The sequence below is a fragment of the Malaclemys terrapin genome, chromosome 10, assembly GCF_027887155.1.
Source record: "Malaclemys terrapin pileata isolate rMalTer1 chromosome 10, rMalTer1.hap1, whole genome shotgun sequence".
NCBI classification, from domain to species: domain Eukaryota; kingdom Metazoa; phylum Chordata; order Testudines; family Emydidae; genus Malaclemys; species Malaclemys terrapin.
The window spans coordinates 16,622,640-16,753,565 of record NC_071514.1 but is presented as its reverse complement, the minus strand read 5'-3'; the positions used below and the strand labels follow the sequence as shown (position 1 = coordinate 16,753,565).

The 130,926-nt window shown below is 43.2% G+C and overlaps 1 protein-coding gene and 2 long non-coding RNA genes across 3 annotated transcripts; 2 read left to right on the top strand and 1 right to left on the bottom strand.

Moving 5' to 3' along the window:
* Positions 1–26,302: 26,302 nt before the first annotated feature.
* On the bottom strand, positions 26,303–43,640 carry CFAP161 (cilia and flagella associated protein 161). The gene is made up of 7 exons (XM_054042326.1): positions 43,532–43,640; positions 34,217–34,306; positions 33,795–34,033; positions 32,077–32,161; positions 30,258–30,416; positions 28,750–28,823; positions 26,303–27,667 (listed from the first exon to the last, which is right to left on the bottom strand). Exons 1-7 carry the CDS (start codon positions 43,616–43,618, stop codon positions 27,472–27,474), a joined length of 930 nt encoding a protein of 309 aa, XP_053898301.1. The 5' UTR covers positions 43,619–43,640; the 3' UTR covers positions 26,303–27,471.
* Positions 30,292–40,468, top strand: LOC128844532 (uncharacterized). Its single transcript, XR_008446489.1, has 3 exons — positions 30,292–30,362; positions 38,368–38,490; positions 39,361–40,468. It is a non-coding gene; the product is annotated as an uncharacterized LOC128844532 (long non-coding RNA).
* Positions 43,641–43,826: 186 nt separating the features above from the next.
* LOC128844531 (uncharacterized) lies at positions 43,827–118,334 on the top strand. Its single transcript, XR_008446488.1, has 3 exons — positions 43,827–44,378; positions 77,811–77,901; positions 114,046–118,334. It is a non-coding gene; the product is annotated as an uncharacterized LOC128844531 (long non-coding RNA).
* Positions 118,335–130,926: the final 12,592 nt, after the last annotated feature.

Here is a 130,926-nt window from a genome sequence, read left to right as displayed (position 1 = left end):
GAGGTGTGAGTTTACAAAGTTACTGTGAAATGGTACCATGTTTATTGCCTGTCAATGCCTTTTAGATCAAAGCTGCTCCATGTAGGTAGGAAAAAAGGTTTCTTTAACGTTCAGCCCTGCTGGGCTCACACAGTGGAATGTGAAAGTCAAGCTGAGGTCTCACCTGTCTGTGCAACAGCCCCAATAACCCTGGCCCAACTTTATAGGTGGTGCTAACTCACAGTTGAGGTGTTCATCATGAGAAGAAAAGCACCAGCTTTGCTTTCATGTAGCAGAGTAAGTTCCCAGGGCACCAGTTAGATAAAACATCTATTCACATGTAAACGGAGCAAATTTGATCTGGAGTCACTGAAGGGCAACAAATATGGAATGCCACAACGCTACTTTAAAGTCTCATTTTGGAGAAGACCCATGCTGACTAGTGGACACTGGACATCAAATTTCTCTCCTGTAAAAAAGTAGAATTAGGGAACTTATCTTTCCTATTATTTAACCAAAACCCACGATGCCCTGTAATACCTAAATCCTTGCTGTGGCGTGGGCAAAGTGGGCTTAAATAGAGGGATAGCAGCAGCTTCGGCTGTAGTCAAGCTCAGCATGCAGCACTAGAGATATGAAAAATCAATGAAGAAACTAACAAGTTACACACAATTTCTCATGCATTTTTACAGCATGGTGCACACGCGCTATTGTTTAGGGATGTAGAACTCATTCATGCAAAATCTGAACAGTCTCAACATTTTTCTCCAAACACAGACCAAAACGGAATCTTTTCTGAGGCTCCAAAACATCAGAAATCTTTTTTTCCTTCCTTTTTCATTTTCACACACCAGTGCACTTCCTGACCATAGGCCAAATTCTGGGGTCCCTAAGTCAATCGGAATTTTGCTCAGTTAAGACAGGCAGAATTTGGCCTACTGCCAGGCAGCAGAAACATAAATATCATGAGAGAGGCTGTTGCTCATGCTATTTCTTTCCATCCCTTTTTAATATAACATTTGTTCAGTGCACAGTGGTGATCGGAAAAGAGAGCTGTTAGACGGTACAAGGATAAGGATAGAAAATAATACCAGAGTTATAATGCCATTGTATAGCTTGATGGTATTTCCTGATATTGAATCCTGTGCTTGGGTCTCATTACACCATCGTAAAAAAGATTATAGTGGGAGAATGGCACTGAAAAATGATCAGAGACATGAATTCTGTATGATGGGAAATGATGAGAAATCTTTCAGTACAGAGAAGGCATGAAGAAGAAGTGACATGATACGCGGTATATAAAATAATTACGCATATAAAAAGGCCGCTCAGTAGATCCTATTTACCCTTTCTTGGAAAACAAGAGGAATGAAAAGGTGACAAATTTAAAACCAATAAATGGAAACAGGTTTTTTTTTATACAAAGCATAATTAATATGTCAATACCAAGGGTGAAACTTTAGCTCCTTTGAAGTCAGTGGGCAGTTTTGCCATTGATTTCAATAGGGCCAGGATAACACCCTATGAGTTTAGTAGATTTTTTTAATTAGCTGTTCATAGGATCAGAACTAGCCAGTTACAGTGGTATAAAATATGTAGGGGCTAAAAGGAATAACAACCCCCTTGCCTTGGAACAAAAGCAAGCCTTGCCTGCCAAGGTGGGAAGACATTCCCCCCTGGGTATGTTATTTCATAATTGTCTCATTATGGAGATTAGCCACCTTTCTGTGAAGAATCTGGAACGTGTGCCTTTCTCCCAAACAACTTTTAAATGACAAAGAGCAATTTCCTTTTCATTGCTATTGGGCCAGGCCTGAATTAGTCACTTTTGCCTTGACTATTGCAATCTCTTCTGTACTAGCCTCCCCATATCCCACTGCTGCCCCCTCAGTCCATCTAAAATGTAGTGATATAAAAATTGCCAGCCTGGATCAGACCAGTCCAATAGCCTGTTGCTGACCGTCTCTAGCATTAGAACAAGTAAGCTGCACTAAGCAATTCTGGGATCACATGCGTCCAGGAAGTTTCCTAGTCCCTCATTAGTTAGAGGCTGGCTGAAATATGAGGGCATATATCCCTTTCAAAGCACTTCTTTGTTTTTAACATTTATTATTGTGACTGGATACTCTTTTTATCAGAGAAAAGTGCAAAACCCTCATGGGTGAACAATTATTGTAAGCCTGCCCATCAGGCAAATTCCTTCCTAATACCTGTTGTGACGTTGCACCCCATAATGCTTTATAGAAATATGCTTATGAGTGTAAATATGACATAATTGGAATATGTTTTATGCTAGATATGCCATGTAACATATCTTTGCAAAGCTTATGTTCTACTGAATGTATTCATCCTACTCGTATGCATTTATCGTTTTTATATCTGAAGTTATGAGCATTGACTCTATGCTTGTGTTTACAGTGTTTGCTGTAGAAAGCACCTAAGGCAGATTTGATCCACATAGTATGAAGGGGTTATTCAAGTAAATGGAAGTACTTGGCTAACAATGGACCTTGAGAGATGCCAATCCACATCTGAGCTTTCCTGGGAATGTTCGGGCTAACATGGGGGCAATGGCTCGGCCTGTAGAGAACTGAGTCATGTATGGACATGTGACTTGTCCATGTGACTCCAAAGCTCCATCTTGTAGCTGTGATTCTACACAGGGGGAGAGAAGGGTTTCCACCCATGAAAGAGACTATATAAGCCCCTGGAAATCCCTCCATTTTGTCTTCAGCTGGCTCAAGAGATAGCCTCTCCACACCAACAAGATGCCTGAAAGAAACTGGAACAAAGGACAGTAACTGCAGGAGTGTGAGTGATTGCTGGACCCAGAGTAGGAGGAAGTCTAATGTGTAATAGAAGCTTATTGGAGCATCTTTGAGGGTGAGATTTACTTGCATTTAGTTTCTTACTGTATTAGGTTTAGACTTGCGTGTTTTGTTTTATTTTGCTAGGTAATTCATTTTGTTCTGTCTGTTATTACTTGGAACCACTTAAATCCCACTTTTTATATTTAATAAAATCACCTTTTACTTATTAATTAACCCAGAGCAAGTAATTAATTCCTGGGGGAGCAAACAGCTGTGCATATCTCTTCTATCAGTGTTATAGAGGGCGACCAATTTATGAGTTTACCCTGTATAAGCTTTATACAGAGTAAAACTGATGTATTTGGAGTTTGGATCCCATTGGGAACTGGGTAGCTGGGTGTTGGAGACAGGAGCACTTCTTAAGCTGTTTTCAGTTAAGCCTGCAGTTTTTGGGGGATGTGGTTCAGTCCTGGGTCTGTGTTTGTAGCAGGCTAGCTTGTCTGGCACAACCAGGCACTGAAGTCCCAAGCTGCCAGGGAAAACGGGCTCAGAGGTAGTCCCAACACATCGAGTGGCAGTTCCCAAGGGGGTTTCTGTGACCCAACCCGACACACCTGTCACTTGGTGGTTTGCTTATGCAGTGAAGTATGAGGAGAGCTCTCTCTTCCAAACACACAATGAATCCTGTGTACTAGAACTATAATTTGCCCTTTTTTTGAATCCTACTAAGGTCTTGATGTCAATGAGATCCAGTGACAATGAGTTCTACAAGGTGATAATGCATTGTGTAGAAATGTATTTCCCTGTAGTAGCTTTACATTCTCTGCCTTTCGGGCTCATTCAGTTCTTGTATTGTCAAAAGTATTGTTCTCACCTCCAAGTCTTTGTGGAATTTTGCTTCCACTTATCTTTGTACTCATTTCATCCTGTATCCCCACTTGCTCCTTCACCTTTCTCCTTTTCCCTCCTTCTTTTACTCTGAGCCTCACCCTTCCTTCCAGACCATCTTGTATGGTTGGAGAACCCTCCCTCTTCTTCAGACCCTTGAAACCCACCTCTTTTGTGAAACCTTGCTACCTTGAGCCTTACCAATTGCATCCAGGCCTCTTGTTATTGAACTGTTGCTCAGTGTTGACGTGTTGTCTTTGCCAGAATTAGGTTATAAGATCCTTGGCATATGGATCTTGTCTTTCTGTGTGTTTGTGCAATGCACCATGTATACTTACGGTGCTGTATCTGAGTGTTAGGTCTTTCTCTGGTGGACACTGTTACTTGTGTTTTAGATGTACTATCTACAATACTGTTTTTATGGAGCATAACATTTTCACTGGAGAAGACGGTTGCTACCAGAAGAGCTCATCCCACACATGAGCTTCTGCCCCACCTCCAGGCTGGATAATGCAGCCCTGGGCGAATGGGTTAATGATGCGTTGGCCGTGCATGTGACTGAGAAATACAGCAGTGACTGTTTGGAGACCATTGACTGTGTGGGATGCTGAGAACCATGGCATGTGGGGCATGGCAGGAATGTTATCCTATTAGCACAGTGAGGGTTGTTGTTTAAAGAATTATTTGTATTTATTTATAGATCATGTGTAAAAGTTTGGAGGTGGACAAAAGAATGCTTGCATATATAGAATGGCTTAGTGCTGGAAATCACTCGAAGTCATTCATTTCATTTAGATTCATTGATTCCAAGGCCAGAAGGGACCATTGTGGTCATCTGGTCTGGCCTCCTATATAACACAGTTCTAGTCACTAGTAAATAGTTGGGTGCTGAATGTAGTGTCCAGCTATTTTGCAAGTAATTGGCTAGCATCATAGAGTATATAAATGACTGCAGCTCCTGAACAGTAATAATTTATGTGAGCTCTCCTGTTTGGGGATTTTCTGTTTTTTTTTTTTTATTTTATTTTTTATGACTTTGCCTCTTTATTCCATATTTCCAGTCACATAACGTTGCTTTTTCATCTGACCTTGCTTTCCTTTTGATTTATACGCCCCTGAACGGCATACCAAAATAAAGGGCCCTTGAGGTGGAATGAAAGGGGGATTATCAATTGCCAACAAATGTGATTTATCAGGAAAAATTATAGTGTGAAAGAAAAATGAACTTTCTCTATCTGCAAAATCACATGAAAATGGTCTCAGTATTTTTTAAGGCTTCAGTATAAAAGTTGCATTTAGGGCCAGCTATTTTTACATTTTATTGTAGGTTCTGGGCTGGCTTCTGGCACCTTTACTGATGTAGAGTTAGTCCCTTACTCCTCAAGCAACCCCATTGGAATGTCTGGGAGTACTCAAGAGGTGAAGACTACTCCACATGAGTGAAGGTTCCGGAATCTGCCCTGCTCCAGAGCTCACAGATATCAGTGGAAAGATTTCCATTGGCTTCAATGGGCTTGGATCAGACACAAACACAGGTAGTATGTACTACTGTATTTTGATTGGAGGATTTAAAAAATAAAATTAGCATTGTCAATTATTTCCACCCTTTGGTGAAGAATTATGCAATCCCCTGCCCCTTAAGTATATGTAACTAGGTAAGATGAATTTATTGCATCTGTGGGAGCAGTTGTTATTTCAGCTGCAAGGGCTTAGCAGCAGTCACCTTTTGAGTCTCTGTCATCCTGTGTACTTGGCAAAGGTAAAGCTATTAATTTAGCTGCTCCTTCTCTGCATTAAATGAGTCTTGAAACCCCTTCACATTTACATTGCTTTCCTTTCTCTCCAACACCACAATAGCCATAAAGAGACTTGAAGTGTATGATTTTTATTTGTGGTGTCAAAGATTTCAGTGGCTGGTTTTCTTACCAGCTAATTTATTCAATCTGGTCACCTCTAACGCCAACTGGTATCATAATACATAACACATACATACCACCCTTACATTAAAGTTAACAATATTGGCTATCAAATAAACAACTGCATAATAAGGTGCAGAATGTTGTGACGCGATTGCTTAGTGGTAGTGCTGGCGACAGGGACCGCATTACAACAGTGCTCCTGAGATTCCATTGGCTTCCGATCTGCTCCTGGTTGCAATTGATTATGTTGATGTTAATCTTTAAAGCCCTACATACTTTATGTCCTAGCCTTCAAGTGACTGGCTCTCTCCCATGCACCACCATGACATTTGAGATCAGCTGATGCATTTTTGCTAGCAGTACTGAGATTTCAATATATTAAAGCTATTGGCAAGGAGTTCTGAGTTGAGGGTTCTTGACTTTGGGAATTGTTTTTCCCATTGGTCCAACAGATCCTGAGCATAAATTTTGGGGCACAGTAGAAAGTCCATCATCAGTTTACATAGACTTGAAGAGTGGGAAGTGGTATCATTATACTTCCTTTACTGCATGAGCCTACATGGTAAATACACCTCTACCCCAATATAACGCTGTCCTCGGGAACCAAAAAATCTTACCGCGTTATAGGTGAAACCGTGTTATATTGAACTTGCTTTCATCCGCTGGAGCGTGCAGCCCCGCCCTCCCCCCCACCCGGAGCGCTGCTTTACCGCGTTATATCCGAATTCGTGTTATATCGGGTCGCGTTATATCGGGGTAGAGGTGTATTTTACAAATTTTGTATTGCTATGATGACAACGGTTTAAACATTGAAAACTATCAGAGGGGTAGCCGTGTTAGTCTGGATCTGTAAAAAGCAACAGAGAGTTCTGGGGCACCGTTAAGACTAACAGATGTATTGGAGCATAAGCTTTCGTGGGTGAATACTCACTTTGTCAGACGCATCTGACGAAGTGGGTATTCACCCATGAAAGCTTATGCTCCAGTACATCTGTTAGTTTTAAAGGTGCCACAGGACTCTTTGTTGCTTTTATTGAAAACTAAATAATACTACTGTGTACTTCTACAGCATCTTTCATCTGAGGATCAAAAACAAAATAGATATGATAAATCTCTTTTAACAGACAAGGCATAGAGAATTTAAGTCCAAACTTTACCAAAGTGTCCTCTAATTTTGCATGCCTAATTTTTGGGTGTCCACTTTGAGACACCTAGGGTCTGAGTTAGGGAGCACCCATAACTTCAGGGGAAGTCAAAGGGAGCTATAGCTGCTTGGTATCTCTGAAAAATCAAGTGCTAGTAATGTTATTTTAAGCTGGAAATTCAAAACAGAGGCCCATTTTGACAAATTGGTACTAAGTGACAGCCCAAGATTACCAACCATATTCTAAAAATATCTTCTTATAAGGTGTAAATGGACACATAGTATCACTCCAAAAAGTAGCGAGCGTATATACTGTAATATATGCGCGGGATAGAATGATGCAAAATGCAGCAGGAGTAAAAACATTGGTGCAGATCCCTGGCTAGAGGTGAGGAAGTAGGTGCAAAACTGGTGTAAAGAGACCATGGTGTGCAGTGACAGCGCTCCCGTGTAAATTAGAGCAGCTGTTCAAACCTGTGTTGGGTGCTAACAGACTCACAAGGCCAAAGCAGCAGCCAGGAATTAGTACAGCATAATGGCATTCTGCCCCCAGCTGTCTTTTCCAACAGCCATAACCTCTTGCTGGCAGCAGAGGAGATACCAGAGGAGCCTCTACATTGACTCTGCACCACCAGCGAGTTTCCTTTGCACCAGGGTGATCCTCCTGGCACTGGATATACCAGCTCTGCAGCCACTGCAGTTCCGCCAGTATATAGTTAATATACTATTCTGTATGCTGCTTCTCTAGAGTCATAGTATATGAAGCAGTTACTAATAAGACTCATAATAAATGGAACTATCAAGTGAACACTGTATTAATAATATTGGCCAGGTTCCAAGTCTAGGGATTTTATTTATAGCATATGGCTAAACAAATATGTCTCCGATTTGAGGCTGAGATTCTGGACCAATTTACCGATTTCCTGCATCAGATAGCATTGCACTCTGATTCAAATAAATGGTACATTTGGACTTCTTGCTTGGAAGTACTCTCTGAGAGTGTGATGGGTGATCACATTAAGGTTTCATTTTAAAAGGGTTGCAAATATGTGGCAGGATCAGCTTTGTCCAGTTCTCACTGAGGCTAAAATATGCTTGTATTTTTCAGCATAGTTTCTCTAAAGGAAAATAAAATCTTTAAAAATGTAGACTAGACAGTTGAAATGAAATAAAGTTCTGAAATGATTCAGAAAAAGGCACTGGGTCTTAACAACAGCTTAACAGAAACCCCCCTAACCTTTCCTCTAAATTCTACTCACTGCTCACTACCAGTGAGAGAGATGATTTATAGATTTGCAAACCCATTTACATAGTGGATGATATAATTTTTTATTTTGTTTCTATTCTATTTCTCATAGTATTATAAGCTTGAAGAGGCCTTGACAGCTAAGGAAAGCTTCTGTTGTGGGAAAGTCCCTACTTTTAAATATGCTTACCTGGGAAAATATTGTCCAACAAAATAAGAACATCCGATTTTGCAGGTACTGACTGGCTAAATATACATGTTCCTTTTTTATCATGTGAATACTAATCAAACAACAAGCAAAGATGAGCAGCTATATCACTCCAAATTCTCCCTATCACTTTAAAATGAGATATTCATTATAGTGAACAGAAAAGCAAAAGCACAAAATTCACACAGGAAGAATTGCTCCTGGCTTTACGTTTTATCTATTTACTCGTCTCATTTAAATTGTCAAAGAAAAACACTTTGAAAATTAAACATATTTGCATCTTCAAACAGCAGAATAAACACTCCTGAGACCCAAACAGTTTGGTATAAATATATCACTTACCATTGTCAAATATCAAAAATATCTTCTTATTTAGGATCATTCTTGTAACACTTTGGATGTAAAATTTGCAGCGGAGTCACTTCATAGTATGTTAATACTTTACAAAATAAAAAATACACTGTAAGTCCAGGGTGTTTGGGTATTTGTAAGTCCTAAGCATGCAAAGTGACTACTCAATATAACAATTTTTCCCCGGCAGAAAATGCCTTTGCTCTTTGCCAGCAAATCTTTAATGCTTTAGACTGGGTATTTCCAACTACCGCCCTACTTGCTAGGCAGATGTGTATAAAGGAGATGTTATTTCACTGAATCAACCACTGAGATCGTAACCCTTTTCCTGTACCACAAACAGAAATGTAAAACCTCAATCTTTCCTTTGGACTTTAACTGACTTGACTCTGTTGTAAGAAAGCAAATGCAACTACTTCAAGGTCTCCTATATGGAAAATGTGTTAAAATGTTTTAGATCATCTTAGAGCTTCAGCTTCCCACTCCAGCCACTCATTAGTTAACTGACCCTTGCTGTGTTTATGTAAGTGCAGGGTACAAATACAACACCTAGACTCCTTGCCCAAAGTTGAAATGATTAATTTATTACTCTTTTTACAAAACACACATCCAGAGAAAGAGAGACAGAGAGAGAACACACAGTTCTCTTTTAACCTGAGTGAAAACTCCTTTCATAAGGTCTGAAAGGGCTTCAGGAGGCTGTTCTTTGGGAAATAAAGTCTGTATAGTGGATAGCAGAGTTTGGCTCAAGAGGAGGTGGCCATCAGCCTAAAGCAAACAAAGGGAGCTAAGACTTTCCTTTGTATGAGAAGAGAGAAAAACTGATCATGATAAAGGAGGTGCAAATGTCATTGTTATCATGTCCCTACTGAGAGGGTTGTTTGGTTGTTTGTTTTGTTTGAGACAACTGCAAATTCTCCTGTCATTTTAAGGGTTACACAGTCAGTCAGTTTTTATTCAGATGCGCTTTTGTGTGAGGGGGAAATAATTATTCCCCCCAAATACATAATACTGAGGGCTTTTCATCTTCAGAGCACTTCACAGTTATTAACTAATCAATCCTCATCATAACTACCAAGGGGAAAGCAAGAAAGAAAGACAAAGGGCCTTTATGCTCAGCCCTGAGTAAAGAGTGGTATATAGGACTGAGTCACAATTCCTGCCCTGCTCTCTTCTGGCTCTGGGGAGATGGACCAGCAAGATATTTCACCCTTCTTGAGGGAGCAGCTTACTACCCTCTTGTGCCAGCTATGGCTCCATCCACAACATGCCCTCTTCCCACCCACCTCCTCTCCTCCCCGTGTCCCAGACTCAATCCAGTTAATTCTAAAGTAGCTGCATGGAGAGGGCCTTTTCTCTACCCTACTCCCCTATGTAGTCACATTAAACTAGTCAAAATCTAGCCCTAACTGACTTGTTTAAGACCACAGACAAATTCAGTGTGTCTGGACTAGAATTAAGTCATTCCTGGCTCTCAGTCCTATGCTCAAACCACTATTCCATATGCTTCTCAAGAGAGGGGCAATAATTCCATTTCATTGCATAACTTTAATTTTTCCTTTCCATTTTATTGGGTTTAGGATGTATTAGTCATGTGGCAAGGACACAGCCTGTCCCTGATCTGAAACAAGCCTAGAATACAGCAAACCTCCGGATCAACAAAATAAAGTTCACAGAAGAAACAGTTAAACATTCTGACTGGCTTCCCTCTGTCACAGAAAATGCTAAACACATTTGTAAGTTATATAAAACTGCGTTGATTCATATTTTCCCCTCCCAGTTTCATAGCCTGGGGTGGCGGAAGGACCTTATGGCATCCTCCAGGCACTCCAGGACTTGGTAATAAAAATAAAAATCCTCGGCAGAAAACAACGCTGTTTCAAACCCCACCCACCCCACTGCCGGACAGATTTCCCATTTTCTTCACTTATGCTCAGACTAAACAATGTTAAATTTACAAATCTGACAGCTATTTACTGTATAGCAAACGTTATCTACTGCAGCAACAAGCAGGTGGGTGGATATTGCTGGCTATAAGTCACAGCACAATTTTTCAACCAGGCCTGTGTGGTCATTAGCCTAGAAGCTGACTACCTGAATTAACACCTACACCTCTACCCCAATATAACGCTCTCCTCAGGAGCCAAAAAATCTTACCGCGTTATAGGTGAAACTGCGTTATATCGAACTTGCTTTGATCCGCTGGAGTGCGCAGCCCCGCCCCCCAGAGCACTGCTTTATCACATTATATACAAATTTGTGTTATATTGGGTCACGTTATATCGGGGTACAGGTGTAGTATTAACATAAGGCCCCATACATAGACACAAACTGAAGCCCCAAGCTTTTCATTTTTCCCCAGGTAAAACCGTCTTTGCTTTCAGTTTTTCTAACTTACCATTAATAACAGTTATTAATAATAATGATAATACGCTTCACTTTTCATCCATAGATCTCAAAGTGCTTCACAAAGGTGAGTAAATACTATTATCCCCATTTAAAAATTGGTAACTAGAGGTGTAAAGAGATTATGAGCCATATTTACAAAAGTACCTAAATTTTGAGTGCCTCGGATTTTAGCATCTTTTTAAAACCTCGCCCTTTATAGAAGTTTGTCCATGCCTTTAATAATTTTCATTGCCCTTTTCCAGGCCATTCCTATATCTTTTCATAGATAATGTGACCAGAACTGAACTCATTTTTTTTTTTTTTAAAAGGAGAACGTACTATTGATTTATTTTATGGTGTTCTACTATTTTCAGTATTTTTCTCTATCCAGTTTTTAAAACAGCCTAACATCTGATTTGCTTTTTTTGACCACTGCTGTGCACTGAGCAGAAGTTTCCATTAAGCTGTCCACAGTAACGCCTAAGTATTTTTCTTGAGTGGTTAATTTAGAAACCATCAGTGTATATAAGTAGTTCAAATCATTCCTCCCAATATGCATTACCTCATGCCTACCTACATTGAATTTCAACTGCCATCTCGTTGCCCAATCTGTCCCATTAAGACTTTTCTAGGTTTGCCTTTCCAAAACAATTATTGATTGTCTACAAATGTTGTTGTCTGACTGTTTCCCTTGACTACCCCCCGCCCACATACACACACACACACACACACATACTTACAGGCGCACATTCCAGATAATTGGTGAACATATTAAATAACCCCAATCCTAGTACAGATCTTTGGGGCATCCCCTTATTAATACACTTCCATTTTGTAAATGACTGTATAGTCATACTCACTGCTTTCTAATTATTAACCATTTTCTAATCTATAGTAGTAAGTTATCTCACCCTACGGTAACTTCGTTTCCTAAACTGCCTCTTGTGAAGGACTTTATCAAAGGCTTTTAGAAAGTACAAATAGAAGAACCAGTAGGTAGAATTCTTTCGCCACTATTCTGTTGACTCATTCAAAGAACTCCAGTAAACTGGAGAGGCAAAACTTTCTTTTACACGTATAAGCAGAGGGATGGGTGTTTATTATAAGCAGGAGAATATCGTGTAGAAATAGGGAAGTGTCATTATCACTCAACAAAGCATTAGTTAGACCATACTGTATCCAGTTCTGACGTCCACACTTTAAAAAACTTGGAAAGGGTTCAGAATTATCTGAGGTCTGGAAAGCATGCCTTGCCATGAAAGATTAAAGAAACTCAGTCTATTTAGTTTATACAAGAGCAGGTTAAGAGGTAACTTGATCCCAGTCTGTAAGTACCTATATGGGGAGAAGATTTCTGATAGTAGAGGTCTCTTTAATTTAGCAGAAAAATATAAGAGTTCCAATGGCTGGAGGCTGAATCTTGACATATTCAGATTAGAAATATGGTCCAAATTTGTAACAATTAGAGTAATTAACCATTGGAACAACTTACCTAAGGATGTGGTGGATTCTCCATCGCTTGAAGTCATGAAATCAAGACTAAATGACTTTAGAAAAGATATGCTGGAGCCTGAACAGAGCTTGTTGCAGGAATTACTGGGTGAAAGTCTATGGCCTGTGTTATGCAAGAAGTCAGACTAGATGATCATAAATGGTCCATTTAGACCATAAAGTGCTATGAGCTATGCTGGTTTCTCCCTATCGTATCGTGTTCATGTAGGCAATTTTATATCTTTAATTCCTGTTTCAACTCATTTGCTTAGTACTGAGGTCAGGTTCACTGATCTGTAATTCCCAGGTTCACTTCTAGCACCTCTTGTAAAGATAGGTGCAATGCTTCTCAATGCCTCTGGAGCAGCAGCTGATTTTAATGCTCAGGTTATTACAGTCTGTTTCCTCCTTGGCAGAGCGACTCCTGTCGTCCCCAAGAAACCACTAGGAACTACTCTGTTCTAAAGGGTTAAAACTCCTCAGATTTGGCAACAGCCTTTGCATCAAAATATGACAAAATTGCCTCCTGAGCCCTGTTCATACCTCTTTTAAAACTGACCCTGGGCCCCAAGCAGTACAAGAGATTCTCTTGCCCAGCTGTACATAGTTATTTCAGGTTGATACTACTACTATTATTATTTATTTAACATTTCTGTTGAGGTAGTGCTGAAAGGCTGCAACTAGACTGAATCCCAGTATCCCATGTACAAACATGTCATAAATTACTGTCTCAACCCTAAAGAGCTTGCCTGGACATTTATTCTACTCTGTGCAATTTGCCACAGAACCTGTATGCGTGTGTTTTTATAGCAGATGATTCCACAGTATTGCGGTTAAAGCTCTTGTAGTCATTTGAGCTGGAACATATTTCAGTTTGATTCTTTACTGAGAGGATTCACTTCCTTCAAAACCCTGCAACTTTGGGACTGGAGGGTGGGAGGATGCTGTTTTCAGTTGATTCTCTAAGTTAATCGGACAATGGAACTGAGAAGTTGGCCAAATTGGGCAATGCTCTTAATCTTTTTGGGGAAACAGATTTACCTGGCTAAGGACTTGTGTTCTCTGCCCATCTGAAGCCATCAATTGTCATTTGTTAGGTGTGGGTCTGATTATCCTTTAATCTGCAGGCATTACATAGTTTTGGTCATTAAATAGGGATGTAAACAAGATTTAATTTTTATTCGGTTACCAATGGTTTATCACATTGGGATTCTTTGGGATGATGGGAGCTAGATGACTGCAGGCTATTATTAACTGTCATGCTGCTCCCTTTTTATGCCTGAAACACAAATTATTAAGGTGAACATTTTTATTGTGTTCAAGGAAAAAAAAGAATTAAAACAAAAAGGCATCCTGGTCTGGTTTTAAAGGAGAGTGGATTTGTACCTAAGACACTGGAGAAATGATCATAGTTCATTCCTACAGGGAAAGTTACCTTACCTTCATTAAGCTCTCATGGTCAGTGTCATCTTTATGTCGTCCATGTAGCTGATGGAACTGCACGTTTAAGCTATTCTGAGCAGCTTTAATTTGTGCACTTACGTTCGAACATTTTGTGTTCACGCCTCCTTCAGAATGTCTCCTCCCCCCTTTTCATGACTCTGTCAAGTTTTGGACTCCTTCATCCCACCCAGCCAAACGTCCTCTTGAATGTCAGGCAAAATAACCCCCGCTGCTGAATACTCACTTAATGGAAGTGACACAGGAGTATCACCGTTAGTGAGTTACTCAGTTAATTTTAAAAAATTGCTCTCACCCAGCATGTTAGTGTGCTCTGGGTTTCATACAGCAGCTTTAAAAAGCATCTCAAGTCTCCTATGGTTGCAGATAACTTGTTATTGGTCATTATACCAATTCTGAATTAACATCTTTATTTACAGTATGAGCCTTGTGTTACTGCAGAAAATCCAAGTGTCATTGCAGGTTACAAGAAGAACAGGAGTACTTGTGGCACCTTAGAGACTAACAAATTTATTAGAGCATAAGCTTTCGTGGACTACAGCCCACTTCTTCGGATGCATACCGAAGTGGGCATGTAGTCCACGAAAGCTTATGCTCTAATAAATTTGTTAGTCTCTAAGGTGCCACAAGTACTCCTGTTCTTCTTTTTGCGGATACAGACTAACACGGCTGTTACTCTGAAAATTGCAGGTTACATGGACTGAACAAAAAAACCCTTCACTGCTAGTTGGCCTTATATAATGCTTAGCTTCTGAAGCTAAACAGCTTACAGCAGTGTTGTGTAAGAGACCTAATGTTCAGTATAAATCAACTTTTCCTGAATTCTTTTTGATGAATGAATGCTCTGTTCTGAAAAAATAATTGCCCGCAGGGAAAGGTTGCATACATCTCCTCTGCAGTGCAAACAGCTGGTCCCCAAATCCTTGTAAGTTAATTTCATAGAGAGCAGGAATTTGTGTTGGTGTTTCAGTTTGTTATGTAAAGTCCAGTCCTCTGTTGAAGCCATTCACTAGTTCCAAAGAGTCTCACTGTTTAAAATCAGTAGCACTTCAGGACAAATTCCGTAACTGCCTAACCTGGTACCCTCAGTTAATATCTGTTTATAGAATAATTAGGATAGGGAAGAGGGAAATGCTTAGCTGCAAACACTTTCAGAATGCTTCACAAGTTGCAATGTAGCACTGAGAACAAAAAACCATGTTCTGACAAAGGTCTAATTTATAAAAGTTATTCAGCTGACAGCATGGACTTGTATAAAGATGTTAGCGTGCATCTGAAAAAGGAAGAACACATGGACAAAAATAGAAAAGATCCAGAGTAGGGCGACATTTTTGCCACTATAAAAATCAGCCCAAATCATCAAGGTTTACCTGCTTTCAGGTCAAAACCACTTAGCTGGCCACAAATTGGCCCACACTGGCCAGAAATTTGGCAGCCTTGGCCCACGTTTCAGGTTTGATACATACCTGTATGTCATTAGGAAGATTTTGAACAGCTCTGTCTCATTGGCAGAAGAGTCTCATGAGCAACACGAATCTTTAGGGAGGGAAAGCAGGAATGCTATCCCAGCAGTAGTCCACCTAAACGGGAATGCCATTTAACAGTCACTTCTCTCTTAGGTGTGGATTATTAACAATAGTGATGCTCCCCCCCTCCCCCGTCCTAAGCATGTCCTGAAGGGACTTATTGAATAGTTTAGTAGGGGGAAAAAAGGCAATTCATATACTGGACCCAATTCTAGGCTACTCCTCAGCACCTTCATGATGCTCTGGTGAGCAGGACTGGAAACCAGCTGGATTTCTCCATTGGGAAATACCCCTGACATAAAGAGGATCCCTCAATAGTGTAGGACTGACAGAATGACCCTATGCTCCCCCCTTGCAGACCATGGAGCAGGAGTGTGCTAGGGGAAAAAGCAGACCCTGGAGCAGAGTGATACTGGGAAAGGAGAGCATGAAGCTAGAGTGCCCTGTGCTTGGGATATTCTTCACTGCCATATATTCCTTTGGGGACAGTTACAGCCTGGGAATAAATTAGACTAGCCCCAGGGCTGCTCAAGCTTACATTGGGAGCCTAAACTAGCCCATGGCAGTGTCAGAATCTAGGAAGTGTAAAGGTGGCATAAAGCCACATTTCTGCCCCCTCACCCCTGTGACGTTGTGCAGTCTATATGGTTTTATAAAAAACTTGATAATAAGTCAATATAATGTAACTGAGATAGTTTTAGAGAAAATACGGTAATAAGTGAATGTAAGTAACTGGGATATGCCTCACGCAAAAGGTCTCTTGTAAGGTATCATTACAAAGCTTATAATCTACTGAGTGTGATCATCTGATTTGTATAAATGTACCACTCTTGTATCTAAAACTAGAAATATAAAATGTAACTCTGAGGGCCTATTGTAATTGTGTAAAGTGTGGACCATTAATGATGGTTTGGAATCTTGATGACTCCCATTGTCTGCAGATGGCTGTATTTACCTGTGAGTCTTCCTGTATATGTGTGTGCTGGCAAGTGAGTAATGAAGTCTTGCAGTGACATGTGATCATGTCACCTGAACTGGAATCCATCTTTAACCTGGTGCTTTTCCAGTGAGGGGGGGTGGAAACCCAGAGAGACAAAGAGTTCCCGCCTTATGCAAAAGATATATAGAGGGGGGAAGAGAACAGAGAGTGGAGAGAAGCCATCATGAAGAATCCCCTAGCTACCACCTGAGCTGCAACAAGAGCTGTACCAGGGGAAAGAATTGTGCCCAGGCCTGGAAGGTGTCCAGTCTGAGAAAAACTTACTGAAACATCTCTGAGGGTGAGATTATCTGTATTTAGTTTGATTAGGCATAGATTTGCGCATTTTATTTTATTTTGCTTGGTGACTTACTTTGTTCTGTCTGTTACTACTTTGAACCACTTAAATCCTACTGTCTGTATTTAATAAAATCACTTTCTATTTAGTAATTCACTCAGAGTATGTATTAATACCTGGGGGAGCAAACAACTGTGCATATCTCTCTATCAGTGTTATAGAGGGCGACCAATTTATGAGTTTGCCCTGCATAAACTTTATGCAGGGTAAAACGGATTTATCTGGGTTTAGACCCCATTGGGAGTTGGGCATCTGAGTGCTAAAGACAAGCACGCTACTGCGAGCTGTTTTCAGGTAAACTTGCAGCTTTGGGACAAGTGATTCAGACCCTGGGTCTGTGTCAGGAGCCAGACGGGAGTGTCTGGCTCAGCAAGACAGGGTGCTGGAGTCCTGAGCTGGCAGGGAAAGCAGAAGCAGGGGTAGTCTTGGCACATCGGGTGGCAGCTCCCAAGGGGGTTTCTGTGATCCAACCCATCACAACCCCATCCTCCTACAGGCACACCAGACTCAAACACAGTCTAGAATCAGGGTCTCTCTCTCTCTCTCTCTGATACACTGACTCCTAAGGTTTCCAAAAGGAGACATTAATGTTTTCAGAAAAGAGAAGGGAAATTACACTCAAGGGAGGGAGAGAGAGTCTTGCACACGTGCACCCGCACACGTCTAAACCTCAGATTTTTGTTGTGTCAGTGTTAAAGTACCTACTCTCCCAAACTATCCACACATCCCAAAATATGCTTGCTTTCTTGTGGTCAATTACACTCACTACTTGCAAGGCTACAGTACATCTTGGGTGTTCTGGCCAAGGCTGACACTGCCAAAATTGTCAGCAAAAAGACAGGAAGAGACAGAAAAACTTGAACTGGAATACAAGAGTTTTTAATCTTTCACCCGCTACTTAAAGCTGCGACTGCAAGAGGAGGAAGACCCAGACAACCCAACCAGGAGAGGTAGCAAGAAACCAGGAAGAAAGGATAGAGAATGCTGTCTGCAGTGGATTTCACAAATTGCCATGTTTAAGTCTTTTAGAGACCCTATAATAATAACTTACATGCTGAATATTGTTTTAAAAGGTTAAAGGCTTGACAACGGTTGCCAAGAAACAAAAGCCACTAAAGCCTTGATACACCTCATTTCTTAGCTACTTTGATGTTGCCTCTACTGTGTTTGTGTGTTGGAGGGCTCTATAAGAACTATGGGTAAAATTTTCAAAAACACTGAAGTGTCATTTTCAAAAGCACTCAGGAGCCTAACCTTCATTGAAAGTCAGACTTCGTCTACACTGGCAACTGAACGACAAAACTTTTGTCTTTCAGAGGTGTTAAAAAAACAAATCCCTGGAAAACAAAAGTTTTGCCAATGACAAGCGCCGTTGTGAACAGTGCTTTGTCGGCAGGAGCGTTCTCCTGCTGACAAAACAAATGCTGCTTATTGGGGGTGGAAGTTTTTTGTCGGCAGGCGAGCTCTGACCTGCCGACAAACAGCAGCTACGCTGTGTGCCTTTTAGCAGCACGGCTGTAGCGACACAGCTGTGTTGCTTAAAGCTGCATAGTGTAGACATAGCCTCACACACTTAGGTTCCTAAGACATTTTGAAAATGGGACTTATGCGCCTACGTTTCTTAGACATTTCTGAAAATTTTACCTATGACTATACACATATATAACCATATGTGACTCCTATTCCCCTTGGTGGCATTGTCACACTCATAGGGACATCAGTGTGGTTTTTAGCCTCCCATTAACATCAGTGGAACCGGTGTAGCCAAATCTCAGTACATCAACTGAGAATTTACCAGCTGGTAGTGTTTTATGTCAGGCTTTGTCTACACTGGCACAACAAGGCACCTGGATTGGATGGCATTCATACTGAGATGCTTAAATATGGAGGCGAAGACGTGGAATCAATCATCTGTTCGCTGTGTAACAAAATATGGATAGAGGAGAAAGTACCAGAGGAATGGACCCTCGGTATCATAATCAAGTTACCAAAGAAAGGTGATCTAAACAATTGTTCAAATTGGAGGGGAGTAACACTTCTATCTGTCACAGGAAAAGTACTAGCAGCAGTCCTCCTGAACAGAATGAAAGGAAAGATGGATACCATCCTACGTGAACAACAATCTGGATTTAGACAAGGGAGATTGTGCACAGATGCTATTTTCACCCTGAGACGGACTATTGAGAACACAATTGAATTCCAAGGCAGCCTTGCCATTAATTTTGTGGACTTTCAAAAGGCATTTGATAGTGTAAACAGAGAAACAACGTGGAAAATTGTGGAACAATATGGAATTCCAACAAAATTAATCAACATTATGAAGGCATTCCATGCCAACTCAAAATGCTGCATGAAAATTGATTGAGTAAGCCATTCAGCATCAAGATAGGTGTCAGGCAGGGATGCATCCTGTCTCCTTTTTTGTTTATGCTACTCATCGACTATGGATTAAAACAATGCGACAGTGATACATATGGCCTAAAATGGAACAATTTAAGGGTACTTCATCTAGACTTTGCTGACGACATTGCTCTTATCAGTGAAGATGCCAATGGACTACAAAAATGCACAAGCCAACTAAAAGAAGTAATGGAGAAGATAAGTTTGAGATACAATGCAAAGAAATATAAAATCATGTTAATGGGGACTACAGGAACAGAAATCAAAATTGAAAAAGAGAAACTGGAGAAGGTGGACAATTTTATGTATTTTGGAAGTACCATCAGCCAAGATGGTACTAATTCCGAGGAAATAAGAAGAAGAATTGGGAGGGCAAACACTGCATTTGGAAAAAGCAACAGAGGGTCCTGTGGCACCTTTAAGACTAACAGAAGTATTGGGAGCATAAGCTTTCGTGGGTAAGAACCTCACTTCTTCAGATGCAAGTAATGGAAATCTCCAGAGGCAGGTATAAATCAGTATGGAGATAACGAGGTTAGTTCAATCAGGGAGGGTGAGGTGCTCTGCTAGCAGTAGAGGTGTGAACACCAAGGGAGGAGAAACTGCTTCTGTAGTTGGATAGCCATTCACAGTCTTTGTTTAATCCTGATCTGATGGTGTCAAATTTGCAAATGAACTGGAGCTCAGCAGTTTCTCTTTGGAATCTGGTCCTGAAGTTTTTTTGCTGTAAGATGGCTACCTTTACATCTGCTATTGTGTGGCCAGGGAGGTTGAAGTGTTCTCCTACAGGTTTTTGTATATTGCCATTCCTGATATCTGACTTGTGTCAGGATAAATGGACACAAGTCAGATATCAGGAATGGCAATATACAAAAACCTGTAGGAGAACACTTCAACCACACCTGTCCGTTTGGTGCGGCTGGCTCTGTGTCAAGATTCTAAAGCAATGGGTGCAGTCAGGCCTTCTCAGATGTCCAGAGACGCCCGGGCCACTTCCAGCTTTTGAGGCCCCTAGCAATAATAAAAATAAAAAATGATGACACAAATAAGGCACCAAAAAAAGAGTGAGACATAATTTGAATATTAATTTTTTTTTATTTAACAAATGCTTTTTCTGTGCAAATGCACTAATTATTGAGGGGAAAATCTAGCTTTCGTGCAATGTCACAGTTGATATTAAGCATGGCGAGCCCATTCAAATGCTCTGGTCCCATAGTTGAACGGTGATAGTTCTTTACCTGCTTCAACACGTTGAAGGTGCGTTCACCTGAAGCCAGTGATGTGGGCAAACTGACAAAAATACGCAATGCAATTGTGATATTAGGAAACACCCCAGGGAGTCCAAGTTCGAGTATTTCTTGAAGCAGTTCCTTTGGCTTGCAATCCAACTTACAGTTTGTGGAATATATTTGTTTGAGGAAGATGACCTCGTCACTGAGATCTTTTGAGATTTCTTTGTTGTACTGTTGCTGAAATTGTTCAGCTGCAGAAAGTAGATCTTCATTACTCAGTTTGCTGAATTTCCAAAGAAACTCCAAAAGGGTACCAATTAGTCACAGTGACTCAAATCAACGTATAAGACCTGACTGAATAGAGTCAATGATGACAAGGAAGACATTGACCCTATAGTGCTGCTCGGCATTGGATTCAGTAGGTAAGTTACGATTGGTGGAGAACTCAGATACAATGCCAATATTCTGTGCTACTAATTTGGACTCAGTCAGGATTGCATCCCATTGTTCACGAATCTGCTGAATGTCACTGATAAGTCTTTCAATGTTATCCCTCTCAACATCAAGTGTAGCCAGGGCCGGCTCCAGCATTTCTGCCACCCCAAGCAAAAAAAAAAAAAAAAAAAAAGCCGCGATCGGCAGCGACAGTTCAGCAGCAGGTCCTTCGCTCCTAGAGGGAGTGAGGGACCTGCTGCCCCCGAATTGCCGCAGGTGCCGCCCCTCTCCCTTGTTAAGCTGGTGCCTGGAGCCGGCCCTGACTGTAGCATTGAGTGCTTCAATTACCAGATTAGTTTGGTGGATCATTGTAAGTAGCTTCATCCACAAAGATGACATCAGAATGCATTCAAATTTGGACATGTGCAGATTCAGAGATTCAAGCTCATTTAAAGTCTGTCTCACTGAATTCAAATGCTGCGCAACTGGTTGAACACCATCAATCCGCGCAGACCATCTAGTTTTGGACATCCCATACAGTGAAACAGGAAGATACTGCTTCAGAATTTCCCACCTTTTTGGACTGCTAGTGAAGAGATTGTACATTTGCTGAACAGCTCCAAAGTAAGTAATTGCCTCCTTGCATGATTCAGCGCAGTCAATGCCTACAAGGTTTAGTGTGTGGTTTCCACAGCTGGAAAAAATAGTTTGAATTATGCTCAAACAGAACTGTTTGTACACCTTTGTATTTCCCAGACATATTAGATCCACTGTCATAGGCTTGAACAATGCAGACTTGAAAATCTAACTTAAAACCTTCTAGAATTGCTAGTACTCGAGCAGCAATTTCTTTTCCAGTTTTTCTCGTGAAATTATCAAACAAAATAAACCTTTCTTCAATTGAAAATTTTGAGCTGTCTACAATCTTAACATATCAAATAACCATAGTAGTCTGTTCTTTGTGAGAACTATCTGGAATGGCATCAACAATGATTGAAAAATACTTGGCATTTTGAATCCCATCAAGAATGATTGTTTGTACGAATGACCCGCATAGCTCAATAAACTCGTTTTGTATGCGTGTGGAGAGATAATGGACTTGCATGCGCTTTTGACTCTCTTGAGATTCTCGAACATATTTAACATGCTCTGATAAAAGTGGGTCATATTTGCTGAGGAGCTCAACTATGCCTAGAAACTTTCCATTTCCATGATCACCAATACGTTGACTGAAACCAAAGAAAGCCAGTCCCCGCTCAGAAAGAAAAAGGATGACATTCAAGATGCGCTCAAGAAGTTTTTTTCCAATTATTAGTTTCTGTAGAGAGTTCAGTCAAGAGTAATTTCTCAACTGAACATTCAGCTGATGCTGCCCTACTGGCTGATTTCCATGCAACACAGTTTTCTTTATGTGATGTTGAATTCTCGTGTGATGGTATTCGGTCTTTCAATTTCCTCCAGCCTCTGTTGATGCGCCATCCTGATTGATCAGAGAGAACTGATGCATTTGCAGCACTTTTGTTCAAAATGAAGCCTGGTGCACAGTACAGAGCATACGTACTCCAGCATAACTAGTCTTTTGTGCAGGTCAGATGAGTAGGGAAAGCATGATTATCAGCATCTCATGGAATGTTACTTGGAATTTCAAAACAACTAATTTGAAGAAAAGATTGCATTTGGGCAGCATTGCTCTGGTCAATAATTCCAATGTCAGTCATAGTCAAACCTGTAGTACTCATGAATTGCTCTTGCTGCGTAAGAGCTACACCTTCCTGTTGCTGTTGAGTTTCTTGATCATACACAGGATCTTCTCCTGCATCTGTTACTTTTGGCACATCTCCTTCCTGACTACTGTTCAGGTATTGGCATTGAAATATCACCTGTTGCAGTTGTGGAGTTTTCATTATTTGTAGCATTGTTTTTTGGGTAAAGTGTGTTTTCCAGTGGTTTGAGAAATGAAGTTATTGGCTTTGAGCTCTTAGCTGCTTCTTCACTCCATTGTTTTTGCCGTCTCTTGCTCGCACCACTTTCAAATCTCCTCTTCAGAGTGAACTATCTGATCTATTTACACCTGAAATGTTCTAAAGTAAATATGTAGCCTATCCACACTTGAAATATTCTGATGTAAATAAGTATCTTATCTACACTTGAAATCTTCTACTGTAAACACGTACACAAATGCTAAATGGTACACAAATGCTGAAAAAAGACTTAAAACAAAGGAATACTAATTAAGACCACAAAATGAAACAGTCAGGTTATTATCCTTATCACTGAATCAAAACTCAAGCATGCAAGGTATAATATAACAGGCTGAGCTGAAGACAAAGGGATGACATATATATAGTAAACACAGACACTGATACAGACAGAGGGATAATGTCCAAAAATTTCAAACATGTGTCCTCACAAAACTCACTGTACAAGAGTGTCCTCACAAATTTTCACCTTGAATCTGGGCCTATAGACTACGAAAGCGTAAGATGATGGCCAAGCTACCACGCTAGGGCTCAACCAACCAACCAGTCACCTTTTTTAGCTACCATATGAAGATAATAATGAGGAATTAGCATACATAAATAATTCCTGAGTCAACTAGATGTAAAACTATAAAGACACTAAAATGTAACTATTCTCAATCTTTCAACATGCACCTGATCCAGCACCAGCCACTAGTAGTGGTTTATTTATATAATCACCTGATCTGAGAGGACATGTTCATCATGGTCTAATCTTGCGCCATCAGAACCGATATATTTTATTAATATTTATGAACATTTTTAACTCTTTTTAATATGACAAAATCTATATCTGTCAACAAAAAACCAAATCACATCTCTTATTTGCTTAAATTTGCAGCTCTAGGCTGTGAGAGTGTGTCACATTATGGTCTGATAGGGATGCACATAAAAACAAGTTGCAAAACTTATCAAATGCCAAAAAATTAACAGGTGTCTAAATCTGAGGCTCCCTTTGAGCTTGAGGCCTCCTGGCCCCCCCTCTGATTGGCCCTGGGTGCAGTTAAAAAAACAAAAGACTCAACCCTCAGAATTAAATAACCTTCTCCTTGGAAGAAAAAATCTAACCAGTGGGTTTTCTGCAGCATGGGGTCAGCAGGTAACTCTCCTTCCCTCCCTCTGCACAAAAAGAAGCCAGAATGTTAACTATACATGCCAAGTGTGCATGAAGAAGCAAGCCCACCATCATGCAAAGAAGTCTTCATCATGCTTGTTCAGATTTTGAGTCGATATTGAGCCATATAACATTTTAAATTAAAGCCCTATATATTCACCACCACAGAGGTCAAAATACAAGTGTGTGTGTTATCGAACACTGAGTTTTCCCAGTGTATCAGATACAAAAATACCTATTCTAAGTAGGATTATAGAGTTTTATTGGAAAAATCTACAGATTTTTAATAATCCCCAAATATCTCTCTAGAACTAAGATTGCTGTATACAGAGTAGGTAGTACAGTGGCCCTAAAATAGTTTATGCTGTCTATCATATATTGCAGCTAGGAGTACTTGCTTCTATGTTTAGATAGGGTTACCATTCGTCCGGATTTACCCGGACATGTCCTCCTTTTTGTGCTAAAAATAGCGTCCGGGGGGAATTTGTAAATCACTCACAATGTCCGGGATTTCCCCCCCAGGCAGAGCAGAGCGAGCGGCTGGGAGGGCTTCAGGGAAGTCCCGGGCTGGACTCCGGAGCAGCTGGAGAGGAGCCGGATCCGCCCTGCATTCTGAGCCGGCAGCTCTCCCCTGCAGCCCGGTCCGGCAGCACTGTGCAGGGCCAGGGACCGGGTTTTGTTGTGCTGGGAAGCGCAGTCAAGTGTCCGGCTCGCACAGAGCCCAACACCCTGTTCTGAGCAGCAGGGTAAGGGGGCCAGGGGGCAGGAGAAGGGGCAGGGAGGTTCTGGAGGGGGCAGTCAAGAAACGGGGGGGGGGTCGGGAGTTCGGGGGGGGCTTTTTGGGGGGAGTGGATAAGGTTTTGGGCAGTCAGGGTACAGGTAGGGGGTAGGGTCCTGGGGGGAAGTTGGGGGGGGTCTTAGGAGGGGGCAGTTAGGGGACAAGGAACAGGGAGGCTTAGGTAGGGGGTGGGGTTCTGGAGGGCAGTTAGGGGCAGGGGTCCCAGGAGGGGGCAGTCAGGGGACAAGGAGCGGGGGGAGGTGGGGTGTTGGGAGTTCTGGGGAGGAGCTGTCAGGGGGCAGGAGTGGGGAGAGGGATCGGAGCAGTCAGGGGACAGGGAGCAGAGGGGTTTAGATGGGTTGGGAGTTCTGGGGGGGGCTGTCAGGGGGTGGGGAGTGGTTGGATGGGGCGTGGGAGTCCCAGGGGTCTGTCTGGGGGTGGGGGTGTGGATAAGGGTTAGGGCAGTCAGGGGACAAGAGGCAGGGAGGCTTAGATAGGGGGTGGAGTCCTGGGGGGCAGTTAGGGGCAGGGGTCCCAGGAGGGGGCAGTCAGGGGACAAGGAACGGGGGGAGGGTTGGGGGTTCTGGGGGGGCGGGAAGTGGGAGGGGCAGGGGCGGGGCTAGGGCGGGGCTCCTCCCGTCCTCTTTTTTGCTTGCTGAAATATGGTAACCCTATGTTTAGAAAATAAAGGAAACAGGTTCTAAAGATACACTTTCCTATAAACTTGTTTTAGTTCTTAATTGTTTTCCATTCCTGTTAGCTGTCTTTCAGAAACTGATTTCATATGAGTGGTTTCAAGTGTCCTTATGCCTAGTTTTGCTTCCTAAAAATTAAATTTCATGTTCTAAAAACAGGACACAACACTCTGGAAACACCTAATAGCCTTAATTCAAGCCTGTTGTAACTTGATTAAGTTTTGTGGAGTTATATATCAGGGATGATTTTGATTAAAATGTTTAAAGCAGTTCAGATGGACTGTTGTTTTTTTTTAAAAAGGTTGCCATCTTGTGACCAGTGTTGAGAACTGTATGATTATACTAAAATCTTAGAGAAACTCAATTTTAAAAAGAAAATAAGATTTTTAAAAAGAGATTAATTGTTTATACTATAACATATCATGACGCCATTACATTACAAAAATACTGAGTTAAATTGTAGTGGATTCATCTGTTAGAGTTATAGCCAAGGTAAAAATGTATGTGACTGGTTTATGCCTTGTGAAATTCAAATTCTTCCCTGTAATAAAGCACTTGTTTGTCTTTGTCTAACAATATATTATGTTAAAATAGGTTACGGTTTTGGATTATAATTGCAAACAGTAAAATGCTTTTATTTTTAGCATGTGTAAGCACTGCAAGCAACAACTGTAGATTGATTAAGGCGGCAGGAGAATTTAGAGGCCCATTAACCATGCACATTGTTACCACTAAACCACCAGAGCAGCCAGATCTGTTTGTTTACCATCTGCCATTTGGCATGGTCATGGGAAAAGGGCAAAGGGCAATTCTATGAACAATATATTTGGCTTATTGTGGCAGCAAGAGAACATCCAAAAAAGTTACACAGAAGACAACCCATTCAGTCAGTGCTTATTTTTATTTACTTTCTTTTTAAAGTTATCACTGTACCTACAAGGACTGGAATTAACTACTGTATATAACAGAAACTCACTAGGTACTGTAGACCAATAGATTTGTACACAAACATCAGTAGTTTTTCAGCTTTGCAGCAAGCAAATGGATGATCAGTTTTTCTTACTTTCATAATTTTTTGTCTTTATTTCTTGTTCTCCAGGAAGAAGAATTTGATCATTTATATTGGATGCAGGCAGTGGTTCAAAAGTCCTAGGCACTGGGTTTGAATCAGACAGACTCTAGAAATACAGCTCGGAATCATGACAGGGTCAAATCAGCCCTTGCAGAGTTCCTTGAAACTTATTTTGGTAAAACTTTAAAAACCAAGGGCTTATCTGAATTGCTTGGACATTAAAGATTCCTCGCCATTTTTATAAGAATAGAGATTTGTCTTGGTACCTTTGGACAAAAATTTCCTTCCCTTGTTGTACACCAATAGCCTGTCAGAGTGCTGCTGCTCATCCATCCCAGCCTTGTAATTCTGGAGAAAAGCTTGAATACATGATTCCTAAAGACTCAACATCCAAAATGGCAATGCTGTGCTAGCCAGAGGAAAAAGTGAGTTCAATTGACATAAGGTTCTCTGAGTTGGTCTTTAAGTGTCGAAGATTCCAATGATAAGCTGGCATGCCTTTGGCTTTTAATGTTTTGGAAACTACCATATATCCATTATCCCTAAAAAGGAGACAGTGGGTTATTTTGAAAGAAGTAGTTAAATAAGTTCTTAGGACTGTTAAGGAAAAGCCATTAGTGTTACTAATTTCTGACACATCTGTTACCATCAGTGAATATCAAAATGGGAAAAATCAAGCCTTGCTTGGTTAAGAAAACTCCTGGAGCTGAGCTTGTATATGGATCACCAGTTTTATTGACCAAATTCTGTCTTCAGTTACATTTAAGTGAAACCCCACTGACTTCAATGAGGTTTCCCAGTGTAATTAATGGCAGATTTTCATAACTGCTTATAAAATAAATGAATCTAGGGTTAAAAATAAAATGTGAGTAGAGAAAGTGTGAAGTGCACTCAAAGCTCTAATTATCATCAAAATTAGAATTTCCATTTTGTAAAAGCATAAATAAAATGAAAGTTTTTGACCTTGGACTATTACATCCTATGTTCCTGCATAAAGTTCATTCTTCTCTCTCTCTCTGGTCTCCTCTGAGGGAGGCTTAGGTCTGTCAAACATAGTAATTCCATCATCACTGGGATTCGCAGTTACTATTATCCAGTAATTCTTATCTTCTTCAGCTTTATGGGAATCCAGATAGGTGTGACAAATGACTTCATATTCCTTTCCAAAGTATGACCTGTCAAGAGAAAATAGTAGCACGGCTAGATATAATGACTATATACTTCATGCTCTCCGTCTCAGAAGGTAACGGTGAGTCAATATAAACTGTAAATTACTCCTCTAACCAATTTGCAAATACCTTGTCTCACATAGTTTTTGGTTTATTAAGCCATATTATTCATGCATTTTAAAAAACTTTATTTGTCAATTATAATTTTAGAAATCAAAAGCCAAGAGGAAAAGTTAGCAATGATCCAGATTCACCCAGCTAAATCCCAAAGCACTCCAGGGAGTATTCATTCATCCTGAGGAAGAGCAAGTGTTGCTGCTGCTGCCTGCCTTCCTTCAGAATTTCCACTGGTGAATGGCAACTCTTTTTAGTTGGAGTGCTACAGGTGCCCCATTGATATAGGATTGCACTGAAAACACCCAGTTCCCCAGCCAACTCTACCAATTTTGGGTGCTGTGCTGGGTTACTACAAGCTCCCTGGCTTTCACCATTTCAACCTCACCCCAGCAAACTTTCTGCCTCAAAGGCCTCCATGAGGGTCTGATATAGATTCTGAGCTGAATTTTGTTTGGAATTAAATGAGAAAGAATTGTTATACTCATTAACAATGTAGAGTCAAAGTACTAATTCAATGCAGGAGTTACATTCACACCTATATATTAACTTGGTTTTTGTGAGAGTCCCATGTATCCTGCATGCAATTTCCTGCATTGTTTTAAAATATATATTTCTGATCTATGACACTTCCTCATACCCAACTTTCTCTACAAATAAAGGACTACAATTGTTCAGAATATTCAAAGGGGGAACTGAACCATCCAAGAAAGAGAGAAGTCTGGAAATCTGAGGGGAAAATGTGAAAAAGGTTGAGCTGATTGATTGCAGACCCAGGGTAGAACTAAATTACAACCTGACAATAAATTGAGAGTGAGTGAATGTGTTCTGCACTCTTTTTGTTTTCCCACTAAATGTGTGATTAGAGCACTTGTCTCATTGCTTATATTCTTGATATACTGAACTTGTACATCATTATATCATGATTCATGAAAAACATCCCTGATATTTATATTGTCATAAATTACACTTACCTTATCCAATAGTTCCTAGGAACTGCTAAACCCCGATTTGTATGGCAATGAGTGATAAGGACTTTAGTATTTGCCTAGAGAAAGAACAAGAGAATCTTTTTCACAGACCTTTTAAAGACTGTTGTTAAAACGTCTTTTTGCCGTGCAAGTGAAATGTTTTGAGTTAGTGAATATAACATGTTAAAAACACAAGCTCTGATTCTGGGCCACTTTGTATCTCATTGATACTGGACTGTCATGGGCTCGTCCAGCCCGCAGCGTAAATAAGCTGGTTTTACAACTTAACTGCAGCGATCCCCAAGGGACATCCAGTAGCCCACAGTAGCTGAATGTATAGCATTCTGGCCACTCCCACTCATAGAATCATAGAAGATTAGGGTTGAAAGAGTCCTCAGGAGGTCATCTAGTCCAACCCCCTGCTCAAAGCTCTCTCCTCCAATACACTTCTTCCCTTCATGGGCATACCCCAGTGCTGGGCCTGTAAAAAAGAGCAGTGTAAAGCCAGGGAAATGTCCTATGCCACCAGAGGAATCCCAGTTTCACTTGGTGTTTCCTGGTGGAGAGATCCTTCTGGTTTCCACAATAAAATGTGCTGGGGCACAGTCTAGAATTGGGGCCTCTGCATTTTTAAAAATAAATGTTTACTGTATTGTTACATTTTTGCAAAGAGCACTTTTAATTTATTTTTAAAGTACAACAGGATTGATCTTAAATTAACCTGTTTAAAAATATTTTTAAAACTGCCATGAAAAGAGAATATTGTCTTAATCAATTACATAATTTTAACCAGATTTTGAGAGTCAGAAGCTTCATAGACATATATTACAACAGAAGTAGTGCTGGCAGTGGAGGAACAGTTATATTTATAATATAATATCATTACTTCACATTTACCTTGAACTATAGAGGTCTTAACTGAGGGATCTCTAAGCATTTTAGAAGCATTAATTAAACTTCCAGCACCTCTGTGAGGTAAGTATTACATTCATGTTACATATACATACTGAAGTTAGCAGCCATATTTTCAAAAGTGGCCACTGATTTTGGGTACCTCCATTTTTTGGAGCTCTGTGGGCCTTATTTTCAGAAGTAAAGAGCAATCACAGCTACTATTATTAGAAGTGGAATTGCAGATACTCGGTGCTTCTGAAAGTCAGACTGTGGGGGTTACAAATTCAACTGCAGAACCCGAGGCACCCAAAATCAATGGCCACTTTTTAAAATTTTGGTCAAAATATTTATCCTAATTGCACAGCAAGTCAACCCCAAAGTTAGCACTGGAACCCAGAATGCTGAATTCTAGCCTCCTGCTCTAACCATTAGCTATCATTTGCAGACTGTTTCCCTCGTTTCCCCCAGTTATGTATGGATAATTTGCTTTTCACCACGACTTTCAGAATACTGTACAAAAATAAAATGAATGCAACTTTTTAAAAATGGTTTATCGATAGCATTCATTAAATACTCTTAACATTTACTAGGGTTTTACTTTCTATATAATTTCTTACAGGAACTGGAAATCCTTCATATTCAAGACGCAGCTGTGGATCCAAAAAGGTAGCTTGCCAGCAAGTCAGATAGGAGAGCTCATCTGTCAAAAACACTTGCTGAAGGTATGATTTTTTAGCAAATCTCATAAATGATTTATGGTCACTTGCAAGATATAACTGTAAATGGAAACATACATGAATGGCAATGTAAGTTTAAATGATTAAGCTACTAAGTTACTACAGATAAAAGAACAATTGTTTGTGTTAAGCAATGTCACACAAATTTCTATAAAACACTTTTAAAACACTCAACTAGTTTTTAATAATTGTTTACAAAATTGATTGTTTTTGAGCATGAAGACTGTTTTATTCCAGAATCAAAAAAAAAAAAAAAATTGGTGAAGAAGAGTTTTATATCTGTGCAAGCAAAGCTTGTAAGACCAACATGAAAGAGTATACAAAAAATGCCTGTACAAACATGGGTTTACCTTTATGCTTCAGAAGTAGTACTATATTTCTGTTGTTGAAATATGTGCTTCTTCTGTTAGGAATGATCCAATGCTCACTGATTTAAATGAGCATTGGATCGGACCCAAAACATACTGCAGTTATAAAAAAGAAACTGTTTTTTCAACCCTAGGAACAGATTCTTTGTGAAAAGTCAGTCAGTCAATTCTCATGAATTCAAAACTCTTAACTATAACAGATGCTACATGATTGATGAGCTTATGAATAGTGTGCTGCATTCAAATTGAACAAGTGACTTCAAAAAGAGCGAGATTATAGAAGTTAATCACTGATATATAAATGAGATCTGCATTCCAAAGGGTCACTGTGATAAGAAAGACACAGGCAAGGTTGCTAGGCCAAAAAAATCTATCAGTGGTACCTATATGGCTTTATACATTGTCCTCTGATGCTGCACTCTTCCTGTCTTCTGAACAGACACGATATTAACATTTCCTAGAATTCTGCTGCCTGACTCAGACTCAGACACTAACATTTTACTTACTTTAAAAAAATATAGACTTTCATTCACAGGTTCCAGATTTGCCAAGTCTCTTCCATTTTCAGGAGAGAGTCTCTTGTTCTCAATTCATTTAAAGGCAGAGTTTAAAACATCCACCTTCCTGCATTTTGTGGTGTGTTTCATGAGATATTTAAAATGTTCATCTTTTTAAAAAAATATCCCTCACTCAAATCACCTGAGTTTGATAGTCCTGGACTGAATTCCTGACCCCTAGAAATTTGGTAAAGCTCTCTGAATAGGTGTTGCATTTGAGACAAGCCATGATAAGGAAATGCAAGTAAATATTTGTTTTAGGGGGATTTTTTAAATCCCCAAATAGTTTATTCATAGAGGATGGTGATTTGGCTATAGGGTATCTTCTATGCAAATGTTAACTGTAGATTTTAATATATTGATAGCTAAACATATATGCTATGAATATGACCAAATGACAGTCACACTGCTACTGGCCATGAGATAGGGAACCACAGTCTTATCTCAGTTACACTGGTGCAAGTGCAGATTAACTCAATTGACCGTCAGTGTGGTTGCTCTGGATTTACTCTGGATTTAACCTAAATCAGAATGTGACCACAGGTCTGTCCTGCAAAACTGGTATGTCTGGCCATGTACAATATGACACATTGAGTGCTCTACAGTATATAGCTTATCCCCTCTCCTCACATGAAGTGTTCCAGGTTCATTCTTTGCTTAGTAATAACTATTGCATATTTTATTGCACAAAAATAGAATGCAAAATATGTACAGTAACCCAACTAACAGTATCAATATATACTACAGTTTTAGTTTACACCTGTGTTGACTTACCATTTGATCGGTAAAACCGCCTGTTGCCCCAAGACCAAAATTCTGCCCAAATCTAATGGGTTCACCCATCGAATTTCCTTCAACACTGTTCACATAGGAAAAGAACCATATAAATTGAAACATGCCATATGCATTGATTTGTGTGTGTGTGTGTGTGTGTGTGTGTGTGTGTGTGTGTGTGTGTGTATATGTGCGTGTGTGTTCAGAATTACTAATTATAGAAGAGGCTGGTGTCACTGCTTATTATTAACATTGCTATTAGAAAATACATTATAGAAAGAGTTGGAATTTAAATAATTTACTACATAAATATTTAATCCTCAGAGTGGAAAATTAGGCTCGCAATGCTATTTTTCAGCTGCATACATTAAACACATAGGCTGGGATTTTCAAAGGAGTTTAAAGGAGCTTGGTGTCCAAATGCCATTGAAATTCAGAGGGAGTTCAGCACTTAATTCCCTTAGGCTCCATTGAAAATCCCATTCTGTATGTTTAATTCATGTATCTGAAAAATCCTTGCCAAAAAGCAAAAGGAGTGTTTCCCTGTAATTTATCATGTTGTTTAGTTTTCATATCGATTTATCATCCATTTCAATGCAAAAAATAAATGTCTGCTAATGAAATGTCAAAGTTGAGAATTTAAATTCAAAAGTCAGGTTGCCATAGTAATAACCATAACTCATTTCCTTTGATCATAAGTATTATTCTGCAACACTGATGTATTTTGTTAAAGGGGCACTGCTAGGCAGTGGTACAACCTCATAAAGAAAGAGGAAACTGAAAATGCTTTAGTCCTGTAGCTACAGTTATCAGGGCAACATGTCCCCATCATCCACTTCAGTGGTTATGACTAGGCTATAGATTAAAATTGCATCGTCTTTTCCCTTATCTATATTACCAATTCTGAAATAATTTTAAAAATAAATTTAACTTTACATAATTTATGCTGTTTATTTATTTTTTTAGATTTTGGTGAGTTTACAGATCCAGGTGTCTCTAGTCAAGGTCCGCATCTAGTTCCCTTCCATTAGCACAGTGATACAACATTTGGCTTTTAAACGCACAGCAGGGAATGTTTAAATAAATAAAATAAATATTTTTGGAGTTTCTTTTTAGTTCATGAAAACATTCCTATCTACACAGAAGTGTAGGTTCTATATACACATATAACAAAAAGAAAGCCTCTACCCCAAACAGTTTACAATTGAAGTATGCCATCTTTTCTAATATTCTCAAGAACTATCCAGAGATACTGCTCAACTTTTAGAATGTCAGGGCAAAGAGGCACCCTTTGCTCTTTTATGTCCTTGCACAAAAGAAGGAAGTATGTAAGATTTAACTAATTCTCATAACATCCATACAAGGTAACCAGTTATGTTTGTAAATGCTTTGTTAACTAAAAATATTGCTCTATGTCAATAATAAGCTGTAGAGTTTAGTCAACTTTAACATATTTGTTAGTTTATGAAAAAGAAATACAGTGAGCCTGATTCTGCTTTTGCACCAGATTTATACTGATGTAATCTCATTGATTTCACTGGAATTACTGGATGCACACTGGCATGAGAGCAGAATCGGGCCTAATGTGTAATAAAAATTAAGCCATTAGTATGAAATCAATAAAATGTTGCTCTGCACATTGATTTTCACAAAATAAGATCAAACCTTAACACAAGGGTTTAACTACTACTGAATCTACTGAATGCAAGACACCAAACCTTAGGATACGAAATGCATTTCGACCAACAGGGTTCACACTTTTCACTGCACTCAATCCACAGGGGACTTGCAATGACTCAGATGTATGTACTGTTATATCATCTGGATTAACGGCCAAAGTTAGATTGCCACACGCTGCAGGGTAATTCTCCGTAGGTGATTTGTTGTTTTCAGGGCTCAAAAGCATCACAGTGTCTCCAAAGTGAACAAATCCATCTTTCGAAACTGATAGTTGCATCTAAGTTAAAATATACATAGATTGGTATAGACTGTTTCAATTTGTTTTAAAACTATTGAAATTATTGTAATGTATCACATAGAATGCTAAAACATAGTATTCTCACTACACAGATGCTAATGATTCACTGAAACATTTTATAAGTGGTGAAGCAGAATTGATGAAAGGCTAAGAACTCATTACCTGCTTTAAAAGATTATTTTTAAGTCTCTTTGATTTCTGTATTAGAAGTTCTCCTTTTTCTCTTTTATACAAAAAATCTTTCAAGAGGTCCTGTTTAAAAACAAAAGTGAAAAATTAAACATAGTATCCAGCATTTTAAAAATCATCTTGGCTTTAAATGCAATTTAAATATTTTTTTAAAAGGTCCCCATATAGGTGGAAATCCATGAATAGGTGCCTGTGGCAGGTGGCTCACAAATATTCCAGGAACCTGAGTCTGATCTCACACTAGTTTTACACTGAGGGTAAATCCATTAACTTCAATGGAGTTACTCCCCATTTACACCAACGCGTGGTCTACTCTACAGTGTACTCTAGCTTACGTCAACCTATCTATCGGCTTGTCTCCACTTACTGGGGGGATCGACATGTGGCGATCGATCCACCGGGGGTCAATTTAGCGGGTCTAGTGAAGACCCGCTAAATCAACCACCGACTGCTCTCCCGTCCACTCCGGTACTCCACCAGAACGAGAAGCATAAGGTAAGTCGACACCGCTATAAATTGACCTAAGGTACATCGACTCCAGCTACGTTATTCATGTAGCTGGAGTTGCATAACTTAGGTCAGGGGTCGGCAACGTTCAGCACGTGGCTCGCCAGGGTAAGCACCCTGGCGGGCTGGGCCAGTTTTATTTACCTGCTGACGCGGAGGTTCGGCTGATCACGGCCCCCACTGGCCGCGGTTCGCCGTCCCAGACCAATGGGGGCAGCAAGAAGCGGCGCGGGCGAGCGATGTGTTGGCTGCGGCATCTCGCCGCCCCCATTGGCCCGGGATGGCGAACCGCGACCAGTGGGGGCCGCGATCGGCCGAACCTGCCACGTCAGCAGGTAAATAAAACTGGCCCGGCCTGCCAGGGTGCTTACCCTGGCGAGCCGCGTACTGAACGTTGCCGACCCCTGACTTAGGTCGACTTAGCCCTGTAGTGTAGATCTGCCCTATGTAAGTGTCTACACAAAAATTTTGCTCACACTGCCATAACTGCCCATCTACGCAGACTTCATAACTCCATCTCCACGAGAAGCATAGAGTCAATGTCGATGTAGTAAGGTCAACGCGGCGTTAGTGTAGACCAGTGGTTCTCAACCTGCAGCCTGCTTGCAGCCCAAACAGCACACACAACATCCTCCAGGCCATACAGTAGTGTGTGTATATAGATAGATTAGATAGATATAGTGTTGATGTGGCCCATATAACACATAGAGACGTGTAAATAGGTTGAGAACCACTGGTGTAGCAATATCCATAAGGGACCAGCTTTGGTGCCCCCTGGAGTGGCACTCTCATGGTGCGGTAAAGGGGCGCTGCCGGCCCTCAGTTCCTTCTTGCCGGAAACTCTGACAGTGGGGAAGGAGGGCGGGTCATGGAATGGACATGAGCAACACACCTCGAAGAACACCAGTTATGAAACAGGTAACTGTCTTTTCTTCTTCGAGTGCTTGCTCATGTCCATTCCATATTAGGTGACTTCAAAGCAGTAGCCCTGGAGGTGGATAGGAGTTCACAGACGTGTAGATTGCAACACAGCTCTGCTGAATCCAGCCTCGTTCCTGGCCTGCTGAGTGATGGCATAATGAGTGGTAAATGTGTGGACAGAGGACCATGCTGCGGCTCTACAGATGTCCTGGATAGGGATGTGTGCCAGGAAGGCCGCCAAAGATGCCTGAGCTCTCGTTGAGTGGGCTCTGACAATCGGCGGCAGGAGAACCCCCGCCAGGTTGTAACAGGTCCTTATGCACAAGGTGATCAAATTGGAAATCCTCTGTGAGGACACTGGATGACCCTTCATCCTATCCGCTGTAGCGATGAAGAGTTGAGTCAATTTACGGAAAGGCTTGGTACGTTTTAAGTAAAAAGCCAAGGCCCTCCAGACGTCCAAGGTGTGAAGACACCTCTCTTCACTTGTCTTGTGCAGTTTGGGACAGAACACCAGGAGGAAGATGTCCTGGTTCATATGGAAGGTGAAGACCACCTTTGGCAGGAAGGCCGGGTGGGGCTATAACCAAACCTTATCTTTGCAAAAGACTGTGTACGGGCGGTTCTGAGGTCAAGGCTTTAATTTCTGAGACCTGTTTCACCGACATCACCGCCACCGGGAATGCACCCTTCCATGACAGATGGGAAAGGGAGCAGGAACCCAGCGGTTCATAGGGTGGGCCAGTCAGCCTAGAGCAGACCAAGTTAAGATCCCAGTGCGGGATGGGAGCCCACACCTGCGGGAAGAGTCTCTCCAGCCCTTTCAAGAATCTGACCGTCATGTCATGGGAGAACACCGTCTGTCCTTGGATCAGCAGGTGAAAAGCAGAGATGTCTGCAAGATGCACTCTAATGGAAGAGTATGCCAGGCCCTGGTTCCTCAAATGGAGCAGGTAGTCCAGGACAGCCTCTATGGAGGAACGCAAGGGAGAGATGCCCCGTTTGGATGCCCAGCGGGAAAACCTCATCCACTTGGCCAGGTAAGTCAGTCTAATTGAGGACTTCCTTCTTTCCAGGAGGACTTCTTGGACTCCTTCTGAACAGGTCCATTCCTCCGGGTTCAGCCATGCAGCATCCATGCCGAGAGGTGGAGGAATCCGAGGTTGGGATGTAAGAGGTGACCGTGGTCATGAGACAACAGGTCTGGTTGGTTGGGCAGAGGTCAGGGAAGGGCGACTGAAAGGCTCATGAGTGTGCCAAACCAATGCTGGTGAGCGTAGGCACTGACTCCGTGGGTGCTCCGGGGCTGGAGCACCCACGGGGAAAAATTGGTGGGTGCTTAGCACCCAATGGCAGCTCCCTGCCCCGCCCCCCCGTTCCAGCTCACCTCCACCTCTGCTTTGCTTCTGCCTCCTCCCCTGGGTGCACCGCGTGCCCACTTTTTCCCTCTGGCTCCCAGTGCTTGCGCCGCGAAACAGCTGATTCACGCGGCAAGCGCTGGGAGGGAGGGGGAACGCTGCGCGCTCGGGGAAGAGGTGGGGCCGGGGCAGGGATTTGGGAAATGGGTCCAATGGGGCAGGGAGGGGGCAAGTTGGGGCAGGGACTTCGGGGAAGGGGTTGGAATGGGGGCGGGGTGGGGAAAGGGTGGGGGTGGGGCAGGGCGGGGCCAGGGAGCGTGAGCACCCACCGGCGCCGGGGAAAGTTGGCGCGTATGCTAGTGAGGCCATGCCGGGGTGATCATGATAATCTGCGCCTGGTCTCTCTTGATCTTTGCCAGAGCCCTGCTGATGAGTGGAATCGGAGGGAACGTGTACATCAGGCTCCCCAACCACGACAGGAAGAAGGCATTGGAGAGGGAATCCTTGCTCAGACCCTGTCAAGAACAAAATCGGTGTTCTGTCTGGTAGTGAATGGGTCCACTTGGGGAGTTCCCCACCTTTGGAAGATCATGCAGGCTACCTCTGGATGGAGCGACCACTCGTGATGCGAGGAGAAGTCCCTGCTGAGCTGGTCTGCCAGTGTATTCCTGACGCTGGGAAGGTGACAAGCTTCCAGGTGGATTTCATGGCTGATGCAGAAGTCCCACAGATGGAGCACCTCCAAACAGGGAGCCGATGAGCTCGCTCCCCCTTGCCTGTTGATGTAGAACATCAAAGCTGTTTTGTCCATCGGGACTAGGACCACCTTGCCCGACAGGTGGGGCAAGAAGACTCCGCACGCCAGCCGGACTGCTCGGAGGTCTTTGACATCCCCTGTGTCTGGAGGTTGCTGAGATGTGCCCCCCAGCCGTCTGACACCAACTTGATGGAGTGAGCAGGGTTGTCAAACGGAACCCCCTCCAGGACTGTCCTGCTGTCAGTCCAGCATATCAGTGAGATAAGTATTTCCTGGGGAATGGTAATGATCTCCAGGGGGTTTCGGGACTGGGAATAGACTGTCGACAGCCATTGTTGCATGGGCCACATCCGGAGCCTGGCATGGCAGACCACATAAGTGCACGCTGCCACGTGGCCCAGCAGGTGCAGACAGATCCTGGCTGTAGTCAGAGGAAATGCGGAGACTTCCGTGATGAGGTTCGCAATCGTGTGGAACCTTTCCAGTGGCAGGAACGCTCTGGCACAGGTAGAGTCGAGGACCGCTCCGATGAACTCTATCCTCTGCACTGGCACCAATGTTGACTTTTTGTCGTTCACCAGTAGGCCCAGAGAGCAGCACATGGCTTGAAGCACTGTGACATTCCTTTGGGCGTGAGACCTGGAGTTGCCCTTGAGGAGCCAGTTGTCGAGGTACAGGTCGATTTGGATACCCCGGCGTCTGAGGTAAGCCGCTACCATCGACATGCATTTGGTAAACACCCTTGGTGCTGTCACCAGGCCAAACTGGAGGACCAGAAACTGGTAGTGGTGGGGCCCCATCACAAACCAGAGGAAGTGTCTGTGTCCTTGAAAGATCGCTATATGGAAGTATGCGTCTTTCAAGTCGAGGGTGGCATACCAGTCTCCCGGATCCAGGGAGGGGATAATAGAAGCCAGAGAGACCATGAGGAACTTTAGCTTCTGTAGGTACTTGTTGAGGTCTTGCAGGTCCGTAATGGGCCGTAGACCACCCTTGGCCTTTGGGATTAAAAAGTACCGGGAATAGAACCCCTTGTTCCTGTACTCGAAAGGAACTTCTTCCACTGTATCCAGCTGTAGTAATCCTTTTACCTTCTGTGCGAGGAGACTTATGAGAGGGGTCCCTGAAGAGGGATGGGGAAGGCGGGTGGGAAGGGAGGGTAGAAAGGAACTGGAGGGTATAACCCCGTTCCACAGTGTTGAGGACCCAGCGGTCCGAAGTTATAGCGGTCCACGCCAAGAAGAAAGGGGAAAGGCAGTCGGAGAACACTGGGAAAGATAGATCCGGGGAATAGTCTGGTAGGTTGCCCTCAGGCGCACCGTCAAAATGACTGTTTGGCCCTGGCTTATTATGGGGTGGAGCCCAACGAGTGGAGGCAAATGGCTCGGGTGGCACTTGTAACCTTTGGCTCATTTATGGGGCTGGTCCTGCTGAGGCTGGCTCCCCTGGCCCTGAGGCTGCTGTGGTTTGAATCGCTTACGCACCGGGGCTGGGACGTAGAGACCCAGGGTTTTCAGGGTTATGCAGGAGTCCTTAAGGCCATGCAACTTGCTGTCTGTTTGCTCTGCAAATAGGGCCCTGCCATCGAAGGGCAGGTCCTGCAATGACTGCTGGGTGAACAACCCAGAGAGGAGCAGCCAAGAGACTCAACGCATGGAGATAGCAGAAGCCATGGTGCGGACAGCAGCATCAGCAGCACTGGACGCTGCCTGGAGGGCTGAAGCCTCGTGCACCGGAGGGGAATGGGATACCGAGGCCGCTGGCCTCTCTAAGGCTCCCAACACCGATCAGGCAGCCTGGGAGAACCCCCAGGATTCCACGGATACCATGTAGATAAATCTCTGATAATTTTCATATGACTTTACATTGTGCCTCTTCATTTAACCTTGTAGTCGGTCTACCCTCGTGTGACCTCTGTTTTCATGAAACTTTGTATCAAAGCCTAATATAGAAATCTTGTACTGAGGAGCCTTGGTATATGGAAACTTTATATCAAAGCCTCATGTAGAAACTTTGTGGTAAGCCTTGGTATAATGTTATAGCCCCTAAGGATAGTTAAAGTAGAAGAAAAATGTCTTTTTGCTAGCAGTAGAACAAGATCTTCCCCCCCACTCTTAATCAATTGCCCTGTTGAATGAACGAGGTGTGAATGAGTAAAGGCTTGGAAGGCAGCACCTCCAGACAGCTGCAACCCTTGGAGAGGGGATGGAAGCCAGATCCAAGGATAATAAAACTTGTCAAGTGGGCTCATTAAAGAAAAGCAGACATACTGACGGCCTTGGGGGTTAGAAGCAAGCACCTTCTTTTGGAAATACCCTCTTTGCAGCATTGGGACAACACCCAGAAGGAAGCAGCACAAAGGACCAATGGACACAGACACAGATTTTGAATCTGGTACAGATTTGCATGAGAGGGAAGCTGCTATAAAAGTGAGATGTCTTGCAGAGGACCCCGGGTCTCGTCTTGTCAACATGGGAGCAACGATCCAGATCAGCAGAAGCCCGGCTCCCCCCTGCTTCCCCATCTAACTCACCTGGCCAGTGAAGTTAAGGGGAGCAACTAATTGGTAACAACAAGACAGAGTATGCGTGCGTGTGTGTAAGTGCATGAGTGTAACATATATCATATGCATATGATACAGTGTTAATTAATACATGTATTACTAATAAATGTGGCGTTTTGCCTTATTCCCCCTGAAAAGATCCTGTGCAGTACTTTAAGTACAACAACCATGGTACTGGCCACTGCACTTGGGGCCCTGGGATGGGTTTCTGTGCTGATAACATAGTCAGAACCACCGGTACCAGGGCTTGTCCCACAGTCAGGGAACCTCGCTCCAAGCTGGAGCTACAAGCAGAGCGGTCAGTACCAGGCAACCAGGATTGGGCTGAGCGGTGGCTCTTGTCCAACTGGTGCCGGTTGCTGCATCCCGAAGCCAACCTGCCTGAGTGAGACTGTCTTGGTTGGGCTCTCTGGGACCTACGGCGTTCGGCAGATCTGCTTCGGATACCTGGTGAGCCACGGCTCACGCTACTCGACCGGTACTGGGACGTTGAACGGGAGCTACTACAGGCCGGTTGCTGGGAGGATCGTTCTGAGTAGGGCAACCTCCTTCTTGGAGACAGACAATGACGGCCTGGCGATCGTCAGTCTCTGGTGTCCGATCGGTCCCAGGATTGGTCCTGGGCCCGTGGAGACAGTTGGGGCTGGTCCCAGAGTTCTTGCCGGGTGGCGCATGCCTCAGAGGGTCGGCATCTATCTACCGGCGAGGTACACCTCGAGTCCCTTGATTGATGCCCCCAGTGCAGGGACCAAAGAGGGCTCTGCTAAGCCTGCCTCTCCAGTCCTGAGGCATGATGGCTTCAGGTGGGCAAACGCTGGTGGGACGTCCCTCTCGATGGGGATCGGTACCGCTGAGGCAGGGAAATGCATAGGTCCCAACACAGGTTTTCCCCGAGACTGGGGGGTACCACGGGAGCCGGTGTGGGTGGCACGGGGAGCATCAGGATCTCTTGAGCTGCTCGAAGAGCTTTGAGTATTGATGGCACCTGAAGCTGGCTAAGGCCTGCACCGTTACCTGGGGTCGCAGGAAAAGCATGGGATGGGCTGCACCGCTCGACTTGAACTGGGGCCCAACTTTCCGAAGGGGGTGTTGAGCTGCCCAGCACAGGTCATGGCTCACTCCCAGCCCTTTCCTTTCTCTTACGGGAGGTAGGAGATCTTCCCCTCCCAGTCTTTTTTGGCTTCTTCCTCAGAGCTGTAGAGGGGGATTGGTGCCGGTTCATGGACGGCACCAGCGGAGCACTGCACACGGAGGCCGCGGTACTCGGTGCAGAGTCAGATCGCTACTCCTGTGCCGGAGTGAGTGCCAACTCCATTAGGAGTGCTTTCAGCGCTCTTCATCTTAGGTTTAAAGGACTTGCAGATATATCACTTGTCACTTATGTGCCCTTCGCCTAAGCACCTTAGGCAGCTGGTATGTGGATCGCTGACGGGTATAGGTCTTTTGCAGCGATTGCAGGGCTTAAAGCCTGGGGACCGGGGCATGCCTCGTCCCCTGGCTGAATCCCGTTTGGGACTAACAAAAAGTTGAGAGCTACTACTAAGGGTAACTAAAAAACTACTAATTATATCCAACTATATTACAGGTTTTCAAAGTTCAGAAGAACAGAAAACGAAGCCAAAGCAGCAGATGTTTCAGCACGGTCACTGGCGGCAAGAAGGAACTGAGGGTGGGGGGAACCAGCAGCACCCCTTATACTGCGCCATGAGGGCGCCACTCCAGGGCATGCCAGAGCCGGTCCCCTATGCACACTCCTGAGGGAAAAACTTCCGGCACCTAATATGGAATGGACATGAGCAAGCACTCCAAGAAGAACTGTTACTGGCTTTCAAAAGCCGTGCCCCACTCTGAGTACAAGCGGTACAAACTCCTGGTGAGCACTCGCACTGCCGACACAAGAACCCAAGAGTAGATGCGCCCAAGCGATGTAATCACTGCAGTGGCTGTATGCGGATGTAAATTAGGTTGATTTAATATTATAGTGTAGCCAAGCAGCAAGCCGGAATGAGATGGGAGTGAGTCTCTGGGATTCAGTGGAGAAGGTCCCCCCTGCACTGGCAGCAGCGCCTGCATAGGACCCACAAGCTCAGTGATTCTCAAACTTGGGCCGCCGCTTGTGTAGGGAAAGCCCCTGGCGGGCCGGGCCGGTTTGTTTACCTGCCGCGTCCGCAGGTTCAGCCAATCGCAGCTCCAGGCCAATGGGAGCTGCTGGAAGCGGCGGCCAGCACATTCCTCGGCCCGCGCCACTTCCAGCAGCTCCCATTGGCCTAGAGCAGCGAACCGTGACCAGTGGGAGCCGCGATTGTCCGGACCTGCGGACGCGGCAGGTAAACAAATCGGCCCGGCCCGCTAGGGGCTTTCCCTACACAAGCGGCGGCCCAAGTTTGAGAACCGCTGCGCTAGCCCCTTCCCAGAGCCTGAGTCACAGACTTGGATGAACCTGATGGCCCCAGACTAGGGTTACCATACGTCCGGATTTTCCCAGACATGTCCGGCTTTTTGGGCTCCAAATCCCCGTCCGGGGGGAAATCCCAAAAAGCCGGACATGTCCAGGAAAATTGGGACATGCGGTGCCGGGCTGGAGGCTCGGGGGCCGGGCCGGCGGGGCCGGGGGCTCGGGCCGGTGGCCGGGCTGGGGACCGGCGGTGCGGTGCCGGGGGTGGGCCGCGCCTCCTCCCCCCACACCCCCCCTTACCTGCTTCAGGCTTCCCGCGACTCAAATGTTCGCGGGAAGCAGGGGAGGGGGCGGAGACTTTGGGGCGTGGGCGGGGCTGGGGGCGGGGCCCCGGAGTGTCCTCCTTTCGGAGGCACTAAATATGGTAACCCTACCCCAGACGCCATAGGCAGCCAGGGCCCATACACTCTAGGGATTAAGGAGCTGGGCAGCTGCTACCAGGTCTCCTTCCCACCCCTGGATTAGCAACCAGGCTGCCCCCTCCCCCCTAGGATGCCAGCCTGCTTTAGGGTTGGTGCTGCCCAACCCAAGGGGGGTCGGTGCTGCTGCTTATGGCGTGGGGCGGAGGGGGCGGTAGAAGGTGCTGCCCAAAATGCGGGTGGGGCGGGCAGGAGGAAGGCGGGGCCGCCCCCAGCCCGCAGGAAGGGGGGGGGGCGGCGAGGGAGGGGACAGAAGGAAACCCCGCCGGAGGGGGGAGGATCCTAGGAAATGGCAGCTGCTCAGGTACCTCCTCTAAGTACGTGTCCTCGTTCCAGTTGGCGATGCGCACCCCCGCGCTGTAGGGCTTGCCGCTCAAGCTAGCCCGGCCGTTCATGTTGGGGGAAGGGCGGAGTGGGGCTCCGTTTGGGGGGGGGGGGGGTCAATAGAGGAGTCGGCTCCAGGCAGGCTTCTCCCAGCACGCGCGCTCGCTAGGCCGCGGAGAGTTTACTGGTTGCCAAGGGAACGGTTTGAGCTGGGGATTGGATGTTCTCGAGGGAAGAGTCCGCCAATGAGGGGGGAGGGGCGGGGTTTCTCTGCTTTCCCGGCGTTCCCGCAGCCTCTCAGTGCAGCTGGCGAGAAGGTGGGCTGGTGCTGGGGTGGAGCCAATCCTCCGCCTGGGGGAGCCTCCCTGAGGCCGGGAAAGGGGTGGGTGCCCCCCCCACCGCAGCCCCCATCTCAGACCAGGGGCGGTGGGGGCTCACTGCAGCGCTGTCACTCCTGCTCCCCATGTATCTGGCTGGGGCATCCCCCAGGCAGGCTTGTTTAGTTGACGTGACCAAAAGAAAATTAGTTGTCCCCAAAAGTTCCCAGGCACAGAACTCTGGTGAGCTGCCCCTGGCCTGTACCTGCCCCCAGCGTCTGCAAAACACCCCCACGCTGCGGCGGGAGCAGCCCTCTGCTCACTGCACCAAGGCACTGGCCTGCAAAACACCCCCACGCTGCAGCCGGAGCAGTCCCCTGCTCACTGCACCAAGGCACTGCCCTGCAAAACACCCCCACGCTGCAGCCGGAGCAGCGCCCTGCACTGCACCAAGGCACTGGCCTGCACAACACCCCCACGGTGCAGCCGGAGCAGCGCCCTGCACTGCACCAAGGTACTGTTGAGCTGCGTAGCTGTTCACCCTGTCTTTACACTCATTTCTGAGGGCTGTTACCGGAGCCGCTTGGAGCATTTTCTCTGAGAAATGTTTTTTACCAAAAAAAGAAAAAATTGTAAAAACGTGTTCAAAGAGATTTTAATGAAAGCGTCGGCTTTTCAATCAGCTCCAGGTATTATGGACTCTTGACAGCTGTCTGCTTCTGGCGGTCAAGTTCTCCTTACTACTGAAAAGACTCTATAGATGCCTGTGATGAACTTGTTAAATATGCCTTAGCTAGATTGCTCTATCCTTCCTTCCACTGATCACACTCTCTTTCCGTCTCTAACCTCGTTGTTCTTTAAAGTTTTTCTTCTTCATCTGTCTATGTTTATATTAAGTTCATGTAACTTTCAGAATCCCTTATAAACCCAGATAAATATGAACATTCAGAATTATGGCTGAATCTCCCTCTTTTACTCAATTGTGCCAAGGGATTGATGCACATATGGAGAGCATGGATTGATCTGTGGGGGACTTTGTGTCAAATTTTGCTGACAGATTTCACAGCTTTATATCTGACATTTTTCTGTACTATTCTCAGTTGATACTCCCATTAAAATGACCCTTAGAAAATAGTTTTAAAGTAAAGCTTTAAGGTAAATTCTCTATGATGTAATCTGTTTGTATTGATTAAACGGGAAATGTTAATATGTAAAACAAGTATATAAGACTAATACTGTATAAGGAGATCTAAGAGTTCAGAAGTATTAGGTGACTGACTTCCTTTAAAAAAATGTTTAGGTTTGTGATGACCTTAGATTTGAAACAAAATGATACAGAGGAAAGAATAGGAAAAGTGATATAAATCTGGTTATTTGTAGTCTAAACGATTACCAGACAGCTGTGAAATTGATTTTATAGTGAATGAATGTAAGCAGATTTTAAGCTGGACAAATTTTAAAGAAAATATTTCTCTTCATATGGACAGCTGGTCTTCACGTTAATGTCAGCTATAGAATTGATAATAGTTTTATAGAAAGAGTGGATTTTTTTTCCCCCTCTAAGCCAAAACTAACTTCCTTCCTTATTGCTTGCTTTCTTGTTTAGCATAAACTGAGGCCTAACAAGACAAAGTAAAACCCATTCTTGTAGAAATAGCTCCCCTCTGTGGCTATTTCTGATCAATGAAATTTTCATACATAACTGATGTGTTGTATTGACCCTGAAGTTAGAACACTGCTTTTTTCTGTTGTTTAATTTAAATAGGCGGGAAAATGTCATTCATTTTGGCTCAGGACCAATGACCAACACAGATTTTAGAAGCATCACACGTGATGTGCAGCCTAAAGTATTTGGATTCATACAGCTTTGATTAAACTCCTGCTTCACTAATACACCTCTATCTCGATATAACGCGACCCGATATAACACAAATTCGGATATAACGCGGTAAAGCAGCGCTCCAGGGGGGGCGGGGCTGCACACTCCGGTGGATCAAAGCAAGTTCAATATAACGCGGTTTCACCTATAATGTGGTAAGATTTTTTGGCTATCGAGGTAGAGGTGTAATTTGTTGTAAGCACTTAATGCAACGTGTATTTTGTTAGCTGTTTTCACAGAACCAAAGGCTTTAATTAGGTTTGTTTATCATAGTTTTACACACATGCTTATGTAGGTATATAACATTTTAGTTATAAGCATGTAACATAGTAGCATTTAGATTTAATTTTTCTTATCTCTTTAATGTGCAGTGCTATGAAATTTGATATCTTTTGTTTTGTCATCTTTTTTCTTCTCAGAATTAACCCTGTATTTAATTAATATGCATTATTGACTATTATAAAACCATACAATGTTTTTTCCAGAAGTTGAAGAATATATTGGGAATTCAGCAAGCTGTCATAGTTTTAATACGTGTCAGTTTTGGAATGTTATGTGGTTTCTCATGGATTATGTTTCTTTTATACAAATATTATAATTTGCATATGTATGTATAAATTACACAAAAAACCAAAGTAAAAGTATTGCTGTACAGAGAAAAATTTGACTATACCCAATATGAGTCTTGTCTTGCCACTTGGAAATTTTTCACTTCTAATTTCTTAATATCCTCTGAAAAACAAATAAAAAGAGCTTATTGAAAATTATTCAGTTTATAAAATGAATGTCTTTCTTACAACCATGGCTAAGGGCATGACATGCAAATTACCTTGATTTTCTCGTTATATGTTAAAATGCATCTAATGAAAAATAGTTTATGAATTATTAAATACTTTGTGTGAAATCTTGCCTCCTCCCATTGAAGTCAGTGGCAGAACTCCCATTGGCTCTAGTAGAACCAGGGTTCCACCCTGTATTTGCAGAAGGATTTGCCAGATTGATTAATTTGTCAACATAATTAATCAGACTTGGGGACGTGTGTTGATTTAGGGGAGCATAGAATATCAGGGTTGGAAGGGACCTCAGGAGGTCATCTAGTCCAACTCCCTGCTCAAAGCAGGACCAATCCCCAACTAAATCATCCCAGCCAGGGCTTCGTCAAGCCTGACCTTAAAAACCTCTAAGGAAGGAGATTCCACCACCTCCCTAGGTAACCCATTCCAGTTCTTCACCACCCTCCTAGTGAAAAAGTTTTTCCTAATATCCAACCTAAACCTCCCCCACTGCAACTTGAGACCATTACTCCTTGTTCTGTCATCTGGTACCACTGAGAACAGTTTAGATCCATCCTCTTTGGAACCCCCTTTCAGGTAGTTGAAGGCTGCTATCAAATCCCCCCTCATTCTTCTCTTCTGCAGACTAAACAATCCCAGTTCCCTCAGCCTCTCCTCATAAGTCATGTGCTCCAGACCCCTAATCATTTTTGTTGCCCTCCACTGGACTCTTTCCAATTTTTCCACATCCTTCTTGTAGTGTGGGGCCCAAAACTGGACACAGTACTCCAGATGAGGCCTCACCTCTGTATCCTATCCCTACCCTTCAGCGTATCTACCACTCCTCCCAGTTTAGTGTCATCTACAAACTTGCTGAGGGTGCAGTCCACGCCATCCTCCAGATCATTAATGAAGATACTGAACAAAAACGGCCCCAGGACCAACCCTTGGAGCACTCCGCTTGATACCAGCTGCCAACTAGACATGGAGCGATTGATCACTACCTATTGAGCCCAACGATCTAGCCAGCTTTCCATTCGCCTGATAGTCCATTCATCCAGCCCATACTTCTTTAACTTGCTGGCAAGAATACTGTGGGAAACGGTATCAAAAGCTTTGCTAAAGTCAAGGAATAACAGGTCCACTACTTTCCCCATATCCACAGAGAGTTATCTCGTCATAGAAGGCAATCAGGTTAGTCAGGTATGACTTGCCCTTGGTGAATCCATGCTGACTGTTCCTGATCACCTTCCTCTCCTGCAAGTGCTTCAAAATGGTTTCCTTGAAGACCTGATCCATGATTTTTCCAGGGACTGAGGTGAGGCTGACTGGCCTGTAGTTCCCTGGATCCTCCTTCTTCCCTTTTTTAAAGATGGGCACTACATTAGCCTTTTTTCAGCCATCCGGGACTTCCCCCAATCGCCATGAGTTTTCAAAGATAATGGCCTAATGGTTCTGCAATCACATCCGCCAAATCCTTTAGCACCCTCGGATGCAGCGCATCCGGCCCCCATGGGGTTGTGCTTGTCCAGCTTTTCTAAATAGTCCCGAATCACTTCTTTCTCCACAGAGGGCTTTTCACCTCCTCCCCATGACTGTTTCTCATTCTTAGTTCTACATGTAATAAACTTCCTTTAGTAAAAAGTACTCACCATTTTAAATGTGCTAGAGAAGAAAGATCAAATTGCATTATCATAAGAGGGATGCCACTCCAGCTTTCCCCTGCTGTCACAAAGTCCGTCCTTTTTCTCATCCTCATCTTTTTGTTAATAAAGAAAAAACTTAAAGGAGAGCTAGATGGTTAAGGGGATTTAATATGACTGATAGAGCTTTCTATGGTACCTGTAGGCCGTTAGTGTGACTACAGCCCAGCTTGGTTAGGCATGAGGAAGGCCCACATATTTAAAGCTATTTAGGCATTGTTGCATTAAGCACTGCAACAGCTAACTAATTTAGGACTCCAAATCTTATTTTCAAAAGGGATTTAGACACTTAGGAGTCTAAATTCCATCAAGAGTTGGGCTAGCCCCCTGTGACGTTATTGATATACTCTGGGACCATATAGATCATTGTTGCAACCAAGGTCCTGTAGTGGCACCCAGATCTTGTGTAAAGGGGGTCAAATGGGGTGTCTAAGACAAGGTTATGGTTTACTGGTTATAATTATGCTGTCTATATGTATGTATCAATTTTGTAGTTGAAGTTAGGAATATTGGCTCTATACTATTCAAACTTAGGCTATGCTGCTGGGTGACATCCCAGACAACATGGTGTTAGCTCTGCCTAGCCTGCTTGATGGCCCATTAAGGACCATCAGCTATACAATGGACCCATTGAGAGAAGGCAGATACGCCTTGTAACTCAGCAAAGTATGCAGGGACTGGCCCATGTGACTCCAGACTCCATTTTGCTGTAATTTTCCACAGTAAGAACAAAGAGGTGTTCTTACACCTGGAAAAGACTATATAAGGCTGATGCCTCATCTTCATCTGGTCTTCAGTCCTGCTTCTTACCTCTGGAGGAACTTTGCTACAAGCTGAAGCTTTGAACAAAGGACTGAGGACCCATCCCAGCGGGGGATGTATTCCAGAGACTTGATTTGAACCTGCAGTTTATTCCATCGCTGCTGCAAGCCTGAACCAAGAACTTTGCCATTACTGTATGTAATTGATTCCATTTAACCAATTCTAACTCTCATCTCTATCTTTTTCCTTTTATGAATAAACCTTTAGATTTTAGATTCTAAAGGATTGGCAACAGCGTGATTTGTGGGTAAGATCTGATTTGTATATTGACCTGGGTCTGGGGCTTGGTCCTTTGGGATCAGGAGAACCTTTTTCTTTCACTGGGCTATTGGTTTTCATAACCATTTGTCCCCATAACGAGTGGCACTGGTGGTAATACTGGGAAACTGGGGTGTCTAAGGAGATTGCTTGTGAGACTTGCGGTTAGCTAGGGGGTGAGACCGAAGTCCTCCTAGTCTGGCTGGTTTGGTTTGCCTTAGAGGTGGAAAAAACCCCAGCCTTGGGCTGTAACTGCCCTATTTGAGCAATTTGTCCTGAGTTGGCACTCTCAGTTGGGTTCCACCAGAACCGCATTGTCACACCCCCCTTCATAATTACCCAGGATTCCAGCAGGGCTTGTAGGGCCCACGCTGAGACCCATACTGCCACAGCATCATTGCTGTGGTACTTGAACTAACTAGATTAAAGCTAGCTCAGATATTTCTAGCTCCTTTGTGATTGCATTGTTGACAAACCCTAAGTCTGGCGAACAAGTCTGCATTAGGAGTTTGCATTGCTGTAAGTCTATTGATGTAGATATAAGAGTGGGAATTTCCTTAGTGTAGATTTGGACTAAAACATGCATCGCTGCATCAGTTACCCAGCTGCTGTTTTTAAGTCTTTCTTTGGAATTGAAAGAACCTACTTAGAGGAAAAGAGGGCAATTTGAACATTCTAGTGGTATGCTGTACTGCCAACTATGCTCCAATTCTAGAGCTCCAGGTGGGTCAGGTTACTCAGTCCTCCTTTATATTTTCATTCTAGCTAGTCTCTCATTTAAACCTCCTCAGAACATGTCTATCTGAGACAGTGGATGTGACGTTGCACTCCATAATGTTTTATGGAAATATGCTTACAAGTGTAAATATGATGTAACTGGAATATGCTTTATGCAAAAGGTCTCTTTTGGTATCATTACAAAGCTTATAATCTACTGAGAGTGTTCATCCTATTTGTATGTATGTATCATTCTTGAATCTAAAACTAGAAATATGAAGTATAACTCTGAGGTCCTATTATAATTTATGCAAAGTGTGGGCCATTAATGGTGATTTAGAATCTTGATGGCTCCCATTGACTAGGACAATTGGTTGTAAATGGCTCTGTTTACTTGTAAGCCTTCCTGTATACCTGTGTGCTAGCCAGTGGGTAATGAAGTCTTTCAGTGACATGTGATCATGTCACCTGAACTGGACTCCATCTTAAACCTGGTGCTTTTCTGTTTAAAAGGAGGGGTGGGAACCCAGAGAGACACAAGATTTCCGCCTTGTGCCAAAGATATAAAAGTGGGTAGAACAGAACCAAGGGGGTTGCAGTCATGAGAAAACCCCTAGTTTCCACCTAAGATGTCTGCTGGAACTAACAAGGATTGTACCGGGGAAAGGATTGGGCCCAGACCTAGGAAGAAGTCAACTCTATGAAAGAAGCTTATTGGAACATCTCTGAGGGTGAGATTTGTCTGTAATCAGTTTCTTAATGTATTAGGTTTAGACTTGTGTGTTTTGTTTTATTTTGCTTTGTTCTGTCTGTTATTACTTGGAACCCACTTAAATCCTACTTTTTATACTTAATAAAATCACTTTTGTTTATTGATAAACCCAGAGTAAGTGATTAATATCTGGGGATGCAAATAGCTGTGCATATCTCTCTGTCAGTGTTATAGAGGGCAGACAATTTATGAGTTTACCCTGTATACACTTTATACAGAGTAAAACAGATTTATTTGGGTTTTGGATCCCCTTGGGGACAGGGTGTCTGGGTGCTGGAGATAGGTGATTTACTGAGCAGTTTTTGGTTAAAGTCTGCAGCTCTGGGGACGTGGACCGGACCCTGAGTCTGGGTTGCAACAGGCTAGCATGTCTGGCTCAACAAGGCAGGGTTCTGGAGTCCCAAACTGGCAGGGAAAATGGGCTCAGAGGTAATCTCAGCACATCAGGTGACAGTCCCAAGGCGTTCTATGTGACCGAACCCGTCATAGTGGGTATATCCACACTGCAGTTGAGTAAGTGGTTACAGCTTGGGTAAGCATACCTGCACTAGCTTCAATTGAGCTATCATGGCTAAAACTAGCAGCATGGGTTTAAATGCAGGCTGTACAAGCCTGCCCAGAATCCTGGGAATGAATTCATGTTGTTAGCCCATGCTGGGGATCTGTGCTGTCATCTCTTCAGTGCTATTTTTAGTTGAGTTTGCTAGATTAAAGCTAGTGCAGGTGTGCCTAGCCAAACTGCAGTCACACCTTCTATGCAGTGTAGACAAACCCAGTGTTTAAAATGGGAATGCTTGCTATTCAGTATTTGAAATTCAGGTTGCGTTGCTTAGTTGTGATGGGTCAATTTCTGCTACTTGACTGGATGAACATAACTCAGGAGATCTTAAAGAAGTGCCCAGGGTGCTAAATCTCTCAGAGAAAGTTGGTAGATTAGGAAGAGGTAGCATATAAACAGGATTAGGGCATTTTAGACCATTTAAAATCTTTTTATTTCTGGGCCCTACTGGACTTGTCCAAAGCATCCTTCCTAAAAATATTAAACTGGCCATTTTATTGGTTAGGTGGGGGATTTACATTTAATTTTCATTCGTAATTGCAAAGGGTATGATCAGAAATGTCTCATTGAAATGACTCTTTGCCAGGGCTCTATCAAAGGATTTTTTTCAGTAATGTTCCACCCCATTTAAAATATACCAAGTGTGCTGCATTTGATGAACTACACATTTCTGTCATAGTGCACAATCTCTGACACAATGTAACTATGTGTGAGAATGGGGTGTGGCCCTATTTATGAAGAGTGGCAGTCAGGTCATTGTCTGTCTTGTTTACTGATCTGTTTTAAAATTTGATTTCCATAATTCATAGATTCATAGATTCATAGATTCTAGGACTGGAAGGGACCTCGAGAGGTCATCGAGTCCAGTCCCCTGCCCGCATGGCAGGACCAAATACTGCCTAGACCATCCCTAATAGACATTTATCTAACCTACTCTTAAATATCTCCAGAGACGGAGATTCCACAACCTCCCTAGGCAATTTGTTCCAGTGTTTAACCACCCTGACAGTTAGGAACTTTTTCCTAATGTCCAATCTAGACCTCCCTTGCTGCAGTTTAAACCCATTGTTTCTGGTTCTATCCTTAGAGGCTAAGGTGAACAAGTTCTCTCCCTCCTCCTTATGACACCCTTTTATATACCTGAAAACTGCTATCATGTCCCCTCTCAGTCTTCTCTTTTCCAAACTAAACAAACCCAATTCTTTCAGCCTTCCTTCATAGGTCATGTTCTCAAGACCTTTAATCATTCTTGTTGCTCTTCTTTGGAAAATACTCATGCTTGGGAGTTTGACATTCATTTTGGTTACCAAAAATATTTATGCATGAGAGTTTGACATTTGCTTTTCGCTAGCAGTTGTGCAAGTAAAAAGCAATCATTTGAATGTTTGCAGAAAGCAAGCACTAAACTCTGATTTCAGCTACTCTTGCTTTAACTTTTTGGGCTTGTTCAAAAGTGAAATTCTGGGAATCTGAACTGTGTCTCTTGAAACTGAAGAATGATATTTTTGTATGGCCCCCTGTGAACCAAAACTACTGAATTTCTTCCCATTTCAGTGCTTAAGAACAAAAGCACTTAGGGTTACCTTTTCTTGTCCTTTTCAGAATCGCATCTTTACTTGCTGTTGTAAATTGGCTCTGAGCCTGAGTCTCAGCATGGCAATGATGCCTGCCCATTTTCAGCTATCATCTGCCTCCAATGACAGGGTTTACAAACTTCACTCCAAAGACAAAATTCACTTCTTGTTCCCTTCTGGAATATACACCGGACTGTTTTGAATCAGAGTAATTGTAGTTTTAAATAACAGTAGAGGTGCATGTTAGTGCATCCTCAAACCTTTGCAAAATTCACTCATGTAGAATCTATGTATGTACTGAAGAGGGCCTGTATCAGAGGTTTACATGTGGTGCTTCTGCTTTAGGGCTAAGGAAATGTTCTGAATCCAAATACCTTAACTGGGCCCAAACTACTTTACCTATTATACATAAATGGAACAATTTAAAAACTATTATAAAGGAACAGAAACTGAGCTGTGTATTTATGCTATAGAACAGTATTTCCCAAACTTGGGACGCCGCTTGTGTAGGGAAAGCCCCTGGCGGGCCGGGCCGGTTTGTTTACCTTCCGTGTCTGCAGGTTCGGCCGATCACGGCTCCCACTGGCCGCGGTTCGCTGCTCCAGGCCAATGGGAGCCGCTGGAAGCAGCGGCCAGCACGTCCCTCAGCCCGCACCACTTCCAGCAGCTCCCATTGGCCTGGAGCAGCGAACCGCGGTCAGTGGGAGCCACGATCGGCCGAACCTGCAGACACGGAAGGTAAACAAACCGGCCCGGCCCGCCAGGGGCTTTCGTACACAAGCGGTGTCCCAAATTTGGGAAACATTGCTATAGCACATGAATCAGTTACATCTTTTTAGTATAAGAAAATGGAATAGCATCAGACTCTTTGTCCTAAGGGGAAAAGAACATGTGTACTGTAATTGTTTTTCACATCTTCTGCCACCATTGTACTATTGATGATTTGGATTTGGATGACCTTTCTCTGGCAGTCTATCTATGTCAGACATCACGGGCTACAGAAAGTATTTTATATGTCTGAAAATTCTGGCAACAGTTCTAACTTGAGACTCTGAACATTTCAATATTTCCCTGTCCCTATTGGTTAGTAAGCAAACTCTTCTCAGTTGATAGTTTCTGTTTGACTTGTGAGAGAGAGAGAGATTGTATTTCAGTATAATGTGGGGAATCCAGGAATAGTCTGGAGATAAATATAGTGATAAATGATCTCAATACAAAAGCCCCAAATGGTAAAGTACAGTATACTTGGAAGGAAGAAACCAGAGGAGTGTGAGTACAAAGTGTTGTACAGAAGCAGTGCTCTTCTGGAGAGCAGTATCAGGTTTTTTTACAGAATATTAGCTTTAATTAAAGAAAAATTCTTTACCCTTAGGCTTATGAAGAAAGCTATTAGAATGTTAAACCACTGCAGTGTTGTCAGAGAGAACACCTGAAAGAACAACTCTAGTTGGTGTGAATTGCCCCGGTTCATCTCATTTGGACAATAACTCTGAAACCTAACGATGACAATTTAAAGATTAACATTTTTAGCTTTTCATTTTAGCAAAACATCTAGTTATTCGAGGATTGTGAAAATTGGGTAGAGTATTCTGACAGTTGAAAAAAAACTCCAGGCCTTAATTAATTAATTTTTTTAAAATAAGTTTCTCTAGAGAAGAAAGAGGATCCGCGTGGGGGAAGGTGATTGAGGTGATACAGTGTGCATTGCTCTTCAGTGCTCCTGAGTTGTTGAAAGCATGTGTAAGCGGGGTCTGAATGAACTCTCCCCTGACAGCTAGTTGGGGAGCAGGAGAGACTTCAGGAGCAAACTGTATTTATATGCACATAACTACTCTGCATAGGTATCTAGAAGACAGGAGTTGAGTAGCTCCAAGTGATCAGCTTTGGCTGGTGTTGGGTTACAAATCACTTTAGTACTGAATGCAGGGATAGTGAAATGTTATCATCTTCATTGTATGACTAAAGGGGAGCAGAACTGTGCTGAGCTTCTCCCAATTGAGGGGTCACCCTCAGCTGAAAGGAACTCACTAAGCTTGGGGCTCGAATGCCAGACTTCTATGAAAGTAAGAGGGGTGGGGAGTTGGGAACAGTTGTCCCAGCCAAGAGGGTCCCCCAGTCTGGTTTAACCTGTCCCACCCCACTGTTCAAAGATAGAGCTAAATAGGCTTCATTAGGAGCCTTTTGTTATTTTAAGTACTCAGTAAGAGCTGAAATCAGTTGTGGTGGGGCAGTGTTTCTGCCCAGCCTGCTGAGAGCTAAAAATCACTAAGAGACTGACCTACAGAAGTCACAGAGAGAGGTAGGTGGCAGCAGAAGGTAATTGACGGGTGGCTGGCGGGAGCAGCTGGCAAAAGTAGCAAAGCAGCGGCTGGCGGGGCGGCCAGGCGGCGAGGATCAGCGGTTGTGGGGGCGGCCAGGCAGCGAGGAGCAGCGGCTGGTGGGGTGGCCAGGCGAAGCAAGTGCAGAGCAAGCAAGGTGCCTTCTTCCCCAGGTGGGAAGTGAACTCACACAAATGCACCTCTGAACCCTGGGTCCTCACTGACCAAGGACAACCACTGTGAGTGGGGTCTGGTGAGGAATCAGGGGGGAGCACACTAAAAGAACTTTTAGTTGTAGACAGGGCAGGCTCGACCATTTTTGCCACCCCAAGCAAAAAAGAACAAAAAGAAAAAAAAGCCACTCGGACTGCTGAAGCAAAAAAAAAAAGCTGCCCGGACAGTGCCACCCCAAGAATGGACAGAATGCCGACCCTTAGCATGTGCCGCCCCAGGTACATGCATCCTCCACTGGTACCTGGAGCCGGCCCTGGTTGTAGAACACCAGAACATGAGACAGAAGACTCTGCCCAGTGCACTCTGGGGTGGGCGTCCTGTTTTATATTTATGAATCCTGCTTGTGGCCTTTCCCCTAATTGATAGTGGGTGAATTCCCTCCTTTCATTAAAAATTTCTTCTCTACACTCAATCTCTGTGCTTGCGAGTGGGGAAGAGTGGCCTCTCAAAGGTGCCCAGGGGTGGTGTGTAATTTTCCCAGGTTACTGGGTGGGGTCTTGAGCTGGTTCTGTGTTGTATTGTTGAAAAGGCACCCCTAGATATTGAACCCCTGGTTGCTGCCAGCTCCACCTGGCAGAAGGGTTACACATGTATGAGTTGGATATCTTATTTTCCTAGTCACAAGATGGCTACGAATTATGGCTAATACAAAGGCCTGGTCTACACTATGACTTTAATTCGGATTTAGCAGCATTAAATTGAATTAACCCTGCACCTGTCCACACAACGAAGCCATTTATTTCAAAATAAAGGGCTCTTTAGATCGATTTCTGTACTCCACCCCGACGAGCGGAGTAGCACCAAAATAGATATTGTCATTTCGAATTAGGGTTAGTGTGGCCGCAATTCGATGGTATTGGCCTCCGGGAGCTGTCCCACAGTGCACCATTGTGACCACTCTGGACAGCAATCTGAACTCGGATGCACTGGCCAGGTAGACAGGAAAAGCCCCGCGAACATTTGAATTTCATTTCCTGTTTGCCCAGCGTGGAGAGCACAGGTGACCACAGATAGCTCAGCTCATCAGCACAGGTAACCATGCAGGACGATAATCGAAAAAGAGCACCAGCATGGACCATACGGGAGGTACTGGATTTGATCGCTATATGGGGAGAGGATTCAGTGCTAGCAGAACTTGGTTCGAAAAGATGAAATGCCAAAACTTTTGAAAAAATCTCCAAGGGCATGATGGAGGGAGGCCACAATAGGGACTCAACTCAGTGCCGTGTGAAAGTCAAGGAGCTCAGACAAGCCTATCAAAAAACAAAGGAGGCAAACGGTCGCTCCGGGTCAGAGCTGCGGACATGCCGCTTCTACGCCGAGCTGCATGCAGTTCTAGGGGGGGCCGCCACCACTACCCCACCTCTGACCGTGGATTCCAAGGCGGGGATAATCTCATCAGCTACACCTGAGGATTCTGTGGACAGGGAAGAGAAGGAGGAGGAGGAGCTTGCGGAGAGCACCCAGCACTCCATTCTCCCCAACAGCCAGGATCTTTTTCTCAGCCTGACTGAAGTACTCTCCCAACCCTCCCAAGCCAATACCCAAGACCATGACCCCATGGAAGGAACCTCAGGTGAGTTTACCTTTTAAAATATAAAACTTGTTTTAAAAGCAAGCGTTTTTTAATGATTACTTTTCCCTGAGGACTTGGGATGCATTCGCGGCCAGTACAGCTACTGGAAAAGTCTGTTAACGTGTCTGGGGGTGGAGTGGAAATCCTCCAGGGACATCTCCATGAAGCTCTCCTGGAGGTACTCCAAAAGCCTTGCCACAAGGTTTCTGGGCAATGCAGCCTTATTCCGTCCTTCATGGTAGGACACTTGACCACGCCATGCTTGCAGCAAGTAATCTGGTATCATTGCATTACAAAGCCTGGCAGTGTATGGTCCCGGTGTTTGCTGGCATTCAAGCAACATCCGTTGTTTATCTCGCTGTGTAATCCTCAGGAGAGTGATATCGCTCATGGTAACCTGGTTGAAATACGGGAATTTAATTAAGGGGACAGAGGTGGCCATTCCTACTGGGCTGTCTGCCTATGGCTGAAAAGAAATCCTTCCCTGCAGTTAGCCAAGTGCGGGGGGGGGGGGGGAGGGGAGGAATTGGCCCTGAGCTTTTCACGTTTGGCTAGCAGGGATCTTCCCTGATACCAGCCACGCGGTGGGGGGAGGGGTATAGCGATCATCCCAGATAATTCGTGGCGGGAGAAGGAGGGTGGGGGGGTAGTTTGGTTTCTGCAGGGATCTTCCCTGATACCAGCCACGCGGTGGGGGGAGGGATAAAGCGATCATCCCGGAGAATTGGATGGTGGGGGGTTTAGTTTGTTTTCTGCTGCTGAAGGTTAACAGGAAAACCACAGCAGTCAACGGGCTTTGCTTGGTATGTGGGAAAGGAGGGCGCAGAAGCCGAAAGACAGTGGCTTACCATGGCCACATACAAGCTGAATTCTGATGCCCGGACTTGCGTCTGTGATCTCTAACACCAAAGCCACAGGCACTCAATATTAAGATGGAAAATGCGACCTTGTACTGAAATCACATGTGCTATGTAATGTGAATAGTGTTGTTCACCATGAAAGAGTATAAGCATTGTTCTGTAAAATGTATCATTTTAAAAACTTCTCTCCTTTTTTTCAACCCTCCCTCCAGCAGCTGCAAATTTTTCAAGCCTCCCTCCTCTGTCCCGAAGGCTATCTCAGATAAGGCGGCGGAGAAAGAGGACGCGAGACAAGATGTTCATGGAAATAATGGAATGCACCCGCAATGAAAGAGCTCATTTGAATGAGTGGAAGGACATGATGTCTAAATTTAGGAAAGATGCCAGTGAACGTGAGGTCATGAGGGACGCTCGAGATGAGAGGTGGCAGGCTGCAACGCTGGGGCTGTTGCGTGATCAAACGGACATGCTCCGGCGTCTGGTGGAGCTTCAGGAACGGCAGCAGGATAACAGACTGCCGCTGCAGCTGCTGTATAACCTCCCTCCCCCCTCACCATGTTCCATATCCTCCTCACCCAGATGTGTAAGAACGCGGGGGGTGGAGAAGGCTCCGTGCACCCTCCCAGTCCACCCTAGTGGACAGTCCAACCAAAAGGCTGTCATTATATTGAATTTTTTCAGTGGCCTTTTACTTCCCTCCTATCCTCCTCCCAAACCTCACCCAGATTACCTTGTCGGTTCTCTCCCTATTTTATAATCAATTAATAAAGAATAAATGATTTTTAAATGATAGTGACTTTATTTCCTTTGAAAGCAAGCTGGGGGAAGGGGGAGAGTGGGTTCCTTACAGAGAATGAGTCAATAAAGGGGGCGGGTTTTCATGAAGGAGAAACAAACAGAAATTTCACACTGTAGCCAGGCCAGTCATGAAACTGATTTTCAAAGCTTCTCTGATGCACAGCGCTCCCTGGTGTGCTCTTCTAATCGCCCTGCTGTCTGGCTGCGCGTAATCAGCAGCCAGGCAATTTGCCTCCGCCTCCCACCCCACCATAAAGGTCTCCCCTCACTTTCACAGAGATTGTGGAGCACACAGCAAGCAGAAATAACAATGGGGATATTGGTTTGGCTGAGGTCTGAGCGAGTCAGTAACGATCGCCAGCGACCTTTTAAACGGCCAAATGCACATTCTACCACCATTCTGCACTTGCTCAGCCTGTAGTTGAACAGCTCCTGACTCCTGTCCAGGCTGCCTGTGTATGGCTTCATGAGCCATGGCATTAAGGGGTAGGCTGGGTCCCCAAGAATAACTATTGGCATTTCAACATCCCCAACGGTTATTTTCTGGTCTGGGAAGTAAGTCCCTTGCTGCAGCCGTTTAAACAGATTAGTGTTCCTGAAGACGCGAGCATCATGAACCCTTCCCGGCCAGCCCATGTTGATGTTGGTGAAACGTCCCTTGTGATCCACAAGTGCTTGCAGCACCATTGAAAAGTACCCCTTGCGGTTTATGTACTGGGTACCCTGGTGCTCCGGTGCCAAGATAGGGATATGGGTTCCATCTGTCGCCCCACCACAGTTAGGGAATCCCATTGCAGCAAAGCCATCCACTATGACCTGCACATTTCCCAGAGTCACTACCTTTTGTAGCAGCACCTCAGTGATTGCTTTGGCTACTTGCATCACAGCAGCCCCCACAGTAGATTTGCCCACTCCAAATTGATTCCCGACTGACCGGTAGCTGTCTGGCGTTGCAAGCTTCCACAGAGCTATCGCCACTTGTTTCTCAACTGTGAGGGCTGCTCTCATCTTGGTATTCTGGCGTTTCAGGGCAGGGGAAAGCAAGTCACAAAGTTCCAAGAAAGTGCCCTTAGGCATGCGAAAGTTTCGCAGCCACTGGGAATCGTCCCACACCTACAACACGATGCGGTCCAGTCTGTGCTTGTTTCCCGGGCCCAGAATCGGCGTTCCACGGCTATAACCTGCCCCATTAACAGCATGATCTCCAAAGCACCGGGTCCCGCGGTTTGATAGAATTCCATGTCCATGTCCTCATCACTCTCGCCGCCGCGCTGCCGTAGCCCACTCCTTGCCGCCTTTTTTGCAGGCTCTGGTTCAGCATAAACTGCATGATAATGAGCGAGGTGTTTACAATGTTCATGACTGCTGTGTTGAGCTGAGCGGGCTCCAGGCTTGCCATGGTATGGCGTCTGCACTATTCACCCAGGAAAAAGGCGCAAAGCAGTTGTCTGCCGTTGCTTCCCTGGAGAGGGGGGAGGATATACCCAGAACCACCCGCGACAATGTTTTTGGCCCCATCAGGCATTGGGATCTCAACCCAGAATTCCAATGGGTGGAGGAGACTGCGGGAGCTATGGGATAGCGATCCACAGTGCAGTATTCCAAAAATCGACGCTAGCCCCGGTACATGGACGCACACCACCGAATTAATGTGCTTAGTGTGGCCGCATACATTCGACTTTATACAATCTGTTTCCAAAATTCGAATTATATAAATTCAGATTAATCCCGTAGTGTAGGCATACCCAAAGTGTATTAAGAAAGATATTTAAATTACCTGTCCATAATAAAAAGATAGAATAAAAGCTTTATAACCGCCTACTGGGACCAGCTAAACTCCTGCAGTTACTACACCGAGGAAGTGAAAAACAATCCCTTTGGACTAGGGATGAGAAAATCGACTTTCTGGCGTTTATTCCTTTGAATATCTGTTTTGGGGAGAAATATCATTCTTGATAAAATAGCCTTTAAAATATATTGGTCACGTGTCCTCTTGTTTGCTCTTCCCCGTGGAAGTCTGAAACCGTTTTCTCTCAGCGCCTTCCTCCAGTTATGGGGCAAAGTGTAGAATGGCTGGGTTACGGGGTTTGATTTTGGATGTCAGGATACCATTCTGCTGGATGAACACTTCATAATCCTGAGACAAACAAGTGCTGGTACATGGATTTGTGTACATACTGTTCTCATGTAAAATGGGCAGCTTCCACAAGAGGGTGTCTATACACCCTTGTGAGCAGGAACAAATTCTGAAAGGACCAGCACAGAGTATTTGATTTCTGTTGCATAACAGCGTAGTGAACTTTGGATGTATAAGTTTCATTTAGGAATAAAGTGCATAAAAACAAAATAAAAACACTGGGGCAACACCAATAGTAACAGAGTACAGCTTCCCCTCCACCACCACCAATGACTCTGACAGTAGTAAGCATTGTCAATAAAGTAGACATATTTGACTTAGAAGACACTGATACAAGTATAGTCCCGCGCTGTGCTGTGTGCACTGTCATTGTTTAGACCCACTTTAGGAGAAAGCAGATGAACAAGAGGTGAAATTCAGTGCAGGGCCTATGCTTGGACACAGTCCATAAGAAACTGTATTAGATATTGGTTGAATTAGGAGATTTACTAAGAAGTATGGTAATTTCGAGACTGTGACTCAGTATGAGTAGCTTTCTAGCTAATACTTTATCCAAGGATAGTGAAAACCTAATTAGCATTCAAAAGAACCTTAAACAAAGGAAGGCCTGGGCGGTAAGAAATACCAACACCTCTTGTCAGGTTTCAGAGTATTATGCAAGGCACTGCATTTAGCCGTATGGAATGGAAATCCATCAACCTCATGAAAAAACTCGTACAGATACAAATAAATTTGTTAGTCTCTAAGGTGCCACAAGTACTCCTACACCTCTTGTGTTCTTCAAGTGCCAAGGAAAAAAATCAAAATGATTGCAACACAGCATATGTGTAATACTAAATACACACAGAGAAACAGGGTGGATAAAAATCAATGATTTAAAAAAAAAATCTGGTTGTTTTTTTAATTTAAATCAGATTTTTTTGATAATGCTTTTTGAGGAAAAAACCCATCTAAACATATATTATAGCTCAAAGATATCTCATCATGGAATAGGGATTATAAATTCTAATTCTATAGTATGAGACAATATATTCATGTAATGTTTAAGAAAAGTTTTGTAAATGAGTTCCAATAGTTCATGGATTAGGGACCCAATTTTATGGGGTTCCAGGGGCTTCTGTATAGATTATTTAGCTTAATCTTTCTATCTACCCAATGGGACTCAATGCTCAGTCTAGAACAGGGATCAGCAACCTTTGACATGCGACCCATCAGGGTAAGCCACTGGTGGGCCAGGCCAGTTTGTTTACCTGCAGCGTTCGCAGGTTCGGCCGATCGCAGCTCCAACTGGCCGCAGTTCACCGTCCCAGACCAATGGGGGCTGAGGGACGTGCTGGCTGCTGCTTCCTGCAGCCCCCAGTGGCCTGGAGCGGTGAACTGCGGCCAGTGGGAGCCGCGATCGGCCGAATCTATGGACACCACAGGTAAACAACCATCCCAGCGTGACCCACCAGGGGCTTACCCTGATGGGCCGCATGCCAAAGGTTGCTGATCCTTGGTCTAGAAGATACCATCAGAGATGCTTAGTTTTGCTGTTGAAGAAAAAAATCCAGAATACATAACGTTGTTGTTTTAGTTAAATAAAATAATTTAAATGTCTGTCTGATGATGTTCTCCTCCTAATACAGCATGGCAAGAAAATCCTCCAAATATTAATGATTAACCTGTTGAATTGGAGGTAGTTCACCTCCCAATGATGAAAATAGCCAGGAAGGATGGCCCCATTTGAGATCTCAGAAACTTTTGCAAAAGTGTTGCATTTCATGCTTATAAAATGCTGATAGGACTCCATTTTAAATCAGAATGCCAATGGACATTTGTACTGTTTTAATAACTACTCCTACTACTGTACATTATGCCAGTCTAGTGTGGTTTATTCACTACCAAGAGTCAGGGCTTTGGAGCTGTGGTCTGGCTGCGCTCCAGCTCCAGGCAAAAACCTGCAGCTCCACTCCTCCAGAGCTGCTCCGGGCTCCAGCTCCGGGCTCCGCTCCAAAGCCCTGCCAAGAGTCCATGTTGTCATTATTACACACATCTGGGCAAGGCAGCAAGGGTTGGGGAGTAGAAAGTGATGGTGTACAGACTCTGGAAGGTGAAGACAGGTAGTTTGAACATGCTGCCAGAGGCAAGGGGAAATCAGTTGATTGGCTTAAAGAGGGGAGTGAAATGTATTAGATGTCATGCAAGGAAGCTGATATTCACAGCAGCATTTTGGATGCACTGAAGAAGAGGATTAGAGGCAGGGACACCAGGAAGGAAGAGGAGGAGGTGGGAGAGAGGAGAGAATAAATGCTCATTGTGGTGCGAGGGACAACCCATTGTGAAAGCTTATCCTTCAGGTGATCTTTATAAAATTAAATTTGCCAAAACATCCTTTAGCTTGGGAAACAATTTATATAGCTGGTCACACTAATTATTCCTAGAGATTTGTTGAGGTATGAGTGGAAAATATTTACTAGTGATGGCCGGTACTGCAAACTAGCATTTTAGTACTGAAGTGTAATTAATGCCAAATGTGTCATCATGCCTTGGTCATTGAAAGGCATTTATCACGGATGTCTACAGACCATTCTCAGTGAGCAAAATACCACATCACCCTAGTTAGACACATTTTAACTGAGCACTGTGGTTAAGCTATATCAACAATACTTCCATTCTCAATAGTGTGACAAAAAGAATAGAACAGTTGTGTAAAAGTTCTACACAAAAGGGGAAGCAACTATCTCCAATGGTTTGCATTTTTTGTTGGGTAATATCCAGTGAAAAACAAGTTGACACCGCTAGCAAACAACAAAGATATTCAACACATCATTGTCTTCAGTGGGCCTGTGCTAGTTTGGTGGTGATGGTTGTTTGCAAAAATTGCCCACCATTGTTAACACTAATGCAGCTCCACCAGTAGTAGTAAACCGTGCAAGCTCTAGTGTAGACAAAGCTCCTGTGGCTGCCAGTATTTTTAACGCTGTCATTTAGACCTGCACTGAGCTGGGAAAGAATCTGCAACTGTGCAATCCTACATCTGTCCAAACTGCTCTGAAGGAGGTTGACATAGCGAGGGATGCCACGGTGACTAGCATGTTCCTGAGAAGCTTTGAATGCTGTTTATGAAATAGACCTAATATGTGCTGTTTAACATCTCTAATCAAAGCTATATTTGGCAGACACTGCATATAGTGTAAATAAAGTGGGACTAGAATAATATATTAATCCAGTGTGTCTCTATTTCTTTCCCAAAAAGGAAATAGCGCTTTCCTCGAGTCCAAAGTTTCCTGACTGCTTGGAAGTTCTGACAATATGCAAGTCTGTGTAATGTATCTTCCTTAATAGGTGTATTGCTTGAAAAAATATTATTTATTTATATTGCAATAGCACCTAGACACTTCAATTTGGGATTAGAGCTCTGTTGTGGTGTAGGTAGTGTAGACACATACAGCAAAAAGACAATCCATTTCCCCAAAGAACTTACTGGCTTATAGAGAACATGCTGATTTTCATCATAAGACAACAGAACAGAGCTAATTTATAAACTTTTGATATATATGTATATCTTTCTTCTTTTTAGCTATTTGTTTATTGACATTACTTTTGTGCTGATTACTATAGTAATGACAAGTCTTGAGTCTTTTCATATTTTGATCGTTTGCTGTATCAACAAAGAAAGTATAAGGGCTGTGAGTTCAGGAAATTGAAAAACAGTCTTTTAATTGTATTAAACCCTTCTTTTAACCTTCACTTGAAACATGAAAACCACATATTCCCAGCATTGAGGGAAAATTGTAAAAGTCGCTAATCCATTCCATCAGTTTTTTCTAAGGTTAGAATTTATCAGCTGCTGGTTTCGGTGATTCCTCCTTTAATAGTCCTGTATGGTGAATTAATTACTGGTTTTGAGAATTAAGTAACTAGTGTTTATTACAAGTCTATCATAAATTACCTAGTTTGCCCTAGAGTGATTTACAGGTAACAGGTCCTTTGGTTTTGAAATGCACGTCACTGAAAGACTGGTTAGAGTCTTATAAGCTGTGGTTAATTATAGTAAGGTAGACTACGTTTAGTGCAAGTAATTGCTGTGAAACATTTCCAGTATACTGCCTATTGCTTTTTCCTTATTGTCTGGATATTAAGATACAGTTCACCCACTAGCTGTATAATATGTTTCTACCTCTTGCAGCCGCACTTATCCCCCCTGTGGTTTTTTTATCCTGCTTTATTATGGAACAAAAAACCCACAGGCGACTGAAAGATATATAGGATTGACAATGGGGCCATTATCTATTGGTCCCCTGTGTTTTCAATTCTAGACTGTCAGGCCAGAGCAGATGTAAGGGCGATGAATGGGAAGGCAAGTTGCACTACTCAGCCATATCATCTGATAGTGCTGAAAACTGCCTGATTTATGGGATTGACAATGGACTACATGCTCCAAATATCAATCTCGTGTGTCGTTCAGTCCCCTGTGATATTTTTACAGAGTTTTCGTGTCTCAGTCACTGGTTCAGATTTGGGCCATGTCAAATGACAAAATACATGAGTATCTGATGTTGTTCTTTGGCCTTTGTAAAATGAGTTGGTGGGCACTGTCCAGCTCCAATAGGACAGATTTTCTTCATCGCAACAAACATCATCAAAGTTAGCACTCTTACTAGCAGTCTCAGCAGAGGGAGCGAGCATTAACTGAGAGCAAAGGTGCTGGTGTGGGAGAAGTGTACACTGCCTTGCTGCATGTGTTAAAGGAGAACTTGAGCCCTAATGCTATATTACCAATATCTTTCACCAGCACTTACTTCACTCAGAAACATTTAACTCCAGACACTGAGCAGCCCAATTTAAAGAAACCTCTGTTTACCCTCCATCTCTGATCACAGCATGAATGTGCAGGATTGTTTACCTCAAGCTGCACAGCAAGTTAGGTTTTTTTTTAATTATTATTTTGGATTATAGTTAGACTGAGAAAATCCAAACGCTCAATTTACTGTGTGATCCAATGTAAACAAACCCAGGGTACACACGTGCTATGAAAGCAGATGATGCACATCCACTGATTTATTTATACTGGATCGGGCAGTAATATGAGTGTCCTTTCCGAAGCACTATTTTTAGCTACTGAAAAGATTATTTTTTGAAATCATTGTAGTTGTAAAATGAAGAGCTTCTGGGTAGATCTGTTTTTTGTATTTTTAATTTTGACATTGTCTCTTTATGTTATAAGATGGACCTTTGCACAGTTTAACCAGGGAACAGGGTACTGTCATGTGGCTTTTGTGCTTGAAGAAAGCAAAATAGGAATTCTGTGATCTATGTCTTTATATTCATTGTAGTGCCACACTAAGCCCTGGTCTACACTACGAGTTTAAGTCGACTTTAGCAGGGTTCAATCGAATTAAGCCTGGACACGTCCACACGACGAAGCCCTTTCTTTTGACTTAATGGGCCCTTTAAACTGGTTTCTTTACTCCACCTCCAACGAGGGGATTAGCGCTAAAATCAGCCTTTGCGGATCGGATTTCGGGTAGTGTGGACTGAATTTGGCGTTATTGGCCTCCGGGAGCTCAGCTATCCCACAGTGCTTCATTGTGACCGCTCTGGACAGCACTCTCAACTCAGATGCACTGACCAGGTAGACAGGAAAAGCCCCGCAAACTTTTGAATTTCATTTCCTGTTTGCCCAGTGTGGAGAGCACAGGTGATCACGCAGAGCTCATCAGCACAGGTAACAATGATGGAGTCCCAGGATTGCAAAAGAGCTCCAGCATGGACAGAACGGGAGGTACGGGATCTGCTCGCCATATGGGGAGACGAATCAGTGCTAGCTGAACTCCGTAGCAGTAAACGAAATGGCAAAATATTAGAAAAGGTCTCAAAGGCCATGAAGGACAGAGACCATAACAGGGACGCACAGCAGTGCCACGTGAAAATTAAGGAGCTACGGCAAGCCTACCACAAAGCCAGAGAGGCAAACAGAAGGTCTGGGGCAGAGCCGCAAACATGCCGCTTCTACGCGGAGCTGCATGCCATTCTAGGGGGTGCAGCCACCACTACCCCAACCATGTGCTTTGATTCCGTCAATGGAGAAACACGCAACAGGGAAGCGGGTTCGGGGAACGCGGAAGAAGATGATGATGATGAAGACAATGAAGATAGCTCACAGCAAGGAAGCGGAGAAACCAGTTTCCCCAACAGCCAGGCTATGTTTATCACCCTGGACCTGGAACCAGTAACCCCTGAACTCACCCAAGGCGTGCTCCCAGACCCTGAGGGCACACAAGGGACCTCTGGTGAGTGTACCTTTGTAAATATTACACATGGTTTAAAAGCAAGCGTGTTTAATGATTAATTTGCCCTGGCAATCGCGGCCAGTACAGCTACTGGAAAAGTCTGTTAACGTGTATGGGGATGGAGCGGAAATCCTCCAGGGACATCTCCAGAAAGCTCTCCTTCATGTACTCCCAAAGCCTTTGCAAAAGGTTTCTGGGGAGGGCTGCCTTATCCCGTCCACCATGGTAGGACACTTTACCATGCCAGGCCAGTAGCACGTAGTCTGGAATCATTGCATAACAAAGCATGGCAGCGTATGATCCCGGTGTTTGCTGGCATGCAGACAACATCCATTCCTCATCTCTCTTTGTTATCCTCAGGAGAGTGATATCATTCACGGTCACCTGGTTGAAATGGGGTGATTTTATTAAGGGGGCATTCAGAGGTGCCCGTTGCTGCTCGGCTGAACAGAAATGTTCCCCGCTGTTAGCCACGCGGTGGGTGGGGGAGGGGTGAAGGGATCATCCCAGAGAATTGGGGGGGAGGGGTGTGTGGGGGGGGTAGTTGGGTTTGTGCTGCATGTTAACCCGGAAACCCCAGCCCCTCCTTTTACATTGCAAACCCATTTTAAATGGCCAACCCAACGGGTCCTTGGTATGGGAAATGAGGGCGCTACTGTTTGAAACCATTCCCACATGTTATGAGGGTTAAAAAAGCCAAAAGACTGTGGCTTACTGTGGCTGCCTGCAAGCCGAATTCTGTTGCCTGGCACTGCGTGAGTGATCTCTCACAGCAAACCAGCAGGCCCTCAATATAAGAGGAAAAATGCGACCTTGTAACGAAAGCACATGTGCTGTGTAATGCGAACAGCAAAATTTAACGTGAAAGAGTGTACCCATTGTTCTCTAAAATGTGTCTTTTTTAACCACCTCTCTGGTTAAAACCGATATCTATAAAACCTGCTTCTATAAATTCGACCTAATTTCGTAGTGTACACATACCCTAAGATGCATCAGTGAAGTAAGCATTGAAACTGGGGGAGGGTAGGAAAGAAGAGACAGGAGTTGATTCAGCATAACTATTCTCCTTCTAATATCATAGTGTGGGCAGTTTGGATTTAAACAATGATCTTGAACCTCTTCTTTATGATTCTCCTTTATGGGCAAGCAGCAAGCCCACAATTTTCAAGATTGGGGTAGAAACTCCTGGCCCCCCGTGACGGGTTGGAGCACAGAACCCCCTTTGGGAGCTGCCACCTATGTGCCAAGACTACTTCTACCCCTGCTTTCCCTGCCAGCTCGGGACCCCAGCACCCTATCTTGCTGAGCCAGACACTCCCGTCTACTCCAACACAGACCCAGGGTCTGAATTACCTGCAGTGTTGGAGCAGACGGGAGTGTCTGGCTCACCTCAGTGCTGGGGTCTCGAGCTGGCAGGGAAAGCAGGGTGCTCCCAAAAGGGGTTTTGTGATCCAAGCCGTCACACCCCATTGAAGTCCATCAGAGTTTTGCCATTGACAAAATATTACAGGGGACTGTCAGTGGGACCAGGATTTTACCCTGCATGCCTAATATTGGGTACATAAATAACTGGTTTGATTTTTCAAAGGTGCTGAGCACTCACAGCTATGTCTGTCTAGTGTGCATGTAGTATTTGAACACATGGATATTTGAAAACGGTCATGTTCACAAACAGGCAATTAGTCAATTCTATTTTTGAATCCTCCTTCAAATAATTACTAAAAGTCAGTTTTGTTGTCTCCTGATAGAAGAGCAACAGCTACATCTGTCTTTGCAAACTCATTTTGGCTATGAATTTCCTCTTCAGCAGGAAGTCCCCTGTAAGAGGAGTCTCCCACCCAGTCATAAAGTCGGGAAGGGACACACCCGACCTACCCAAAACCACTGGACTCAAGTATGTTGAAAGTTCAGAGTTTGGAAAGATAAACATCACAAAGACACAATGGAACTCTCATACTCCAAGATTCCCATATTCATCACTCATTGCCATTTTCATCATTCCGCCTCCCCTCCCTGTTTTATGGTGCAAAGGTTATTCTTTTAAATAGGAAGAAGAGAGCAAAATTTCACTAATGCAGGAATCAATCACTCTGTGCAGAAGCTATTTTTAAAACTGTGTTTAGGATAGCACACACTTTTTTCCTGAAACTTGTTCAAGATCATCATTCCCATGACACGACAGTGTGTTTGTGCATGTGTAATTCCTTTACTGTGCTTTAGAGTTCAGAGGGAATATTCGTTCCATATGATCTGCCAATTGCTAAAATGATCATCATGTTGTCATTCTAAACCATAAAATGAAACATCACAAATTAGTGCTTACAAATTAACACCAAAGGCACAAACTTATAACTGGAAATGATGTGCAATGCTGGAGAAAAGCAATTTTCAGATAAAGTTTCTGAATGTGGGGGAAGGAAGCTAATATTTATAGGAGCCCATATGTACGACATAAATAATATTGAAAACATCTGGGGGCATCTCCTCACCTGGTGTAAATCATCAGAGCTCCACTGAAGTCAGTGCAACTGTGACGATTGACACTGACTGAGAATCTGTCCACTAATGTTGGAAAAAAAAGTATAGACTTTATTTTTACAATGTAAGTGGCATACAATAGAATCCTATTATTGGGATTCATTTGTATGCCATTTGCATGTACATGATCATTAAGGCAATCTTCGTTTTATGTCCAATGATCACTACATGCAGAGTACAAACATGGGACTTTTCAAAGCGGATGTATGTGTTGCAGCAAAATCTCAGTTTTACGAGACTGAATGAATTATACTAAGGCAGGTCAGCCAGGTTACAATTGGCTCCTTACCTGTACGTATTGGCAGCCAGCAAGGGATGTCATTCTTTCTGGCTTCGAAGAACAGAAAAGAAATTAAAGAAATTACTTCTAATCTAGTCTTTGCACCCCAGAAAACCCAGTGATCAATGTAAATGAAGGCAGACACATTGGCATGAAAAGGAACTCTCTTACTGAAAAATAATTTTTAATCCATAGTCCCAAATTATCCCTACAAGGGGCGATCAATAACACTGAACTTCACTACTCTGTTAATTAAAAAGGTCGAGGATGTGCCATGTCTTTTAATATAAAATCTGTATCTGATCTCTCATTACAATCCCCTCCCAATTTGCCCTCAAACCTCCACAAGCCCGCTTTGGAGGTCCTACGTGATTTTTCATTTACGCCTCCTCTCGTCTACCATTGCAAAAGTTACTAAATGACTGAACCCTTTTTGCTGGTAGCATGCTGAGGAAGCGGCATCCTGATAGGAGAAGACAACCCGGAAAAGAGGGGATGTCTAAATGCTGGCACCTTTATGGGGATGTTCCAAAGCCTGCTCAAAATGACACTTGGGTATGCATGAAACAGCCATTTGTGTGCCTATCTGCTGATCCAGATGCAGGACTGAGTCCTACTTAGATGCCCTGTTTGGAAACTGGGCTCTTGCAAACATTTTTGTAGAAAGGCTTATGGTCGTGAGCATTACTATTAACAACCAAAAATCTCCATGACTAGCTAAGCTTTTTCTGCGTGTGCCATCTTCACATTTTTGTAATGTTTCATATTTGTTAAAGAAAATTCATATTTCTAATAGGAAAACTACGCTTTAACTTGGACCTTTTATGTTTTGTTACATCATGGCATGGGTTAGTGTTGGTTTATATTTTCAGCATTTGCTTTGTGGTTTTAAGACTGTTCCATAATGGCACTGTGCGTAGTGCTTGAACAGATATATAACTTGTATCTTCCTTTATGTTGGCCAGCTCAGCCCCCTGTTCCACCCCAACAGTGTAATTTCTGGGAAATTATCCTAGCAGCAAATATTTGCCATGAATTAGTAATCCATTTTTCAAGCCAGTATTGAGTTTTGTGCTGGGACACCTGTTGGAGCTTGGTATTGTATATACATGGCTAAAAAAATGACTGTTGCCCTCTAGCGGTTGATATAAGGTTTGATGATGAAACAGTTCAACAAGACAGACCTCAGTGTTAATGAGTCATATTGGGCATTAGATAGAAATTCAACAACCATCATTTAATCCTGTCATTATTAGATGGACTTGCAGCCTTGAGAGAAGGGGTATAGACAGGAAGGTAGAGAACAAGTGAAGAGAATGAGGCAACTTCAAGCGGGGGAGAGGGAGGGAGGGCTTCTCTTTTAAAATATTACCAAGGAAAGAATAAATATGGATTCATATATTTCTAAAAATAGATGTCAGTCTGGTCTCTGTTGCTTTTTTCCCTTCTTCTTTCTGAGCTTTAAAAGACATAATGTACCCTTGGCTGTATTTTGTTGCACAACCAACTAAGCAAACATGAAAGTAACAAACAGTCCCACCCCCACCTCCCAGGTATGTTTACACATGCAGGAAAAAATCACCTGGTAAAGTTCATACCATAGTGCGGTGTTTCCCAAACTTGGGACGCCGCTTGTGTAGGGAAAGCCCCTGGCGGGCTGGCCCGGTTTGTTTACCTGCCGCATCCGCAGGTCCAGCCGATCGTGGCTCCCACTGGCCGCAGTTCGCTGCTTCAGGCCAATGGGAGCTGCTGGAAGCGGCGCAGGCCAAGGGATGTGCTGGCCACCGCCTCCAGCAGCTCCCATTGACCTGGAGCAGCGAACCGCGGCCAGTGGGAGCCGTGATCAGCCGGACCTGCAGACGGGGCAGGTAAATAAACCGGCCCGACCTGCCAGGGACTTTCCCTACACAAGCGGCGTCCCAAGTTTGGGAAACACTGCCATAATGTTACAATTTATTTATACAATCAAGGCAGTGTGTAATGCAGCAAGGCTGTTGACCAGGGATTGGCAACCTTTGGCACGTGGCCCATCAGGGAAAGCCCCTGGTGGGCTGAGCCAGTTTGTTTACCTGCAGCATCTGCAGGTTCGGACGATTGCAGCTCCCACTGGCCGCGGTTTGCTGCTCCAGGCCAACGGGGGCTGCGGGAAGTGGTGGCTAGCACGTCCCTCGGCCCGCACTGCTTCCCGCAGGTCAGGTCAGACCCATGCTTTGCATGGCTTAATTAAAGCATCAGTATTTTAAAAGAAAATAATTGTATGCAAGATTTTCTATCTTTTTTCCCCCCCGCTATCCTTCACACCCTCAGGTGCACAGGGCATTCACCAGATTGCACCATTTATATTGGTATTGTGCTGATCTGTTCTGGGTTCTGACTGTCTTGTTGATGGATTTGGCTTCTTTCTCTATTATTCTACATCATGCTTCTCTAGTTGCCCTCTTTTTCTCTTTCCAGGTGCTGTCCATATTATCACTTGTCATGGAAGTCATATTGGTGGCATCTTTAAAGCATGTCCTAAGTATGTCCATATGTCCATAAAATGATAGACATTTTAACCCAATCACTGACAGTGACTCACATTTGTTTTGTACTTGTGTGGACAAAGGAATGGGGGTATGGAAGGAATGATACTTGCAGCGTTGCTGTAGTCTGCTTCTAATATTAGAACGGAGTGAGCAGTTCACTTCCTGGAGACGTCAGCTAGCTTTGTGTTCTGCAGCTTTTTTCACTGGTATCAGACATGTGGAATAAATTATTATTATAAATTGCTTGTTAAGGTTGAGTACCACCAGGATTTGTAATACTTAATCCTTTTATTCCAGTGGCCTGTGAAGTCTGAATTAAGCAAAATACTGTTACATCACTGGTTTTCATTAAAATTAATACTCTTATGTCGAAGTATTATTTAGTGTAATTATGGAATGTAACTTTATATGTTATAAGCTTTAGGAACATGGTAGTTGTTCTTGTGTACTATGATAGTGTACTGGGGTTATTCTGTATAATTCATGGGCACCAAAAGTGATATTAGAGAAGTTAAGGTTATAACAAAGGTTTCATTGTATAGTGAAGCTCTTTTAGTAACTCTGTTGACTTATTCTGTATTTTCATGATGTGATGGGGTGTACCTGGTCTTTGCTGCTCCCTGCAGGAGACCCCACAGTCTTGCTACACTCTGCCCCAGAAAAGGAGCAGCAAAGGTAGGTCCTCCAGGGCTGCCTGTTGAGGGCTCCCAGGGCCTAGGTAAAAGGAACTGCAGGGTCTTAGCAGGTCAGTTCCTGGCTGGGACTGTGGGGTGGGGTACGGTGCAGTGCAATGCTACTCTTTGGCCAAAGAGGCTTGAGTTTGGTTCTGGCTGCATCTGCATAAGCTGGGAGAGAGAGGACCTGAGAACTTTATCCCTGAGGTAAGGGGGGGAGATAAAGGGGCCAGGTGGGAAAAGGCCCAGGTAAGAAGAAGCAACAAATTGAAGTGAGCACTATGTTGCTTCTATTTATAGAATCCCTGGTTTGGAACCCAGAGGAGTTGGTGGGCGGGCTGACTTCCCCCGCTAGCCACTGGTGAAGTGATGTAAACCCTGAAAAGGGGACCAGACTCATTTGAATGCCTGAGCTAAAGGCTGAATTTAAAGAGTCCAAAGTTGGGGCTGAAGACCCTGGTGAGGGCAGATAGACAGTTTTGTTGGGCTTGTATGATCCCAGAAGGGGTTCATTTGGACTTTGTGACTTGGGCTGAGGGTCAAATCACTGAAGATCCCACCAAGATTAGCTGACAACCTACAGAGGGCAGCAGGAGCAGGAAAAGGACTGCAGTACTGCACTCAGCTGCAAAGAGGTGCTCGAGGTGAGTGCCCCCGTTACATATGGGTGTACCTGAAAGCAGAATTTACTCCCCCAGGTCTCTGTTTTATGGGTAATTTTATTTCTGTTTCCATATTTATTGGCTTCACCGATTTTCTTGTTTTTGTCTTTTTTTGCATTCCTTTAACTAAAAATAGATTTATTTTAAAATAACATCTTGCAGGATTTTCCTAATGATCCTTTCTGTATTTAAAAAACTAACAACAATGTAAAAGTAGATTTGTTCATGTATATAAGGCAGTACTGTTCTTGCCAAGAGGCTGTGCATCACAAGGCGTTTTAATGCAGTGTCCATTGGGAATCTGTCATTCCATCACAGCCCATATATACATTGTGCACTACTTAATATAGGCAGAAATCATACCCCCAAATGGCTCCTGTCCCTATGCACGAGGACTACTATGGGTTGAATGTCCTGTGTGTGATATGAAGAGGAACAAACACACAAATTTATGGCCAAAATAGACTGGAAGGAGGCGATTGGAGGCTACACACCCTGATGTTGTTTAGGGTGGAGACTTTATTCTCCAATATGTCTGTACAGCACCTAGCACATTTTGAATATAATTATTAATAAATTCCCACTGCTCCTGAGCTGGCAGCAGCCCCTCTATAGCTATCTTTGTGTAGGTGAGACTTTGTGTGTTTTGGGGGTGAATGTGGCTGAATGGAAGGAGTTAGAGCCAGGAAACAGGCACTGTAGAGTGTTTTGTGTTAATTTGGCCATATTTTACTAAATAAGGCTATTTTGAGGTTAAAACACTCTGTTCTTGTACTCAGTATGGAGACTGAAACCCCAAAGCATGATCTTTTGATAGTTTAATTAGAGAACCCCTCTTTATTCAAACCGTTTACAACCAAGAATTCTTGGGTAAAGACAAACAAAAAATAATGCTAAGAAAACAGGAAAGAAATAGATTAATTTGTTTTCTGTCTGATGGTTCAGTTCCTTCATTCTTCACCTATCTCTTCCTCTTGGATAGCAGTGGAGACAGCGGCTCAGGTATTGAGAATGTCAGATCCAGTTAACTCTCACTGCTGTGTGCTCTTTTTAAATCTGCAATACTAAGCAATTGTTCTCTGATTCTTACAGAGTTCTAAGAATATTAGCCTAAGTGAATTGTTTCTGTTTAAATCCAGTAGAGACCTGGATAGGTGTATTAAATGTATGGCTACGAGACCCCAGCAGCATAAATCCTCTAGGCCCCAAGCCAGTGGGTTTTGTTTTGGGAGGTTTTTGTTTGGGGTGGTGGAATCTCAAAAAGAAAAATAGGACAGTCTCAGATAATGGAGGAAAAAATGTAGCTGTCAAAGAAAGAGAGAGAAAAGGACAGAAGGCCGTTTTGTGGAGCTTTGGGACAGCAAAGATGCTCCTTGTTTACATAGTTTAAGGTACATTACAAACATTATTTTTTGGATAGTTGGCCAAGCAACCAAAGGCTGTACTTGATGATGTTTCTATTTATCTGTATGTAACATGATGTTTTTGAATGCTTCATCTGATCAATTCCAAAACGTCATGGATTTCATCTTAAAAAAAAAAAAAGAGAGAGAGAATTGGAAAAAGTACAGAGAAAGGCAACAAAAATGATTAGGCATATGGAACAGCTTCAATATGAGGAGAGAGGGGAAAAAAGACTGGGCCTGTTCACCTTAGAAAAGAGATGACTAGGAGGGGTTATGGTAGAGATCTATAAAATCAGGAATATCGTGGAGAAAGTGAATAGGAAAATGTTATTTATCCCTTCATGTAACACAATAACCAGGGGTCACCCGTTCAAATTAATGGGCAATTGGTTTAAAACAAACAATAGCAAGTATTTCTTCACACAACACACAGTCAACTGTGGAACTTTTTTGCTATGGGATGTTGTGAAGGCCAAAAGTATAAATGGGTTCAAAAAAGAATTAGACGAATTCCTGGAGAAGAGGTCCATCTATGGCTATTAGCCAAGATGGTCAGGGATTTAACTACATGCTCTGGGTATCCCTAAGCCTCCAACTGCCAGAAACATCTGTTTCTGACAGTGGCCAGTGCCAGGATACTGGACTAGATGAACCATTGGTCTGTTAGTCTTATGGAATGTTTTGGGCATCCTGGTTCCTGGCATGTGGCAGGAGAGAATGGCGATCGGAGGGGGGGGCGGGACAGAACCCCTGGCATCAGAGAGAAGGTGTAGGGACTCTTTGAAATAGAGAGAATTGGAAGGTGGCACACCAGGAGATTGTAGGGGGAATGGCAGGAGGCCTTTGTGTGTGCAATGAGTTTGGTCTACAGTAGCAACTAAGAGTACGTCTACATTGCTGCTGGGAGCATCCTTCACAGCCCAGGTAGATGCGGATGTTGCAGCATGCATGGCTGCTTTGGCTAGCTGCCCATGTCTCACTCCCTGGCCGTGGGCTCAGATGGCTGGCCCAAACCACTGCCCAGGTCACAATGTCCACACTGCTATTTTTAGCACACTAATTCAAGTAGAGATAGCATGAGTCTGTCTGCCTGGGCTGGAGGAGACACTCCCAGCTGCAATGTAGACACACCCTACATGTGCAACCCTCTAATAAAGTAAAGAGCACTAGCCATGGGTGTGTTGAAAACAGTGAACATCAATAAAGGAGTCTTCTAAAATCTGCAAAACTCCTTTTTCCAGAAGTCTTTTCTTTCTCGCTTCATTTAAATTTAACACTGCTGACATGTCCCATTCATCTCAACATTATCTTGTACCTCCCTCCCACCCCACCCCCCATGGGAGAACTAATGCAGAGTGTAGTGCCTGTAAATCCAGGGAAATATAATGCTGCTTTAAGCAGCATTAACTTTTGCACTACAGCTCCCTTTCCTGTCCCCCACTGCCTCATTGTTGGACATAACCACAGCAGGAATCTTAAAGCAGATGGGTGGAATAAGGGGGCCCAGGACAACATGCAGAGGGATAGGTATGCAGAGTCCTTCACAGATCTTGGGGTTCTGAACTGTTACAAGGCCATGACTCCTTCCCCTTCCATGCCACCTTTAATTCTCTTCCTGAGTGAAAAAATGTGTCATATTTGCTGCTGCATTGAACATGCTGATATTTTGTTGAAACTTTTTCCTTTTGGAGCATTTTTCTGTAGAAGGGAATGATGTGACGGGTGTGCTCAGCGTACAGTATAAAGAGTCACTTAATATGAAGCGCCATTGGCATCTCAAGCACTATGTCATGTTAGAAAGTGGGGAAATGATTCCTTTAATGCTTAATTTTTGAAAAGTGTGGGAGGTTTAGACCGTACTCCCATTAAGTCACTGAAGATCAAATGCAAACATGACCAAAAGCCATTGCCACATTTTAGATCAGTGGTCCCCAAACTTTTCCTCTCACCCCCCACCCTTACCAGTAATATAATGTGTCCACACCCCGCCCTTCCCCAAGCCAGGAGTGGAGCCGGGGCCAGGAGCAGAGCCACAGCTGGGAGTGGGGGCCAGGAGCTGAGAGCAGGGGCTGGCAGCTGAGCCATGGCTGGGAGCAGGGATGCTGCCAGGCTAGGGGGCTAAGCTGGGGCTGCAGCTGCGGCCAGGGGCTGGCCTGGAGTGGAGCTGGAGGCAGAGCGGGGCTGGGTGGTGCTATCTTCTCGCTCCCTCATGGGGGCTGGCCCGGCCCACCCAAGTGTTCTTCCATGCCCCCCTAGGGAGGTGTGCCCCACAGTTTGGGGACCACTGTTTTAGATCTACATTGGCAAAGGCAAAAACATTCATAGTTAGGGCTGCCACTGCAGCCTTAACTCATTCCACTGTTGTTAGGTATGAGAGCACATATGACACATAGCATCATACACTGATCTCCAACTTCTGCTATACCTGCAGCCATAATGGGGTGCAATGGTAGCCCTAGTTCGGAGTGCACTTCTTGAATGTGGGGTTATAAGAATATTTCACCTCAGGGAAAGAATTACTGCTCTAATGTGATGTGACCCTCTCAGCTCCTATTAATGTAGGTGGTGCAGCTCACTGACCATTCTTACAAATATTTCTGCCACAGGATTTAACATCTGCTGGACTATTCTTGCTGTTGGTCCCAGGATTGAACCTTTCTGTGATGATCTTCAGAGCCCACATTTGATGAATTTAAGGTACTGAATAAAACTTCGGGTTAATTTTATAAGGGAGGAGGGAAGGCTTATTAACAAGCCAGTACATGCTTTTATGTTCTGTTCCCTTTCAGCTGATTGGTTTTACCGTGGACAAACCACCAAGGGTCCTATATGAGGGGCACCATTATATGTATCTAAATAAGAATGGTGATTTTATTTGACGCTATTACATTGAATTGTGATTTTTGCCTGAAATAATATTTTGTTATTCATCTGACTAGTCAGGACTGCGTTTTGCTAATATTAATGTACCACATACATTATTTTGCTGTTAATTGTGAACAGGAATGATCAAAGGCTGAGACAATTTACTCAATTGCTGTCACTGTTCACCCACGTTAATGATCAAAATACAATACACAGAATGCTGCATATATAAATGAGTACAACAGGAAGGATTAACTATATAATTAATTAACTATGGAGAATTATCCTTGACCGAGAATGTTTCTAAAACATACGTGTAAGAGTAGGTAACCACTGAACGTGAACGACATCCTGATTCTTTAATCTACGCCTGCTATGCAACAGAGAAGCAGGGGTTTTACTTTTACTTTTTGTGAATGCCTCAAGATCTGAGCATGCTCTGTTGAGGCAGGATACAGAGCAGACTGCAGCTCTGTTCTGTGTCTGTTAAGGAAGTGAGCCCCACCTCAGCTAAAATGGGCAAAACATCCCTGGTAAACAGACCATTGGGCAGAGCTTTTCACAATTAGCAATTACTCCATAAACCCGAGCTGGCCACTGCCCAACTTGAACTGAATCCTTATCCTCCCACACCATTTTGTTTAGAAACTATTTTTATTTTTGAACAATAATACTCACTAGCAACACCCATCCTGAAGGACTTGGCCTGTTCTTACAGCAATCCCAACTCTTGCATAAATTAGCAATTACCATGCCATCCTTTCTAACTGAAGTGAAACAGGTCTGTAAATGATGAAAGTCAGTGACTAATATTTAATAACCCGTACATTTTAATTAATGAAAAGGGAACAAATTGCTCTACAATGCCGTATTGTTAAGCTCTACCCCACACAAAGGGTTCCTTCCAGTTGTTATGACAATACCTTCTTCATGATGCTGTTCTGGAAGGCAAATGAGTTGGAAATTCATCAATCAGGGGACAGGCTGAAACCTCCAGAAATCATTTCCATTCCCATATTGGACTCAAACTGAGTCCCAGCGACAAAAGGCGAGTGTTTTAGTGTTTTCAGTTTCTGAGAGTGGGATCATGCCGTAATTTCGTTCTAGCAGCTCATCTCTTTTGTCATCTGACTTCAAACTAAGCCTTGAATCCTGCTTCAATAAATGCTTAGAGCAGGGGACAAGGGTAGGGTGTGGGAGATTTGCGAAAAGCTCTTTGCAGCATTATGAGCCTGGGCTTACTTCCACACTGGCTCAGGCCCTGGTATAATTTAGAACTTGAGCGGGGCTAATTTAAACTCTACCAGCTGCCTCTGGCCCCCCGGGGCCAGTCTGTTAACTGGGGATTGTCAGAGCGCTGTGGTGCAGCAGCCACATGACTTACACCGGGGAGAGCATAGCCAGTTCTATACCACTCAGGGACTCCCCCCTCACCAGGACACTCATTAACTGCCTGTTTACACCATGTTTCTAGTCTCTTTGTGTTGTGGTAGTGGGGCCAAGGATCTGAGATATGTCCTATTAAAATGGAAAGCACAATATGTGTCAATAACACAAAACATTCTGAGCGATATCGAACAAATTTAAGGGTAAGACTGTGTGAGTCAGGACTGCGTGCATGAGGAAGACTGCTCACATAGGATCGAGCCCTAGCAAGGAACTAGGCTTTGAGAAGCAGAGAGCAATATGTAGCTATAAAAGGTATAAGTCAAATACAAGGGAGGAATGGACAGTTGAGTCAACAATCCAAATTTAATAGAAATTTCTTATCAGTGCAAAGTACAGGACTGTGAGTTCAGTTTTTCTGTAAGTGTTTGATAGTTACATCTTTCAAACTCATTTTGGTTTTGTCATCAGATTGTTACATCACGTCTTGGAGTTTATCTGACACCAAAGGAACTAGTAGCAGAGGTGTGTGTGTGTGTGTGTGTGTGTGTGTGTGTGTGTGTGTGTGTGTGTGTGTAAAGCAGGTGATCCCTATGAAATTTTAGAAAAGTATGCACTGTTAAGATTAAAATGATCAGTCTTTCATTCAGAGCAGTTGAATGTGCAAATAACAGATTTAAATAGTATCAAATTTTTCCTCAGGGAGAGAATAACAAGACAATTATGAAAAGAATATTTCACAAGACAGACTAGATCCAAAACTCACAGCAAAGTGCTGGAGGAAATAGTGTGGGGAGCCATCTTTAGTTCTTGTATAAATGTCCCAGAATGAAAAACTTCTGGTCTGATGTTAGAAAAATAATCCAAGAGTTATTTTAGGAATATAGCCTCCAAATTCCTACTTTTAAGGTGTAAATCAAGCAAATGTCTGGATTCACTGAAATAAAACAATGATACTAGTAGATAACTGTTCAGAATTACTGTGACTGTGGCCAACAAATGTATTTCATCACTATGGTTGCAAAAACAAACACCAACCAAAGAATTGTAGTTGACGAGAATAAAATAATTAAGGGAAATGGAACAATTTTACTGCCTGGGTTAGATTAACAACTGAATTATCTGAGGAAAGATGAACAAAGTGGGGTGAACTGGGGTGAACTGGATACAAGTACATCATTTGATTCCTAACCTCAGACCTCACTTGGATCCTCCAGTCTGAAACCACCTCAACCCCATATATGAATGGTGGATGGGAGAGAGTTGGCTCCAGATCTCTGGCTCTGAGCTCAGCTCTACAGTTTGGGGTGTAAATTAGATCCAAAATTGGAAGGGACTTGTTTTCTACGTCTGGTTCGGACGCAGCCCAAGGCCTTGGCTACACTTGCAGATGTACAGTGCTGTGAGTTAAACCTGACTTTGTGCAGCTGAGTAGGGAAAGCGCTGCAGTCTGTCCACACTGACAGCTGCCCAGCGCACTGTCATGGCCACATTTGTGGCAATTGCAGCGCTATTGCTGAGGTGTATGCTGACGAGTCTCGCCAGCACGTCACATTTGGCTGTCGAACTATTCCTTAAGATCCAAAGTGACAGTGAGGGTGAGGAGTCCGACGATGCTGTCGAGCCGCGTAACGCCTACGACACGAAATTGCTTGTAGCATTCACGGACATGCTCAGCACCATGGAACGCCGCTTTTGGGCTCGGGAAACAAGCACCGAGTGGTGGGATCACATCGTCATGGAAGTCTGGGATGACGAGCAGTGGCTGCAGAACTTTCGGATGAGAAAGGCCACTTTCATGGGACTGTGTGAGGAGCTCGCCCCCACCCTGCAGCGCAAGGACACAAGATTGAGAGCTGCCCTGCCAGTGGAGAAGCAGGTGGCTATTGCAATCTGGAAGCTGGCAACTCCAGACAGCTACCGGTTGGTCGCAAACCAGTTTGGAGTGGGAAAGTCGACCGTTGGAATCGTGGTGATGCAAGTTTGCAAGGCCATTAATCGCATCCTACTCAGAAGAACCGTGACTCTGGGTAATGTGCAGGAAATAGTGGATGGCTTTGCACAAATGGGGTTCCCTAACTGTGGAGGGGCGATAGATGGGACACACATTCCTATTCCGGCACCACCCCATCTAGGATCCGAGTACGTTAATCGGAAGGGGTATTTCTCTATGGTTCTCCAGGCGCTTGTGGATCACCATGGGCGTTTCATTGACATTAACACAGGCTGGCCCGGAAAGGTGCATGGCGCACGCATCTTTCGGAACACTTGGCTGTTCAGGAAGATGCAGGCCGGGACTTTTTTCCCAGAGTGGAAGATCACGGTAGGGGAAGTTGAAATGCCCATTGTGATCCTTGGAGATCCCGTTTACCCGTTAATGCTGTGGCTCATGAAACCCTACGCAGGGAGCCTTGACAGCAGCAAGGAACAGTTCAACTACAGGCTGAGCCGATGCCGAATGACTGTGGAGTGTGCCTTTGGCCGTTTAAAGGGCCGCTGGCGATCTCTGTATGGGAAGCTGGACTTGGCCGAAAACAGCATCCCCGCGGTTATATCCACGTGCTGTGCCCTCCATAATATTTGTGAAGGGAAGGGTGAAAGCTTCACTCAGGCATGGACCTCCGAGGTTCAACACCTGGAGGCTGAATTTGCACAGCCAGAGAGCAGGGCTATTACAGGGGCCCAGCGCGGGGCTGCAAGGATTAGGGATGCCTTGAGGGAGCAATTTGAGGCTGAAAACCAGCAGTGATATCTGGTGCCCTGCACGGGAGTGAAGTGTAGTAGTTCCAATCTTTAGGAATCAGTGTCTGCTTAGCAGACAAGCAGACTTGCAGTGCCTGTTTATTTCCTGGGCTAAGGAGTCTTTTACTTTATGCAATAATAAAGAATGTTTTCAAAGCCAAAGAATCCATTTATTGAAAAGAAACAAGGGGGTGGAGTGGGGAACAGTACAATCACAGATTCGTGTATGTCCTGTCTGGTGTGCTGTGCAGTGAGTGCTGCACTTCAGGACAGCTATACTGCATGGTGATGGGGGTTGAGTGCAGAGGGTAAGGGTCGTGGTTTTCAGGGCTGGGTGGTGAAGATACTGGTGTTGGAGGCAGCGGGTGGCATGAAGAACACGGAAGTTGGGGAAAGTGGGTTGGAGGTGACAGTGGGGCACAACGGAAAGAGTTTTGGGACAAGGCTGTAGGGGGGGTGGCGTTTGCGTTTGTGGTACTGCTCCTCTTTCTGAATGGCTACCAGCTCCTGGATAGCATCTGCTTGGCGCTCCAGGATGCTTATGAGCCTATCAGTGCTTTGCTGCCGGTGCGCAGTGTTTTGCCGCCGGTGTGCTGCGTTTTCCTGGCGGATCCTGCTTTCTCTCTCCCTCCAGTCCTGTGCTTTCTCATTCTCTTTAATAGATTGCCACATCACTTCTTGCAGCATGTCTTCTTTGCTTTTTCACGGTCTGTTCCTGAGTCTTTGCAATCTCTGAGTAGGCGATAAGAGGGACGGCTGAGGTCTCAAGGTTGATGCAGTTATATAGGCAAAATGCAACATTTAACAGAGGCAGCATTGTTTATACCAGACAGTGTAATGATTCCCCCTGCACTTAAGGAGTAGAAAACACACAGGGTCTACACAATAGCATAATTTTCCCATCCGAAATAGAGCACGCATATCCCATGGGAGCCTCAAAATGGTGAGTAAGGGGGACTGATTGTTTCTGGGTTTCTGTGCCTTGGGGAGAGCCAACAGCTTCAGGGGGCACCTACACTGAACACTGTCCCAACATTTTCCACAGGAGTTCGTCCTAGACAATATCTCGCTGCCGAGGGTGACCTGGGAAGCAAGGGAGGATCTTCTACTGCAATGCGGCTTCCGCCCTGGCCCATATGCAGCTTGCCTGTGTGCAGCAATGGTCCCCCCGTCCCTCGCGGCACAGTGGCACGGACACGTTAACCTGGCTGGGACAAGGACCACGGTGGCTCTCCCGATAAACCTGCGCAAGCGCATTGCACACATTCTGGATGAGACATTCGAGGAGATTACCACGATGTGATAAACCACATCAATGCACTATTCCGCATCTAGGCATGCATGCCTAACCCTCCTCTCCCAAAGAGCCTGCACCGAAAAAATTCCTTCCCGAAAAAAAAAACCCGCTTACCGGGAACCTGCTCTTCTGTTTGTCCTCCACCAAGTACCGGCCGCTGCGACTGGCTACCTTCCTCCTGGCTCGAGAAGAGCTCCTGGCTGCATGGCTCCAGGGATTCCGGGGTGTCTCCATCCGGCCCACCACCATCACTCCTGTTTTCCTCCTCCTCCCCCCGCCACACCGGCTCTGAAGTGTCCATGGTGGTGCTCAGAGTGGAGGTGGGGTTAACCCCAAGTATCGCATCCAGCTCTTTGTAGAATCGGCAGGTCGCGGGGGGAGCACCCGAGCAGCCGTTTGCGTCGCGGGCTTTGTGGTAGGCACTCAGCAGCTCCTTCACTTTAATCCTGCACTGCAGGGCGTCCCGGTCATGTCCCCTTTCCATCATGTCCTTTGATACCTTCCCGAAGGTATCGTAATTCCTACGGCTGGAGCGCAGCTGGGACTGTACAGCTTCCTCCCCCCAAACACTGATGAGGTCTAGCAGCTCGCCATTGCTCCATGCTGGGGCTCGCTTGGCGCGTGGAGGCATGGTCACCTGGAAAGATTCGCTGACAGCACTCCAGACCACACCGGGCTGAGCAAACAGGAAGGGGATTTTTAAAATTCCCGGGGAATGTAAAGGGTCGGTCACATGGTTGGTTACCTGAGGCCAGGGCAGTAGAGTTTGAACTGAGGACCAGAGTGGCTAGAACCGGCATTGTGGGATACTGCTGTATAATTCTGGAGGCCATTCACAGCGCATTGGGCGGCCACACTGGCACCGCAGCGCTGCAGCGGCAGCGCAATACTTGCTATTCCTCTCGGAGAGGTGGAGTACATGCAGCGCTGCAACCACGGAGATACAGCGCTGCAAATGCCTTGCCAGTGTGGACAGGGAGTGAGTTACAGCACTGGGGGAGCCTTTACAATGCTGTAACTCGCAAGTGTAGCCAAGGCCCTAGATGACAGAAATTTCTTGAGAACACCTGAGCTCCTGAACCTTCTGCCATTCAAACTTAATTACACCCCTAATTAACCAAGTACTAAAATACTGTACTGTTAAGAAAAAGTGTAATTTTTCTATAAAGCATAAATAGAAAGATTTCTTGTAATTATTGCAAACAGGGATTTGAAAGAAAATAGATAAAGGTTAAAAATGAAAACAAAATGGGAATAAAGAAAAGGGTTAAGAACAAGGAAAAAGAGAAAAAGTCAGATGCGGATGCGAAAACAAAAATCCCCCATAAATATCAATCTCAGTCCCCTGTCGTCTCTATCTGTATTTGTCTGTTTGGGGCCCAACTCAGCAAACCCTTGCTTGTGCAAGTTCTTGCTATCATGAGTAATTCCACTGAGGCAAAAATCTCTACGTGACTATTCCAACCTCCTCCTCTTCAGCCTTGATTGTGCAAAATGCTTCTGGTAAGATCATCTTCCTGGCTCATCACTCTGACTGCTTCAACAATTCTTTCCATTACTTCACCAGCTACCCACTCTCCACTGCATCAAATACAACCTTCCTTCCTTCTACCTTTATGGCTGTTCATGACTTAGAGCCATTAGGGTAGATGGGAGTTATGGGACTATTAATCTATCCTGAACTAGACTGCCACCTTTGCTCCATCAACCTTCCCAGCTTTTATACCCACCAATCAGCTTCTCCTTTCATTGCCTTCTCCCATATCATACCTTTATGCATAAAAGAATCCTCCCCCCCCCCAAATCCATAAAGTTACTACCTTATCCTCACTCCCAACCCTCTTTAAACCTTGCTTCTGCCACGATGCCTAGGAAACCTGACATCTGATCATAAATGCACTGTGACTACTGCTTTACTGTACAGTAGGCATTTTGCTGACACCTCGTCCTCCTGTCCCCATCCCATCTGTTTTGTCCACCTGTTCCGTCTTGTCGTAAACCCAAAATTTTAAGCTCCTTAGGGCAGGGACTGTCTTTGTACTTCATGGCTGTATGGCACTGTAATACATAAAGTGGGGGGATAGCTCCCTTTGATGGACACCCACCCAGCCAGTTAGCTATAAAATCCGTCCTGGTAGCTGTTCTTTACTTGCTTTACCTGTGAAGGGTTAAAAAGCCCCCACCAGGTAAAGAAAAAAAGTGGGCACCTGACAAAAAGAGCCAGTCCCAACTCTGTCACTCCGAGTGCAGAAATGGGGCCTGCAAGGATTTTAAAAATTAATACTGGCCACTCCAGGCTTGTATTAAACTCCCAAGGTTACAGCTTTCTCTGACCTTGGCTTGGTAAATGCTGCCACCACCCAAATTCAACAAAACCCCCTTTTGAACCCAGGAAGGAGCACTTGGGAATTCCTCCCTGTGGGGTGCACTCAAGCCCTTTCACCCCTCCTTCCCCACGGGGAAGAGCTGAAAAAGGAAACAGGTTTGGATTTTTGGTGTCCTAAGAGGTTTGTGCGTGTTGTTTGATTATCAATTTTAAAAAGTTCTACCTTCCCATTGGTTCTTTTGGTCAGGTGCCCACTTTTTTTTCTTTACCTGGGGGACTTTTTAACCCTTTACAGGTAAAGCAAGTAAAGTACAGCTACCAGGACAGATTTTACAGCTAACTGGCTGGCTGGGTGTCCATCAAAGGGAGCTGTCCCCCCACTTTATTTGTTACAGGTGCCTAGCACAAAGTGGGGTCTCCTTCCTTATTAGAGCCTCAAGGCACTACTACTATTATTGTAATACAAATATATTATACTGGTACACTCATATTTGCATAGGCACTGAAATCTGAGGGTGATTGGGTGCAGTATAAAACCTAAGCAAACAGAATAGGATAAGGACCAGTTTGTGAGTAATCATTTTCAGGATTGCCCCCTAATATTGTAAGATCTTTGTGGCAGGGATCTGTCCTCTCACATGTTTGAAAACTCCATGCACGTGTATGGCACTACATAAATTACAAATGCTAGTTATTGTTAATATCATGATACCTTCTTTGACTCTTATGCTTGGCAGAAATAATCAAATAGATAGCACTTTACATTTTCAAAGCCGTGTACAAACAATTACCGATATTTCTTTGGCAGGCAAATAAGTATCTGCATCCCTGTGGTACAGTTGAGGAAACTGAGACAGGCAGGTTAGATGATTTGCATTAAAAGTAGCAGAGGGGGGAATAGAACTGAGAAGTTCCTGGCTTCCACTACCATGCTTATTGTTCTAGACTATGCTCCTGCTAAAGAAAAACATGATCTTTACTCTCTAGACTTACACTGAAACTAAGTAATACAGATGTACTTTAAAAGAGACTGTGGATTTAAGTAATACATTGATGCACTTCCAAATATTTTTGGCACCACTCTGTTTAAAAGTAAAAGATAAAGTTCCATATTTATATTACAGTTTATAGATAGCCATAAACTTTACTGCAAATGTTTCCTCGCTGGAAAAGAACTTAAGTTCTAATCAGAGTTGCATAAAATCTAGCCTATCTCATCCAAATTATTTTGTACTGAATGGTGCTGAAATATACTGAAACTAACAACTTTCAAATAGTTTCTCTACTTTGACTGTATATTTTATACGTTTTTAGAAAAGTAAATCATATAAAAGTATTTCCCCCCTGTCAGCAATAAAATGATATCATAGAGAGAGAATGTACACAGTGCAGAAAGTGTCCTGCTAGTTTGTATTAGCTTCCCTGGTCAGACACATCCTATGTAGCACTAGTTAAGATTTACCAGTTTGAAAATAGACAGGCAAAGAGTTCATTGTGGCAAGACATTTCTTTGCAACATTCTTAGGAACATCCTTGGAAGATGACTACATGGTCATTGTTAGTCAGACTAGAACTGTGGTCAAATCTGTCTAACTATGATATACCCCATTAAAAGAAAACATGGTAGCTGATGATGCCGGGCACTATTATGAATGGTCTCTTACAAGCCCCACATCCACCCAGACAGACAGAGAGGTGAGAGCCTTCCTAAGAGAGATGGGAAATTCACCTAGTCATGGTGGAAAAGACAGACCCTTTGACAACAGGGGGAAAATATTTTATTGTATACCGGGAACCAGCCTACAAATGATATTATGCCAATTTCAGTCCTCTGTCACTGGAATGCTCTTCACAAGGTTCACTTCTATGGGACTCTGATTCTCTGGGACTACTGATTCTTGTGTTAGTGCTATAACATATCACACTAGAAGGTAAATCACACACCTTTCTTTCCTTTGCTGAAACAAAAATGGATTATTCATAAGGGTGAACTGAAAATCTCTGCATAGAGAGAGGTCTGCACATATGTGCACATAACTTCCAATAGTGTCAATAAGAGCTGTGTGTGGGAATATTGAGTGTCTGTAGGGAGTATGAAAGGCAACTTCAGTATTCCTTCCCCCCCTTGCTCTCCCTTCCTGAATACAGTACCTGTGCAATCCCTTCTGAAATATATGCAGAGTATTGTAGGGTGTTAAATAGGTTTTATTTTCATTTTGAGGATGGACTAAGGCTGTTGGTTGACTGACTGCTGGACACAGCCAAAAGAGGTCTCTGTTGGTATCCCTGTTGCTAAGATCTCAGTCCTTAAGCCCTACATTTCCTGCATAAATGATTGTAGCCCTGGAAGGCTAATCTTGTCCTGCATTTCTAACCCCATTAGTAAAAGTTTGAACAACAGCGCATTTGTGTGCTGCTGGATGGTAGACAAAGCCTGCTCATACGGGTACATTGCTCATAACTTTTTAGAGCTCTATGACAACATCTAGCCAATGACAACTGTGCAGGTGTCTAAATATTGATGGCAGTAAGGCCCCACTAGTATTGATATAGTTAGTGGGGGTGGGTTGAAAAGAGAGGGAGGAGATAAAGGAGAGAAATGAGTAGAAAAAGCTTCTTACGTCTGAACTGTGAATTTTCTAAAATATCCCAACTCTCTAGCGTGAGTTGTGCTGTGCTGATGGACTGGCAGTGACACACATACAGCTGTTTTTGTCTGGCATACAGGTGTTTAACTTGGCATCTGCTAGCTAATCATCAGGCAGCCAAAAATTTTGAGGGGATCACCATGTTTAACAGAAAGTGGTCCTTGTCCTTCTCCATAACAAGCTCGGTACATGTGCTGGAGCTGCCGTTTCACTTTCTCCCCATTCACCTCCTTGACTTTGACTCACTGTCCAAAAACCTAACCCTACTTTGTAACTAAGCAGCAGACTGTTAGTGAAGGATTTAGATAGAAAAGGGGTATTTATAATCACTTGAGATCTTTATTTGGGGGTCTGGGCTTTTATCAGTTCATTCAGTAGAAGTGGAGAGGGAGCAATGATAAGCTCTTGATGGTACCCAATATTCTGATTGTTGGTTGTTTTTTTTCAGTAGCCGGTATTAGCATTTCGTTGTTCTTCAGAAAGTTCCTTTTGTTCTGAATACTCTGTCTGATTGGTAGAATGATGAGCAACAACTGAGGGAGTGTGTGTGTATGCCCCTTTGATTTGTTTGAGAAATCGAAAGAACAACCAGAACCTGTAAGATTGGGATAAAAGGTAGTCACTTATTTCCATAGAAAGTGTTCATCTGTATGACATTAAATCTTTCACCAGAGGCTAGTAAGAGTGTTTTCCTTGGTATATGATTAATCGGTGACAATTTATTTTGATGATCCTATACATGTAACTTGTATCCTATAGAGGAGCTTTGGTGCTTGGAGTTTTATGGAAACAAAAAGAACTAATATTCATCCCTCCTTTCTTGCTCATGCAATTTAAAGCATGAGCCAGAAGTATATTTCTTAATAAAACTCAATCCTGTTTCTAATTCTCCCCTGGACTTTTAAATATTACTACTGTGAATGTAGCAGCCCATTTCCTCCTCAGTGATTTTTCTTCTGTAGACTGCACGCTCTTTGGGGAAGACAATTTGCCTTGTCTATGCGTCTGATCTTGCATTCCCTGAGTATCCCAAACTCCCAGTCATTTGGAAAGGACATGATGGATCTGATTCTTGGCTGTGTTAGATCTGCTTGTGCTCCAGAGATACACAGCCAGCCTCTGGAAGATCCCTCAGCATAGAGGAGATGGAAGGTGAGACTTCCACAAAAGGTAGACTATATAAGAAAAAATGTGCTTTGATAGTTTGATGCTGAGATGTAGCTTGATTTGTATGTGTGTTGTGATGCAGTAAAGTGAAATCTTTATGATATTTGTCTGGGCACTAGACTGCGAACATGTCAGTACTCAGACAAGAACAAAAAACAGTTCTTAATTGTGTTTTAGGATGTGTACTGACCTTGCGGAGTAGAGGCACTCTCATTCCGAGGAGATGGGTGTCCTATAGCAACCTAGATCACTAAATGTCAGGTATAAATAATGAGTGAAATGCAAAATCTCTGTCTACCCAGAATAGAAGGTTGAATTGAGACCTGGTGTAAAAAGATGCAACTCTGGTAACTATTTATACCAGGCCTGAATCCAGCCTGGAGTGATTAGACAGTAGTTTACAATTCCCTTTTGCTTTATCTGAGTATTATCTCTTTATTTAAATTTGACATGCTCTTTTTCCTTACATAATAAGAAACTGTAACAGTAAAACTTTTCTGTGTGCTTAATCCACAGGAGTGGTTTGGAAAGTATCTTGGGTCTATACAGTTCAGAAGAGCCACTACACATAATGAAGTGCTGGTTGCAGGCACTTGTGTTCTGTAATAATCCCTCAACCAACAATATGGGTTTAGGCCTAAACGACCAGTGTGGAGACTCTGATTTATCAACTTCTGCTTTATTCAGGCTTTTCATCAGCATGGGGTTTATATCAGCAACAGTGTCCAACCTCTATGTAGCCCCTTATTTTTAAAACTATTATACAGAATTGTACAATAAAGGTGTCGAACTCTACAATTTACAATAGTGTCACTGCACTGTTGTAAACATTACTCTGGGATACTGTAGTTTTGTGTGTATTGTTGGCGGATAACATTAGGGAATGGAATTTGTTTATATTTAGGATGGGCAAATTCATTTTGCTGTTGCTTGAACATTGTTGGTTTGCATTCTCCTTAGGAGAGACTGTGAAAGTGGGCAGTAGGAAGAAAAGAGAAAAAAAATAATGAAAAAGGATGGAAAATGGAGCCAAGAAAGTGCAGAGTGGAAAATAAATCCAGTGAAGTCTGTATAAAGGAGAAAAGAGGGAGAATGAGAAACTCTAATGCAAAAAAATACATGCACCAGCCTAGATTTTAGCAGGTGGTCTGTGCCCTTAATTGACAGCACAGTTAATAGAAAAAATCCATTTATTAAAAAAATGGAATCACTTTTTAAAAGAAATATGGATTTAAATTATGGAATAGCCAGATTCTGAATCTTCACTATTTTTATGAACTCCGAATATAGTTTAGACTTTTGCAAAACCTTGACATATAATTTTAACAGTTTTGTATATCTTTGTTTCTATTGCAATTATAACAACAGCTACTGAAACGCCTCGAAATCCCATAACCCTCAACCAAAGAATGTGCAATTTAATGGATAAAGCCATCTGCCTTAGGATTAGAATGCTGGTAGATTTATGTTTTTATTCCCATGTCTCTGCGTGCCTTTTTTTCCCCATGTGATTTGGATGACTACATTTTTACCATTTAATCTGTCTCAAGTAATATGATGACCTCTTTTGACTTTCAAGAAAGCAGAACTGTAGCTTTAGCCTACTCAAATATGATGCATCTGACTAAAGCATTTCAACATCTTCATTTCCAATGTTGTGCTTTTAAAAAAGGAAATATGTTCTTTTATGACATTTTGGACACAAACAGGGGCTTGCATGAGCAAGTAAATGTGTTTTGTTTGATCTCTGTATCTGTTACATGACACAGTTAATTAGAGCAACACTGTGACTGGCAAATGTGATGCTGCTATGTAATAATATAAGAATACTGCTATAATAATTATATTAATACTGCATGTGACCTAGTCAGTGAGATTGTTACTGTTTAACTATATGGCTTTATTAGACATTCTTATATGAACATATTGATTTAGTGCAGTGGTTCCCAAACTTGTTCCGCCGCTTGTGCAGGGAAAGTCCCTGGCAGGCCGGGACGGTTTGTTTACCTGCCACATCTGCAGGTTCGGCCGATCGCGGCTCCCAGTGGCCGCGGTTCGCTGCTCCAGGCCAATGGGAGCTGCTGGAAGCGGCGACCAGTACGTCCCTCAGCCTGCACCACTTCCAGCAGCTCCCGTTGACTTGGAGCAGCGAACCGCAGCCACTGGGAGCCGCGATCGGCCGGACCTGCGGACGCGGCAGGTAAACAAACCAGCCTGGCCTGCCAGGGGCTTTTCCTGCACAAGCGGCAGAACAAGTTTGGGAACCACTGATTTAGTGTAACAGTGGACCATTGGAAAAACAAATAGGAAAGCAACACAGTGGCTCTAAATAAGTAACCTCGGAACAAACACTTGGAGGCAATTGCAAGACAATGGCCCATAAACTCCAGCCTGAAGTTGCACAACTGTTGTGTGAGCTAGCAGATCAAAGGACTATCAGCAGTCAAAAAGTGACAGTTTCTGGGAAAAGGGATGTGATGAAAAAGACATAGTGGCCTATTTTGGAATATGCAGACAATCTTGCAGTTTTTAAAGGAGACTTTCCCTCAAGCAGAGAGAGAACTGGTTTGTGAAACAATGAGGGTTAACTAGAAATTGAAGTGTGTTTCATAGAAATTACTCTAAAAACCTTTGCAATGTAATGCAAGGTATCCTTTCTGTAGTCTCTTCTAAACCTTTCTATAGAAAGAGTATAATTTTCATTGTTTACTTAATTCTTCAGGGTGGTTCAAAAAAGCAAGAGAATATAATCGCCTAATAAATTCTCTCAGACTTTTCCATAGGAGTTCAATGTCACTTCTGGGCCATTATTAACAAAGCACTTGCTTCCATTACCACTACCCATGCCTCTCTGTTCTTTGTTCCTATCAGCACTCCCCATGTATATCATGTTTTTGCCCAAATTAGTGCATACATGGGTACATTTTCTGTAGCTCTTTCAAAATTTGGTCCCTGGTTGTGCAATATTCATATTTCTCCAGTTGTCAAAACAGAGGATCATGATAAAATATTCACTTTATTCCAACACTTGCCAAAGATGCCAAGCTATAATAATTTTTGCTTTGTTATGATACATTCCATCAGAGGATCTTAACATGCTTTACAAACACTAATGATTTAGCCATCATAATACTCCTGTGAGCTGGTTAAGTATTATTATCCCCACTTTACAGATGAAAAATGGAGGTACCAAGAGATTAAAACCCACATCTTCAAAAATGGACATTAATTAACAAAGTTAGAGACCACTTTTTTTTAAAGTTTGGGTGCAACTGACTTTGCCATTGTCACACAGGAAGTCCAGCAAAGTTGGCAAGACAAGATAGTGATGTTACTTACAGAAAGCTCCTTCGTGTGATGATGTTGCCAGTACATACCTTTTCACTCTTATTTATAATACAGTGTATTCGAGTGACATCTAAGAAAAGTATAGAAAGTACCTACCTTTAAAATTTCAACAATAACAAGCTGGGTGTGTCCACTCTAAAACTGTAGCTTGTCAGATGCTTAGGAGAAGGGAAGGGTGGGAAGGCTTTCTGCTTACCAGTTCCACGGTCTAGTTAGTAAAAAAAACATCTGACACCGGTGCGGCCTGAAAGACACCGAGAATGGGTGGGGCTAGAGCGATTACAATGAATAAACTGTGTTAGTAGGATTTGGAATATAGTCCTTGAACAAAACATTTTTTTTTACTCGCATAATTTACTTAATGTTTGAGTAATTGTGAATGACAACTTTAGAATTGTTGCCTGCATTTAAAAAAAGTTTACTATCTTTAAACTCTTCTCCCCCCCCCTCGTCCCCTCAGGAGCCTTTGAGGCTGTTCCCTTAAAGCTGATCCTGAAAGCTGCTGCTTCATACTTAATTTGCTGCGCTTCAGTTGGACATTGTGACAGTTTCAGTGTTTATGAACAAGACTGCTATTTACAGAAACTGCTGCCTCCCATTTGACAGCAGTTAGATACTGAGAGAAACTCACTGGCAAGTGGGTAGTTCAGAGACAGAAAGAGCAGATTTTGCACATGGAAAACTCCCTGGAAAAGAGTTTACAAAATGGTAATGATCTGAAATTTCTTTGAAGAGGGATTTTAAGGATCTAAACCATATGGCTTGACCTGAAATCAACTTTGTGGAAGTGAGAGACATCCTAATGCTGGAAAAATATAAAAAACATCTCACATATAGATCCACCCACTCTTCCAGTAACCCACAAACCCAGAACTGTCTCTCCAACTTATGAAGTCACCTGGAACTGGCACTTAGTTTGTTGAATTCTCCTTTTATTTGGGTTTGTTCATTTAGTTCTGATTCAAGATGAATTAAAGCATAAGGAAAACATAAAATGATGGCCAATGTTCTTTACTGTTCTAGAAGGTTCTGTTTAAAAGACTTCTACTTCAATCTTATCTAGATTAGGAATTTGATTCTGAGAAAAGGGAATATTTTCTAGGTTGTGTGGGGTGTCTGTAGACTCACCATTTAAAATATACATTGCTTTACACAAACTTTGAAGCTAGGAATTTCTTTTAGTTAACCTGCTATGGAACAGAATAGTCCCTCCTCAAAAACCCTACAAGCTGGTTGCAGCAAGCCCAACACCTTAGTGGGTTTTGTCTGAGGACGTTCAGCACATCTCATTTATTCAAAAGCTGACTCCATAAACTTATTGTTTCATTTTATTTTTCCTAACACGTTGTGGGGTGTGTGTGTGTGTGATATCCTATCTCAGTGTAATCTCAAATCTTCACCCTGTTGCCAGTTGGGCATTTAGGGGGTCTGAGCCAAAGCTCTTTGAAGCCTACTGAAAAATTCCCATTGGCTTCAGTGGGCTTTGGAACAGTTTTGAACAGAGCTCAGCTGGTGCTTCAGATATAAGGAAAAGATAAGGTTATAAAAGAGAGAGTTAATAACCAAAGAGGTGACTATGATTCTCACTTTGCAATAGTGAGTACATCTAGAATAGAAGGCATTGTTAATACAAGGCTGCTACTGCTGCTGTTACTTGTGTATCTGGATTGGTACTACCAAGTAAATACCCTACTACAAATAATATAGTCCGTGCTGGTTGTCAGCCTGAGAAAATTAGGAATATTGCTGAATGGTACAAGTAGCTCCACTCCCCCATCCATCTTCTCCGTTAATCAAACCAGGAAGAGATCATGCCCTTTCGCAGAGAGAACTAGAACTAATCACTTACAGAGAAATTAAACCCTGCAACCCTTTGTTCCTGTAGCTCCTGATCGAGAGAAAAAATATCCTCAGCCTGCTGTGGAGAAATGTAGCGAGTCTGAAGGTTGGTAGGAGACTGAGGTCATATCTGACTGACTTCTTCATTAGGATGCAAATGCAGCAGGGTTCTATGATTGGGTAACAAGTGTTTGGTTATTCAACCTAAAGAAGATACCGTCAGTAGCTTTCAGAACAAAACAGATACTGTCAAGAGGAGAGCTGATGTGGAATGTAATGGTGAATCTAGAGCAGGAAACACTGTAGAAGACCTAGAAAATAAGCTACATTTCAAAGTCATCCAAAAAGGTGCAGAAAGTTTGACTCATCATTATTTTTAGGCTATGTCATTCTTTTCTTAACCCATCACTGGTGTCACAGCAGTCTGGCAGGATGGTTTTGTTACACTGATCCAGATGCTTATCTGTTTGCTCAAACTGCTAGGCAAGCAGACATCTCAGAACAATAATGTGCATCTAAGCAATGGAAAACCACTTTGGAGGGGGGGAACAAAATGGTAATAAAGACTCTGGGAGGCAAGGAGAAGAAACATACACAAGAGGCAGCAATGCCAATCTCTGACTTAGGGATCAACTGAACTCCGTCCACATTTGTCCCCCTTGCTTGGTTATGCTTCTGAAAGTGAAAAAAAGTTATCCAGACAGTTGAACAAATAAGTTGCAACTAATAATTTACTAGACCAGTGGTTCCCAAACTGGGTTTCGTGAACCCCTGAAGGTTCGCGAAATGATACAGGGGGTTCTCGGGAAAAAATTCCCTAATGGCGGACAGAGTTGTCCCTAGGGACCCTGGGTAGCACGGGGCCAGCAGGCCAGAGCCCCTGGATTTCCAAGAGCTAAGCAGATCAAAGCAGGCATATTTATCACACGGAGAAGATTTAAACTTCAAGACTCCTTATAAGAAATGTAAAGGGAGATGGATATTTTTTGCTGTTTTTAAAATTAAATAGGCAGCTAGTATTGTTTTTAAAATTATTATGAAGAACAAGTTTAAGCTTTGTTGTAACATGTGTTGTTTGCCTGGACTGCTCAACATCTGAATGCTTGTGTAGGAGGAACTCTTTGAGTTGGCTTTTTAAATCCCTTCATGCTGTTTCGTATTTGATACTCCTTGATGAAACATAGGAGCCTTGTCTTATAACAGGCTTATTCAAAGTGATACAAGCTATGAAAGTGAGATCTTGGAAGAGTGTTGCCGTTTTCATAATGTAATAAAAATACTGTAATGATAAATAATAATAATAAATAGTGTGTAATAAGCATGTCATAAAAACAAATCTTGTATTTCCAACATCACTGCTTTTATAATTTATACTCGGATAAAGGAGGAAATCCCTAGAAATATTCATTTTTAGGAGGGGGTTCACGAGACTTGACATTTTAATGAAAGGGGTTCACAGGTTGTTAAAGTTTGGGAACCACTGTACTAGACAAATTTAGCTGCTTCTTCTTTCATGGAATAACTGCAAGATCACAATTTCCTGAATTTATTAACTAACCAATACATATCTTTTCAAATTTGACTCTTTGGAATTTGAGCTGTGATTGGTCAGATGAGTCACATAGAATTATATGTTATCTTATTAGACAAGTGAAGAAGGTTTCTGTAAATGTTTATGTATATGACTTTGAAACTCATTTGCCCCAGATGTTTGTGCCAGTAAAATTTGATCACTTGAATGCTCACAGAAAAATAATACAAATGGAGCAAGAGAATGGGTGAAAGACATTAATTAAAATTCAAACTTATTAGTGGACAAGGAGTTAGAGATGATTTAGAGAATATGACCTCATTGTTAAGGCACTAAATTGGGACTCAGGAGATTTGGCCTTAATTCCCTGTTCTGCCACAGACTTTCTGTGTGACCTTGGGCAAGTCACCTAGCCTCTATGTGCTTCAATTTCTTGCATCTAAAATAGCAATAGTAACGTCTTTCTCTAGTGCTTTATCTTGTTTGTTTACAGCATAAGCTCTAAAGAGTGACTGTCTCTTATTATATGTTTATACAATACCTAGAACAACATGGCCCAACCTCTGGTGGAGCCTCTCAGTGCTATCATAATGCAAATACCATAATATAGATTATAACTAACGATTGTCCAATCCTACTTTCCTTTGGTTTCCAGGCAAAGTACATAATGTGTGTGTTTCAGGAATACCCAACCCTTTTTGTCCCATTCTCCCACCCCCACTAATATAAAAATGCAGATCATGTAATGCCCATTTGGAGTCAGATGAGTTTGCAAAATACACTTTCACTGTCTTGCTGGAATTTTAAACACCAATTTAGGCCTACTTGAGATTGAAAAAGGACTTCCCAAAGTGAGTTTCCTTAAACAACTGGGATTTGGAAGTAATTTCTCAAAATAATTCTAGGTCTAAGGGAAAAAAACATCAAAGGTGTAGAAAATGCTGTTCTAGGCTCCGTTTGGGTGTTTAGCTGCACCTTTTTTGCTAGCTTGTGCCTTTCTAGTATTGAATTTGCATTTGAAAAAAGAGAAAGAGGGGAGAAAAAATTACCTTGCTATTACAAGAATATTAGTGCTGTGTGATTTACTGCACATGCAAGTCAAAGTGAAAGCAATAGATGCTCCTAAATGCAGGGCCGGTGCTACCATTAAGGCAAACTAGGCGGTTGCCTAGGGCGCCAAGATTTGGGGGCGCCAAAAAGCTGTGCCCCCCAATTTTTCTTTTTTTAAAGCGTTCCTATGCCCCCTCCCCGAGCGCGCGGTCGCCATTCCACTTCTCCCGCCTCCCAGGCTTGCAGCGCCAATCAGCTGTTTGGTGCTGCAAGCCTGGGAGGGGAGGAGAATTAGAGCGGGGGCGGCGTGCTCGGGGAGGAGGCGGAGCAGAGGTGAGCTGGGGTGGGGAGCTGCCGCATGGCTCTCTGGGGCGGGGAGGGAGCTACTATGGGGGAGGGCACCTCAGGGCCGGGGGGCTGCCACGGAGGGGGGGTCGGGGAGCTGCCGCAGGGCTGGGGGTGGGAGAGCGCAAGGTGGAAGTTTCGCCGGGGCACGAAACTTCCTTGCACCGGCCCTGCCTAAATGTCTAAGCATGGGGGGCACTTCCTGTCAAATTCTTACAGTATGACGGGATATATGATTAAACGAAGACCTTTGTTTAGTAAATATTAAATATTCCCTAGTCCTTTATATCCTGTTGTCATTTCCTCTGCACAGCTTACAGCTGTAGTTTCAAGCCAATGCACCGAAGTCCTCTATTAAGCATGGTTTCATAATGAGTATATTTAACCATTTTAGCAAAGGTCTTTTTTCTGAGGGTATTTCTCTCTGCAATGTTCTTGGCTTGCTGTTGCCATCCTGAGTGTATAAAATGAGTTTGTATTAATTTCTTCACCTTGAGCAAAAGGTATAATCAATCATTTCATTCATTATACATTCAAGAAGCCTGTATGTACTGTAGTGTAGAAAAAAAAATTAGCCAAAGAACCTGGCTGATGTTTAGTCATATTTTGTGGTTTTGGAAAACCACAAACTCTAGGGTGGGGATATTCATTGTATTAAATTAACTATTTTCTCACATTTTAAGAGGCAGCAGCTTGAAACACTGTGATCTAGAAAACTATTTACACAACTACAAAGCAGTTACTCCATTTGTTTCACCGGGCCTTTGCCAAGGATATTATCAAATGTACCAGGGTATAGTATTTGAATATGTGCTGGAGGGGGGTTGGTAGAAAGAAGAGCACTGATTGTATTGCATTTCATTCTTGTAATTTTTGAATAAGGGGCAGGGTGTGTGGGTGGCCGCTTTGTATTTATGCTACATTGAAAATGAAATAACTTTGTTATGTGTTGTTTCCCACTCTGTAGAAAACATACAGATGAATAATATTGACCCAGTGTTAATCACAGGCATTTGTTAAAGTGAACAGTGAACAACCCTCTGTGTGAGAGAGTTCAGTTGCCCCATCCATTCAGTTCTCCTCAGTGAGTATCAGTTGGGAGGGAGAGCTTGGTGAGGCTGATGCCTGTCGACACTGAAACCACCAAACCCATTCACATAAGCCACCGAATGGTTCTCAAACAGTCACAACTTTTAGTCATGCACAGACCACGTGAAAGAACTCACGCTATTTTTGTTTACTTGGCCTGCTTTCCATACTGTATATCATAAGTGTATTCCCCAATCTCCGATGCAAACACCCCAGATTGAGAGAGTATTCAAAATCCAAACCCACCTCAAGGCTTCTCTGTAACTTGTGCCAACTGCCAAAGGCTCCAAAATGTCATTACAGCAGCCAGGGACCACTGGGGTTCAGTCGTATCCTGGCCACACTCCCTAAAACAAGCATAAGGGGGTGTATGAGGCATTCCAAAGGCTCTATACTGCCTGAGGATCTCCCTACATTGGCTGATCCTTCTGGGATTGGTTATGCTGGTTTTAGGACTGCTGAGTGCTGCTGCATCCTAGACGTATAAGGTCAGGGTGTCGGTCTGTAAAACACTGCTAAAATTGTTCTTTTACTAGTGTGGTAAAGGAAGGATGTTAAGAAAAATTAACACTAAGAGAGAAGTGATAGATGTGCTGTGGCAGGGTATCAAACCAATGATTATCTGAGTCCGTTTCCAATTAACCTTATAAGTGTAAAACCTCTTTTGAAAAATTACTTTAAAACTGAGATTAACTCCTGGAAGAAGTTTGGAATTTGACCCCTTTTAATAACTTTGATTTTTTTTTCTTTTCTACTTCAGTGAACAACGATGTTGCCAATAAATACAGTAATCTGTGTTTTCTGCCAAAATACTCCATAGAGTGTTATCCATCTTCAGTTCTCTGTTTAAAAATGAAGTGAACTGAAATTAAAATAAAGACGGTCTAGGACATTTATTTCATGAATAGGCGATCTCCCAGGATACATTTGGAATTAAAAACTTCTTCATTTTTGCTTTTTTTCCCCTCCCCATGAAAAATTGTTCTCATTGATTCATTTATACAGCTAATTATTCCAAAAAAAGAAAACTTCTAAAGGTAATAGCCCAGATCCTGGACAACAGAATGTAGCCCAAGAACGTGTCTACTCTAGGGAGTTGTAGCACAAAATTCCCACCAGTGCTACCACTGGTTTAGCTGCACTAATGGGCACCCTAGAGTAGGTAGGATGGTAGCAGTGTTAGCACTGTGTCAATAAATCCTTTACAAAGAAGGCGCTGTGCTGGGGTTCCATGCAGGAAGGGGGAGCACAGGCCATGGAGCAGCATGGAGATATGTTCCAATACTTTGGGGCTGCAGTAGTTCCTGGTGCTCTGCCAGAGGCAATGATTGGAGGATACAGCATTCCTGTTTCCATTCCTTCCCCCAGCATGCCAGTACCCCGGACACTTCCTGTATGAGAGTGCATAGGAAGTCCTTTGGAATTGGACTACATGGCATGCAGCGATATATAACCCCAGCATGGACTCCATAAATCCTTCCTGCCTACAATGGAATTGCACTGGTCTCACTGCATTTGAGCCACAGAACAGAGGGGAGGGGGATTTGTCCCAAAATTAATGAAGGTCATATAATTTAACAACTTTAAAAAATGTCTGGGAATGCTGTGTTTAAGACAGTAAAAATGTTGCACTTAATTAGTGTTAGGATTTGAAAATCAACATTAATACAGATTTATCATTGGTCTGAGCCACTGCTGCCACTGTCACTAAGTGTAATTACTTACGTAATAAGAAGACCACTGCTTATGGGCATTCCCTTCCATTAATTGCGTAGACGCTTTCAGCTGGACTACTAGCCCAAAGCAGGTTTAGCCTTACGAAAGAACAGTAAAACCTTGTGCAAAGTAGTGTAACTCCACCGTTAAATTCCATTAACTGTTGTGACCTGTTGAGCCTATTTCTTGGAGAAAAGTAATCATGTCGTTTGCTAAACAAGTATTCCTATTTATAAGGAGAATGATAGAACTAGAGTTGGGCCAAAATCTGAATCCGAGTTGGGATCTGGATTTTGAACTTTCCCCAAATTTGGGTATGTTTGGTAGAGTTGGGAGGTTTCAGATCCTTCTACAGAAAGAAGTCCTAACTGAAAGTTCAAGTCTGGGCTCAGATATGGAGTTTAAATAACTCCCCAAACTTTGGAGGGGAGTTCAGACTCAGGATTCCAAAACCACTTGTCTGAGCCAGTCACATTTCCCCAGATTTAGAAATGTCATTTGGATCTGTCCAAATTAAGGGCCAGCTCCTGTGGTTCTTACTCAGAGGAAAATCCCACCTAACCATTGCCATGCCAGGCCTGAACAGCAGTCAGAGTCTGCTCTGTTCTCGTCTTCACACTGCTCCTCAAACCAGATAGTGGGATTCTCCAGTCCCTATTCCTCTCAGCAGCTCTCTCTGTAGCTGCAAAGAGGGGAAATTTATGGTGGAGCAAGGCCTTGACTAGAGGGTCTGTGACTCCATAATTGGAGGAGTGCTTTGTGACCAGCAATGGGAGGAAGAGGGCAGCTTTCCACAGCTCAAAGCCTATTTATTCAGGCTTTCCCCAAGAGACTAGGATTTGGCCCCAGTTCTTGGAGGATGGAGCCAGGGCCAAAGGGAGGGGTAAGTATCTTAACCCTAGTTTCATAAACTTGTAAGATTATTTTTAACTTTATGTACCAGAAATTAGTGTTGGGAGGAGCTTGGGGGCTGGATTAGGTTCGGTGTATTTACATGCTAGCTAGCATCTTGTCGCTAACCTTTTATGATTCATCTTGGTTGTTTATGTGAGCTACAAACATTCAGACCAGAAAACTAGACTGCAAGTAAAATGGCCCTTCTTACAAACACCTCTATACTATGTCCACTCAGTGCTCACCCAAATGACATAGCTTGGAGCTGTCTGGGGCACTCAAGGTTGAGAGTCCATGGTTCAACTTCCTGGTTTGTCTTGGAATGAGACAATGGTTTTGATACGTGCTGAAAACATTTGCAGCTCTTTCTGGCTCGTTTTGACACCATGTCTCCACACCATCTTTCCTTCACACCTCCTCTGCTGCTGAGGGGATTATAGCGGCTCTAGTCCATTCGCTTCGTGCCCTATGCACTATTTTGTATATTTTAGCCACCCTTACTGTGACCAACAGGGCCAGCTCCAGGGTTTTTGCTGCCCCAAGCAGCCACCTACCCCCCGCCCCTCCGCAAAACAAAAAACAAACAAACAAAAAAGCCGCGATCGCGATCTGCGGCACTTCGGCAGGAGGTCCTTCGCTCCGAGCTGGAGTGAGGGACCCACTGCCGAATTGCCGCCAAAGAGCCGGACGTGCCGCCCCTCTCTGGTGTGGCTGCCCCAAGCACCTGCTTGGTAAGCTGGTGCCTGGAGCCGTCCCTGGTGACCAACACCCCGTTCTCCTCTTCTTGAGACCAAGCAGATTGAGGGGAGCCCATTCAAACCCGTGGACTCTGCAACAACTGGTATATGGCTTTCCAGGGAGCCACAGGATGTTTCACTAGACTGGTGAGTGCTGTGGGCTTGTACCAATATTTTTAAGCATTTGGACAATAGGATTGTGTATGATTGTGCATTCAACTTTTGAAATGCATGGTAACTTTGTGCTGAAGATACTGCACTGGAGCCTTTCCAAAGCCTCCAGAATTATAATGAGGTCCTGTTGTTAGGGCAGGACATGCAGATTAATAGAACAGACTTTTTTTTCTTTATTTAAGACCATTTATATTTAGCTCTGTGTTGTGTGGTCTACCCACCTGTTCCAGCTGTACCAGCACTATTTCTTTTAGCATGCAAGGCTCAAGGTCACCCTGAGGTTGAGCTCGGATCATGGTCAAGAAATGTAAACATGGATAAGCCATGTGATGTGAACTCACTTGGGAAAGGCCATGTGGTATTCCTTCCCACCCCACCCCCAATGACTGTCCATTGATTTTTTTCAATGAATCCTCTGTGATAATAGAGCTAAGCACAGCATGTGTATAAAACTGTAGTTCACAGCTTGTATAGTGAAAAAGCCAAAGACTTCAATTCTTGGAGTACTCAGCACACTGGGCCAGGTTGTTCTAATGTGTATGGACTACCATTGGTCTCTAGAGCCCAGACTAGGGTTTGCTGGGACTCAGGGACACCCCAGCCCCATCCTATACCACTCAATGATCCTACTATATGGGGAATTCTCCTGTAGCATTAGGATAGCTTTCCACTAGCAGAGGTAGCATAATGTTATGGTCCATGGTGAGCAAGCTGCCAGTCACCTCTTCAGTCTGTGTTGCCAACCCCAACTGAGTATTTTGTGGCTGGGCTACATCTCTGTTTGGACACCTTGTAGCTTCTGTCCCAATAAAGTTTTTATTTCCAGATGAATGGATTTTGCCAGTTTTCAAATCATCTCTGTCCTTTCTGAGAAACTTCCAGACCCTGTTTTGGCCCTCTTCTAGTTGCTCTGGGTGTGGGGTGTTCTACCCCACATTTAGTGCCTCCTGGGCAGCTTTGATTTCTGCACACACCTCAGCTGTTTGTTTCACCAGAATACCAGCTCACAATTTCTCTCACTGGAAACTCAAGCCCACTTTTAACACAAGTAGTGCCCCTCAGCTGTACAGTGGTAGGATTTGGGGGGCCTTGCAGCAAGTCAGTTTCTGCTGAGAGAAACGATGTCACAGAGCCAGGTATTATGTACTTTATTTGCACCGTGTACATGTTCTTAGCCATGCTATGCAAATGAGCCCTGTTGTTCTTAAACCAAGATAGAACCAATCACACCCAAACAGCTCTGGATATCTGAGCTCAGACTCTCTGAACAGTCACCAGGAACAGGTGCCTCCACTACTGTGTCCCCAAGTCTCCAAATATTCTCCTAACTGCCATTGAACCTTCCCCCCCAGCTTACTTATCCTCCAGTCAGGAGCCAGAGAGTAGCAGCAGATTCACCCCATTGCTGCTACTACCTATTACCGCTCAGCAGATTCATTACATAAGGTATAAGAAAGTCAGGGCATACATATAAATGAGTCCATCCTTAGTTTACTCACATTAACTTCAGGGAAGTTCTTTTCAGTGCTGTCCATCAACAGAGATGGCATATGTAGTATGTTATTAAGCAAATATGTCTGAGATAAATAAATCAGATACAGCTCACTATATACACATGGGACCTAATTTTCAGAGGTGTTGGGCACTAGCAACTCCCACTGTCCTCCACTGGAGTTGTGTGTGCTCAATACTTCTGAAAATCAGGCCCCCGGGGTCCAATTTCCAAGCCTGGTTGCCAGTTCCATATGAAAGCCCTTAAATCAGCATGTAGGTACCTAAAATAGGTGAGTTTTCAACTGTGGAACTGGGCATCCTAACTTAAATCCCCAAATTTGAACATTGACCACTGTGATACATTAGGGCTGAATTTGGAAGTGGGTGTAAATTCCATTACTTGGCTCCGTGTATGCGACAGTCAACTGTCTGGATTGTTTGCAGTGTTGTTGCAGTCCTGTTGGTCCCGGGATAGGAGAGACAAAGTGGCTGAGCTAATATCTTTTATTGGACCAATATCTGTTGGTGCAAGACAAGTTTTGAAGTTCCACAGAGCTCTTCTTCGGGTCTGTCAGAAATGGTATTTCTGTCGGCAGTGGGTTTGTTTTATTTTACAGTAGACCGCTCTCACCCTCTTTCCTTAGCTCTCCTACCCCTTGCATTTTTTTTTACCCTTCTCCTCCCCCAACCCTTTCCCTCTCTATTTTATCATAACCACTTGTCATCATTCTGGATTACTCTGCATTGGGGCTTTTGTAACTGATGGCCTCTCCTGCCCTGTTTTCTCTTAGGGCTTGTCTACACAAGGAAGTTAATTAAAGATTAAAGTAGGATATGAATTCAAAGAGGAATTTTAATCTACTTCCAAAGTGGATTAAACTAATTCAGAATAAAGCACTCTTATTCTGGAATAAGAGCACCCAGACAGGGAGTTAATTAGGAATAGCCTTTACAAATATATACCACAGAGAGAGAGAGGAGTGGGAAAAGAAAACAGTCTTCAATTTTATTTCAAATGCCGTGGAGCCATTTCCTATAGTACAGAGGGAATGAGAGTTTACTACAGTAGCACGCCGGACATACACTGCATGTTTTATGTCTATCAGTTTAGCCAATTACACTTCCAGATGACATGTTAATGAGACTTTTCTGATGAGTTAGTTGACGTTTTACATATCAGGGGAATGTTTGGTGATACGATGATAGAATTTTCACATGACCCAAAGTTTCATTGCATCATATAGTTAGCATATAGGCTTTCACTGGGGACTTTATTTGTTTAACATATTAATGATGAACAGCTGGTTGCATTACAGCCCTCGGTGTCAGAATGGATGTAGTCAAAATATGATGTTAGTCTAGTCTGAAACATCATTACATTTTTGTAGATTGGCCAACATATATTGTGAGAATGAGCAAAAGAAGGAGATGACATTGCAATAGTGGAAATAAAATGTCAAACATAATGAGAGTCTGAACAACATGTAGAAGAAATGTTGGCATGAAAGGTGTAAGAAGGATTTAACTGAGTTAAGGAATATAGGTTATAAACACATCCAGTTTCCAAGACTGTGTTGCAGCCTAACGTGACTTGAAGCTAAGAGTTACATATGCAGTATTGTTCACATCATTGCTTTGATCATTATGGTTTGACTTGCCTGAAAAGACCCTTGTTAAAAAGTGCCAGGTATTAGCTACTTCCTATCTCTGTGAACTTAGGGCATGTCTATACTTTCAGATGTAGAGCGCTTTGAATTAAACCAGCCTTTGTAGAGCGCAGTAGGGAAAGCGCTGCAGTCTGTCCACACTGACAGGTTCAAGCACACTGGCGTGGCCACATTTGTGGCACTTGCAGCGGCATTGGGAGTGGTGCATTATGGGCAGCTATCCCAGCATGCAAGTGACTGCAACGTGCTTTTAAAATGGGAGGGGTGGGGTGGAGTGTGACAGGGAGTATGTTGTGTGTATGTGGGGGGGGAGAGAGAGTGGGTTTTGGGGGGGCTGAGAGCATGTCAGCATGCTGTCTTGTAAGTTCAGACAGCAGCAGACCTCCCCCTCCCACCCGCCTCTCTCTCTCACACAGCATTCCACAGTAATGGTTTGCATGCCGGCTGTCAGAAATGGAGCTTTGAAAGGGCATTTGCGCATTCCTACAGGAGTTCAAAACAATGACAAGAGGGGCCACTTGACTTAAGGGGATTATGGGATGTTTCCGGAGGCCGATCAGAGCGCAGTAACGCAACACCTCATTCACACTGATGCCCGGGCGTTGTGGCCAAGGCGCTGCAAACGTTATTCCTCTCGCCGAGGTGGAGTACCAGCAGCGCTGTAGCCGCGGGGTCAGAGCGCTCTACGTGCCTTGCCAGTGTGGACGGGTAGTGCACCCGGGGCTCCTTTATTGTGCTGTAACTCACAAGTGTAGCCAAGCCCTTAGTGGGGATACTCAGCCATTCCTTGCTCCCAGCATCCCACAGTGTATTTGGATTGCACTACATGTGGCCTCTTTACACCAGCTCCGCCCTCCCCCCAAACACATCTATGAAAACATCTTGCTGCCTTAGTGAGAACTGTGGTCCTCCGCCACCAGTTTTGACTTGCATAACAATGGTGAGTCTGGAACCACTTGCCATCTGACATTATTCAATGTACATGAGAAGAAACTTCATTTTAGAGTGTGTGGTTGTAAGTGGTTAGCGCAGGGGGCGGCAACCTCTGGCATGCTGCTCGCCAGGGTAAGCACCCTGGCAGGCTGGGCCAGTTTATTTACCTGCTGACGCGGCAGGTGCGGCCGATCGCGGCCCCCACTGGCCGCAGTTCACCGTCCTGGGCCAATGGGGGCGGCGGGAAGCCGCAGCCAGCACATCCCTCGCCCGTGCCACTTCCCGCCGCCCCATTGGCCTGGGATGGCGAACCGCGGCCAGTGGGGGCCGCGATCGGCCAAACCTGCTGCATAAGCAGATAAATAAACTGGCCCGGCCCGCCAGGGTTCTTACGCTGGCAACCCACGTGCCAGAGGTTGCCAACCCCTGGATTAGCGTAAAGCATCCATCAGTCCTCTCATTGTCATTGATTTGCTGTGTTTCTTTGACTAAGCATCTTGGGGTATTGTGACAAAGTTTCTCCTCTATCTTGGTGGGTCCTGCGCTTATTGGCAGATTTTCTTGCCTCAAGGATTCACCATGTGGGTTAGGGAACAGCCCAGAGACCTTCCCCTCTGGGAGAACCCACAGTCCAGGTCAAGTGGGAGGTTTGGGGGGAACCCAGGCCCATCCTCTACTCCGGGTTCCAGCCCAGGGCCCTGTGGACTGCAGCTGTCTATAGTGCCTCCTGTAACAGCTGCATGACAGCTACAACTCCCTGGGCTGCTTCCCCATGGCCTCCTCCAAACACCTTCCTTTATTCTCACCACAGGACCTTCCTCCTGGTGTCTGATAACACTTGTGTTCCTCAGTCCCCCAGCAGCACACCCTCTCACTCTCAGCTCCTTGCACCTCTTGCTCCTAGCTCCTCACACTCCCACCACAAACTGAAGTGAGCTCCTTTTTAAAACCCAGGTGCCCTGATTAGCCTGCCTTAATTGATTCTAGCAGCTTCTTCGTAATTGGCTCCAGGTGTCCTAATTAGCCTGCCTGCCTTAACTGGTTCTAGCAGGTTCCTGATTACTCTAGTGCAGCCCCTGCTCTGGTCACTCAGGGAACAGAAAACTACTCATCCAGTGACTAGTATATTTGCCCTCTACCAGACTCCTGTACCCCACTGGTCTGGGTCTGTCACAGTATGTTTACACTGCAACCAGGATGAGTGTGGAATGTTACACCCCATATTCTTCATAGAAATATTATGATATGAATATAACATAACTAAGTTGTATATTTAATGCAAGATGGGACTAGTGGGATATCATTGGAAAGGTTATGATTTACAGAATATGATTATCCTATTTGTATGCATGTATCATTTCTGTATCTGAAGTTAGGAATATTGACTATATAGCAATTACAACTGGGTGTGTATTTTGGGGAACGCCCACCAGACAGTAAGCAATCAGCCTGAATGGGCCATTAAAAAGGACAATAGAACTTTGAATATACTAATCTCCCACCTTCCTGGGATGTTGCTTTGACACAGCAAGGTAATGTGATGATGTCACCTGGTACGGAGTACCACCTTGGACATTGCTGGTATTTTTTCACTGGAAACAAAGGATTCCTCCCTTTATGTAAATTCTATTTAAGGCTGGGAAGTAAGTCAATCAGGGCTCTTCTCCATTGCCTCTCCACCCAAGAAGGAAGACTGCTAAAAACACCTGAAGAAACAAAGGAACTAAGCAGGGGAACGGCAAGGTCTGAGTGCAGGCTGAGATAGAGGTCTAGTCTGTAAAGAGAGAGAACTGGAACTCTGAGCTGCAGAAACTCTGCAACCTGCCTAAAACAACATTAAGGCTTTGTCTACACTACACAACGTTTAGCGACATGGCTGAGTCGCCACAGCCGTGCCGCTAAAAGTCATGCAGTGTAGCCGCTGTTTGTTGGCTCTCCTGCCAACAGACAACTTCTACCCCCAACGAATGGGGTTAGCTTTGTCAACAGGAGAGCGCTCCTGCCGACAACGTGCTGTTCACACTGGCACTTGTCATGGCAAAACTTTTTTTGGGGGGGGGGGAGGGGGGAATGTTATTACCTCTGAAAGACAAATGTTTTGTCATTTAATTGCCAGTGTAGACATAACCTTTGGGTGTGAAATTACTATTTGTAACCTGTTTCTTGAGTGTATTAAGCTTAGTTTGCGTGGTTTGTTTTATTCGCTCAGTAATCTGCTTTGTTCTGTTTGCTACTCCTTATAATCACTTAAAATTTACCTTTTGTAGTTAATAAACTTATTTCTTGTTTATTCCAAAACCCAGTTTGTGCAATTCATATGGGGGGGGGGGGGGGAAGGGGGCAAAAAGGTGTGCATATCTCCCAGCACATTGAGGGAGGGGGTGAATTTCATGAGCTTACGCTATATGGATTTCTATACAGCACTGGTCGCAGACTCTGTGATTCTACAGTTGTGTGGGGGGAGGGTGTGTGCATGTGTGTGTGTATGCGCGGTGCCCTGGAAAGGGGCTTGAGAGCCAGACACAGCAACACAGAGTGAGGGAAACTCAGATGAGAAGGCTCAGTGGCACCCCAGAAAGGGGGGATCCAACCCATCACAATGTGATTGCAGCACGGGTAGACATATCTGAGCTAGCTTAAGTGCCAATAGTAATCAAGCTGCAGCAACCTGGGCTTCAGCACAGGCTGTACAAGGCCACCAGGACCCTGGATACATACCCAAGAGCTGGTTTGCTCTGACGTCCACGCTGTTGCAGCTTCACTGTACTTGTGCTAGCTAGATTAAATCTAGTGTAGGTATGTCTACCCATGATTGCAGTATAGATATATCCTTAACCTTTCTAAACTCTGATTATCTATTAGTAAGATGAGTTTAAGCACTATTTGCCTATGAATTTTATAGGAGGGATATAATTCTCTAATACATTCTATCGGATGATTTACAAATTCTGTTCAAAAGTGACCATTCTCTGTTCAATTCTGCAGGAATATATAATATTACACAAGTTAGAGATGGGGGAGGGAACTATAAAGTCATCCCCTGCCAATTCAGGGAATTCCCTAGTGCTTAATCAGTCTATGTTTAAAAGTCCTAATTGATCTGGGCTTTTCCTACTTCCCATAGAAGACTATCCTGTGAACTAACAGAGAACATTAGCAGGAAACTTTTCTTGATGGTCAGCCTAAATTTTCCCTTAATTTCATCCTGTTGCACTTATGCCCTTGTAAGCACTTAAGTAATATTTTTTTCTCGTGGTGGTAACTGTCTATATACAAGTATTTGAAGGATGTACTCTTCCTCCTTATCATTCAGCTTAGCTATATTCAGCTCTTCTAGCCTTAATAAAATGCTGTCAGATTTTCTGATGAAAGGTGCTCTATAAGCCCCAATGGTGAAAGTCAAATAACAAGAAGTTGCCATGCACTGTCAGTTTCAGAGGAAAACGTACTGAAATTAAAAAATCCACAACATTCAGTTATATGTTAGAATTAAAAATAGCAGTGAATAGTGTTTTCTAGGAATTTTCCTCAGCGACTCTTTTGCTGGATGATGATAGTTTGGGGTAAATGCTGCCCTCGGTCCACTGAAATCATAAATGCATTTGTATGGGGATTAGAAAACTGGCTGTTTTCAGAGACTGACCATGTATCTATTATCTACAGTATTTGACTTAGAGACTGGGCATTGAGTGCTGTTAAGATTGTAGTTTTATTAGGCAAAGTTTTCTGAGAATAATGCTAACTCCACACAGCATTGTACCACTAACTGGCAAATGTTGGCTTAGAAGCAGACTCTGAAATGTACAGCATTAAAGTCCTGTCTACCTTCAGCTGGAAAACCACATTCACTCCTTTCAAGCAAGGGCTAGTTCAAACACAAAGCTATGCTTAAGCACCGTTCTGCCAAGAGGTACTAAAACGGTTTCTTTAGCTACTGTAGACATGACCAGAGTGTGTGCTGAGGAAGGTGTGGTTGTATATTTGGTGTGCTTTCTAGCTGATGGAAGAGACAGAGAGAGCCACAGATGGAGACTGTGAAAGAGAAAGGAAATAAAACATAAAATATAGGATTAAGCATGCTGGGCGTCTTGATTGGAATGAGTGACTTCAAACAACAGAGGTGTGGTGTTTTATGTTGGGTCAGATAACAAAAAAGAAAGAGGACACAAGTATAATAAAATGTTTTCTGCCTTCAGAAAAACTGACAGCTATTTGTTATAACTTTTCCTTAGTAGGGAATGCTTCAGTTAGTAATAGAGTAACAATTGTGATAAAGACCATTTTCAAATCCTCAAACGTTCTGACAACTTCTCCTTTTGAGATGTCTGGTCTCCATCCAAAAGGTGATTTTTTTTTTTTAAGCGACAGAGTGGGCAAAACAGCTGTAGCTTGTTGTAAATGGGGAAAAGACATTTTTTTCCTGCAGTGGAGATATCTGTGTAGAAGAGTGGGTAGCTAACTAAAAGCAGCAGAGATTTGGAACTTGGTACGGATATGGTCAGTAGGGTCTACGTTTTGATTAAAAATTGGTTAGAAGTTATAACTCTTTGAAATACACAAGGATCCATAAGGATGTATAATACGACTCTGTTCTAAGGTTGAGAGTTTGGATATGTATTTTGTGGATGCATCTTCTCCGAAGCGTACACTTATTACTGTAGGTCTCTAAGCACTAGTCAGCCTTCCGGACTTGAACTGGCTTAAAAGCTTATACAGATTTCAGTGTTTTTTTTCCACTATGAAGTGGCTTTGGCACGTTTTGCCTACATGGGATAAACAAAAATCCCACTCACGAGCCTTTTGGTTCTTTAAAGAAATCTCTAGCAAATTAGTTGGGTAAGAATGTGGTAATTCAATGTTGTAGTTGCTTAATAAAAATAAAAAGGCCAAGAAATGCAAAATTAGGTTTAATCAAAATAACGTAGCCTCACTGAACATAAAACACGGCTGTTACTCTGTCACTGAACATATGAATTTTCTATCCCTACTTTGCTTGTTAAAGGAGTAGCTTAAAGTGTTTCCCAAACTTGGGATGCCGCTTGTGTAGGGAAAGCCCCTAGCCACCTGGGCCAGTTTGATTACCTGCTCTGTCCGCAGGTTCGGCCAATCGCGGCTCCCATTGGCTGCGGTTTGCTGCTCCAGGCCAATGGAAGCTGCTGGAAATGGCGGCCAGTACGTCCGTCGGCCCACGCCGCTTCCAGCAGCTCCCATTGGCCTGGAACAGCGAACCGCGGCCAGTGGGAGCTGCAATCGGCCGGACCTGCGGACAGAGCAGGTAAACAAACCGGCCCGGCCCGCCAGGGGCTTTCCCTACACAAGCGGTGTCCCAAGTTTGGGAAATACTGTCTTAATACATTGCTGTCTAAAAACATGCATCAGAAAACACAGATCTACTTCTACTGGAACCTTAACTTTGTAGTTCCTGATAGTTTGTGATTATTTTTTTTAACTGTGCCACCTTAACATTGTATTAAATCCTAATTCAGCAAAACACTTAAGCAAGCACATGCTTAAATGCTTTGCTGAGTAGGGAGGGACTTGAGCATGTGCAAAAGTGACTTGTTGAGTCAAGACAGACAGTATTTTCTCTCTCTCTCTCTGATGTATTTGAGTAACATACATAACCAGTAATTATCACTCCAATCCTTAGTGGTCTGGCATTTAGCAAGTGTTCTGATAACTAGCTGAGTCCTCACATCTACTGGAAAAATGTTCATAAGTTATAGCTGTAACGCTAACATTCTTCTTTACAAGCAAAACATTTCATAAAACAGAACGTGTGAATCTTAAGCCTTCTCCTTCCATCGTAGCTTTTCTCCCTGGACTCCAGAACCTTAACTTATTTTGAAAAAGGGGATGCCACATGTATAAACTGTGGCAGATCTTTTAATTATTTGTAAATGTTACACATTTCATCATTGAAAGAGCTGTACCAAATCTTTATACAGGATATTGAACTTAGTACTGCTAAGGGAAAATGATCCATCTTCCCTATACAGAAGGCATTACATCACAGAAGGGATGGAAACAGAGAGCTCTGAGGGACTGGGATAGGCAAACTTTCCTCCTTTTACAGGAAATGGGTGAAGCCTTGCTTGAAATTATTACTCAGACGTTTTGTGCTGTGAAGGAAATGTCTCCTGATAGCACAAGCTATTGGTTTCCTGTTGTGAACTAACAGTTTTTGGCATAACCAGGAATGGACAGGAAGGGCAGATGATTGGGGGTCACTTGGAGATCCTTGTTTTAATGACAAGTAAATTGGAAGAAATTTGGGCAGCAAAGACACTAAAATGAAAAGAGGAGGATCAATTGCTGATTAGTAGGACATTGCTGTGGAAACAAACAATACATCAAGTGCTACCAGGCTTGTCAGAAAAGCAGGTGTGACACTATTGTTTAAAAGGAAGTATACTATGGGAGAAATCCCTTTGTATGCTCCATAATTAAGAGCCTGATTCAACAAAATATACATCCGGTTTCCACCCTGAGAGGCAATTTTTGGAAGTTTCCACAGATGCTGGATTTTTTTTCTTCTTTCAGTGGGACCCTACAACTGAGGCACTTGCAAATGCCATTTTCCAGTTGTAATATATAAATAGCACTGCTATCGGTTCCCTCCTCACTTGATCACCTTACTTATTGTCTTCCGAGGCTGGAGAAAGGGGTTGTGCACGACCTTTGTTTTGCCTAGGATCAGCTAGTTCTGAATGGCTATTTGGTAGCCCATCACAGGGACAGAAGGGAGAAGGCTTTGAGCCTCCCTGATACTGTGTACTAGTTCAGTGCTTGTTAAGGCATCTCTGAAGGCTGTCCTAACTGTTACCTAAGCTACCCTAGCCATATGGACACTGCAGCAGCCTCCTGAACTGAACTAAGGGTCCTGTGTGAAGGGAGGAATGCACAGCTGGCTATGCACCTGCCAGAGAGGCTCCCTTTGTCGGGGTATACTCCAGAGCCGCCTTAGCCCTGTTGCAGCAACATAGTTAGTGGAAAATAGCCTCAGTACAGAGGCCATTTCTCCCTTTCGGGACTAGTCGTATAAGGTGCTAAGCACACCCTGCAGCCATTGGAATCCTGCGTATAGGAATGAGAGCTGAGGCCTCTCCCAGGACTGCACTTTAATTAAACTACAAGTAAGGGACATAAAATCAGGAAAAATTGTCTCAATGTACATCTTTAAACAAAACCTTATTTATTTATTTTTTTAAATAAGTGAGCAAATTCTCTTACATAAAATAAATCTGCTCAGTTTTTGTCACACATTTGGTGGTCACAAATTTCATCCTTGTGAAAGCATTATTTTGATTGTGTGGAAATTCAGTTATAGAAAACTGCCTCTTTCACAGAACTAAAATGAATTAAAAGAGCTAATCCATGTGTGCTGACACTGAAACAAATTTTCCGGAAGTGTTGGTTGTTTTTATGGGTGCCAAACGCTTTCCTTTTGGATTTACTAAAGACAGATCTACAAAATCCATGTACAACAACATTTCTGCTTTCTGCTCCAAAAAAACACAAACTTCAGTCATCTTTGAATCATGCTCTTTTTTTAAAAACATCTCCTTTTAAATATTTTTGTTTCCATTTCAGACTGCCAGCATTTCCATGGAAACCCCCAAAAATAAAGACTTTCCCAGCCTTGTGAGAACACACCTGCAAGAACCAGAATCACATTTCGCCTTTGGCCTCTCAAAAGTGACACTCCTCCATTTTGGTGTCACCTAAGGACATTTGTTTTTACACTAGGTATGGATATGTGCTCTCAACATTTGCAGAAAGTATATATTAATTTAAAATTGCTATCATTTGAACTCTTGCCATTGAGTAGTAACAAATGTGTTTTGCTATCCAACAACTCTCTCTTTAAAATGTTACTTCATTCTCTTTTTAAGGGAAAATAAATAAACAAAAGGAATTGCTCTAAAGACCACAGAGCTGAGGTTTGCAGTCCTGAGATAACAGAACTAAGGATCGTTAGAAATAAGAATTGTGTTTAGATCTTTTTAAATTGCTAATCTTGTACATATACGCTTTTAGATACAAAGCCAAATTTTCAGCATCCCAGTTTCAAACTTTTCATGCCCAACCACTTTTGCCATGTGACTACCCCATACGTAAAGAAAACTGAATTGTCATGTGCAACATGACTGCACACCATTTTTTCCTCCACGTGCCTACTTTTTTCCCCAAACACAGTCAGTTGCGGATGCAAAGCTAGATTCACAAAATCAAAGGCTGGCTAAAAATTTGTCCTGTAGGGGTTTTGTTTGCTATATATCAAAGCAGTTGATTTTTACATATTTCTAAAGGTACTTGTCAGTACTACAGCACTAAGGAGCAACCTTACATCAACCAAACTTACAAATCAGCACTAAAGGAAAGTGGGGAGATTTTTTTGCTAAGGAAACCTTCTCCAAGGATCCCTTACACAGTGAATTAAAAAAGGAACGTTTTAGATAAGACAATCTCCAGGTGTATTTCTTAAATTAACTCAATAGTGGCAAAGTAAATACTTTCAGAATTATTTCCATGAGTATTTGGTCAAATAAAACAATTGAACTGAACTCAGCCTTATCCACACCTCCATTTGTTTGCTTTTCACAAATATTCTAACAAGTGAGTTCAGTGGCTAGATTATCTGAGGTTACCTTTACTCACATTGAATAGTGAATCCATGAATAATCCTACTGAAGGTAATGGGCTGCTTTGTGAAGAAAGGCACTACTCCACATAAGTAAGGATATCAACAGCTGCCTCTACATTAATATTAAAGAATATTCACAGAAACCAAATTTTGATCTCAAACTCTTCCAAACTGTATCGATGCAACTACATAGAACTAGTTTTGAACATCAGATGTAGTGAATGGCTGACAAGCAATCTGCGGACTCAGAATGATTTGCACAAATTATTTGGTGAATAATTTCAAATAATAAACTAGAGAAAATCTTATGGTGCTTGTGGGACAATCCACAAGCAGAAAAAGATGCTCAATTCAAATGTTATTTATTCACTCAGCTATACTTTGATAACTAAGAGTTACTCTCTGATAATGTTTGATCTGGTTGAGTGCATTTAGAACATAAATTTAGACATACACTGAGGCCTAATTGTGATACATCCATATACAGCTTACTGTTATGTATAAGAGAGACAAGGTGGGTGAGGTAGTATCTTTTAGTGGACCAACTCCTGTTGGTGGAAGGGACAAGCTTTGGAGCATGGAACGAGAATGCCCAAGTTAAATACAAGGTGGGACAGACTGTTTAAGAATAGGGGGTTCGTACATGTTGTAGGAAACCACTTAAAATGAAGTGGGCAATTAACATCTCTGCAGTCATAGGACACTGAAGGGTTTGTAAGTAGCAGGGTGTGTTGCAAATTGTTGTAATGGGCCATAAAACCATGGACTCTGTTAAGTCCATTGTTTTTTAGTGTCCAGGAGAGTTATGAATTTAAATTCCCAGGCTTGTCTCTTGAAGATGTTGTGCAGGTTTCCTTTGAGGATGAGGACTGAGAGGTTAGATATGAAGTTATTGCTTTGTAAGAAGTGTTTGCCCATGGGTGATGTGGTGTTTTTGTCATTTATAATTTTTTACAACATGCCTTTCAAGATCCATAAGTCCTACACATGCCTATCACAGTAAGTGGTGTCTCTCATCCAATGCATCAAATGCCGCAACAACACCTCTATGGGTGAAACCAATCACTATGCTCTCAAATGAACTCTCACCAAAAAATGATAAACACATGTTTTGTCTATCACCCGTGCGAGAATACTTTTCACATAGCGATCACTCCGTATTTGACCTCTCAGTCTTCATCCTCATAGGAAACCTGCACAACACCTTCAAGAGATGAGCATGGGCGCACTTAGGCCTGATCTACACTAAAAAATTAAGTTAGCTTAACTATATCGCCCAGGGGTGTGAAAAAAATCGACACCCCTGAACAGCGTGGTTAAACTGACCAAATCCCCAGTGTAGACAGCAGAATTCTCCTAGCTACTGCCTCTCTGGCAGGTGGATTACCTATACTGATGGGAGAATCCCTCCTGTCAGCATTGGTAGTGTCTATATTGAAGTGCTAGAGCCATGCAGCTATGCCACTAAAGCATTTCAAATATAGACAAGCCCTTAAATTCAAAACTGCTGGACACTAAAAACCATGGACTTGAGACACTGATTTTATGGCCCATTTCAAGACTCTGTAACATACCCTGCTACCTCCACTGTCCTACCCTCCCACTACTACCTCTCCATTTTCCTAGGAGTGCAGGGGTGTTACTTGCCCACTTCATTTTAAGTGGTCTCCTACAACCTGTGAACCCATTATGTTTAACAATCTGTCTCCTCTTGTATTTTGCTTGGACACCTCCGTTACCTTCTCCAGACATGAGGAAGAGTTCTGTGAAGCTTTAAATGTTGTCCCTTCTACCAACAAAAGTTGGTCCAATAAAAGATATTACCTCACCTGCCTTGTCTCTCTTACATCTCTCAACATAGCTACAATGCTACCACAAAAAACCAGTCACACTCAAGTGTGCTGTTGTACCATCTCAGACTGATTGCATCAGGGCTGGACTTGTCTGATACTCATATGAGAGATCTTCATGAAAAATACAGGTTGATGCACAAAATGGTGTTGATAATTTTAGATAAGAAATCTCAAGGTCCTGAATACTTGCAGTCCTTAAAGTTCCTAAGTCATTTTCTACAAGAACAGGAATGCAATCCTGGCCAAACTCCAGATCACACACTTATACATTCTATTTGCTGAAAGTCCCCATACAGTTTCAGTATGCTTCACTTCCGGTCCTAAGTAGCTACTTATTTAGTGTTGCTACATGGTGTTTAATTTCTGCTGTGGAGGTTGGTGGCATGTCAGTGGAAGGTGAAGGGATTCCTGTACATGTATTCATACATAAAATGACAATTTCAAAGTTGTTCTGATGTATGTTTATTGAAGTACTCCTAAAGATTGATTAGTAAATATGGTAAAACTTGAACATCAACATAGATGGCAGGTGGAGTTTTACGACAACAGCAATTAGAGTAAAAGGAAAAACGATACAGCATTTGAGTATGGTACTCAGTTGGAACAGATGAAGTAAAATCCACATGCAGAAAATAAATTCACATGGACTAAATCTTTCGGGGGGGGCGGGGGGCGGGAGAAATAAGTTTTATAGGACGTTGTGAAGTTAGTGTAGATTTAAACTCCATTATAGTAAAATTGCAATACTCTACATTAGCGATATAGTCTTCCTTCGACTATGAAAATCAGTTATTTCATTGGTGCGTGCCTGCTGCAGCTGACATTAAACAGCAGCACAATACAGCTCCAGTTCAATAATGAGACTTCAACTGAAAAGCATTTGTTTATATGTTGTGATTCACTCTGGTTTCAGTGTCACGGCACTGGCATTTTGAATAGGAGGTTTGTGTTCCTTTTAACGGTTTACTCAAACAGGAGAAACAGCAAGACCTGTATCTGGCCACCTTTATGTTAATAATACAACTGGCCTATGCTACGTTTTCGGTACTGACGTATTGTACAAGGATATGTGGGAGGTTGGATTGCCACAATGGTTGCCATTAAAAAGAAACCCTAGCTGACAATAGCTCATCTTTAATTAATTAGCCTCTTAGAGTTGGTAGGGGAACTCCCACCTTTTCATGTTCTCTATTTGTGTGTGTATATATATATCTATCTATCTCCTCACTATATGTTCCATTCTATGCATCCGATGAAGTGGGCTGTAGCCCACGAAAGCTTATGCTCAAATAAATTTGTTAGTCTCTGTACTCCTGTTCTTTTCGCTTTTGCCATCAGTCACCACAACAGTGGTATCCGAGAACAGGTAATAATAGAATAGAGTGGTAACATAGAACAGGAAATAAGCATACAGAAAAACTCCGGTGTCTGTGGGCAAATGTTAATGTTTTAAATAGCCACCCTTCAAAACAAAATCAGTCACTTCGGTGACTTTCAGTACAATAACCTCAAAGTTAAGATTGATATAAAAGTGAAAAAATGCCAGAAATTTTCTAGCCATTCATGTACTGCTCTGCCTTTTAGGCTCAAACTGGGTTTTGTTTTGTTTTGTTTAACTCTACGTTTCTTTGGTTTGGGTGGTTTGTATCCCAGTGTGAACTAGAATGATGAACTGCAGCCCTAAAACAAAAGGCCCCTTCTACTGACCTTTACATTAGGCCTTGAATGGCATTTATAACTAGTTTAGCTTTCCGTCCTAGTTGAGCTGTACCTGGAAAGGTGGCTGTTCCTGAGTGAGCCTGGATAGTCTCCTCTCACAAGAGGATTTCAAAGCCAAAAAATCTGTCACTTTACCTTCCATTTCTAATGCTGTCTTGAGGGAGAGAATTTTTGATAGAAAACTGCAGATCTTAGAGCTTGATGTATGAGAACTGATCAGTGCTCCATCTATTCCCATTTCCTGTCTCTGATTGACCAATGCCACATGCTGTAGAGGAGGCATCGCTTGCCAACTCCTCCAAGCCTTCCAGCTTGTGAAATACTGTACCCTCAGGGATGGGCCATTTCTTCTTGATCCCAGCTGGTCAGTAGTTTATGCCCGGATGCACAGGGAGCGATAGCCCTTTAATTTATTATTGCTAGTGATAATGTTCAGATGCCTCTATTCTTATTCACATAAAGGTCAAATCCTTTGAATATTACAAGTATTTGTTGCAATAATATTCTGCAGCAAGTTAGGTTGCAAGGAAAGCTCCATGAGCCCGTAATAAGTTTTCAGAGGGGCTTCCTGAGGAGAGAGTCCCTGACTTCCGATTCCCTCCTCACATTTGGCCAGAGGGAATCCTCTGCACATGCAGCATACCACGGGTTCACTGTGGGCACACAGCGTTCATGGCCTTCGCTATTTAAATTGTACCATGCAACAGCTGTACATAGGGCTCAATTGTGCCTGATAGACACAATAAGGGGGTGTGCAGAGCTCCTTATAATCCTCTGAGAAGGACTATACTTGGGAGGCTCAATACTCAGAACACCTATGAAAATGCAGTATGCTACTCCCTGCATATCCATCCGGGAGACCTGTATCCTTTGGGATGGCTAGTGTCTTCAGGGGCACTCCATGCATCAAATGGGATTCCAGCTTGACAACTGTATGGATTACCTCTAGGTGCTGACATTTGGCCCCTCTGCATGTACTGTTGCTCTCGCACATTTTTCATCTAGATGGCTTTTTTTTTTTTTTTTAATATGGAGATATACCTATCTCATAGAACTGGAAGGGACCCTGAAAGGTCATTGAGTCCAGCCCCCTGCCTTCACTAGCAGGACCAAGTACTGATTTTTCCCCAGATCCCTAAGTGGCCTCCTCAAGGATTGAACCCTGGGTTTAGCAGGCCAATGCTCAAACCACTGAGCTATCCCTCAGTGGTTGTGGCAGTGACTCTGGCAGCTCCTGTTTGCTCTTCTAACAATTTCTGTTCTCTAAGGAGGGGTCCTAGCTTTTACTGTCAGACTTTTTTTGCTTCATGATCTCTTTAGTACAGTATTGATCTATAAAACTATATCCCCCTTCTTTCTTCGTGGCTGTTTCTCATCTGCTTTTAGTAGTTTTAAATATAACAATTATACCTTTTGATCATACTTTTGACAATCACTCACCCAATTCCTCTTTAAGTAACCCTCCTTCCCCCCAGCCAACAAACTAAAGGAAACAAGTGTTCATGGTCCATTTGCTGGAGGGTACATGCAAACTAAGCATAGGCGTGCACACACAGTCACCTAGGGAAGGCAAAGTATTTGTTAGGAGAGTTATCTGTAAAACACTACCCATCTCTTCCCCAGGAGACGGTGTGGGGAACTCTTCAAGCATGGTTGGTTTCCATTGTATCTTATTGTTATGGCTGTATCTTTGATATTTTGTCAGGCATCTACAACTGGGGCCAGCCATCATCTTGTATATTTTATATTAAAAGAAGAATCAGTCAGCAAGCGCTGCTAGATTCTATATAACTATCCAGAAAAGGCTGGTACTATGGAATAAGTAAGCACTTTTGAGACTTTGTTAGTCTTGTTCTCTCAAATCTCCCCATGTCTATTTCTGATCCCAACCCTCTTGGAGGCAGGACAGGGGGAGGAGGAGTTCCCCAGTATGCCTGAAATATTGAACTACTCCCAAGGGACAAAACCTAAACAAACAGTATCCTGCTGCTTGTCACACCCAATCCTTCCCTAACCTAAACAGCCACTGACCCGCTTATCGCCCTCAGTCAACAACTTTTTGAAGGTTTTATTGTGAGAGGGGAAAGCCTTTTACTGCTTTCACTGGTTTTATTGCTACCTCTGTACATTACATGCCTTAAACAGCCAGCTGTGTGTGCTTGCCATTTAGAGGTAGGCATGCACAGAAACGGATGCTAAATTAGTCAGTTACTGCAATAGTCTTAGGACATCCTGTGTTGAAGGGGGGGGGGCGGAGGGGGACAGAAATCATGACAGAACAACCTTTGATTGACATACTTCCCCTTCTTGGTACATCCTGTCCGTTCAAATATTACAGTCAGGACTAAATCCCACCTCTATTTTGAACTGACTGGCTGAGCAAATTTTCATAGGCAACCAATCACTAATGCATTCTTTGGCTCCTGCAAGGTATCCACATCACAATGGAAACAAACCATGTACCTCTAATTCCAACTGCTAACTCACCACAAAAGTAAACAGGGATTGACAGCCTTAATATGAGACACCACAAGAATTCAGGACTAGCTGGAAAAAAAAATGATGATCACTTAACACAAAACAAAGTTCTTGAGATCAGATATCAGATCCTTGAATGCGATCTCCAATAGTCCCATGTCAGTCTTTCGAGAAGTGCACCAGCCCCTCCCCCATCAGACAGCTGTGTTGAGCCTATGGCATTTGAATTCAGTTCAGAGCTATTTTCAATAGGGTTACCATACGTCCGGATTTTCCCGGACATGTCCGGCTTTTTGGGCCTCAAATCCCCGTCCGGGGGGAAATCCCAAAAATTCGAACATGTCCGGGAAAATCGGGACATGCGGTGCTGGGGGTGCTGGGCCTGGGGCCGGGTCGGGCCCGGCGGTGCGGGGCCGGCAGTGCTGGGCCGGGCCGGGGGCCGCGCCGCCGGTGCTGGGCTGGGCTGGGGGCCGGGCCGCCGGTGCTGGGCCAGGGGTGCTGGGCCGGGCCAGCGATGCTGGGCCGGGGGTGCTGGGCCGGGCCAGCAATGCTGGGCGAGCCGGGGGTGGCCCGGGGCCGGCACCCCAGGGCCCGAGCCAACCCAGGATGGAGACGCCGGGGGAGCCAGACTGGGCCGCGCCTCCTCCCCCCATCCCCTCCGCTTACCTGCTTCAGGCTTCCCGCGAATCAAATGTTCGCGGGAAGCAGGGGAGGGGGCGGAGTTGGGGTGGGGACTTTGGGGAAGGGGTGGAGTTGGGGCGGGGCCGCGGCCGCGTGGAGTGTCCTCTTTTTGGACACTCAAAATATGGTAACCCTAATTTTCAAGGTGACAAGAAATTTTTCTACCCTATTATCAAGCAGAAGTTCTTAGCATTGTATAAAGCCCTTTTCACCTGTGGCTCTTAAAGCACTTCATAAAAGGTGGATAGGCAGAGCCAGGTCTCAAGACTCCAAGTCCTATGCCCAATCCACTAAACCATGCATTGCGGACACAGCAAAATATGCATCATGTGTGAACAGTTTAATAACAAATGCAAATACATATTTTAAATTTCATATCAATCCAATGGACTAAAACAGGAGTGCACTGTCGTACTAGATAATTAGCAGTTACTTTTTAAAATGTGTGTATCATATATAATGTCCAGCCATGTTTGTAAAGCGCTTTGAGATCCATGTACAAAAAGCACTATTTAGTATATATGTGCAAGAATAGGAACATCAGGAGAGATCAGGGAAAGGTGGGAGGGTGAAATTCACCCAATACAGATGGACTGCACAAGGCCCTAAATCCACATAGCTCCCACTTAAACCCTTAATAAAGAGTTTACATGGGGTGCAGTCCCTCTACGCTGAAGTAAATTTCATCCTTACATTATTTTTATGGTCTAGACTGAAATGTGAATAAAACATAACAAAAGTTTACTGTTCCTTTGGCATAAGGAGCTGAACTTGGAACAAACTTGGTTAAACGTATGTAACCGTTAAAGGGCAGCTTGCCAATTCCTGGAGAGGAAAGATTTTTAAATAGCCACTGCACTATAGCTCTGGCCTACAGAGCAAATAGTGTAGGCTGAATTTACTATGATCTTCAGGTCTGAGTGCACAGTAAATGGACTTCACGCACCTTTCCAAGTCCCCTCCTGTGCCCTGAACAGACAGCCCCGAAGTGAAGTACTTCCCCCCAACCTCTTAGGGTTGTGCAAACCTGTGCTCTTAGCAGTAGCTAAAGGAGAAAAACACCTACCTCCACTTCACTGCAATTGAGGAAAGAATGGAAATGAGAAACTGGTAAGTTGCTGAGGTAATTTTGCATACAAAGCAGCTTCCAACTCTCTTCACTGATGATTTTTAAGAGCAAAATTTTTTACTTGTATTCCATTAAAAAAACTTGGCCCACAAGTACTCGCTATATACACAGATGAAAGCAGCAAAATGCCTTAAATGACTTCAGCAGGAAACTACTGGGAAGAGGAGTGGCGTGTTTTCTGACAGACCCATTGCACATTTCTAGGAAAAACTTTTCAAGCTCTGTGTCCTGAAATGAAACAGAATTTTACAGGACTGCCTCACTGCAGAGGTTTTCTACAACACTCCTTCCCTGGATCCCAGGCTATACTGTCCTAGATGAACTCCTTTAAAACACACCCCAGCATCAATGGTTCAGAAAAAAAGAGATAGGAAGAAAGCTCTAAAGACAGCAAGTTTAAAATCAGCACCAACAGGACCAAAACCTGTCTCAAATAAAATGCGTATTTTGTTCTGCTCACATTCCTAAATCCCCCTCTCACCAGCCATACACACGCATACTCTCCTATGAAGTGCTCAGTGAGCTCAGAATCTACCCACATCGTAGTGATGACAAAGCATGAGACTACTGCAGTCTCCATGATGGAGAAGCTGAGTAATAACTGACTCCAGCCAACTAGATCACTGGGGTGTAAGGTCATCCTGGAACTCTATTTCCATTATTTCTTCTGGGTAAATTGCTCTGGGAACAATCCTCTTTTCTAGCATAACGTAATCAAGAACTAGAAAGTCACTGCCACTTACCACAGGGTTGCAATTCCTGGCCCGACTGGCTGCGTTGGGAATTTAAATGATGTCTCCACCCTAGCAGCATGTGGAACCAATGTAATGGCTAATACAAATCAGGCTTAAAATGGAGTGGTGCTGCAGTTCCTGCTGTTTTTGTAAGCCAGCAAGAATGATTTTTGGACAAAACCGTAAGCATTAAAGGGAACAAAAAAAAAAAATCAGCAGAAGTGAGGAATGGCTTCTAATCTAACAATATACACCAAGGAACATCCTAGTGACCAAAAAAACAACACACAAAACAACCCATCATCAGTAGGCTGTATTACATAATACCATGCTCAGGAGCAAGTCAATTAAAAGAATGCAATTTTTCACCAATCCTTGATTATTTTGTGGGGGAGAGATGTACAGTTCTTTACCTGCATTTTAAACAATGCTCAGAACCTGCTACATCCGAAAAGGTTAAGATATGTGGCCTAAGGTTGAACAGTAGTGGCTCACCAGTGAACCTTTCACTCCAGTAAGTGAGGTAGTTTCTTGATTCTAAACTAGGTTTGGCTAAAAGTGTTGTCAACAAGCATTAACGGAGCTCCACAATACAGTTCCCTTGTTCAGCTGTGGACCACATTTTCCTGTTGAACATATGCCAGGTCCCAGCATTTAGTGTGCCATCTTGACCCAAGCTAACTCTGGAAGAGCACTGAGTCTCCAATTTGCAGCTCTAGATCACACAATGAGTCACAAGAGTTAACACACATATTAATTCTGCCCATTAAGAAATGAGCATAGATGTTGCCTTTCCCCTAACTGCCAGAGACAGTCTTTCTTTGTTACGTATGAAGTCACTGGCAGGACATGTTGAGAAAAACCATTCATGTTATTACTAGAGTTGCCTTTTCAAAACTCTCTGCCTATGCACAGAAGTCCTCAGTCTACGGCTAATGTAAAGCCATACTTTTAGCATGTCATTATTTCCCCATTGTCTCCCTTCTTCCTGGGCTTCCTTTAGCACAGTTCAGTCTAGTCACAGGTAACTGACTAGACTGCCACCAGGGCTACCTGCCTGATACAGAACCCTGCCTTGCAGTTGTTGGATCTTTTGGGTCTCATGGATGAGATGTGATTTCTGGGCTTTGGAACAAGTGACAGCCCTTCCTTTCATTCAGCATATTTGGAGAGTACTATATCACAGAACACGTTAGATTCGTGTTAGATTAAGTACTGCTGAAGGTTAAACTCCCTTTGACAAATAGATCTCCAGCTCTACATTAATCCAACTTAAAATTACACGTTTCTTACATGTTCCAGGAGCAATTCTCAAGGGTCTATTTAATTGTACAATGTAGCATTATGAAGAGTCCTGCCAGTTTTACCTGGCTATCTCTACTCTGTCTTTTTAAGAAACATTTTCTATGGACAATTTGGCCAATCCCAGGCTTCCTGGGTCCCTATCCCTCCTGTGTAGGGTCTGCTATTCCCCAGGGAGAACATACCCTTTTGGGGCCACAAGGGTGTGGGGAGTGAAGCTTTAATCACAGGCCTCAGGAAGGACCACAACACCCCAGCAGCCCAAAATGTTCCTGACTGGATTCCTCCATGTCCCTGCTGCAGGAATATCTTCAGACCATCTCCATGCCAGTTACGTGGAACCCCGGCCTATACATTGCTTGCTGGGATCATAGGCAAAGCCGACACTTTCAAAACTCATCCTCCATCTCAACATCACCAGTAAGGACTGAAGGTCAGTGGTGAAAACTATGGGCGAGATCACTGGTCCCAAACTTTTCAGGGTTGCGCCCCCCCACACACACACACCCTGTCTACACGGAGCCGGGGACAGGCGTGGGGCCATGGCTTGGGGGTGAGGATGCAGATGGGGTAAAGGGGCCGAGGCTGGAGGTGGGGCCAGTGCTGGGAGCGGGAACGGAGCTGCAGCCAGGGGCCAGGGCCCAAGGCTGGGGGTGGAGCGGGGCTGGGTGGTGCTCCCTCCTTGCCTCTGTGGGGGCTGGCCCAGGCCCAGCCATGCCCCCCTCGAACGGTCTTCTGTGCTCCCCAACAGGGGGCACACCCCACAGTTTGGGGACCTCTGGGCTAGATCCAGTCTCACTGAAAACAATGAAAGTTTTGCCATTGACTTCAATGGGTACAAGACTATCATGGAGGCACAAGGCCGTTAATTTTTGTTTAGGTAATGCCAAGGGTTAACAAAGGGAAGTGACTGGCCTTGACAACACACACTCCCATTCAAAAAGCGCCCAAGAGCATTTTATAATTCCACAAACAGATGGGGAAGGGTAAGGAGGTTGAGGGAAGCTCTTACAAGCAGAGGAGTCTGGAATTCCTTGGGATACATGGAATTTTTTCAATCAATCTCAATAAGATGCAGAATGCATAATCCAGCATTAAAACACAAACACTACACACACTAAACCTGTTCAAAACAGAATAATTCTAGGTAGAAATCACTGCAAACCAGATCAGAATGACTTTTTTTGTTTTTACTGAATATACTCCACTAAACATTAATTCCTAAATAGCTGGAGAGTGGGGGATGAGACAGTGATGCACTCTCAGGAGGTTGTGACAAAAGGAAACAGTTTAAAAATAATTTGCTTCAGGCTTGAAAAAGTCCTAAAATAGGCTTCTACAAATGCAACGACCATTACAATTATTAAGCTAAACCTCTCATCTTCTGACCTGGGTAATTTTTTTCCCCAGAATTAATCTTAGTAAAAATGATTAGGTAGGGTTATTTCGTCGTGAGTGAAGAGGATTCAGATATGATGTGATTGAAGTATTTAAACTAGATAAAGACTTTTTAGAAAATGAAGCCAGGTGATCTATTTGAGGTCAGCAGACAGACTAGAACTAGAGGACAGATATAAGTAAATGGGGAATGTATGTAAAATGACTTTAAGGAAGCATTATCTTACTGAGTGCAGTGAGTAAGTGGAGTTAAGCAGTAAGTATATGGCCCCTAGTATGTGAAAGGGGTATTAAATACTTTTGAACCCTTCGCTCTTTCTGAGGGACCAGGAGGGAGTGTCTCACTGATCATGCTTCCCCACTGCAACTGACAATGGGTTTTCTTCAACTTCTGGCACCAAAAAATAAATAAATAAAAATAAAAAGAGAAAACATTAAATTTTTTATTTAAAAAGTTGTCTAAAGATAGTAATGAAACAACCCTTCAGCTCATTTCTTTCTTCTGATCCTACATAACCACACTATATGGAAAAAGCTGCATTTACTTATTTTTTAATTGGATAAATCCAGGTCTTACAGTATTTTAAACTTAATTATTCTATAGGAGTAAAAAGGGGTTTTATATAAATAAAATAAACTTCTGAACGAGGGCATCTGAAAGTGTCTCTTTTAGACTTGTCCTAAAATATTTTTGATGCTTTATTCCCTGTCTATATTTGATTCTACCAGGGTACCGCACATTATTAGATTCATTTTAAAAACAGTGCAAACAATCCGAACATCAAAGGCTCCCAAGGGAGCAGAGGATATTCAGCACCTTGCAGGACAGGCCCCTGAGCGAGTTACTTAAAAGGGATATAATGTGAGCCAATGACTGCAGTAGATACATCTTCCTTAAGTAAAACAAACTCTTACTAGAACAGTCTCTCAGGGGAGGGAAAAATCAAACATAGTTTAAGTTAAATGAGCACAACAAAGACGCAATCGCTAACATAATATTCCTGAAAAAAGAATGAGAAGTACTTGTGGCACCTTAGAGACTAACACATTTATTTGGGACTAACACATAAGCTTTCGTAGGCTAAAACCCACTGGAAAGGCTTTGAAAAATCCACTATTTGGCAACTCATAATTTTATTAGATGGATATATTAGTTTAAAAAAAATCTGTCTACTCAGCAAACCCCTCAGCCCCATGTACTACGTTGCAAAGCATATTTATCCCCCAAAGAGCCATTCACAGACTGCATTGTCATTTTCAAAGGAAAAGGAAAAGACAAAGGGTTTCAAAGATATTTGAGTGGGTTATTTCATCCCATCACTACAGAGCAAGTGTAGCATGTGCTCTCTGTTTTAGAATAGAATAGCACAGAATACAAGATGTAATTAAAACATTTCCTTTATCAAACGAGCAAGTTCTTATAATTAGCAGATAATTCAGGCTTTAGCTTTCTTGTCTTATTCAAGGAAAACTTTCCACTAAAGTCAATGAAGAATTTTGTCTGTGTAAAACATGCAGGATCAGATCCCTGTGTGGAAGTTCTCAGTATTACAAGTACCGTACCTACAATTGCATCTGCACAGGAAGACCCATTGTGCCCACACGGAAGACCCACTGAAGTCACAACACACTTTTGCAGATTATAATACTAGCCTCACATAAATCAATCCAAGCAGCCTATCTGATCTTTAGTTGTGTTATGCCAATAAACTTAATCCTGTATAGTAAATAACATGCACTTTCTTCCTTCATATCCAAACAATAGATATGTTAAACACGCACCCTACACAACCTTCACGCAGGGCTTCTGAAAATTAAAATGAAAAGAAAGTGTTTTGGGACTATTTATAATAGTGTCCTTTAAAGACTACTAGGGAAATGGATAATTACACAAAGCACTTTTTTCCTAATTGGAAAAAAATGAAGACAATCTTGAAAAACTACTCTCGAAATTCCGTGAGATGATGACATAAGCAGGAGCTAAGAATGTTTGCTCCTGTAAGATTTTTAAAAAACCCAAGTGAGCAGATTTCGAGCCCAACACAGAGATCTATTAGGAGATGCAGCAATAAACAGAAACTGTTGTTAGACTTTACAAGGTGGTATAGATCCAGGCACTGGTTCTCTATTATTGAATTCAAAGTTCAGGATCAAGTCAAGATAAAAAGCTTTTTGGGATACCCAGCCCCTTAAAAATGTTTGTGTAAAGTTATAGTTAGACAAAACAAAAAAACTAAATGCTACATAGCCGGGACATTTGCACTTGAAGCTTCAACATCAACAACCTTAACTTAGTGACTAACACCCATCTTCTCTCCACCTGCAGGCTAGAGATCCAACCCCAAACTACCTCCTCTACAAAACAGATGAACCAACACCAAAGAAGTTGCCACATAAAAGAAATGTAAGTCTGCTTTGTGTATCGGAATTGCATTGTTATTGGCTTTTGACATATTACGTAAGGAACACTTCTAGGGTATACTGATTACAGGAGAATTTCTATTCTGCATTTTGGAAGGATGCATGAGGTGGAATCTGGTACCAGTACATATGGAGCAGAGGTATACTTCCAGCCTGATCTGGATGGAGTAGTCTCAGACCATAATCTGCAGGGGAAATGAAGTACCTAGGAGCATACAATATAGGGAGAGTGCATGGAGTACAATGGAGTCTCTGTTCCACATCAGGGTGTTGTACTGGGCATGGAAGATGGAGGAGGTGAAGCCTCTGGCTAATAAATGAATGTAATATGCAAGGTGCTGGCATGTGAACCATGAGAAGCAAGTGGGGTGGAGCAGTCAGCCAGAAACAGAGCATGGGCAGGGGCAGTGCCACTGACCCATACTGGAAAGCCGGGATAGTGGCCAGGAATACAAGGGTAATTTACAATGGAAACTTAATTGCAATTGCAACACAACCTTGTAGTGTTTTGTTTTATTTTTACCACAACATTCTGTTAACTTTTTTTAAAAACCCACATACTGTCAAACTTTATCACAGAATTCATAGTTTTTCTTCCTTAATAGTCACATCACATTCCCATGCCCGCCGATCTCAAACAACTTCATCTTAATCTTGCTTGTTAAGATTTTTCAGACATGTTTTTCATTACCAGAGCTAACAAATATTACAGACTCTAGTGACATAGCCAGCAGAACTTAAATTGGTGTTATTTCAAATACGATTCTCGTGATTTCACAAAACTCCACTGGCCAATCCTCTGGAGCCACTCTTCAGGCCAATGGAGGGCCAGTCTAGCCACCCAAGCTCGGCCACCCAGACCGAGTCATCGTCAGTGCAGCAACGTCCACTGTGTTGTTTTTGTGCGCTAGCTCAAACCCTGCTAGCAGGAGTCTGTCTGTTGGGAGGCTCACTCCCAGCTGCAGTGTAGACATACCCCAAGAAGTCACAAGTTCCACAGGCATAGACTGTTAGGATAAGCTCCTCTAGGATGGTGTTCACAGAATTTGTTTACCAGGTTTCTGATAGAAGTTACAGTACAGCTCTGTATGAGTGCCTGACAGAATTCCCACCATTAATTGAACATGTGTAATTTTAGAATACTAGTCCAGGGCACAAGTTCTCTTTAAGGACTTATGCATAAGGCCAATTTCAATTTTACAAAGTAACCAATTTTTTAAAAACTACAAGAAAAAATAGTTCACTTGCACATCAAAAACACACCCCTATTTTTCTGTGTCCCATAATTCAGACGTTATTTGTCCAATTAACTTCCAACTTAAAAATTAAAAAAGGGCTCACAATTTTTTTTTTGGCCAGGCACATAGCAAGAGAAGTTTCACTCTTAGAGGTGTCCTAAGCCAGCAAAAAGGGGTCAAAAGTATGGCCTAAAATTAAAACGTTCAGTTTTAATTATGGAGTCGCTACTGTGATTCTAATATTGTAAAGTCAAATTTATTCTGTGGTAAATTTTTAATGAGATCAATTTTAACATCAAGGTTACAGATTCAAGCACACAAGAGGCAGGATATGCAAAAGTTAAGCTCCCCATAGTAATCTTAACTTGCCACCCTGCACACCCAGCTCTGTGCAACTCTTCTAAAAGGCAATCAGGTGGGGCATGTTCAGAGTGCAAAACTGAGCCCCAGACACATTAAGGTTACATTGGTAATTCAAGAGAGTCCACATGTAATGTGGACAAATTAAAATCCTAGCATACTGAGAAAAGTCTTTATGGGAAATGGCAGGTTTTTACTTGGTACATCTGCAGCTGCTCTACAAATACAATCCCAGGGACCCACATGCCTGCTGCAATACCTGTGAGATGATTCATGGCCAATGGATCAACATAATAATAGATTCAGTGGTCACCCTCTTACAACTTTCCCTAGCACCTTCTAAACAACTTTCAGGGATGGACTTGGTATACATGGTTCTGGCTCAGCGCGTGGGGATGGACTAGATGGCCTCTAAAGGTCCCTTCCAGCCTTATGTTTCTATGTGGAGATCCTAGTTCCACTGCATATGGGGCAGAGAGTCCCACAGTACATCCACTCCACAGCCATCTAACTC

Bases quoted from the DNA above. Each gene is read 5' to 3' on its own strand.
- CFAP161 (XM_054042326.1), bottom strand. From the start codon at position 43,618: ATGAACGGCCGGGCTAGCTTGAGCGGCAAGCCCTACAGCGCGGGGGTG. The intron at 34,307-43,531 runs GTACCTGAGCAG...GTTTTTAAACAG, and splicing joins AGGACACGTACTTAGAGGAG to GACCTCTTGAAAGATTTTTT. The intron at 32,162-33,794 runs GTTTGGTGTCTT...CTATGTGAACAG, and splicing joins AATGCATTTCGTATCCTAAG to TGTTGAAGGAAATTCGATGG.